At 37.8% G+C, this 144,179-nt stretch overlaps 1 protein-coding gene and 1 pseudogene across 4 annotated transcripts; one reads left to right on the top strand and one right to left on the bottom strand.

The window, feature by feature from the left end:
* The first annotated feature begins 24,645 nt into the window (after nucleotides 1-24,645).
* On the top strand, nucleotides 24,646-120,269 carry LPGAT1 (lysophosphatidylglycerol acyltransferase 1). Of its 4 annotated transcripts, XM_036753278.1 has the most exons (9): nucleotides 25,081-25,345; nucleotides 25,724-25,971; nucleotides 26,755-27,019; nucleotides 61,369-61,487; nucleotides 69,019-69,114; nucleotides 72,841-73,114; nucleotides 81,338-81,464; nucleotides 103,122-103,228; nucleotides 114,558-120,269. In XM_036753278.1, exons 2-9 carry the CDS (start codon nucleotides 25,795-25,797, stop codon nucleotides 114,707-114,709), a joined length of 1,317 nt encoding a protein of 438 aa, XP_036609173.1. In that variant the 5' UTR covers nucleotides 25,081-25,345; nucleotides 25,724-25,794; the 3' UTR covers nucleotides 114,710-120,269. The 4 variants fall into 4 exon arrangements, with proteins under 4 accessions (XP_036609176.1, XP_036609173.1, XP_036609174.1 ...); XM_036753281.1 differs by lacking the exons at nucleotides 25,081-25,345; nucleotides 25,724-25,971 and adding an exon at nucleotides 24,646-24,661; XM_036753279.1 differs by lacking the exon at nucleotides 81,338-81,464 and having other exon boundaries at nucleotides 25,174-25,345; nucleotides 114,558-114,665.
* On the bottom strand, nucleotides 42,708-44,347 carry LOC118845917 (annotated as a pseudogene).
* Nucleotides 120,270-144,179: the final 23,910 nt, after the last annotated feature.

The following is a 144,179-nucleotide window of genomic DNA, read 5'->3' as shown; positions in this document are numbered from 1 at the left end:
CTATTAGCCCAGACCCTCTAATTATGTTTCCTCCACTTACTATGCCCTAGTTTCATTTAACCACTAGACATAAATTATCTTTTACAAAGAGATATTTACTTCAAAGATAGTGCAATTTTTAAAAAGTACAATTATTTACCCTCAACACCTCAGGGGCATATTCTCCCCTATACCCCTTTCATCTTGAAAGAGAGCGACATCACACTTAACATAGTTTCTACATTGATTGGACCCCCAACTTAATTTCCAGCTCAATCAATCAATCAACATTTACTAAGTGCCTAATATGTGCTAGGCGCTATTTTAAGTGCTGGGGAGATTAAAAAAAAAAAAGAGGCAAAAGATAGTTCCTGCCCTCAAGTTGCTTGCAGCCTAATTGCATAGCATGAGGGGTGAATGAGTCTCAGTTACCACTCGGCTGGGTGCTAAAGAGCATTCTTTGCATCAGTACTGGGCTAGCTGAAAAAACCCAGCATAGATTCAGATTCTCAGAATCTCAGTCCTCAGATTTCCAGATTCCCAGACTCCCTGATTCCTAGAGACTCATTCTCCTAAGCTTTCGAAATTTATAAGGTCAGAGCTTCCAGATTGGTCTCCTTCACCTCAAATGAAAAGAACACTAAAGCCAGCATGACACCTTTTCATTGGCCTCATGAGTCCATATGTTGGCTCCAGTCACAGCATTTTCTCTCACGGGTTGTCACAAGTGAAGGAGTCAAACCAAAAAGAAACACAGCTGAAGAAAAAATGACTGAGGCATTCCCAGTTCTGGAAGTCAACCAAAGAGGCTTCCCCTGACCATTAGAACAGAACCAGTTACAAAATGTCTAACCCATGCTTCATTACCCACCATCTCAATTTTCCCAGGGCTCTGCATATGTACCAGACCTTCATTACAAAAATATATACTGGGTCCCCTTTGGATCTCTTTCATCACCGTGCTTACAAAATTTTCTTGTTTTTTATTTGTCTATTTGATTTTTCTAATTATGTTTTCTTCATTTTGAAATCACTTCCTATAAGGATTTCCATATTTCTTTGTGTTCCTCATATTTGTAATTTAATGGTGCAATAGTATTTCATTATATCAACATGTCACAACGTGTTCAGCTTTATCCTGATTATTGGATATATAGGTTGTTTCCAGTTTCTCACTGCTAAAAAATAAAGCTTGAAAATTTCTCCCTTACCCACTTCTAAATAATGTTATTAAGACACAGTTCTAGTGGTGTGTTCTGGAGGTCAAATTGGCTGGAAAAATGGGGTGAGCAGGTAGGATAAGTCCCAAAGAGACCTCCTAGAAGAAATGTCCCCCAGAAGCCTGTGGAATCCCTGTTTCTTTAGAGGGCATTGGCTAAGTAAGAACTTATAGAGACAGAATTGCAGAGGAGATAGAATACTGAACCTGGGGTTAGGATGGCCTGCCGTCTTTGATATTTGGGCAAGTCATTTAAATTCTCTGAGCCTCAGTTTTTTCATATGTAAAATTTAGAGTCCCTATCTCACCTGGTCGTTGTGAGGTTCAAATAACATATCTAAAACACTAATTAAATGCTATTGTTGTAATCATCATCATCATCTTTATTATTATTATTAGAGTAATCTGAGCCAGTTGTGAGGGCCCTGACACTTAAAAAGACCTTTGAGTTACAATGCACCGGAAGGTGACCGGGCAGGAAGTACGCCTTCAAGCAGCATATGTTCTTCGATCAGCTTGTAAAGGATAGTTCTGGGGAAGGGGGTTCAAGAGCTGGAACAACAGCCCAGAGATTAAAAGGGGAGTGAAGACAGAGGGACAACAGAAGAAAAAAATGAGAGAGCAACAAGGAAGCTTCAGCGGTGACTATGTTTTACTTGAGTGTGAACCAGGGAAATGTGTTTAATGGCAAAATGCCTTGTAGAATAGGTATTACACCTCATAAAATTTTATCATTTGGTTATTGATTCTGGATGCCAGATTTTATTAGATCTATTTCCTGCAATGATCTCCTCTGAGTGTCTATTATTTGTGTTGTCCAAACTCTTATTGTTATTATATAATCAAAAACATATATTTCTGAAAATGTCTTGTTTGTTTACTAGACAAAAATTTTCTTTTCTCCATAACTCAGATAAAAATATCATTTTGTTTTCTTCTAATTTTAAAATGATTTTCAAAAATAAATAAATTTTTAGTCAGAATTTTTATAGCATATGGCATGAGTTGTGGATCTAAATTCATTTTTGTCATATTGCAATGTAACTTTTTCAATAATTTATTATGAAGAGGAGTAGTAGTAGTAGTACCAGGGGGTTGTGATAATTACTGTTTTATGATTTATTTTGAAATCTGGCAGGGTGAATCCCCTTCATCAAATTTTGTCATAGTTTTTAATTTTCTTGTCCACTTGGTAAAGTAACCCATTCATCTGTCATTAAATATATAAATTTGTGATTATACTACTAATTGTTAGTTCAATACAAACAAGATAAATGGGTTGAGGAGGGGACCCCGAGACCTAAGGGGTTATTATATTGCCCCTACGCTAAAAATTGAGTTAACGTTCTTAACAGGGTCTTGCTGATTAAACTTCCAGAGACAAGGGGGATGAGGAGAAAAAAGATGGTGATAAATATTTCTCTTTGTATGGCAGTTAAGTCAAGTGTTTGCTGGCTGAGGCACGTTTAGACTCGTTTGGCTTACAGGAGTTAAACTTAGGTATGAAATTATTGTATTCTATGCTCATGTCCTTTCTTCGGCAAATTAGTAAACCAATTGACAAGCATTTATTATGATATGTACTAGGCTAAGTGCTCAGGTAATAAAGATAAAAATTAAATGGTTCCTGCCCTCAAGAAGCTTACATTCTATTGAGTGAAAAAATACATATATCATTTTTTAAAAAATCAATTACCTTTGAATAGGTTACTTTAATTGTGCACCATCCTTCTTGTCTCTGAATGTTAAACTCTTTTAAGACAATTCAATTTTTAGCCTAGGGGCAATATAATGACCCCTTAGGTTTTGGGGTCCCCTTCCCAACTCTTTTACGGTGTTTATAGTAAACTAACAGTAGTATAATCATAATAGTTCAGAGCCTCTAGTTAGGAAAAATCTTAACGTTTAGGCAAAAGTTTGGCTTTCTGCCCAATTTTAAATTTGTGTTTATTTCTAGCTAATTCCTGACCTCTTTTTGGTTGAGAAAAAAATTAGGTCACTAGAAACACTTGGATAAAAAAGTAAGCAAGTGTCTCAGTGGGCAGACATGGGGAAAGGAATTTGGGCAATTTCCTCAGCTCTTGAAGAAGTGGGTACAATTAGCAGTTTTAGCTGAGTCATCCTCTCCAAGAGGCCTGAAGACACCCATGGCTTTCCTTGATCAGATCAGCAGGACTTTTTTCTTTTCTTTTTGCTTGTTGCTCCCAGGCTGCCAATTGTTTCCCTCCTCCTTCCTCTCAGTATCTGTCTCTCACAGACTATGTATTGTCACTTTAAGAATTTCTGGGAGTAACTCAGATCTAACTGCCAGCTCAGAAGACTGAGATAGCCAGAAATTACTCTTGGGGTTGAGAGGGAATGCTTATCCATTTGAATTACGAGCCTCAGGATGCCAGTCAATTCTCAAACCCATTATAGATAGACATAATGAGATAACCTTGCTCAATGACTTTCTAATCTCTAACATCAGACAAGATGTAAAACAAGTAGACGTTTCCTTGCCAGTGTTCACTCATGGAGCAGATAGAGTATGGAGTCCAAATTGAAGACTTGCTATGAATGGCAGAGCCTTTCTTATGCTACTTTCTGCAGATGACATTATACTGGTTGCATCTAGTTCTGGGAACATTGCTAAGCCACCTGAAAAAGACATAATTACTCAAAAGAATTTTACTTAACCATCCACACATGGAAAATCAAATAGGTGAAGAATACATATTCTTCAGATTATGACATGAAATTAGATGGGTATCCTGTAGAGTTTATTCATATCTTAGACATACTCTTCAAATGGTTAAGTGGGTCCCAGAATTAAATAGGAGGAAAGGGTAAGCTGAACTGCCTTTGGGAAATTGGAAAATTTCCCCTTAAAGACTCCAAATTTCTCATGAAAGTAAAAGCTCATTTGAAAAATAATTCTACTGCTGGTGTATGGCAGAAAATAATGGAATACCACCACCAACAACTACAAAAAGAAAAATAAGTGTCATATAGGCCAATGAATAGAGAAGTGTAGAGCAGGCAAACAACAAAAAAGGAAGGATGAAGAATGGGAACAAAAGATATTATCAAAGAAATATAAGCTAGAAATGGGAGATGGGCTCATTACATAATGAAGGCAAAGGATAAATTGGTGTACAATCCATGTGCTTTATTGGTAGTAATAATAATAAAAGCTAGCATTTATAGATTATCTTTTTGAGGATTACAAAGCACTTAACCCATGTTACCTCATTTGTTCCTCACAATAACTCTGTGGAGTAGATGCTATAATTAGCCCCATTTTACAGATGAGGAAATTGAAACTGAGAAGTTCTCACTTGCCAAAGGTCACAGAGCTAATGAGTATCTGAAGCAGGACTTGAACATAGGGCTTTCCCCTGTACCACCTAGCTAGTACACTTGATTGGCATCCTTGCAATTTTGAAGGCAATTCCTGAGTAATATGATGGACCCGCCCATGGGGAACATAGGAGAGAACCTGAACAAGAGTTGCTAAGGATAGAAAAGCATGGATGCCACTGTGATCTGTGTCATTGGAGGGAATATCCACATCAAAGAGATCACAGATCCATCTGAATATTGGAGTGCTAGATTGTAAACCCTGAAGAGAAAGAGACCTCGACTGATTTATCTTTGTATTACTCCAGCCACCATCATCCATATCACTCTTCTCCATATACAGTAAATCAATAAACATTTATTAAGCACCTACTATGTGTCAGTCACTTTGCCAAGTGCTGGTGAAATTTTAAAAAGCAAAAGTAGTCCCTGTGCTGAAGGAGCTTACAATCTAATGGACATCTAGTAAATGTTTAATTTAATTTCTTTGACTGAATTACCTGCAAGTTACATTTTACCAAGTGTTTCAAAAAATGAATGACACGGGCATCCTATCTCTCTTTTAAGATTCTAAAATTTAAGATTTAACAGCGATAACAGGTTTACATATCCAGGACACATAGGTAGCTGCTTCTAAAGTAATTGCAACAGGATGCTTTCACTATATATATATATATATATACATATATATATATATATATGTATGTATGTATGTATGTATACTACCTATCTTGCCTTCCCCTAGTCCTAACTGTTCTATCTCATTTTCAGGTTTAATGATTGGCATCCAATATCCGTGTGCCTATAATGAGGCTGTGCATCCTGCTCATAGGGTTTTATAATTTAAGGTGATATCATACAAACTCTAGAAAATCACAAAATTTTAGAACTTGAAGGAATTTTAAAGTATTTTCACTTTTTTTGGTTTTTTTTTTTTGTGGCTTTCTTCTTTTGTTCTGTTTCTTCTTTCACTATGTGGAACTATGTTTACATGATTGCACATGTATAATGTATATCAGATTTCTTGCCATCTTGGGGAGGGGGGGAAGGAAGGAAGAAGAAAAAATATAAAACTCAAAATCTTATAAAAAGTGAATGTTGAAAACTATCTTTACATGTAATTGGAAAAAATAAAATACTATTTACCAAAAAAAGTTCTCTAACTAAATTTGATGCACGAGTGTCCCAATTTTCCCACATCTTCTCCAACATTTATCATTTTCCTCTTCTGTCATATTAGACAATCTGATAAGTATGAGGTGGTACCTCAGAATTGTTTTAATTTGCATTTCTCTAATCAATAGTGATTTAGAGCATTTTTTCATATGACTATAGATAGCTTTGATCTGAATATAGATATAGATAGCTTTCATCTGAAAACTGCTTGTTCATATCCTTTTACAAACCTGTCAACTGAGGAATGACTTGTAAATTTGACTCAGTTCTCTATATATTTGAGAAATGAGGGCTTTATCAGAAACACTTGCTGTAAAAATTGTTTACCAAATTTCTGCTCTCCTTCTAATCTTGGTTGTGTTGGTTTTGTTTGTGCAAAAACTTTTTAATTTAATGTAATCAAAATTATCCATTTTGCATTTCATAATGTTCTCTATCTCTTGTTTAGTCATCAATTCTTTCCTTCTCTTAGAGAACTTTTTCCGGATCTCTCCTTTGACTCTACCACATTTTAACCTGTGTCACATTTATTTGTGTATTTGTTGTGCTTACTGTTCAGTCATTTCATTGGTGTCTAACCCCATTTGGGGTTTTCTTGGCAAAGATACTGGAATGGTTTACCTTTTCCTTCTCAAGCTCATTTTACAGATGAGGAAACTGAAGCAAACAGAGTTAAGTGACTTGCCCAGGTCACATAGCTAGTAAGTATCTGAGGCCAGATTTGAACTCAGAAAGATGACTCCAGGCCTGGCACTCTATCCACTGCACCACCTAGCTGCCCCTAACATGTTGTACATATGATTGCAAATATCTTAAGGATGAAGAACACTGTTGTTTTGAATCTCTATCTTGGTCTCTCCTTTGGCCCCCATCACATTCTACTTGGTATCATACTAATTAGTGTAGATGCTATATTAATGTTATTAGATTGTAAGCTCCTTGGGAACAGAAACTATGTTGCTTTTTATCATTGTATTCCTCATTGTCTTATACAAGGGAAACAATTAATATTTTTAATTTGTTCTCTCTGTAAAATAGAAATAATATATATGCTAACTCATAGAATTCTTTCAAGGGTCATATACATACATACACATATACATATATACATATACACATATATATACATACATATATATATACACATATACATATATACATACATATATACATATATTGAATGTTAAGGAGAATTAGAGATTGAGAACTGATGATTGGAAATGGATGGAAGCTGGCATCAGTGAGAAAGTCTGTGGGCTCTTGGACTAGTGAGGAAGAGTGGAGAAGGTAGTGATGAGCATCATGCAGACTTCCTGACCAGCTTCCTCTTATTTCTTCTCTCCCTTTTGATGTGGATAGGGGTATATATGTGGTACTCTTCAATACCTCTTTCTTTTTGCTCTTCTTCCTCTACTCTATTAATTTTCCTTGTCTCTCATTTTATTTACTGCTGTTAACTAGTATTGGAGCAGAAGAAATAATGGTGGTTGGGTGGAAGGATTGTTTTCCACCTTCCTTCCTCCTTCCATTGGTTGAGGAGAGGATACTTTTTGCCTCTAGCCGCAGTGGTGGAGAACCTGCGGCCTTGAAGCCACATGTGGCCCTCTAGGTCCTCAAGCGTGGCCCTTTGACTGAATCCAAATTTCATAAAACAAGTGCCCTTAATAAAAGGATTTGTTCTGTAAAACTTGGACTCAGTCAAAAGACCACATCCAAGGACCTAGAAAGCCACATGTGGCCTCTAGGCTACAGGTTTCCCACCCCTGCCAGGGCCATATTCTCCATTTCCGCAATCTTCAGAATTGGTGGCTTAGTGAACCACATCCAATCATGACAATAAGTTCAACTGTCTGTTGGCAAAGAGGAACTCCAGATTCAGTTTAAGTTTTGCCTATGAAGTTTATGGAATTATTCACAAAATAAAATAACAACTCATTATGCCCCCGGTGATACCAACTGCCAACTGGAAAGCAGCTTTCTAGCCAACTGAATTCATGTAGTCAAATATCCAGAGTCTTACAGTACCAAAGTACAAATGAAATACACATTTCTGTCTTGGCCGCAGGTGTCTTACGTGACTAGAAACAGATTCAGAATAAAAGAAAAGTTTAGAGCAGTAGTATCAAACTCAAATTGAAAAGGGGTCACCAATCTGTACACAAGGATCTCTGTGGGCCACATATTGACTTAGATTTAAAATGTGATGTGGTTTATGTTTTATCATATTTTTATTTATTTTGTTAAATATTTCCCAATTACATTTTAATTTGGTTCGCATTCAAGAGTATCATAGGCCACATGCAACCACCAAGATGTGTGTTTGACACCTCTGGTTTAGAATATAAAAAGTAAAATCTTAAATAAATGGACAAGCATATGGAGGGGAAAGAGAGTTGGGGAAAGAGAAAGAGAGAGAGAGAAAAAGAGAGAGACAGAGACAGAGACAGAGACAGAGACAGAGACAGAGAGAGAGGGCCAGAGCACTGTTCTGCGAACTTCCTCACAATTCTCATAGAAGACTGGGCAAACACAGAGTTCCTCGTAAATCAATAGACCTAGAAGGCTGCTGCCAGCCTCTATGTTTAATTCATAGTCCTCGAACACCATAATAGCCTCGGGGTTCTCCTGCTACCATTCTAGCCCCTAGCTTTATTTCACTCTGTTTCACAGGGCTGCATTGTCTCCTAAGGGGTTCAGGCTTCCCCATGTAGCCATGTAATCCCATCCAGTCCAATCCAAATCACATGATAGTCCTTCCATTTTTCCTAAGCCAAAAAGAGACTGTTCTTCAATACACTGAACTACGAATCCCAGGGGTCCATGCAATTAGCCCTTAGAGACTTGCTTTGTCTGAGGATGTGTCTTCAAAGGACACTACATTACTATACAATGCTTCCTACCCCACTCTATCATATTTTGTTATCTTTGAATATGAATAGACTATACCTTTTTAGAATCAAAATCTAGTTACAAGTCCCATTTCACCGAATCTCAATAGCAGTTATGAGATCAAATTTGTCAACCCATGTGAAAATACAGTAGAACGGAGTTATATATGATATGTATGTATTCACATTTGTATGTATATACACATACACACATATAGTAGTTCTGTAATATAGAATGTAGTTCACCTTATCACCCATACTTTGTGCATTTATATACACAATCTGATGCCATGGTTTTCTTGCTAGCTTTCTTATTAGATTCTGTGTCTTGTGAATTACTTCTGTTATTCTTCCTGTTATATACCTTGGGTATCTGGCTTCTTCTTCCCTTTCCAGTAAAAATACTGTTGCTTATATTTGGAAGATTCCAGGAAAATACGTTACTGACCTTTGTTAGGTGTATGCCACATCTTGCCAGGACTCCATTATTGCTGTTTCCTATCACCAACGGGCTCTATTAGGAGATGAGTAGGAAAGGAAGAGAGTGAAAAACTGTAAGGAAGAAAAGGAATAAGAATCCTAGGTCACGGGGTGGCTAGGTGGTGCAGTGAGTAGAGCACCAGCCCTGGAGTCAGGAGGACCTGAGTTCAAATCCGCCCTCAGACACTTGACACATGTACTAGCTGTTTGACCCTGGGTAAGTCACTTAACCCCAATTGCCCTGCCAAAAAACAAAGCAAAAAAAAAATTAAGAAAAAAGAATCCTAGGTCATGACATAACCTATCATGACATAACCTATAGAGGCAAATGGTATGGGCAAGTGGATGGAAATTCCCAGATGCAACAGGGAGAAAAAAAGACTGTCCCTGTGGCTAATTGAATTTTATAATGGATAACATGGAGTATCCTTGATTATCTCCTCCCAGTGGGATCACACTCTCTTCCCCCTTCTTTGAGTGAGGGGAGGAAATTTTTTGCCTCTGGGGCCATGGCCATGTGCTTCTCCCCTTCCCGTATCCTCAGGACTGGGAACTCATGGAGATTTCCTATGAAGATGAAATTATAGTTCTGAACCCCAACATAATTTGAGCTGAACATGTCAACCAAGATACTGCATCCTCAGAAGTGATGGGTGCATACTTGAACATAAAAGCAATACCTGCGTTAGAGTAGGAAACCCATGATTTGAGTTAGTAACCATAGCAGAAAACCATATTATACTCCAGAAGCATTGGTTAAGATGATAACATTCAGCCTGAGAGATGTACGTGGCAATATACTCATGCACATAAATAAAGGACTACATTTTTGTGTGTATATGTGTGTTTGTGTTTGTATGTGTGTTGTGACTTTTTAAAAATTCGAGAGACATGGTTTCTGGGTAATTTAATCATTTTATTAATAAGGCTAGTATGTTTATTAATAAAAGGAGGTCAATGGTCCTCTTGAATGCCAAAGACCCCTCGTGGTGGTGGGCTCACAGTTTATGTGTTCTCCGAAGAATGGAGTTCCTGAGGGTGGCAATCAATTCTGATTAGTTAACAATTAATAAAAGAATGAATATTACAATGAGGGGCTGGACTCTATTCCAGTGAGGGTCTTGGAGGTGACTTGAATCACCCAAGTCTTGGCCAGAGACTTATCAATTTCCATATCACCTGTCTGACAAAAGGGAGAATCCACATTTTCCCAGATCTGTCTGAGTAAACACAATGAGCAGGAATCCACCCACTGGCCTAAACTTAGAACTTCTTTTACTGTCTTTTGATTAGATCTTAGCTTGGGCAAGTCTTTGAGCAAGATTTTCCACACTGGTTGATTTTTGGATGAAAAAGTAGAAAAGGGGAAAAGTCTTGATCCTGATGCAATAATTAGTTATTAATACAAAAGAGAAATAATTTCTCTCAGTGCATAGGTATGTGCATGTGTGTGTGTGGGGGTGCACTAGGATTTGGAAATACTGTATATCGTATTTGTAAGTTAAAAGACATAATATTTCTCTAGTCTGATGTTTCATGGAGGGAACCCTGGGATAGAGGAAGTAACAAAATATATTACTAACCATAATAAATTCATAATTCGGAAGGAAAAAATTTGCTATCTGAATTATTCAAGATAACAACTTGAGGCAAAATCTTCTTTCATCATCCGATGAGACTTAGAAGTGTGTGGTCAGTTTTCGGCTCTAAAAAAGTCTGCCAATGACTTGGCCCAGCCAGTGTTATGTGTCTGAGTTCCTGTGGAGCCAACATTCACCCAACAATCAAAAGTTGAAAAGAACTATTAGGGAAGGAACTGTCTGGAAAAAAATAAATGGGTTTATTATTTGGTCTGGAACAGAATGAAATAACAAAAATGTTTGGCAAAACAAAACAGTCTTCATTCCATGCCAGGGAAATTTTGGATGAGGTAAATAAACTTAGATTGTAGAATTCTGAATCCGAATTATTCATTTTGGCAGTCTATGTGGACAGAAATAACTAGATAATTGCTGTATCTTCATTTATTCTGCCATATAGACAAAGTTCCATGGACAAAAGAATTTCAAAATCCTGCCTTACAAAATTATTGGGCTCAGTAAGTAAATGAGTTTCAAGGGAAATCAAATGGAAAAATAACTTTTCTCCCCATTTCTCTCTTTCAAACCCATATTTATGTTATTTAATTCTTTTTTATTTGAGTAGTATATTGAGTGTCATCCTTGGAGTTGGAAAGACAAGAGTTCTAGACTTCTCTCTGACACGTGATAGCTAAGTGAGTATGGCCCACTCAGCCTCTCAGTGCTCAGGGCGATTATAAATTACAATAAAGTTGGAGTTTTACTAGGGAGTTCCATGTATAGACTAAATTTTGAGGGTATAAACCCTCAAAATTGATTTGAGCAGTGTGTCAGCCAACATACTCTGTCCTCAGAAACCATGGGTGCATATTTGAACACAAAAGCAAAGCCTGAGTTAGAGTAGGAACTTCCACAATGATTTAGGTTACCGAAGACAGCTCAAGAGCCATGTTATACTCTAGAAGCACTGGTTAGATAGTGACATTTAACCCAGGTAAGTGCAAAGCAACACAGAGTAGAAGGAACATTCTAAACCACTTGTTTCCACTTATCAGCACAGAGTGACTTGTAATTTCTCAGGTATCAGATCAATGAGGAGAAGCCCAGTGTAGCAGTTGGTCAGTCCCCAGAGGGCCCACTTAACGAGGCGTGCCATGTTCCAAAAGCCAAGAAATTCGTTAGAGGGAGAAATAGAAACTAGGATATCACAGGATCTGACACCAGGTCTTTCACTGACTCGTTCTGGGAAGGGAAGCGAGTCATCTAACTTATTTAAATCTTTTTACCTCTACTAAAAAGAAGATCAAGGGCTCTTTCTGTGATTTTATGCATATAGAGAACTGCAGGGTGAGGAAATATCAATACAAGCCACCACCTTAGACTAGAGTAGCTTGGGGGCTGCAAGAGGTTAACTGGACTGCTCGGGGTCACACAGCCAATATGTGTCATAGGCTAAAATTGAACCTGAGTCTTCCTTCCTTTGAAGTCAACTTTCTATCCACTATGCCCCGAGGGGCAAGCCAGAGAGCCGGCCTCACATCCAGTAATACCTGGGTCCAATTCCTGCCTGTGACACAAGATACAAGATCTGTGCCCCAAAGTAATTTAATATCTCAGTGCCCCACACAACCCCCTAAGATGATGTCTTAAGTCATAGCACAGGTGCGGTAGATCTGCATTGGAGAAGGCCACCTGGAGTTCTCTACATGGTGGAAATTCCAAAAAGGAATGAACTAGTATTTCCCTCCTCCCCTGCCACCCCTCAGCACCAACCAAAATGAAAATTCCAAGTTCATTTCTCTTTCTACCATGACGTTCATAGAAAGGCCAGTAAGTCCTTCGCTCTCTTGGGAATCAAGAGAATTGAAAGGAATAACTATGGGTTAGAAAGTAGAAACAAGGATGCATTATCAAGGAAAGACACAGCCTTTTAAATCACGAGGCAACGGGAAGAGATGGCTGATATGGAGATAAAATGGGTGGGGGGGAGGGAGTGACAGGAGGAGAGTGAACAATGCTTTGAGGAGGGTCAAGCTGAATGAAGAACCAAAGACCAAGCGTCTGTAACTTAACAACTTTCTATTTTCTTGGTGCCCTACGATTCCTTTGTATTGTATAGCAAAATAGCCTCTGTGTTTAAATAGCTATCTGTATATTGCACCGGACATGGGTGGGGAGGCATAAATGGAGTCATTAGAAAACAATTAGGTGCTAAGCCATACGGCCCCCGATTAAAAGTTTAAACAGTTCTGGAGCTTGGATAAAACAAGTGAAGTAGGTATGGTCTAGATGGCATAGTGGATAGAGTGCTGGGCCTGGAGTCGGAAAGATCTAAGTTCAAATCCAGCTTTGGACACTAACTATTTATGTGGCCATGGACAAATCATTTCACATCTATTGGCCCCGGTTTCCTCATCTCTAAAGTGGGGATCCCACTCATGGGTATTATGTGTCAAATGAGAAATATAAAGCACTTAAAACAGTGCCTGGCATATAGTGGGCGCTTAATAAATGTTTGTTCCCTTCCCTAAGACAGACAATATAGATGTGAACTTAAAACACATAAAAAGGCATATACTGTATATTGTATCAAAAGCTAATCCCACAAATATATGTTTGTTCTATATATAAAGGTAGGGGTCAATCAATAAATTAATCACTCTGCTTAGATCAACTAACAAAATACTCTAGCCTTGATACTATTATCAAGTGGAAATATCTCTATTCAATCAGTCAGTCAAACTAATGCACGCCAGAGCACATAACCTTGGATAAAATAGCAAGGCAATTTCAAACCCAGAACTTGAGTGTCTGGCGTCTTAGAGGAGAAAACTGCTCCAGCTAAGCCCTGGAGGGGAAATTGTCTGGGACAGGTGTAGAGAGAGAGAGGGCACCTCTGTCTCCTTCCCCCATCTTGACCAGAGGAGGACCTTGTGGACGTTAGAGGGCTGGCAGATTTTTGACGGTTTGTTAGCTTTCTTGTTAGCAGTATCCCTAGAACATCTGTGGCCAGGGGCAGTGTTTATACCAGGAGCCTAGGGCAAGCTAGACACCCTGAGGAAAGGCAGCTTCAGGATTCTAGAAGAAATCCAGGAGAAAACTGCATCATGACAAGGGGGGATTCCATGACTTCTAGAACCCAGGATCTAGGAGTTACCCCTGCCACATGCGCTCTCTAAGCCTGAGCCCACTTTTTCCTGGATTCTTTGTATAGCAGTGAAAGAATATGTCACAGATCTTTCTACCCACTGTTTTTATGATACTCCTTGAATCAATACCCTTTTCTAACAGTAATGTAATGATAGCCAGCATTTATAAAGCACTTTTAAGGCTTACAAAATATTTTACATTTAATATCTCCTTTGATCCCCACAACCACCCTATTACTATTCTCTTTTTACTGATAAGGAAACTGAGTCAGGCAGAGGTTAAGTGACTTGCCCAGGATTATCCATCTAGTAAATGTCTAAGGCAGGTTTGAATTCAGGTCTTCCTGACTCCAGGCCCAGCACTCTCTCTACTGCTCTAATTCAAAGCTAATCAAGTCTGGCTCACTAACATGTATCAACTAACAATCATGGGAGCAAGGAGGGGGAGACTCTCACTGGTCGGGGATCATGAGACATTACGGGTCCAGGAAACAAAGGACAGTTTCTCTGGGTTTCCCCTAACACCTGGAAGGGCACGTGGTAGTAGCTGTCCTCTGGGGACCCAACTTGTCAGTTGGAGTGGGAGTCCGGATAGTAGCCCCGGAGTACATATGCAAATTCTTTTGATGACGGCTTTGATGTTAAGAGGCAAGTTATCACTTAAGAAGAATATTTCATTTACTGAAAAAAACTTGTGGGAAGACTTAGGAGCGTAAGATACTTTTGGAAGAAGAACAAGATGGCTGCTATTGAAATGTAAGTGAAGCATGGGGGATGGTGCACCTTTCCTAAAGACAAGAAATGAGGGAAAACAAAACGACTTAACAAGGTTCATAAGAGCAAAAAGCCGTAGACCACGAAGTGGGGAAGAAAAAAGAATCTAATCTGTTCACAGTGGCTTAGATGGAATGCTGGATGATGAGGAGAGGGATGAGCAAGTAAGTACTGATGAGCAAGAAAGTTAATAGCATCATATAAAAAGTGCTATGTTATGGAGAAACGTATGAATTTTGGGCAAATTATTACAAATCTCTGCAAAATGAGAGCGTTTGGCTGGGTGACCTCTAAAATCCACTTAGCTTACAAGGAATCAGAATTACAAGGGGCCTTTGAGATATTCTAGTCCAATCTCCTTCTTTTACAGATGGGAAATCTGAGGCCCATAGATGTTACACAGTGGCGTTGTCTAGCTCTAAAATTCTTTGAATCCAATAGAGGAGGGGTATTCAGTAAAAAGAGCACTGGTTCTGGAGCCAGAGGACATGAATTTATATGCTGGCTCTTCCATTCACTACTTGTGTAACCATAGGCAAGTCACTCAGCCTCTACAGACCTTAGCTTCTGCAAAAATGGAGGAGCTGGAGAAGATAATCTAAAAGGTCCCTCCCAGTTCCATGTCTATAATCCTATGAGGTTGTCTGAGATAGTACTTTGGAGACACTAGATTATAAGAATGTGGTGGCAGTTCCAAGGAGAGGCATAAACCCTCTTTTCTTACTCTAGAAAGAGTAAAAGATTTTTCTGGGACTCTAGGAGGAGTAAAGAAAGAGATGACAATATTTAGGTTTAGGAACTGTATAATGTTTTTCTTCTAATTTTTCCCTAATATAAGCTCAATTAGAGAGAGGTCACTAAGGCACTAAACTCGCATTATTTAATAAAGAATATTATACATGAATTGTCCTTAATAGAAGTTATTGTATCTGTAAGGAAGTATAGTGGAGTTGAATATTGGGAGTTTGGGATGGCAGCTGAGTGGAGATTAGATTCACTGAAGGAGAAAATTTCGTATAATTAAACTTACCTTTATTAAGCAGTTGTAGCTAGAAAGAGGCTAGTGTCTCTTTAAAAGAAGGGAGTCTTGTATCAGAGAGGAGATGAATGTGAGGTGGTTGCTCTGAAAATAATTAAATGAAAGTTTTACTTTTCCAGGTACACAGTTAAGCTATTGATATGCAAAGAGAGGAGAATCTAGGTATTTACTCCAACAGAAGAAGAAAAGCAAATTAGGTAAAGCATTAGCTGAAAGGAAAGCTGATTGAGGAAATATTGAAAGGGCCTCATATGTATGATTATGTATCATGTTACATTATGTGTTTTAGTATTATGCAATCATATTAACTCTTTCTTTTTCCTGTTTCACCATGAGACAAGAGAGGACAAGAGAAAGTCAAAGGCAAAATATCAGGAGACTTCTATCTGACCAGGAATTCTAGGAAGTTCACACAAGAGCTGTTGCTCTAATGAAAAGCCTACAAAATTTACAAGCCTAAGAAAAATTAACATAGACTGTCCCTGGTTATGATAAAGAGGAAGACTCTAGAATTTTACTAAGCAGGGTGAAATGCTTTACATCATGAGAAGCATATAGGAACTGAGGTGAACTAAGGGAACAGCAAATTGAGTGGAATTGCCCACAATATTCAAATTATTCTCCCCTCCCCCTTCTATCTCTGTCTTCCTGTATCTGGTTCTGTGACAAACATATGTATATATACCCATGCACATACATGTACGTGTTATACACATACAGAAAGACATATATGCATGTATGTATGTGAATGTGTGTTTATATATAATACATACATATATACTCTTTCCATCCTTCCTCCCCATCTCTATATTTTTCTCTCCTTCCCTTCCTTTACTCCCTAAATGCATATAGTTGAAAGTACAAGTTAAATGCACATGTGACTCCATTGTAGTAATAAGAGCATTGAATCCCAGTCAGAATTTGAGTCCTGACTATCACTTACTGGTGGCAACCTTGTGTAACATTACACACTAACTAGCGTGTAACCTTGAACAAGTCACTTCTCTGGGACTTATTTTTTCATCTGTAAAATGAGGGCTTGTACTAAAGCAAAGGTTCTTAACCTGGGATCCACCTGGGATCCATGGATAGACTATAGGCAGTCTATGAACTTGTTATTTTCACTAATCTTCTAACTCAAATATAGCATTTTTAAAAAATATCCTGGAGAGGGATCTATAATTTTTACCATACTGCCAAAGGAGTCCATGACACAAAAAGGGTTAAGAACTCCACGTATTAGATGATCTTTTAGGTCCCTTCCAGTTACAACATTCTATAATTCTACAATTTGTCATTTAACCTTTGTACCTCAATTTACTTATCTGTTAAGTAGGGATAATAATACCCGCACTTAATACCTCGCAGGGTTATTGTACCAGAAAAGATCATTTAAGGAAAGTACTCTGCAATCCACAAAACAGTGCACAAATATCCTTATTATACTCAACAGAGAGGCTTTGTAGCATAGTGGATAGAGAGCTAGCCTGGAAGCCAGGAAGTTGTGGGTTTAAAGTCCTGCCTCTAACACATATTGGCTGTGTGACCCAGGGTAAATCACTTTAGAGATCAGTGGCTGAGGCTGGGAAAAAAAAAAAAAGGTGCCAATCTGCATTGGTCTAGGGATTTTCTCTTATCCTGGAGTCCACTATGCTAGGGAAATAGCAGATCCAGTCCCTATATCCTATTATTAACATAAGTAATAATATTGTAGGAATTTCAAGAAAGGAACAGTCACTAAGGGCTGGAAGGACAGAGACGGCTTTACGGAGGTGGGAAATGAGGAAGTATTTGAGGAATTGGCAGGATGTAGATTACTAGAGAGAAGAAAGGAGGATATTCCAGGTAAAGGGACCAGGAGGAGTGAAAAACACAATTACCAATTACCAACCCGAGTCAACCTGGGTTTTGCGAGGTGTAGTTAATCAAGCCATCTGATCCAAACAGAGGATGCATATTGGCAGGCAATGGGACAGATGATTGAAGGAATAGAGAGGGATCTGTTTATAGAGGATTTTGAAAGCCACACAGCAAAATGTGTAGTTGTAGTAGGCAATAAGCCTGGCTCCAGGAGAGCTGTGATGACGTTAGAAAAACGCCTGGTAGAGACTGTCTGCTAATGTGGTGAAGGAGAGGATCTTTTTGATTAGCTGCAGAGCATTCAAAAGGCCTTAATGGGCTTCTGTTTGTCTAGCTTCAGTCCTTTCAGCTACTCGGTTCCTGGAGGTGTGACTCCTTGCCCCACAAAGTCTGATGAGAGACCATGATGTAAGGAGAGAGGTCCAAGTGACTCCAAGAGACAAACCTTGGTCCTTGGCCTCTAGATTCGTTCTTTTCTGTTTTAGCATGAAGACAGTAGAGCCTCCAATTTTGTGAGTTTTGACTGTTTAAAAAAATAAACCACCAGAATCCAGGAGTAAGAATGCAGGTCAGGCTTTGTAGCCAGCCCATTGAAAATGCCCTGAGGAGTAACTTTCTGGACAAGAGCAAGCAGCAGCTAAGGTGAGGATTTTCTGGACATGAACATTGGACCAGATGGTCCAATAAGCTAAATTTTGAGCCCACTCTTCCTAGAGATTGAGGTGGTGTCAGGGAGAGTATACTCCCAGGTAGCAGAGAAAATGTTTGCATTTTGTTCTTGCTGTAACTTTGAAGTAAATGTTTATTTGTAAAAGCTAGTTGATGTTGAAGGTTAAACAGAACTGGGTTTTAGTTATTTGGCCTAACAATAGAGGGGGAGGGGAGAATGCGGAGTACAGTTTATGGGAGCTTGATCTGACAACCATAGAAAAAGATATCCCAATTACCAATCCCTTACGGTTATTCCTTCAAACCCCAATTGCAGACCTAGCATCCTGGCACTTGGAGAGAGGATTATAAGGTTTTAGCTAGTAGATGGAAGGCACGCGATGGCCACACAGGAAACATTTTAGGATTGACTAAAAAGATCAAGTCACATTTCTTAAGCTAATATGAAAACCATGAATCAGTTGGGGTCAGTCCAGTCAAAGAGTAAACCAGTGAAAGAACCGTGAAAGAGTTTTGGTTTGGAGGATTCCAGTTTGAGAGTAAGAGGCAATGCTCTGAGATGGAATCTTTCTTGGAGGGACAGGAGTTGGAGAAGGATTCACATTTCTCTCTCCTTCTCTAGAAGACATTTCTAGAGGGTTCATCCTTCTCTTTCTGTCTTTCCTTCTCTAGATGACATATCTAGTTGGGAGGAATGGTCACCCGAGAAAATGAAGCTTCAGGGTCATGACCCCTAGATATCTAGGTAGATTGTGTGGAGTGAGGAAGACCTGAATTTGAATCCTGCTTCAGACACTTTCTACTTGTGATTTTGAGCAACTCATGACCTTTCTTAACTTCTTGGCTTCAGTTTCCTCCTCTGTCAAACAGGGATAGTAAAAGCACTTACCTAGGAGGGCGGTTTTGAGGATTAAATTAGATCCATTAGAGAAAAATTAACATTTTTTCTTTTGATTTTTCACTGCACTTAGTCTGTTTTCTGACATATCGCTCAAACGGGTACTTCTTGTGCTTAGCACAGTACTTTGCACACAGTAGGTACTTAATAAATGCTTATTGACTGACTGAATGACTTTCACTTGAGGTTTGGGGGCACTGAACTGATTGTATCCAAAGGACAACCGAGGAAAAGGAAGAGGAAGGTGACAGCTTCTTCTGGTGTTCAGGGCTACAAGAAAGAGACAAGCCAGGCAGTACAGAGGTGGACTACAATAAGCCAAGCCAAATAGTTCTAGAAGCCATGAAAGCCAAGAATTGCATGGAAATATGGAACAAGAAAATGAGTATCATACATGGGATGGGGGTTAGGGAGCTGGTTTTGAGCCATAATGGCGAGCCTATCAGAACTGATAGTGGAAACTTCTTGATGAAGAGGCTGTCTTGGAGATTGTTTCCCAAATACTCTGGAGGAAAAGGGAAAGAGATGTGAATTCATTCATGAATATGTGTGAAGAACTTTCCACTATTATTTGTTTGTACTTCAATTAAATATTATTTTAAAGAAATATTTAGCCTGGGTTCTGTTGGCACAGTGGACAATTGAATAGATAGATTTAACAGACTTTAGGAGTTCCCAATTTCAGACATGGTAGAGGCAAACAAGCCAGCTGGGATAAATTGTCATTCAAGGTTGTCATTCAACTTGGATCTGAATTTACGTGAATTCTGTGATGAGTAGAATATGGATTACATAGTAATGTGGGTATCTATCTTTCTCTCCTGGTAGATTTTTAAAGTCCTTCACAGTAGCATTTGTGTTGTATCTGTCTTCATATTACCAGTGCTTTCCATGTGGTCTTAATAAATGTTTATTGAATTGAGGAAGGGAATTGTATAGTTAAGAATAGAACCAATCATTAATCTAGTGTTAATAAAAAAAATTGAGGGCTATAAACTCTTATATTTTTTAATATAAAATAATCAGAAGTGATACTGAAGAAAGCAACACATATGCATATAATATACACATGTATAATTTATATGTACATTCATTTTCCTTTGAAACAAAAGCTAATTGCAACTCAGAAGCTGGACCATTCTGAAATAATTTCTAAGCTGTTTCAGTTTTCTGATAATTGAATAGAGTGGGATATTGGTGGTGGTGGAGTTACTGCGAAAAGTCACAGTAACTCAGTGGAACTCTTGATCAGGAGTCCTGTTATAGTGGCAATAACACTCAGAGGAATTGCTTATTACAAGTTCAGTCAGGTAGGTGAAATCTGGTTTAGAATTGCCACTAGTAGGAAGAGAGGTCCTGAAGGACTTCTCTGCCCAAGGGAACTTCTCCTTAGTTGGAACCTAATTGGAGATACCCATGTGAACCAGATGGGTAGAATTAAATCTGATTGGGTTGTCTTCAAGTGGCTGGGGACATAAGGAAAACAATATTCGAGTCATATTTCTCCACAAAGGAATATCTGTTTGTGGTTCAAATAAATATAAGGCCTTGGGTTGTTAGAAATGTCACACTATTAGAGCATGTGTGGCAACAAGATGGGTGTCTGAAATATATTCCCCATCCTCAAGGAGTGTCTGAAGGTCTGAAAGACTTGATTCATTGTTTGTTATCTGACATCTACAGTTAAGGAATATAACCTCTGTAATAGTTTAACATTTCAGATCCTTGCTCTCCAGTTGTCTGCAAGAGTATGAAAGTTTGCTTTGTATCTCAGTTCTATTATTATCAAAGATATTCGTATAGTGTCTATCTGTCCCCGTGCTAAATTAGTACTGTACTAAACAAGAGTCATGAGGCTGAGTAGGTTAAAAAAACAGCAGATAAATTCCAGTTGAGGTAAGGGAAAGGTAATACGTTTAGGGCAATATAATACGAGCAATATGAGATGATGAGCTCTAACCTATTAGTTACAAACCAGGAACAGTATCTAGAAGTAATCTTGGATCTCTCTCTTAAGATTTCTCTATGGGCCTCCACAGTACATTGTGCTGTGGGGTCTTAGATCGCTCGAGAGACTAAACATAGAATATATCAAAAGGTATATCCACACAAGAAGCAGAATAGCATAGTGGATTGACAGCAAGGAGTTAGGAAAACCTGGGTTTAAGTCCTGCCTCTGAAATAAATTGGCTGTTTGACCTTGGGCAAGTCACTTAACTTCTGCCTCAGGCCACTCAGACTCTGAGTTGAAAAGCAGTTGATTCACATGGATAAAAGGAGTTCCCTACGTCAATGAAGGCCAACCTGGAGTCAGGAAGACTCAACTTTCTGAGTTCAAATGTGACCTCAGACACTTACTAGCTATGTGACCCTGGGTAAGTCATTATGGCTCATCCTTCGTTCTTGAAGACCAATGACATCACGATGGTGATAACTTGGATTTAAGGAAGGAAAGCTTCAAAAAGTCATCAGCCTTACTCTTTCTTCCAGAGTCATCAAAGTACAGTAGCAGGATAGAAGGCAAGATGACTGGCAAGGCCTGGGATGCAGTGGATGACCTCAGCTTTTCTAAGCTAAAAACTTTCTCAGGCCTCAATTTGTCAGATGCAATTTCCATTCAATGACTAAGAGCTAGGTAAGAATTAAGAAGAAAGCTAGGACTAGCCAGTCATCTTGACAGACTGAATCTAGGTCAGCCAGAAACCTAGAACCTGTTGGAGCATCTGGTACAAACAGGACAGTCAGTCAACAAGCATTTATTAAGTTCTTGCTCTGTTTCAGGTACTGTGATAAGCCATGGGGGGATACAAAGAAAGGCGTTTGATACTGAGAAGACCTGAAGAAAGAGTTTCTGTGAGGCAAGAGAACTTTGACGTATTAAAACCTGATTCCCTATACTTTGTATGTAGTACAATGAGTGACTGTTGAGACTAGGTAAACTTGAAAATGTTACTTTTATTATTTTAACCTCAGGTATGTTTGTCTCTGGAGTGTTACGTGCTGTTCAGGGAGAACTAGCACCTCTGGTGTGAGGGCTATGGGCTAAACCAGGTGAGGGTAACCAACAGCCCTCAAACCTGTTGGAGAGTTAGGGGGATGTCTTCCCACAGTGGAATGGGTGGATCAGAACAATTCGCTCCGTGACAGCAGCTGAAGTGGGCACTGTGGAGTGCCTAGAGTTTGGTCAGGCATTGAAGATGCCAAGGTCATCCACTGCATCCTGGACCACTGCCAGTCATCTTGACTTCTGTCCTGCCGATGGACTTCAATGACTCTGGGGTAGTGGCGCTAATGACTGCCTCACTTAAGTCCAATTGTCATTGGTCCTCTTTGAAAACAAAGGATGAACAACATTTCTCTGCAGGATTTAGCAGTAAAACCATTATAAACAATTAAAAGAAACATTAAATTTTTTTTTCAGGGGACAGGAAAAAGGGAAGAGTCTGAATCCCCTTCTATAGGCAAAAATGGATGGTGGGGACCCCAGGTTAACAGGAAAGTTGTAACAACTAGATCTATATCCCAAAGACATCAAAAAAAGAGAAGGACCTATGTGTACAAAAATATAGCAGCTCTTTTTGTAGTGGCAAAGAAACTATGGGGGTTCCCATTAATTAGAGAATAGCTCAACAAATTATGGCACAGTGATGTAATTGGATATTATTGTGCTTTAAGAAATGACAAAGATGGTTTCAGAGAAACTTGGATGAACTGATTCAAAGCGAAAAGAGCAGAACAAGTTATACACTAATACCAACATTGTAAAGACAATTTTAAAACACTTAAGAACTCTGATCAATGCAGTGACCATCTATAGTTCCCAGAGGACTTATGATGAAACATGCAATCTGCCTCCTGACAGACAGGCGATGGATTCAGGGTACAGAATAAGTTATAGTTCTGAACCATGACCAACATGGGATTTTGCTTGACTATATTGTATGTGTATATGTGTGTTATTTTTCCCCCCAATGTCTGTGTGAAGAGAATGGATTATTAATTGAAAAAATAAATTTAAAAAGAGAAAAGCAGGTAGCAGTGAGAAATTGTAGAAGGAAAATGGGGATGGGATGAGGTTGCACATGGAGAAGACCTGTGGCAAGATAATGTCTCCTTTAGCAGACAGAATGTGAAACTAGATGAACCATGAGTCTGATCCAGTAAGGAAATTTTTATAGAGCTGAAATATGTGACCTTGCTCACATGTTTAACTTCCTCGGCCCTGAGCTTCCTCACCTGCAAAATGGGAAGACTTCTCTCAGCTCTAATCTGTGACCTTACAGCATTTTCTGTTACCAGCCTTTTGAAATCTTTCTCACTTTAACCACTTTCCCAGATATACCATTTCCACATTCCAACCCACTCCAGATGAAATCATCCTCTCCTACTTCAGACTTTCTTTAAAGCACTTTGTTTTGGCTCTCTCCATTTCCCTCACAACCAATCTTGTATGATCCCTATCTATGTAGTGTTGTATACACACCTCTGCCCCAGTGGAATATAAACACGGTGTATTTAGGATTTTGAAATGGGGATTCAACTTCAACTGCTTATTAAGCACCTATTAAGTGCAAAGACCGGGATACAAAAATAAAGAACCAAGGAACCTTCAGCATGTAGACTGTACACTATGTAGGTGGTGTAGTAGAAAGACCACTAGACCTTGGTCCTAGTCCCAAATCTTTCATTAATCTGCTCTCATTTTGGGGTAAATCACTTCTCCTGAGGGACTTGGGGCTTTATAAAGTTCCTTCCAGTTTCAACACTTGTACATATAATCAACAGTCCTTAGTTCTCACTAAATAAGGGAGGGAAGTCCTGAAGGGAAAGGAAAATTTGACAAAAAACAACCAACTCCCTTATCTTTAGTTTTCCTTCAGAACATCATCTAGAAGGCTTGGGACCCTGTCCTTTGTTTTTTCCTAGCACTTAATACAGTATCTAGATTGCACACCCTGGGCTGGAGAGTAATTGAGGTTGACAAGGGAAGTTGAGGGCCCAGACCTTGGAACCAAGCCTAATGCTCCAGAACAGTTTTGAAATGGGCAGATCGGTTTTTCTTCCCTGTCTTTGGGCCACTAGACGAAACATTTAGAACAAAATAAACTGTTTCGGGAGGTGATATGTAGAAAAGGCTGGTTCCCTTTCACTTCTCCAAAAATATAAGACACCGCGTAAAGAAGGGGAAATTGAAATTACCAGGGATTTGAGAATGTCCCTTGAGATTTCGGTTCCCTCCCTGGCATTTCTAATTTCCCTGCTGACGATTCAGTCCTTCGGATTAAAGCCTTCAGCATATGAAAGGCCTGCCTAATGATGACACCTACTCCAGTCCAGCCTTGGCAATAGAGGGCCCATTTCTAGTGGCTTTTTTTTTTTTTTAGTCCTAGGGGAGATGGGTAATTTTGCTGCCTAGAAAAGTTCCCTTTTTCGGGGATTAGCTAATAAATCTTCTCCAACCACCTAGTCGGCTAGCATTTATTAAGCCCTTACTATGTGATGAAATTGGATGGAAATTCCATGATTCTAGCTCCTTTCTTTCGACAGACCAATGGTCCTGAAAGCGGTTCCGTCCAGACTTTCTCGGGGAAAGAGGACAATTTCCAGGGTAGGGAAGCGGGGTCTAACTCCCCGAGACAGGAAGCGTTTCCCACTTGGGCAGCGCTGAGCGTGATCGTTACAGAGCGCGCCTCGGCAGATCCGGGGTCCAGGTCCCGGGGGTCTGGGTGGGGGGAGCTTGGGCCGCTTGGATTTTGGGGGGTTGGTGGCCATGCGCCCCCTTTTCTTCCCTGTTCTACGTGAGGGGGGCAGCCCGGGCTCGCGGCGTTCCCTCTAGCCCCAGAGGGCGGCCGAGGCCCCCTCTGGCGCAGTGACAGCTCCCAATTAGTGCCTGGCCTGCCCCGGGGCCCCGGCAGGCTCCCGGCGCGGGCCGCGAGGGGAGGCTCGTGCGCCGGGCTGGCGGGGCCGACAAGAGGGCAGCGGGCAGGGTGGCCGGCGGCGGCGGCGGAGGCCCGGCTGCTCATTAGAGGGCGCTCTGGGGGCGGCGCTCGCCGCAGTCTCGGCTCCCGCCGCTTCCTCCTACTCCTCCTCCCGCCGCCGCCGCCGCCGCCGTCGCCGCCGCCGCCGCCGCCGCTCCCCCGTAGCGTTTCCCGGCTGCTAGCGGGCCGTGGGCACCGAGCGCGGCCCGAGGCCGGGGTTCACGTCCGCTAGGTCGCCCGGAGCCGCCGCGGGCGATGAATTCTTGGGGCTCCTCCCGCCCCCGCAGCCCGGCGAGGGGCCAGGCCAGCCTGAGGTATAGCCTCGGCTCTCACCCGCCTTCGGAGCCGCGCGGGGGTCAGGGGGCGGGGGGGGGGGGCAGAGAGAGCTGGGCTGCGCGGAGCAGCCCCGGCCAGGCCGCCCCGGGAGGGCGGGCTCGGAGGCGATGGCCCCCAGATGCGGGGACGGTTGGAGGCGTTGGCGGTGGGGGGAGGGGAAGGAGGGGGAGAGGTCGTCGTCGTCCTCCGGGAGGAAGCCGGAGTCGCCGCCGCCACGGGTCAGAGGGGGCCGTAGGCCCCGGGGCGGGGGGGCGGTGGCTCGCCTTCTCGCAACCCTTCTCCGCCCCGAGCGTGAATGGGACCCCGCCCGGGTGACAGGTCTGCTCCCTGTCCCATTGGCCTCCATCTCTCCGCAGGCAGCTGGAAGGGGAGTGAGAGGCCGCTCGCCGCCGCCGCGCCCGGGGCCGGTTCGGCCGCCGCTGAGTCCATGACCCCGACTCCTCCTCCGGGGACAGCCGCCGCCGCCGCCTCCGCTGCCCCGCAGCATCGGGCCCCCAGCAGCCGGCTGCCGGCCCCAGCCCCTCCTCCCCCTTCTCCGCCGCCTCCTGCGCTTCTCCGTCCGCTCTCTCCAGCCCCCGGCTGCCCGTCCTCGGGGCTGCGGAAGGTGAGTGGGGGCTCGGGCCCTCCTCCGCCGCCCCTCCCCCCGCCCTTCTCTTCCCCCCCCCCCCCCCCCCCGCTTCCCCTGTTGCCCCCTTTTCATTCCGTCGCTCCTCCCTCTTACCTGCCCCCCCCCCGCCCGCTATAAAATACTCTTGCCCTTCCCCTGTGCCCTCACTCTCCCCCTTGCCCCTTCTCCACGCCGGCTGCCGTCTGCCCTTTCCCATCGCGTCCCTCTCCTTCCTTCTCCCCCTCCCTCCATCAGCCCTTTCTGCTCTTGAGAGGGCAGGCACCCCGTGGAGGACGAAGCGAACTAACGGTGCTGGGAGGGGGCTGGTGACGCCTTGGTCCCCAGGAACTGACAGGGGCTCGTGTCTATCCACTCCTCGTCGTGGATTCCAGGATTGCGTGGGAATCTGGAGGGTGGGTGTACCTGGAAGGTGGGAGGTGGAGGGAAGTTGCGGGGTTTTGTCACTATTTTTCTGTGAAGTCAAAGGTTGTAATAAAAATTGTCGGGGGGTGGGGGTCAGTTATTCGTGTTTGGAGTTTGCATTCTGGTTGCTAAATATACTATGACACACTTTGCACCTCAGCAGCTCCTCGACCTTGCGTGATTCTTCCTTCTGTAGTCGTTCCCCCTCCCCCCCCCCATTTCCCGTGGAGATCTAGGTGGATACTATACCTGATGCCACACTCCCCTCTCCCCCCCCCCCCGGACTTTTATGTAGATGATAACTACTTAGGTGTTTAAGTCGTTTTAATTTATAAGTGGGCTTTCCTTTCTCCGCAGGAAGAAGCTTCAGGCTCCAGTGTGAGAATGGCTGTGACTTTAGAAGAAGTTCCATGGGTATGTGTGACCTTTGTGAAAGCTGTCCTGAGGTTCGCCTTCATGGTCATAAATAACTTGGTCGCCATTCCATCCTATGTCTTCTATATCATAATTCTTCAGCCTCTGCGAATGCTAGACAGGAAGCGGTTCTGGTATATCGAAGGAATCATGTACAAGTGGCTTTTAGCAATGGTGGCTTCCTGGGGTTGGTGTGCAGGTTACACAGGTAAGAGTGGAAACCTCCTTCTTTGTTATTGGCTGATGTGAACAGCTTTAAATGTAATACCTAAGGTTAGCGGTGCAGTCCTCTGGCTTTCAGATAATTTTATGTTTACATAATATAGTTTAAAATATATTAATTGAAAACTGAAGAAGCATTGCCAGTTTGGTTAGGAATTGCATTGCATTTTAGGAAGCTAAGCATTTTGTTGGAGTTCGGGACTGTACAGCTGTGTGGTGAAAATCTTAAACATGTTTATATGTAGATAATATGTGGTGGAAGAGAAAACATAATCTTACATAATATGATTACATGCTAGCTATCAAAATTGGCCTTCAGAAACTAACACAACAGAAAATGGAGTGGTTTGCAACATAAGGCACAGTGCCTACCAAATTAAGATTTAAGCTTGTAGTCCATTATAAAAAGTTAAAAAAAATTTAAGACCGGTAAGCAATAACACCTGGGTAGTGGGGTTGATTTTTTTTTTGTTAAGATTTATTCCCTTTGTGAAGTATAATAATTTAATGTGGTATCAGTCATCATAGACTGTTAGTGGAAATGTCTTAATCATTGTGTTTACACTTTTTTTTAAACTATTTTATACTATATTAAGTCCTTTTAGAAGGTTTAATATGAATAGTTAACTGAGTTTGTCACGTAAACTCATGTTTGTATACACCGTATTTAAAAACTGATTCCATTTCTGTGTTTAAACAGTTTTGGAAAAGGGGGAACACTTTACTTTGAAGTGGACTTTTGTAGGAATAAGTGAAAAGCAGTATCCTATTTCTTTTCTGTTTTTGAATCTTTATATGCTCCCAGAACTTTTGTACCTTGATTCTCAAAATTCTATATTGCATATTGTTTTCTCTCCTTTCTTCCTTCCTTCCTTCCTTCCTTCCTTCCTTCCTTCCTTCCTTCCTTCCTTTCTTTCTCTCTCTCTCTCCTTCTTTCTTTCTCTCTTTCTTTCTTTCTCTCTTTGTTGATTTGTCTGGATCAGATTTTTTAAAATGCAGAGGTTTTTTAGTATTGTGCTTAGACAGTGATTTTCATCTCTTAAATTCATGAAATTTTTGAGCTGAAAGAGGCTATAGAGGTCACATGTCAGATGTGCAATCAATAACTCTCTAAGGATGCTCACAGCTTGAGAGTGCTGAGGGAATGGGTATTGTTGTGTACCACAGAGCAGTACCACAACTTCCCTTTTAAATTGTCTATCTCCCTCTTTCCTGCCCAGGCTGTATCTGCAGATTTTATCCATATTTACAAGAGAAAGGATTGACAACACACAGTCTTTTTGGAGTCTGAGCAGACTCTTGCTATATCAGAGGGCTTTTCTTGTCCCAGATGAAGCCTTTTCTCTTGCCAGCAAAGGCACTTATTATCCTGCAAGAGCTGAAGCCCCTGGGATAGTTTAATCTGTTGATTCCTTATCATATGCCTTATCAAGATGCCCATACTCTGGAGACACTAGGTGAGCTTCCAGTGCTTTTTATAGGAGATAGTGGCAGTAGAGCTGGTGTTAGAAAAGTGAAGCTCGGGCCTGTGGTGCTGAAATCTTACACAAGTTGCCCTGTGGTGTTAGATTTGCTTTGCCTGTGGAATAGCTTGAGCATTCCCAGGTATGCTACATGGAATTGCTAGTTTTAATCCTTGTTCATAATGCTTCATATTGCTTGTTGTAAGTAAGTTCACCTAGCTATAGTTATGAGTTCTAGAGGTTCACTGTCCTTAAACGTAATGAAATTGCTGCAGTCTTCTTGTTTGTGTGTGTGTGTGTGTGTGTGTGTGTGTGAGTGTGAGTGTATGTGTATAGTGGAATAATCAGCATGATGGTAAGGCTGACAAAATTAATTCAGTGTTGACCTTGAAACTCCAAGGAGGGTATTGGAGGTTCATGTTCATTATCCTTTGACCACAGCATGTCTGCCAGTGTATTTTAAGCATATTTTCTTGGGGATGTCGCTCTCTGCTGACTGCAGAACTATGTGGTTTCTTTTGCCACCTGCTTGGAAAATAGTCTTGGCATGATATGCATATTTTAGTTTCTATGAAGCATCTGCTGTACGTTGTGCTGTTGCTTTTGATGACTTGATCTGTTTGATTTATTTAAATGTGGAACTTTTTATAGCGTGTATAGTTTGCATTTTAATTGGTGTTCCTGATGACAATATAAATCCTTGCTTTTTGGATACTTAGAGATCTTACTGCCACAGAAAATAGTCTTAAAACACTGTAGTTTTTTTGAAAGCCCCAGTTGGATTTAAAGAAATATATTTAATCAGCTACTGATTGAAAAGGCTGTCTACCTAAAAAAGAATCTTAAATGTTTAATTTTTCCTCTGCGTATTATATCTTTATTTTCTCCTATTCATTTCAGGAGGATAATAAAATCTGCTGTAAGGTGGAAAGTTGTTTGTTTTCCTTCCTTACTGCTTAGGCATAGGCTTCCTGAGTGGAATGACGTTACTCTAGGGCTTCTAGACGTACTAGACATAATAGATACACAATTCCATTCAATGAGCTGCTCTCATTGTTAAAGCACTTCTAAAGATGTCTGAATAGCCTTACATATTAAATAAAAAACTGAAATCAGTATGGAAACCTAAGTTTAAAAAAAACCATCACACTCAAGTTGAAGACAAATCAATTTTGGTAAACACCTTCAGAAGTTTAGATGCTTTTACTTTTAGTGGATGATAGAAAAAAATAATTTTACTCTTAAGTGGCTGGACCAACTGTTTACTATGTAAACATTAAATACAGGTTTTCAGTCTTTCCTTAGGAAAATGTATCATTTTAGTAACGTGTACAGGCGTGCTATGCTTTATTAAACAGTATCTTTCCTCATCCATTTCCAAATCCATTTTCTTTTTGTCATTTGAAATTTTGTTGGGATACTTTTGTAAAACATGAGGTATTTATCATAATCTCACAAAAATGAATTCTTAAAAGTATAAATTAAATGTTCGTATGTGTAAACTGGATTCTAACTCATACATACTCCCCAGATGCCTAAAAATAGCTCTTGGGTAGGGATTGGGGTAGGTAAATGGTTCTGTTAAACTGTGATGAGCATGTTTGCCCCAGCTTTGAATTCCCAGAGCTATAATGGTGACTCTGAAATTATACGAAAGCGTCTCTCTTTGCTTTTTTCTTGTAATCTTTGGGCAGGTCCTTATTTGTACTGCTAGATTAGTTGTTCAGTCATTTTCAGCTGTCTGACTCTTTGTGACCTCATTTGGGGTTTTCTTTACAAAGATACTGAGTGGTTTGCCATTTCCTTCTCTAGCTCATTTTTACAATGAGTATACTGAGACAAATAGGGGTAAGTGACTTGCCCAGGGTCATACAGCTATTAAGTGTCTGAGATTAGATTTGAACTCAAGAAGATGAGTCTTCCTGACTCCAGGCCCAACACTCTATACGTTGTGCCACCTAGCTACTCATTCTTTCCTTAGACTACTTCTTGTTCCCACTGTTCCTTTCTTTAGTGCAGAGAGATGAGCTCTTCTTTCTTCCCCTCTTTGTGAACTGCATATTGAAGAGCAGTGTTCTTGCTACTTTTGTCCTAACATGTTAATGACAAATGGAAAACATGCTACCATAGAAGCAATTAGGCTTAGATTCTCCTTTTTATTTTTCTTATGATAGCTGGATAGGGTTTTTTCCTTTATTTAAATTGTAGGCTTGCTTATCTTGATTTTCAATATCTTATTTTGTTAACTTTCCCCTTGGAAGACTTTTAACTGTGTTTTGTCACAACCTCAAGTTGATGCTGGTGTCAAGACTATGCCGGTGGAGCTTAGGTTCTGACAGAGAGTACAAACTCTGATAACACTTGTTGTCTTAAGTACTAGCCTAAGTTTGGAGCTGTCTGTCACCAAAAGGGTGGTCTCCAGGAGGTATGGTTGATTTTTTTAAAAATTTTTGTTGTTTTTTTGTCACTTCTTAGGAAAACTTGGTTAGATTATAAAGGGGTTGCAGTCCCCTCATAGGTAATACATAGGCTGATGAAATTATGGATCTTTTTTAGTATTGAAAAAAGATCTGGATGACTTCATGCTTACCATCTTAGCTCACTCTGTAAAGGTCTAGAGGATTTGGTAGAATTACATAAAGATTGTGACATGTACATTGCAAAAGAATGGAAATATTCTTTAACTTGTCCATATTATTTAAATCAGGGCTGTCCGACCTTAGGTTATCTTAGGGCTGCATTAAAATAAAATAATTATTCGAGGGCCGCACCAAGAATAAAAAATATAGTTCACTAATAGAAAGTGGGGGGACATGCATCATCAATACGACAGGCCAAGGCGTGAAGCACGAAAGCAAACACAAAACAACAAAGTGACAACACAGCAGTATAAAGGTAGGTGTATATTGACTAGTCTGCATCGCACAGACGGAACGCATCCCACAGATAGATTGAAAATTCCGTGCGATATGTTCTGTCTGTAATACTGCATAAAAACACCAAAGAAAATTAACATCAACAAGATTATTAGTGATGGAATTAAAAAATCTAATATGCATTCTGTGCAAATTATTATTTTATTTTTTCGCCCGTGAAAATTAAAAACCACAGGTGGGCCGCATAAAATCACACTGCAGGCTGCATGGGGCCTGTGGGCTGTATTTTGGACAGCCCTGATTTAAATTATATGCAATTAACAACATTTTAAAGAATTTACTGGTGAAGTTTGCAAAGTATGTTTCTCACAATAACTCTGTTACATACACATTCCTTGCAAATATTATTATTTCCATTTTAAAGATGAAGAAACTGAGACTCAGAGGGTCAATGATTTACTCAAAGTTATACAGCTAAAGAGCAGAGACATTACTGGAACCTAGGGTTTCCTAATTCTAAGTTTTCTAGTGTTGCCAGTGGAAGGTCAGATGAAATAATGTAGGCAAAATGCTTTAAAAACTTTTTAAAGAACTGTATAAATACTCGTTGTGACTGTTAATGTGACTGTTGTTATTACCTCACCCAGGTATGAACTCTTTAAGACTGAGGGAAAAACAGGTTCTCCATAAATTTGATATGTTACTTTTTTCCATGTTGTATAAAATGTTTAGGTCTACCATAATAAAGATGTAAGTTATTTGAGAGCAGGAACTTTTTTCTGGTTGGAACCTAGCGCTGTATTTTTCATATATTCAGTTACTCAAATGGATCTGTGATTTCACTCATGTGGCCATTTCCTTAAGTGGTGCAGGTTGCCGCCAATTCATCATTGCCTGACAGTGGGTATCCTCACGTAAATTTGCTGCAGAGGCCTCACCTTGTCATGGAGGCCTTTACCCCCTTTATCTTGACATCACGAGGTTACCAGTGTAGCCCTTCTTCATCGTTTGTACTTCGTAAGCACTTGATAAATAATTATTGAATTTAATGACTGAATAGGGCTGGGAGCAAAATAAGACTATCGTCTCCAAGAAGACGACTGTGTAACCTCTCTGGAAGTTCCTGTGGATTGTAGAAACCCCTCCTTCCTTTCTAGTTCTAGTATAAAGAGTTGAGTATTAATGAAAGGAGAAGAAACTCATGTATTAGTATCCAAACGGTAGATCCCAGACACGGGCCACCCCTTTGAGGTTCAGATACCTCAGACATATCCTGGCCTCCAGTAAGTGAAAACTAATCTGATCTATGTGGTAATTTTCACAATAAGGTAATCTTTCTACATCCAATTTTTTCAAATATCGCTAGTTGTTTTTTCCTTTGGTAAAACATTTCTCTGCTCATATGTTCATATTTCTTTAACTTCACATAACTGACGTATAAGTTCAGAATAAAATGTTAGAAATTTGTTTTTCTTCTTTACAATTTGAGTAAGAGAATATGTCTCTAGTCTTCCCTTTTTAAAAAAGAATGCATAAAATCTTAAAATTTAGATCTGGAAAGGACTTTAGAGCTCATTTTATTATGCCTCTTTTTATTACAGTTGAAGAAACTGATGCTCAAAAAGTTCTGCTAATTTGTCCAAGGTCACTCAAGTGTCAGAGTCCATGGACTTGAACCAAGGCGCTCAGATCCCAAATTCAGTGCTCTTTTTTGTACTGTCACATTATTTTAATGCAGTTCAAAATCATATAATATTTGGAACCAATTTAAAATTGATATGGCTGCAAGTTGGTCCTTGTTAAAGGACCAAAATAATGATCTTTTTATAATGGGCTTCCACACACCTTGGCATCCTGAAGTAGTTCTCAGTTTTTTTATCCATTTATCCTTGTGAATTTGGGACACAATCTTTATTCCTAAAGCTCCTCCTGTATAGCATGTGAAGCCATGTCATGTGCAGTGAATTAGTGTAAAATGCATCCTTAAAAGCTTCTCTGAGTGTGTGATTGCTTTATACTTATACTATATAGTTTAGGAAAATATCACAGCTTTCCTAAGGGCTCTTACTTAGCTGTTAACCCTTAGGAGACAGAAAAACTCAATTAAAATTTTACTTTTTGACTGCTTACAATAGATTGCAATTAGAGAGAAGAATCTTTGAATGATGTTAGTCAGTCTTTCTTAGTCAATGCTGACTTTACAACCAAACACTCAGATATGTACTGTCTTTTGTCTTTTTAATGGTAGATATTCCATTTAGGCCCAAGGTAGAGAAAAACACATAAAAAGGTCTGTTAACTAGATCTGTGACTTAGTGGTATCCTGAATGTGACTTGGTTTTAAAGAGAGTATAATATAATCTCCATTTAAGAAAAAGCATTTTGAAGAAGTTTGCAAACATATTTGAAGTAATAGTGCTAGTGTAGTTTGTGTAAATCTGGGAGAAAAAAGTGAAGAAAGTCAAAGAAAGGTGTTACCTTCCCAGTTCTTTTTATTGTCTTTTGAGTGGAAAGGATTTACGGAAGCTTATGTAATGTCTATGAGGTAACACTATAATCTCTTTAAATTGGTATATTTTTAAGAAGGCTATGTACTTAATAGTGGGATAGGTAGCCTTGAATTAAGGGTCTTGAATAGATACAACTTTCCTTGAAAATATATGCATATTCTCTCCTTCTGCCTTAGCGTAACCTACATATGCAAAGAGAGAAAAAAATTTTTAAACCACATTTTCCAGTCTGAGGTATAGTCAGATAGTTTTGCTGGCAAGTAGGGTAATTAAATGGAATTTCTTTTGGATAATATGCCTTTGTAAATCGCCAGGAGAAGGAAGCTGTACTGATTACAGATTAGTGCATGCTGTTTCTTTGCAATCATTACTTAATAGACAAAGTGACTACTATGATAGGTCCTAGAGATAGAGACAAATGAAACAGCTCCTGTCATCGTCAGAGAAAACAGCAAGTACCCACAAAAGGGAACATAATATATGTGTAAAGTGAGTATAAAATAATTTCAGAGGGGGTATGGGGCACTAGCAGCTGGAAGGCTCAGGAAATACCCTGGGTAGGAGGTGGCATAGGGTATCTGAAGTGGTGCAGTGGATATACCTGGAATCAGATCGGAGTTCAAATTTGGCCTCAAATGCTAGCTGTGTGACCCTGTGCAAGCCACTTAATCCGTTTGCCTCAGTTCCTCATCTGTAAAATGGGGATACACTTGAGAAAGAAATGGCAAACCACTTCATTATCTTTGCCAAGAAACCCCTATGGACACGTCTATGGAGTCACTGAACAACAGGAGGTAACAAGTGAGCTAAGCTTTGAAGGGAGTTAGAGATTCCAAGAGGAAGTACACAGTCACCGAGAGGGAAGATGGAATGTCATGTGCATAGAACATTGAGTAGCTGCTTTGTTTGGATTGTAGAGGGTATGAGGAAAGTGATGTCCGGTCTTGAGAGTTTGATGGCAACCGGATTGTGAAAGGTTTCCATGTTCAAACAGAGGAGTTTGTATTTTTTTCTTAGAGATAAGAACAGAGGATTGGAGCTTTGTGAGCCCGGGATGATGTGGTTACACCACTGTTTTAGGAATAGCTCTTTGGTGCTTGTGTGGCAGATAGATTGGGGAAAGAAGAGGCAAGGAAACTAAGAGACACTTGTCCAGATGAGAGCCTAAACTAGGGTGTTGACCATGTTGGTAGAAAGCTTACTGTGTCTAATATTACAAGAGTTTGGCCTCGGATGGAAGAGGGCAGCGAGAGGTGAATGAATGGCTTGTTTCAGGCCATTTTTCTTCTTTGATGTGGCACTATCTAAATACCCCTACTATGACTAATAGAAGAGCTGGAGAAGTAAAAAAAAAAAAGCCAACAGCAAGTAGAAAAGGATAGCTTTTAGGGAGCTGGTTTACCCTCATCTTGGTGGTCAAAGGACTTAAAAAATTTTGGTCATAAATCATGTCTGGCAGCCTCTTCTCTCCTACCTTTTGTTCATTTGACTGCTGTATTAAAGGACAGAAAGTGTGATTTTCTGATAAATGAATTTGTTTTGTAGTTGGTCAGAAACAAGAAACAATACTAGTTCAGACCTTCATTTCATTTTAATTCTATACACTTTTTAAAGCACCTGTGTGTTAGGTACTAGAAAAAGTAAAGATGAAGCAAAACTTTCCTTATCCCAAAGCAGTTTACATCTAAATCTTTTTTTTTTTTAACTTTTTGGCAGGGCAATCTGGGTTAAGTGACTTGCCCAAGGTCACACAGCTAGTACATGTGTCAAGTGTCTGAGGCTGGATTTGAACTCAGGCCCTCCTGACTCCAGGGCCAGTGCTCTACTCGCTGCGACACCTAGCTGCCCGCTACATCTAAATCTTATGTAATGACTAAGTAACTATGAGAAATTCTTTTAACCTGTAAGCTATTGATTCTCCATTTTGACTAGTCTAGGGATTTCTTCTCTGCCTTCAAACCACAAAGTCATTTGTCCTCACTGTCATTATAAGAAAACTTTATGTTATAACATTATATTTTGTCATTATAAGAAAAAATCACCAAAATTAATGGAAGTATAATAATATAAATATTATTACATCCAAAGTAATAAAACTGAACATAATTAAAATTAAAGTACAGGCATTTTCACATCATAAATATTAATATTTTACTGTACTTTTGGGAGGACCCAAGACTTTATCTTGAAAATCACTTCTTTAAAGTTGTTCTTTTTGTTTCCTCTTTCTAAATTAGGGATTAATTTGCATTTCACTCTAGTCTTTCCCTTTCTTCTTAAAAGGTAATTTTGGAGTTGCAGTTAAAATATACCTGTTCATTTAAAAAATTACAGTACAGTAAAAATGAATCTATTTCCCAGGAGTTTCCCCTTCATCTCCTATCACTCAGAGATCTTGTACAAATTCCTCCTTCACTCCTATCTCTGATGATAAGATGGTCTATATAAACACTCTCTGGATTGTATCCCTTCCCACCTTCTCCTGCAGATTGTTCCCACTATCAGCACCACCTTCGCTCTAAACTTCAGTTTCCCTCCCTGACACCTTCCCTGTTGCCTACAAACACACTCTTATGTGTCTCCCAAACTAAAAACTTTCTTCATTCTACAATCACTGCTAGCTGTCATCCAGATTTCTTTCTTCCCTTTCCCAACTAAACTCATCAAGAAAGCCATCTATATTTTGTACTTTCACTTTCTCTCTTCCAAACCCTTAAAATTTGGCTTCCAACTTTATCATTCAAATGAAAATTTCCTCTCCAAAGTTGCTAATGATCTCTTAATTGCCAAAACTGATGGCCTTCTTGACCTCTGTGTAGCCTTTGACACTCTAGATCACCATTTCCTTCTGAATACTCTCTTCTTTCTAGATTCCTGGTTTTCCTACCTGTCTGGCCACTCCTTAGTCTCTTTTGCTGAATCTTTATTTAAGTCATGTGCATTAATCATGCGTGTTCCCCAAGGCTCTGTTCTGCCTTCTCTTTTCCCTCTATTTGTCTTGGTGATCTCATCAGCTCAGTTTCCATGAGTTCAATTATCTCCATGCAGAAGATTCCTCAACGTCTATATCCAGTCATAGTCCCTCTCCTCATGTCAAGTCCTCTGTCACCAACTGCCCTTTGGACATCTTGAACTCGATGTATCATAGATATCTCAAATTCAACATGTCTAATGCAGAACTCGTTACCTTTTCCCCCAAACCCTCTCCTCTTCCTGACTCCTCTATTACTGTTGAAGTCACAACTATCCTCCCAGTCAGGCTCAGAACTTCAGTGTGATCTTCTACTCCTCTCTGGGACCTAGCTTAGGACATCCCAAACATGTCCAAGTCTGGTTGTTTCTAGCTTCATGACATCTTGTATATGTCCTCTTCTTGCCACTCATGCAGCCAACATTCTAGTACAGGCTCTTGTCATTGCCTTTAACCTGGACAATGGCAGTGACTTTTTAATTGATCTCTTTGCCCCAAAAGCCTCTTCTCAATCCCATCCATCTTCCACTGTACTACCAAGTGATTTTCCTAAAGTCCAAGTCTATGGCCCGTCTTTATTCATCTTGCTCATTTGGCTCCCTGTTACCTCCAGGATCAAATTTAAAACTGTTTGGCATTTAAAGTTCCTTACAATCTGTTCCTTTCCTGTCTTTGTAGTTTTCTTATATTTTACTACTCCCCATGCACCCTGTGATTTCAGCTGTGCTGGTCTACTTGCTGTTCCTGGCACATCTCTGTGCCCTTTCATAGGCTGTTACTTTGACCTATAATGCTCTGTCCCCTTGCCTCCACCTCTGACCTTCTCTGGGGCTTCCTTTAACAATTGGCTCAAATCCTACCCTCTGCAGAAGACCTTTCCTGGTAGTATTCCCTGATGCTAGCACCTTCCCTCTGAGACTACCTTTCATCTGCTTTGTTTATATCATGTATACAAAGATATATTGACATTTTGTCTTCCCTATCAGAATGTGAGCTCCTTGAGATCAGGGACAGCATTTTCACCTTTCTTTGTGTCCCCAGAACACATCTCCTGGCATATAATAAGCACTTAATAAATGCTTGTTGACTGACTGATTTCTGGTAGACAAATCAGTTATTACTGACATTATCAGTAATAGTTGAAAAATAGTTATGAAATTCATTATTAGAAAAGGTTTTTTTAAACCACCTTTCATCCTTTGAAACTAGAGCGTTCCAAAGGGGAATCACCTTTAACAAGAGCCTTAATCAAAAGGTTTTTTCTTCAGATTTTACACATTATATTATCGTGAATAGATATGGCACATGATGAATGTTTTACAAATACCATCTCTTTCGATAGAATCACGTAGTCCAGCCATCTCATTTTATACATAAAGATTCATCAGTCATGTGGAAAGTAAGAGCCTTGTTTAATTAAATCAATTTTTATTTAAAGGAGAACTCAAAATGCATTGAAGACCCTCAAATTAATTTAAAAAAATGAAACAGTGTTGTACTTTTTTATATAGTATAACACTTAAGCCTAGGACAACAACATGCCACCAAATATTTTCTCTTTGTGCACAGTTGTAGATAAATGTGGTGTATCCTAGACAGAATATTGAAGTTGGTCAGATTTAATTATCACTTTCTTTCCTTTCCTATTCACCCATTGGTGGCCTCTCCTCACCTTTCTGACAATCTACCCCATACTTTTCTTTAATCCTTTGCCATTCAGAACTAGAAATAATCTGACATTTGTCCTTGTCAGGTTGAGTTGACCATTTTTCTTTGGCAGAATTGAGTCTAAATTGTTCCAGGTGTAAATGTGCATTTTAAACTTTTTTTTATTTTGGTATGAAAGATTTCTCTCTCTGTTGGTTAAAGGAAGTCAGACATTAGCAAGGGGGTAGAGAGATATTGAGAGATGTTAGAGGGAGCATTATCCTATTTACGTGGCAGGCATGACTGGGTTAAGCAACTTTTGTTCACACTTATGAATGGGATATGATAATCCCAAGTCTATCACCTTTATTTGCTATCCGCAACTAGTCCTTGTGGAATAGGGTGAGACACTGGAGTGTGACCCCTGGCTTTTGGGAAAGAGGATGAAAAGTAGGGGGCAAGGTGGGGTCATGGCAAACTTTAGAAATAGGGAAGGTTTCTTTGGCTATCCGAACTCTTTGATTTTTTGGTCTCTCTACCCCTAGGAACTCAGTATTCTCACACTCTGCAATGACTAGCCAAAGCCAGTATACTGCTCAGGCACTACTATCTGGTTCCCTCAAAAAATAGAAATTAAAAAAATGCCAATTTCTTTAGTCCTCGTTGTTAGGGAAGTGGTGCGATGGAATTGTTACAAATTCAGGGTGTAGAGATTGTGACTCAGTTTTAGGTATTTAAGGTTTAAATAGCTTTCCTTAAGCAGCAAGACTAGTCTTGTCACTTTATTCTTGTGATACTGTTATATTCAGGATGGTATATTGCAGGATTGTTACAATACATTCTGTTGAAAATGTAGTTGGTTTTGGATCTTGCTTTTTTAAAAAAAATGTTTTATTGTTACTTTTTGTCATTTCCCTTTTAAACACTTCTTTCCCCTGTTGAATCCTTTGAAACAAAGAAAAACATTCAAGTAAAACTAAGCAATGCATCAGTAGTTCCCTTCCTTTACTGAGGAGCCATGTTTCATGGTCCATTCTGTAGCTCTCATTTTAATTCATGAATGTAACTGGCTTTTAGCGGTCTTATCGTTTGCATTATTGTAGTCATTGTGTATTTTGTTCTGTTGGTTCCTCTTTCTAAACTCTAGTTCCTTGGTCCAGGGAAGACATTGTGGTACGGTAGAAGCAGCCTTGGATTTGGAAGCCAGGAGACCTGGGTTCATATCCCACCTATTAGGACCTTTGTGACCTTGGGCAAGTCACTCAGTTCTCTGGACCACAGTTTCCTCATCTGTAAAACGAAGGCATTGAACTAAGTGACTTCCAACATCTCCTTCTAGCTCTAAATCTACGATCCTGTGATCACTCCTGATTCCACAGCTCTACAAGTCTTATTTAACATGTCTTTGAATTCTTACTATTCCTTGTTTCTTATGACACACAGTAGTATTCTATTACATTTATATATTACAATTTGTCCATTTCCCAGTTACAGGTACCCATTTTGTTTCTAATTTTTCACTATTACACTTGGTATACATGTCCAGTAGTGTGGGATCTCTGAGTCAAAGGGTGTGAATAGTTTAATGGTTTTTCTCATGTGATTCTAAAATTTTTTTCTAGAATTAATTGTTGGATTAATCCATAGGATCTTAGATAGATTAAGAGTTTTAAGGGACCTTGCTGGTCAAGTCCAAACTCCTTCCCCCTCCCCATTTATCTTATTTTAAAAATTAAGTTTTTTTTTTTAATTAATGAAAATCTACCTTCTCCCTTCTCCCACCTTCCCTTTCCTTCCCCTCCACATTGAGTGAGAAAGAAGAACAAAACTCCATTTACAAACTTGTAAATTGTCAAGCAAAACAAATTCCCCCATTGACTGATTCTCTCTCTCTCTCTGTCTCTCTCTCTCTCTCACACATACACACACCCACACACCCACCCACACACACTTCAAACTATACTCTGAGTCTGTTACCTCTTTGGTTAGCATGTTTCATGAATTTTCTGGAATTATATTTGGTCATTGTGTTGATCAGAGTTCTAAAGTCTTTCAAAGTTGTTTGCTTTTATAATAATATTATTGTATAATTTGTGCTCTTGACTTCACTCTGCATTAGAGTACATAAATATTTACAAATTTCTCTGAAACTATCACCTTCATTTCTCATAGCAGAAGCCTATTCTTTTGCATTCATGTACCATACCTTCTTTATCTATTCCTCAAGTGAGATAACCCTCTCATTTTATAAATAAGAAAACTTTTGTAAAGAGAGGTGAAGTTACTTGTCTAAAGTCATTAAGGCAGACAGACATTAATGGCAGAGCTGGATTTGAACCCACATTTTTTGATTCAAAAATCCCATGCTCTTTCCACTGGACCACCCTGCCTCTGAAATTCATAGTGCCACCAAGAGTATGTTAGTATATATTTGTCTTCCCACAGTTCCTCCAATGTACTATTTCCACTGATTGCCAGTTTGATGGTTCAGTGGTGAAACCTGAGAGTGGCTTTGGTTTACAGTTTTCTCATTGTGATTTGGACCATGATTTTATATAGTTGGTCATTTGTATTTCTCCCTCAAAACTTTTAATCCTCTGGCCACTTATTTTTTTGTGAGTCGTCTTATTATGTCTGTTCCCTGTATATCACGGTAATGCTTCTAGGGTTTTTCCCATTGTAAATAATGCTAGCCTTTGGTTTTATATATACACTTTTTTATAATAAAAATGGCCCTTCTTTGGTTGTGCTTTGTAGGTTTGGTTTTTGTCTTGTTTTTTGTTTTTAGCATAAGTGAGTGTTGTACTTTGTCAAAGGCTTTTTGTGTATCTGTTGATATAGTCATGTGGTTAGGAGTGTTTTTGCTTTAATGTGTCAATTATATTAATTGTTTTCCTGGAGTTGAGCCATCCTTGCCTCCCTTATACAAATCCAGTTTGAGCATAGGGAATAATGATGTAGATATATTGATAATCTTTTTGCTAGTATTTTATTTAAAGTTTTTGAATCTTTTTGGTAGGTCCTTTTTTAATCTTCAGATTGCTTATATGCCTTCTTTTCAGACTTCTTTCAAAATTTTTTTAACCTTTCAAATTTTTGTTAATAGTTTTTTTTTCTGAAGAATTAAAGTAACACATTACTTTAGATTCATCAAGACTGTATTTTTTTATTTAGAGCTTTAACAATGTAAAACATGCTACATACATACTACATACATAATACAAAACATACATACTACATACATAGCATAAAACAGACCAAAGAGATAGATTTCTATTGCTAGATATTACCAAATATATCATTCTAAAGCAATGAGTCTGTTCCCCAAAAATGACGTGGAAAGTAAAACTGAAATAAATGTGTGTGTTAAGGTTGGGCTAATGGATTGTGGGCTCATTCCTTCAACTTCATTTGGGAGTGCTTGCAAAGAGCTTCGTGTTTCGCACTGAATATGAAAGTGTCAATTAAAAAGTTTCCTAGAATTGGGGACTTAAAGCCTGGAGAAGGTAATCAAAGGCTAAAAAGTTAGATGCCCTGCTCCAACAAGATCCAAGATTTAGCCAAGACTTGAGTGTGGGTAAGCACAGTGGCTGCCTGGCAGAAAGAGGAGAAGAATGCCCAGTTGAATTCTGTATGCCTCTAAACGTTTAGGAATCAGGGTTACACTATTAGAATCTAACATGGAGTTTATTTAAGAGGAAAAAAAGGTAAAATCAAATATATATCCTAAAAACCCTTTCCATTGCACTAGACATGGATTTCAGTTCAGCTAGTCTAACAGTGAAAGATGTATTGGTCAAACACATTCAAAGCAGCACTGACAACCTCAGAATCTCTTCCTCCCAGAATACCCCTGTGTCTCTGGCTCGTGGCAAGAGTGAGAACATAACAACAAAGTCTGGTCTCGAATATATGTATAGCTTTCCAGAAACACCAAGGCCAAGCTGGGAAAGACACTTCTCAAAATACAAATAAAATAAGTAAAATGGGTGGAGTAGGGGCAGGGCTTAAATGTCCCAACATTCCTGTGCTTTACCTTCCTCTGCCCTGTTCCCACAGGAATCAGACTCTCATACGGATCAGTGTGTGGTATACAGAAGTACTCTTCCTGTCTCTTCCTTTCCACCTCCAACAGCAACAAACCCAAAGCAACATTTTCTCTTACTCTTAAGGAGAAAGTGAAGCCACGGCAAGGAAAGGGGGGCCTCTAGGGACTGATGAGAATACTTAGGGCCTCCCAAAGTGAGAGATGCGCCGTGGCAGGGTGGAGGTGGGCAGTTCTTCCATGTGTTCTTCCAGCATCTTGGTCATTGTTTTATAATGATAAAACTTCTTTATTGTCTTTCAGTTCAAAGCCCATTTCCTTAAATTTGCTCATTAACTGAAGAAATTCTGTGGTCTTATCCTCTGAACACTGGTACATTTTCAAAGCTTCTACCTGAATGGGATCAGATCCCTTTTCATAGAGCTGTCCATGTGCAAACAAATACTTGAAAACTTGCTCTTTATTTTCTTGCTTCTTCTTCATGGTTTTCAAGATACACTCATATGAGTTTGACCATTTTCTCTGCACTTGAACCCTGGAGAGAACTGGGAGTGTCAGGCATTTTTGATGTCCTGCATTGTGAGGCAGGACCTTCAGCACTGTTTGGAGGTGATGACTCTTCTGTGTACAGTGACGAAACAGACAAGGAAGGCAGTTGGAATGAGGGGGATAGTGCTGGTGCATCCTTGCTGCTGGCCAAATTTAAAGCTAAAAGTTTCACCCCAATGTATCGTTTGAGTTCATTAGTATTGTTCTGAGAGCAGGGCTTTAAGGAATTCAAGAAAGTGCCATTGTGAAGGCAAGTGGTTTGTGAGAAATACTTGCAAGCTTTTCTGTCTTCTGCCCACTCTCATCTGAGTTAAGTTTGGGGAAGGAAAGATATTTGATATTACACCTGTGATAGGAGAGAGGGACTCTTTGGAAGACAGTGACATCTTTTCACAGTTACCTAACTGTGGTAAAGTGATAAAGCCATTGGGTTTGTGAAGGGACTCGAAATCCAGTTTAGCCCGTTCTAGGGATGCCAAGACTTCTTGGTCCTGCCACACAAACCCAGAACCTCCTTTGGGCACATTATTGTCTAAGATCTGGGCCACAAATAGGCCCAGTTGTACCAACAAGAATGTTTCTTACTTATTCTTTCTCATCAATAGTTTTTAATTTCATGTTATCACATGGAACTTCTTCACATTCAAAGTCAGTGGGGTTGAGGTCTGCCTTTGTATGGGGTGGGCTACGAATCTTCTGTTTTATGTCATTGCTTTGGACACAGGTTAGGGTGAGAATATTGTGTTGTAAGCTGGCAAAGATGAAATTATTGGCAAGTAGCATTGTGGTCAGGCAGTGTGTCTTTGAGTAACCCATTTTTCTGTCACCCTCTGGGCCACTCTTAGAATTCACTTTGGCTTCTGTTTCTTAAACCTTTCACTCAGCTTCCCATTGAGCTTTCTGGATTTTCATAGTGTCTTCTGCTCAGTTGATTGTGAGGTTTTTTTCCCCAAGGAAAACTCCTATTGTATTTCCCTGACAGTTCATGAACAGTCAGGTTAGGTGAATCTAATAGGCAGACCAACTTTAACTCATGTTTTGACATTGTGTTGTTTCATCGTCAGGGTAACTGAAAATCCCATGAAAATCTAAACCAAATTTCTTAGAAGCCGTTTAGAATTTACTGTGTGACCCTGTGCAAGTTACTTAACCTCACTCAGCCTCAGTCTCTTAGCTTCTGCAAAAGAGTGATAATCCAAGCACCGCTGCTGTCTCCGAGGCTTGAAAGATATTGCTGCTGGCTGGCTGGTCATCCATTCCAGCTTGGTCCTTAAAGCAGGCCCTAGGGACAGTGATCAGTGCTACCCCTCCAGCTGTCTTCCCCTTTTCTCTCTCAAAAATAAAAGAGTAAAATTAATTTGACATGTATCTAAGAATATTTGTAGCTGCATTGTGATCTAGCACTCAGTTTCCTCATTGGTAAAATAAGATAGTTGTACTAGATGACCCCTAAGGTTTCTTCCAGCCCTAAATCCTATGATCCCATGCATAACTATTAGGCATAAATATTAAACAATGCACATCATTCATTAATGCATGCAGTGAATACTTGTTGAATTATTGCAAATAAGATGTCAGCCATTATTTTTGCAGCTGAGTTAGAAATGGTATCAGGAGTGGCATTCTTTATTTTCTATATAACACATGAAATTCTTAGTAAGTATTTACTAATTAAAGTACTTATAAAATGATATTATGCTAGATGGATATAAAATATCTATCTTAGAGCTGGAAGAGATAGCAGAAGTCAACAAGCTTTATATCTTAGTAAGAATCCCCTTTACAACATCACTAATTTAAATGGTCATCCAGCTTTTACCTAACTAAAAAATAAGCAAACTATAAGCTTTTGTCAAACATCTGTTATATCTTGGACACTGTCTTAGGTACTGGGGATTTAAAGACAAAAATGAAGGTCACTTCTTTCTAGGAGATTACATTCTACTCTGAGACTAGAACATGTACTTAGATAATTAAAGAAAACATAAACAAAGTAAATATACAGTAGTTGGTTTTTTGGGGGAGAGAAGCACTAACAACTGGAATAAGCAAGAAAAGCCTCTTGTAGGAGGTTGCTCTTGACTTGAGCCTTGAAGGAGCTAAGGATTCCAAGAGGCAGAAGTAAAGAGGGAGAGCATTCCAGGCTTGGGGGACCTCCTGCCAAACTGGGAGTGATAGGAAGCAGTGAGCAGGGCCATTTTGGTTGAAATTATCATTCATGAGGTGGGACTCATGTAATCACCCTGGAAAGATAGGTTAGAAACAGTGTAAAGGGCTTCAAATGCCAAAAACTGAAATTTCATCCTTGGGGAAATAGGGAACCACTGAAACTCCTGAAGCAGGGGGAGTGATAACATCAGAGCTGTGCTTTAGGAATCAAGCTGGTAGCTGTGTACAAGAGAGATTGGGGAGGGGAGAGGCTGCATTCAAGGAGGCCTTCCTTGTAGGAAGCTCTTGCAGTACTTGAGGTATAGAGGTACTAAGGGACCTGAGCTAGGATGGTGCCTATGTGAGTGGAGATAATTGGAAGGATACAGAGGATGTTTGGAAGTAGAAATGACGACTGGCAACTGACTGATATGTGACATGAGTGAGAGTGAGTCTAGGATGTTACCAAGGTTGCAAACCTGGGTGACTAGAAGGGTGGTATCTCCCCTAATAAAGTATTTAGAAGGAAGGATGAGTTCTGTTTTGGACATGTTGAGTTTGAGATTCTGTCTGGACGTGCATGTAGGTATATATGCCCAGCAGGTACTCGATGATAATGGATTGGAGCTTAGGAGAGGGATGAGTATCAGCTATGTAGATATGAGAGTCATCTACATAGAGGTACTAGTTGAATCCATGGAATCTGGTAAGATCATTGAGAATGTAGAGAGAGAGAGAAGAAAAGGGGGCCTCCCAAAATCCTGGAGTGTACCATGTGTGATAAAGGTTGGGACATATGTAATAACCCTCCAGAGAAAACTAAGAATCAGACAATTATAAGAAGAGACAGGAGAGATTATCACAAAAATGCAGGTATGGGAAGGGTATTCAGTAAGAGGGGCGAGGCAACTTGTTACATATGATATGGAGAAGCCAAGAAGGATGATGATTGAGAAAAGCCCAAGAGCTTTGGGAATGGGAGTATCTTCCCACTCCCCCACCTTCCCCAGCACATATCTTCAGCTCATTTGGGAGTGTCACTTTCCAGCCCAGTTCCTGCAACTGTCCTGGGAAACAAAGCCTGTGGATTTGGGACCCCGTGATTTCATCTGAAGGTGCTACAGCCCCATTCCATGCAACTCTATGCACTTTATACAACTTCCATAGCTTTTTGGAGACTCGGAAAACAAAGTTCTCACAACCAAAATCCTTGGCACTGTCAGGTAGTTCATTATCAGAAAAAGATAGGCTTTTTTTAGTTGAAATGACATTAAAGGTGAGTTGCCATGCTTTACCTCTGTATCCTAAGATCCATGAGACATTTGCCTGTGACTTGCAGCTGATGCCTCTTAATACAGGTTGTCTCCTCTGTTGGGAAAGCTCCTTGAGAGCAGTAACTGACTTGCTTTTACTTTTTTATTTATGGTCTCAATACTTAGAAGAGTACTTTGCACATAGTAAGTGCTTTAAAATTGCCTTTTCATTAATTTCTTTGGAAGGCCATTGAATTTAGCAAAAGAGAGATCATGGGTGACCTTGGGAAAAAGCAGTTTCAGTCCATTGCCTGGGAAACTCCTCCAAGAACTTACACAGAGTGAAGTGAGAAAAATTAGGAGAACATTTCACACAACAACATTATAGAGAAGAACAGCTTTGAAAGGCTGTTTTTAAAAATTCACTTTATTAAATTTTCAGGTCCACATTCTCTTATTCCCAACCTCCGTTTTTGAGCAAGCATGAAAAACAAAAGTCCATTACAAACACGCATAGTCAAGCAAAATGAATTTATGCATTGGCTCTCCCCCCCCCCACCCCCCAACACACAATGTGTCTCACTCTGCACTGAGGCCATCACCTCTCTATCAGGATGTGGGCAGCACATTTCATTGAGTCCTCTGGAATTATGGTTGGTTGTTGTGTTGATCAGTTCAAGTTTTTCAGAATTGTTTGTCCTTACCATATTGTTGTTGTGGTATAAATTGTTTTGGTTTTGAAAGATTTTAGAGCTCTGATCAGTGGAGTGGTAAGGCATGAGTTCAGAGAAATGAAGAGGAGGCATACCACCCCACGAACTGGGATGACATCTACACCTTTGGCCATAACCAAGGTTGGAGTTTGTTTTGCTGGATTATGGTTATTTGTTGTGAGGGTTTTGTTTTTGTTTCTCATATATGCACATACAAACATATTTGCGTAAATATTTTTTATTTAGTGGGTGAGTGTTGTGTTTATTTATTTATTTAAAAAAAGAAGAAGAAAAACAGCCTGTTATTATCTTAGACCATTTGTCTGTTTGGGAATGGCAGTTGGTGGTGCAGTGGGATGAGTGAACCTGGAGACAGGAAACCCTGAATTCAGATATTGCCTCAGACTTTTTCTAGTTTGTGACCTGGGCTAGTGGTTCTAACTCCCTGATTCTTACTTTCTTCATCTGTGAAATGAGGATGACAATAGCACTTATTCCTCAAAGTTCTTGTGATGATCTAATGAGAAAATTTATCTAAAGCTTGTTGAGAACCTTAAAGCACTGTATAAATGCTAGCTGATTCTACTTACAAATTTCAGTCAGTTCCACATATATCTTACAAATGAGACTGGTTAGAAAAACATGCTGCAAAAATTTTTTATTACCAGATACCCATTTGACTTTAAAAAGGAAAAGCTTTTCCTTTTAATTTTAATTGCATTAGTTTTGTTTAAAAACTTTTTATTTTATGTAATCAAAATTACCCATTTTTTTTTTTGCAGTTTTCTCTATCCCCTTTTTGGCCATGAGCTCTTCCCTTATCCATAGTTTTAAAATTTTCTCCCTGGTCCTCTAATTTATCTCTTATATCATGTATCAATTTAGAGTTTCTTTTGGCATGTGGTGTAAAATGTTAGTCTGTTATCTTATTTCTATAATTTGCTTTCTAGTTTTTCCAGCAGTTTTTGTCAAATAATGGGTCCTTAACCCAGCATTTGGGGTCTTTGAGTTATTGAACACTAGACCTCTAATCAATCGGTAAACTTTTATTAAGCACTTCTTATGTGCCTTGCACTGTGGATTTGAAAAGAGACAAAAGACAGTCCCTGCCCTCAAGGAGCTCACAATCTAACGAAGTAGGAAGCAAACAAATATATAACAAACAAACCATATGCAGGATAAATAGGAAATAATTAAAAGAAGGAAGGCATTAGAATTAAGAAGAGTTGGGAAGGGTTTCCCGTAGAAGATAGGATTTTAGTTGGGAAGCTAGGATGTAGAGATGGGGAGGGAGAATGTTCTAGGCATAGGGGACAGCCAGAGAAAATTCCTGAAGCCAAGAGGGGTGGAGTATCTTATTCATGGAACAGCAAGGAGACCATTGTCACTGGATTAGAGTATGTCTCAGGATATAAGGTGTAAGAAAACCGGAAAGGAGTTAGATTATAAAGGGCTTTGAATGCCTAACAGGATTTTGTATTTAATTTTGGAGGTGATAGGGAGCCACTGGAATTTATTGAATAGGGAGGGAACATGATCCAGACCTTTGCTTTAGGAAAATCACTTTAGCGGCCGAATGGATAGATTGCAGTGGAGAGAGATTTGAGGCAGGCAGACCCACCGGCAGGCTACTGAAATAGTCCTGGCACGACGTCATGAGGGCCAGCATTTGCTTTGTCATGTTATGTACCTAATTAGTTCCAATGATCTAGCTTCTTATTTTTATCTAATACTAGATAGTTTTGATGATTATTATGATATTATACTTAGAGAATCCTAGAAAATCATTGAAAAACTACTTGAAATGACTAACAACTTTAGCAGAATTGTAGGTTACACAATAAATCTGCATGAATCATCAGCATTTTTATATATTACCAACAAAGTCTAATAGTAAGAGGTAGAAAGAGAAATTCCATTTAAAATAACTGTAGACAATAGAAAATACTTGGGTGTCTGCCTGCCAAGAAAAACCCAGGAGCTATATGAACACAACTGCAAAACACATTTCACACAAAATCATAGCTAAACAATTGGAAAAATATTAAGTGCTCATGGGTAGACCAAGCCAATATGAGAAAAATGACAATTCTACCTAAATTAAGATAGTTATTCAGTGCCATACCAAACTATCAAAAAATTATTTTGTAGAGCTAGGAAAAATAATAACAAAATTCATCTGGAAGAATAAAAGGTCAAAGATATCAAGGGGATCAATAAAAAATGTGAAGGAAGGTAGTCTAGGCATAACATATCTCAAGCAGTAATTATCAAAACAGTCTGGTACTGGCTAGGAAATAGAGTGGTGGATCGATGGAATAGATTAGGTACACATTACATTATAGTAAAGGACCATAGTAATCTAGTATAAGATAAACCCCAAAATCCAAGCTTTTGCAAGAAAAATTCATTATTTGACAAAATACTGTTGGGAAAACTAGAAAACAGTATAGTGGAAGCTAAGTATAATAGACCATGATCTCACACCGTATACCAAGAAAAGGTCAAAATGGATACATGATTTAAATACAAAGTGTGATATAAGTAAATTAGGAGAGGTTGGAATAGTTTATTTGTCAGATCTACACATAAAGGAAGAATTTAGGACCAAAGAAAATATGGAGGGCATTACAATATGTAAAATAGATGATTTTGATTATATAAAATTTAAAAAGTTTTTGCACAAACAAAACCACTGCAACCAAAATTAAAAGGAAAGCAGATGACTGGGGGGAAAATTACAATAAGCATCTCTGACAAAGGCCTCATTTCTCAAATATATAGAGAACTGAGTCATATTTATAAGAATACAAGTCATTCCCCGATTGATAAATGGTCAAAGGAAATGAACAGGCAGTTTTCAAATAAATCAAAGGTTTCTAAAGTCATATGAAAAAAAATCCTCAAAATCACGTTTGATTAGAGAAATGCAAATTAAAACAACTCTGAAGTACCATCTCACACTTATTAGATTGGCTAATGTGACTAAAAAGGACAGTGATGGATATCAGAGGGGATGTGGGAAAACTGGGACACTAATGCACTGTTGGTGGAGCTGTGAACTTGATCCAACTGTTCTGGAGAACAACTGTGCATGCCCATACCCTTTGATCCAGCAATACCATTATTGGGTCTGTATCCCAAAGACATCCAAAAAAGGGATAAGGACCTGTGTGTACAAAACTATTTATAATAGCTTTTTTTGTGGTGGCTAAGAATTGGAAATTGAAGGGTTGCCCATCAATTGGGAATGGCTAAACAAGCTGTGGTATATGGTTGTGATAGAATATTACAAGCAGGATGATTTTAGCAAAACCTGAAAAGACTTACATGAATTGATGCAAAATGAAGTGAGCAGAACTGAGAGAACATTGTAGACACTGACAGCAATATTGTTCAATGAAGAACTGTGAATGTCCTAGCATAGACAGTGTCTATGCTCAGCAACACAATGATCTAAGACAATCCCAAAGGACTAATGATGAAGCATACTATCTGCATCCAGAGAAAGAACTGATTTTGTTTGTATACAGACTGATGTGCCCTATGTTTTACTTTTTTCTTTCATTCTTTTTCTTTTATTCGAGTCTTCTTGTACAGAATTACTAATATGGAAATGTTTTACATGGTTGCACATGTAAAATCAATATTGGATTGCTTACCATCTCGGGGGGGCGGAGTGGAGGGGTAGGAGGAAGAGTTGGAATTTGAAACTCAAAAATATTTTTTAAATGTTTAAAAAATTATTTTTATGTCATGGGGAAAAAATAAAAAATATATTTTTAAAAAGGAAAAAAACTATATGCACAAATGATCTTGTCACTAACAAATATCAACTAAAATCATACGATTATCTCAATATATGTAGAAAAGGCTTTTTGACAAAATATAATACTCATTCTATTAAAAATATTAGAAAGCATAAGAATAAATGGATCTTTTAAAAAATGATTAGTAGTTTTAAAAAAAAGGATTAGTGGTATTTATCTAAAACTAAGAATAAGAATTATGTCTAATGGGGATAAACTAGAAGCCTTGCCAGTAAGATCAGAGGTGAAGCAAGGATGTCTGTTATCACCACTATTAATTAAATATTGTGCTAGAAATGTTACCTATGGCAATAAGACAAGAAAATGAAATTGAAGGAATAAGAATAGGTAACAAGGAAACAAAACTATCACTCTTTGCAGAGGATGTGATGGTTTACTTAGAGAAGCCAAAAAAACTAGGTGAAGCAATTAATTTTAGTAGAGTTGCAGAATGTAAAACAAATCCACAGAAATCATCAGCATTTCTATATATTACCAAGTACAGCAGCAAGTGATAAAGAAGCGCCATTTAAAATAACAGTAGACAATATAAAATACTTGGTGTTCTACCTGTCAAAACAAACCCAAGAACTGTATGAATACAATTACAAAACACTTTTCAGTCCAAATAAAGACAAATCTAAACAAATGGAGAAATGTTAATTGCTTATGGGTAGGCTGAACCAGTATAATGAAACTGGCCATTCTACCTAAATTAATTTACTTATTCTTTGCCATACTAATCAAGGTACCAATAAATGATTTTTTATAAAGCTGGAAAAATAATAATAAAATTCATCTGGAAGAAGAAAAAGTTTAAGAATATAAAGGAAATTAGTGAAAAAAGAGTAAAAGAAGGTGGCCTAGCAGTATCAGATTTTGATCCATATTACAAAGCAGTAATCATCAAAACAATCTAGTACAAAGAAATAGATTGGTGGATCAATGGAATAGATTAGGTATATAATACAGAGTAGTAAATAACAATAGTAATCTAGTGTTTGGTAAACCCAAAGGTCCAAGCTTTGGGGGCAAGAAGTCACTATTTAACAGAAATTGCTGGGAAAACTGGAATGCAGTTGGACAGAAACTAGGTATAGACCAACATCTCACATTGTATATCAAGATAAGGTCAAAATGACATCAGAAGATGATATTGGCAAATTAGGAAAACATGGAAAATTTTATTTATGGAAAAGGGAATAATTTATGATCAAACAAGAGATAGAGAAGATCACAAGAAGTAAAATGGAGAATTTTGATTACATTGAATTTTAAAAGTTCTGCACAAACAAAACCAGTGCAGCCAAAATTAGAAGGAAAGCAGGAAACTGGAGATGGGGGGAGTTTACAATGATTGTCTAATAAAGACCTCTTTTCTTGAATATATAAGGAACTGAGTCAGAATTGTAAAAATAAGAGCCATTCCCCAATTGGTAAGTTGGCAAAGATTATGAATAAGCAGTTTTCTTAAGAAGAAATCAAAGCTAGTGGACTTATAAACTGGTTCAACCATTCAAGAGAAATTCTAAAGAGTTTGGAACTATTCCCCAATGGCTAAAAATCTGTGCATACCCTTTGACCCACCAATACAGCTACTAGGTGAGTATCCCAAAGAGATCAGAAAAAAAGCAAATGGCCCTATATGTGCAAAACTATTTATAGCGCTCTCTTTTTGTGGTAGCAAAGAATTGAAAATTGAGCAGATACCCATCAGTTGGGGAATGGTTGGGTATATGGTTGTGAGGGAATACTTTTTGTACTATCAGAAATGATAAGCAGGATGGTTTCATAAAAAGCTGGGAAGACTTATATGAACTGATGCAAAATTAACTGAATAGGGGCAGGAGAACATAGTATACAGTAATATCAATGTCGTAACAATGATTGACTGTGAAAGACTTAGCTACTGAGATCTGTGCAGTGATTCAAGACAATTCTGAAAGACTCATGATGAAAAATGCTATCTACCTCCAGAAAGAAAACTGATAAACTCTGAGTGTAGATTGAAGTATAATTTTTTTAACTTTATTTTTCTTGCCTTTTTTTGCAACATGGCTGATATGAAAATATGTTTTGCATGATTTTGCAACCAAGATTAGAAGGAAAGCAGAAAGATGGGAAACAATTTTTACAGCAAGGGTTTCTGATAAGGGCCTCATTTTTAAAATATGTAGAGACCCAAGTCAAATTTATAAGAATACAAGTCATTCTCCAATTGATAAATGGTCGAAAGATATGAACAGATAGTTTTCAGATGAAGAAGTCAAAGCTATCTATAGTCATATGAAAAAATGCTCTAAATCACTCTTGATTAAAGAAATGCAAGTTAAAACAACTCTTAGGTACCACCCCATATCTATCAGATTAGCTAATATGACAAAAGGAAAATGACAAATGTTGGAGGAGATGTAAGAAAATTGAGACACTAATGCTCTGTTGGTACAATTGTGAACTGACTTAACCATTCTGGAGAGCAATTTGGAACTATACCCAAAGGACTATAAAACCATGTATGCTCTTTGATCCAGTAATACCACTAAAAGGTCCTTATTCCCCAAAAAAAAAAAAAGCAAAAGGACCTATATGTACAAAAATGTTTATGGCAGCTCTGTTATTGATGGCAAAGAATTGGAAATTGAAGGCATAGCCCATTAATTGAGGAATGGCTGAACAAGTTGTGTTATATGATTGTGATGGAATACTATTGTGCTATAAGAAATGATGAGCAGGCAGACTTCAGAAAAACCTGGAAAGACTTACAGGAACTGATGCAAAGTGAAATGAACAGAATCAGAACATTGTACCTGGTAACAGCAATATTGTCAGTAACAGTAAGGAGCCATAGAGTAGTATGTTGGGGGAGGGAATATTCAAATTTATAAGAATACAAATCATTCTACAGTTGATAAATGGTCAAAGGATATGAACAGGCAGTTTTCAGATGAAGAAATGAAAGCTATCTATAGTCATGTGAAAAAATGCTCTAAATCGCTATTGATTAGAGAAATGAAAATTCAAACAAATCTTAGGTACAGTATCAGTGACTTAGCTATTGCCATCAATGAAGTGATCCAAGACAATTTCAGAGGACCCATGATAAAAATTGCTATCCAGAGAAAGAAATGATGGAGTCTGAATACAGACTGAAGCATACTTTTTTTAAACTTTATTTTTCTTGGTTGTTTCTTTATGGGGAAGGGGTGGTCTGTGTTCTCTTTTCCAACATGACTAATATACGTTTTGTATCACTACACATGTATAATCTATATCAATGTGCTTGCCGTCTGAAGGGGAGGAAAGTGAGGGATGGAAGTGAATTTGGAACCCAAAAATTATTTTTAAAAGAATGTTAAAATTTGTTTTTATGTGTCATTAGGAAAAAATAAAATATTTTTAAAAAGGAAAAAAAGATATGATATTACCTCACACTTGAATTGCCACAGTATGGTTTTGTCTAGCTGCTCTTTCTGACCCTGTCATCCAAGTGCCATTTCTACTCATTAATTAAGCATGTTAGAGTACAAATGTTGTGTTTCCCTTATCATTCATGAACATATATATTGATAGAAACTTTTATAAATTTGTTCCATTTTCCTTTTCTTTATTCTGCCAGATCCATCTATGAATATTAATTGTTTTTTTGCTTTTCAGTGTTAGGTGATAATACTTGTAATCTTTTGTTACTGTCTTCTGTAGTGTTTTACAGATACATTTTGATTCAAATGCAACCTTTGACTTTTATGTCTCTCTCCTTAGATGAAGTATTTGCTGGCCAAGGAAGTTTTGTAGCTAGCTGTTAAAATTTCATTGCAAATAATGGTAATCATGGTTGATACCTTTACCTTTTTTCCATTTTGTTTTTGGTAATAATGGATAGTTCAAATGGGTCAGGTTGGAACTCCTGCAGTTATTTGCAGTGTCATATTCTTGTTAGTATTGATTTTGAACTTCGTTCTAACTAGGAGATGATGTGACTGCCTATAGCTAATAATGATAAGATGCCTACATCAGTAAACAATATTTCCTCTCTACAAGGATGTAATCAACTTTGGGTTTTATGACAGTTATTCACTGGTTTCCATGTGGAGTTCCTCCACATTCTGTTCTGGAAGAAATTACTCATGAGAGATAGAATTGAGTTTTCTGAGTATGCAACATTGGAGTCCAGGACCCCCTGGGGGAGAGTGATGGCTTAATACCAAGGGATATATGATAACTGACCTTAGGACTTGTGTCCCACACAATTGCACTTCCATTTATTTCCCAACACACTCACTCTGCCCCATCTGTCTGCTGTGCAAGTGCCCAGCTGCTTCCCTTCTGAGCCAGGCTTTGGCCAGTACCATCAGAAAAATCTCATTCTCCTCCCCTAGTTCACCTGTTGACAATGACAAGTAGCCTTGAGCCAATAAGCTCTGTGTTCTGGGGAGGTGACCAGTAAGACACCCCTCCTCCTTTTCATTTTTGGTGGGACAGTGTTTCTTACAAGATGAGCAGGCATGCATGGGTTGTGCCCTGCATATCAGATCTCATTATATCATCTTTTCTTTCAAATTTGCCCATTTCTGTTCTGGGCTTCCATCTTTCCATTTGCCCAAGTTTGCAACCCTAGTATCATCTTCTCCATCCTCTTGCTCACCCTAAGTATCTATTTAGTGGCCAATCTTGTCATTTCTCCTTTTGTAACATTTTTTGTATCTCTCCCTTTTTTTTGTCACTACTGTCATATGACCTCTTTCGTGACTATTAAGCCTTTTAATCACCATTCTTATCTCAAGTCTCTCTAATCCATTCTCAAAACAACTGCCAGAAAGTTTTCCTAACATGCACATCTAGCCATGTCAATCCTTTACTCAATAAATTTTACTAGTTAATTAGTGGCCTCTATGATCAAATATTCTTCATGTTTATCTTGTAAAAATTTTACTTTTTATGCTCTACAATTATATAATTAGTATAATAGTTTGTGTAAATATACATGTGTTGGAAGTAGGTAATCAAGCATGTTTTACTGATGGGTGTCTGATCACACAATTTTAGAGACCACTGCTTTATAAGTTCTTTCATTTCCTAAATCTGAGCCACATTTTCCTGCCATCTTTCTTTATCTCTTCACCTTTGTGACAGTCACCAAGTATCAAAGCTTATGTTGACTTGGTTTGGAAGATTTTGTCAAGTTCTTCATAAAATTTTTCTTCATTCCTTAGCTTCAGTTGTTGGTATTAAGTTTCAGTTAGCTTCATGGTGATCTTTTTTAGATTGACTAGTGTTTGAGTATTTTGCTACCTATAAATTATTTGGTGATACAAATTTCTATTGGTATGTCCTTTGTTCTCAACAGAGAGGACCAAAATGACATCATTATGTTACGGTCAAGTTTTAGTGTGTCCGACTGTGGCTGATCAGACCAATATGAGTTCAGAATGCTCTATCACAGGTCAGGCACAAATAATCCACGTGAACATTTGGGGTAGAGTCTTCGAATTTTTGCATCTCAGGTTTCTTTTGAGCAACTTCAATTTTCTGCTTTGCTCATAGAGCACAGCACCACAAGCACTGCATGATGAAATGACTGAGTGTTCCATAAAAGGATATCACTGCCTTTAGGCACTATCGATATCAACTCTGCCAACTCTTTTGTTTGCCTCCACAAGGAGAATCTATGAGCCATTCCCAAATAGTACAAATAAATATGTTTATTATCATCATTTTTCTTTGGGAATCATTTAGAATTGCCTTATGAGGTCCTGAGGTTTCTGTGGAACAGTCTGAAAACCACTCATTTAAATCATGTGTACTTTGTGCAGTATAGTGGAAACCTCAGGGTTCTTGGTCAGGAGCTATAGGTTTGAGTCCCAGCTTCAATGCACTTAACTAGTGTGCAATCTTGGTCAAATCATTTCATCTCCTTCTGAATCTCTTTATTTGTGAAATGAAGATAATACTCATACTGCCTGCTTCACAGAGTGTTGTGAGATAAACGTTTTGTAAATTTTAAAATATTAGCTAAATGTGTTACCATTATTACTACTAATTGTAGAACATTTTCTAATTAAAATCCAGTGGCAACTTTTAAATTTACTTTTCAACCCTGCCTATTATGATAAGCAGTTATAAAAATGACCTATTGTTTCAGAAAATTTAAACTCAACAGTGACAATTATGACACATTTTGGTGAATGGAGGAGAGGAAAGGTTATGTTTCTTTGGTAGATCTATATTTTATCACAACTACAAACTATAGTTCTACCCCCAAATTACAGAAGTCTTATTCTGTTGTCACACAATCTAAGCCTAAGCTGTTTTTAGTTTGTTGAGGAAGTACAATATAATACATAGCATAAGCCTTCCTACCTTCATCTTTCCTTCCCCCAACATATGGCTCCTTACTGTCAGGTTGGAAAGATTGGCCAGACCTTCAGGCCTTCTACAGTCAGACAGGTATTTTATTATTAGCTATATCAGTAGCTACCTAGGCAAATGGACTTCCAGGTTTAAGGAAGGTTAAAGAAACCGAGTAAGTTTTATAGAACATAGAAATAAGAATGCTTAGTTTAAATTACTCCTCCAAGGGTTAATGTCATAGGCCAACCTTTTATAAAAGGAAGAGTAGGCTTAGTAGAATTAAATTTATATTGATTTTCCTCTTTGTGTAATGTTTTAGTATCTTGATACTTAAAAGATTATTTTTTGATTTATGTATTTCTTTGGTACATTTTCATATTAGTGAATAAAACCCATACTCCAAAATTTGAAAATTCATCTATGGTTTTAAAAGTAACTTTTGCTTAATGGGGGTCTGCGGATGGGGTTGAGTTAGAAGAGAGTTTTGAGTATTTGAGTTGGTAATGATAGATCTGTGATTTCATCATTGTGGGGGAATTTCTGGAATGGAAACATCTCTTCACCAATGTAGGTCAGGCCCCACATCAGCAATTTCTGGTCATAGAGAATTGCTTGGGGGCGCTAAGTGATTTTCCCTGAGGTTACTCATCCAGTACATGTCAGAGGCAGATAATTGAATAAAAATATATTTTTTTGTTTTTGTTATGAGAAATTTTATGTCAATTTCCTGTGGTTGAAAAACAAGGGATTTTGTGAAATGAAGAAAAGTAGACTGCTAGAATCATTTTTGTTGTTTAGCTGAATTATGTAAAATTTTATTTAAATTCTTCAAATGTTTGGCTCCTGATACATGTTTTTTTGGCCAGATATCTTACTGAAGTGTAAAATATTAAGTTAATATTTGTATGTTATACTGCTATTGCACAATGGACATTTTGGAGATCAATAAACTTGAGAGAGTACTAGAAGATTCTCAGTTTTTTTTTGGAAAATAACCCGTTTTCCAAGTCCCATTGAATTAAGTTTACTGGAGAAAAGATGTTTGGTAGTTGTTGGTGAAATGGGTACATGAGTTAAATGTAAAGGGTAAATAACATCATAAACAAATTAGAGGAGCCAGGAAACTATTACTTGTTAGACCTATGAATGGGGGAAAGTTCACAACCAAGCAAGATAGAGAAGATCACAGAATTTGAAGGGGATAGTGTTGATCACATAAAATTAAAAGTTTTTACACAAACAAAATGGATGGTGCTAAAAGTAGAAGAGAAGCAGGTAAATGGGGGCAGGGAAATCTTTGCGGTAAGTTTCTCTAATAAAGGACTCATTTCTAAGATATATAGGGAAGGGAATCAAATCTATAAGAATAAGAGCTGTTCTCTAATTGATAAATGTTCAAAGGATATGAATAGGTAGTTTTTAGAGGAAGAAATGCAAGCTATCAATAGCCATATGTATTAGGAGGGCAGAGTTTATAATCTCAAAGAGGATCATAAACATGTCTGAAACGTTCGGAACCGCCGGATATAAGAAACTCTCAAAGTAGAAGGCAGAAGAATCAAAACATTTATTTAGGCTCCACAGTAACCAACCCATGAACCAGCAACCCCATTTTGATATATTGATCAAAAGCTTCCAGGCCCAATAAGTACGCCTTGAAAGAGTAACCAGGAGGCTACAGAGAAGCATGATTGCGTAAAGCAAAATCATGTTTCCCCCTCTATGGTAATAAGATTACCCACTGGACTGAAGTCTTTGTTCAGCTTCCTCCCGTAGGTCAGCTCTGCTACTAGCAGCTCCTGCTTCAGCTGTGGCTGTGTCTGTAACTGTAGCTGTAACTGTCGCTGTAACTGTCGCTGTAACTGTCGCTGTAACTGTCTCTGGCTCCAACCGGAAAAGGAAAAAAAAAGGATCTTCAAGCTGTCCTCTCCCCTCTTATAGAGTTTTTGACATCATCAAGCACCGCCTGAACGACCAGGGCCGATTGGTTCTTGACTTGGCCCCTCCCCCTAGCGTAGCCGTTAACACCTCCCCTCAGCCAGCCCCATGACTCATCACACAGGAAGTTGTCTGCTTCCTGGAATGCTCTTTGGGCTTCCTGCCCCGGAAGAGCAAGCCACAGTGTCCAGAGGCTCAATGAGGTAAGCTGAGTCATTCAAAGAAAACAAAGGCCATTCTGGCTACACCATATGAAATAATGTACTGAATCACTAATAATTAAAGAAATGCAGATTAGAAGAACTTTGAAATTCCACTCACACCTATCAGATTGGTAAAGTTGACAGAAAAGGAAAATGACAAATGCTAGAGGATCTGTGGGAAAGCAAGTATATTGATGTACTGTTAGTGGAGCTGTGAACTTGTCCAGCTATTCTGAAAAGCAGGTTCCAAAGTGGATTGAGTCAAGGTAGTGTAATAATAAATGTGAAAACACATATTGAACAATATGTGATAAAATTTGCGTTAGAGATAGCAGGTAGGGTGAGTCAGGAAAGGACTCCTGGATTTTTGTGGCAGACTAACAAATATGTGAGATTTTAGTTTTAAAAGCAAAATCAGAGGGTGTTTTCCTATTATTTTGCATTCTATTTAGTTGGAATACAGCAAAGGTATCCAGATGAAGACATATTTGACATTATATTCCTTTAGTATATGACACTGTCCAATAACATGCTGAAAACTGACTCAGGAAAGCCATTTAGGGAGACATTGTCCTGAACAAATAGTTGACTATCTCTCCCAATTCAAGATTTATAATATACAGCTAAATCTTTTAGCACTCTAAAGAGACGTTAGTTTTATATGTTTTGCCTGGTAAACCATAAAATGATGTTCATATTTATACGTATTTAATATTTGTTGTTTTTGAGCTAATATTATTGTTATTTTGATATATTCTTGACTGGAGTATTGGGAAACCTTTAGTAGCTTTACTTATTTTGTTCTTTTAAAAATTAAGGAAATTTCAAAGGTTAGTATAAATTGAATTTTTTAAATAAAAAAATGAGAGGAGCCTCATGTTCATTACTTTGGGGAATATAAGGAAATATTGAGACAATATCTCTTTATATTTGAAAATTAACAATAATACAAAGCAATACATGCAATACATGTGTACCACATGACTGTTACAGACAGCTGATTTATTCAAAAAAGCAAAACACTACTTCCAGCTATTAAGCTTCACATAAGAAGTGAAATTTGAATTGGGCTTTAAAGGAAGAATTTTTATAAATTAAAACATATCACTTGATAATTTTCCTTTTCTCTTCATATTTCAGTTTCTTCTGGACTTTTGTAGAAAAGCAGTATAAATGTACAGTTTGAAATTTGCCTATCAGTTATATAGCAAAATAACTACTCCCTACTTTATGATTTAATAAAGCTGTTTATAAAGTAATTTTTTTAAAAAAATGGCAACTTTCGTTATCAAATTGAGTATATATTTCCAGTAGGCTTAGAAACTTTTGGGGTGAAAAAGGTAAAGATGTTGGTCAAAACTTTTCACTCCTTCTAATTGCCTTAGAATTTAGTGCCCTTTGAAAATTTATATGTATATTTAAAATGGCTTCCAGTAGAACTAAACCATGGTATATTTTGTCACTAGAAACAATTACTTAATATGCATTACACATTAGTTTGAAAAAATCTTTAAATTCAAGTCCTAAGGGTTTAAAAATTAAACAGCATCTTGCCATATCAATTCTGTTCAAAATTCTGGGACATAAATTTACATGAAATGAGGGGAGAGTTACATTAAGATTAAAATAGCTAATTTTGTATGCGCCTGTGTTTTTGGTAAAGGGACCTTCCATATGTATATTCTGGGCTTTAAAAAATGTTATGTCAGTTTTATAATTCTGTAGTAAAAACTTCTCTAATCTGTTCTATACCTTTTATAATAAAGTGATATGCCACAATTTAATCTAGAGTGTATCACATGCATGTTACTTAAAGACACAAACTCTTCAAATGAAAGCTTTGAAATTTTGTATTCTTACAGTAATGGAGTGGGGTGAAGATATTAAAGCAATTTCAGAAGATGAAGCTCTGATGTTGGTGAACCATCAAGCAACGGGAGATGTGTGCACATTAATGATGTGCCTACAGGACAAAGGAATGGTAGGTTATCTCTAATTAGAAAATATAAACACAACTTAATTTACTACATTATAAATGATGAGAGCCCATTCTCTTCTTTTGTTTATAAAAAGAGTCCGATAAAAATAATTGTATTTTAAGTATGTGACTAGAATTTTCACTAGTTGCTAAGAATTTAAAAATTGCTCTTTTCTCAGATTTAAAAAGTCTCCAGGTTGGTCAAGGGATATTGAGTTTAAGGGTGAATTGAAGAACTAATTTAGAGAGAGCGAAACTTGTAAAATAATGTCATTTAAGAAAAAGGATTAATATTAGACATTTAATTCTTAAGAAACTAATCATACAAAAATGGAACTATCTTAAGAAGAATGATGTTAAATACACCCTTCTCTTTCATTGTTGCTAGTGCTACAGCTGTTATATTGCTTTTACTTAATAAAATCTATCATTTGGTAAATCTATCCAATTTTTATGCTTATTTCAGGGAAGAGAAATTCAGTCCATGTCATCAAAAGACTCATTGCTTAATGAGGGGAAAGTTAAAGTACTTATGTGTATGGATATATCAAATAGGAGAAACTATGTAAATAATGATGAAATGAATATTTATCCTAATAAAAAGAATATCAGTTAATGAAGAGACATAGAAGTAACTACCAAATATGAATTACTGTGCTAGGTGCTGTCAGGAAGACAAAGACATGGTTTCTTCCTCAAAGAACAAGACATAAACATGAAAAGCTAGATGCCTTTATAAGTTGAGTATTATGACCACCATGGATGAGGTGGCACATGGTATATTACACTGTAAATTATCATAACTCATAGAGAGAAGAGCTGTATTTTCAGACAGGAGTGAAATCATTTTCTCAGCTAGATTGGCTTGAGAAGGCTTCAAAGAAAAGAACTTTGAGCGATGGGTAGAATTTGGTTAAGTGGGATGGAACTGGGATTATGTTGAGGTGAGTGGAGCATAGAAGCAAAAGAGCAGAAAAAGCAAGAATGAATATGGTGTGTTCCAACAGGAGCAAGCAGATCAGCCAGCAAGGGTTACATGTTGACAAGGAGTAGCAAATGAGATGGGAGAAGTTGGGGGACAAGATTAAAGAGGCCCTCAAATGTAAAGCTGGAGATTTTGAACATTTTTATTGAAGTAGAAAATCATTGAAGGTTTTTGAACAAAAGAATAACATGTTCAGAGCCCTATTTTGAGATTAATCTGATGATTGTGTGTCACATAAATGGGGGCAGTAAAGATACATACTGGACAGAGGGAGCTCAGTTAGAAGGATGAAGCAGTACTTCAGGTGCTAAAGCCTAAAGTAGAATGGTAGCAGTAGAAATGAGAGGAAGCAAAAGATGTGAGAGACATTATAATAAGTCAACGGGACAGGTTTGCTGTAAGTGATCAAGGGAGAGAAAGAACACTAAAATCATAGATTTAGACCTGGGAGGGACATTAGTGATAGTCTAGTCCAACCCCTTCATTCTACAATAGATTCCAAGCTTTCAATCTAGAATTTCTAGCAGAGGAAATAGTAAGAGAGTAGTACTGTTGATAGAAATTCAAAATTAGGAGGCAATATGATGAATTAGAAGTTGTGATTGTACACTTTGAAATAATAATGATAATAGCTGACATTTACGTGGTGTTTCAATTTTACAAACCTAATCTGATTTAGAATGACCAGAATGTACTTATAGACAACGAAACGAAATCCAAAGAGTACTTTTAAAACTTTGGGTGTTGGAGTATGTACTTTTCCTCTATGCAAAAAAAAATCCATATTTATTTAGCCCTAGAGACCTTTCTCTTAAGCTCAAAACTTGTATTTTTCTGCTACTGTATACTAGATATCTTCAAGTAGATGTCCTTCTGACACCTCAGTTCAACAGAGCCCAAACTGGGTTTGTTTTCATCCAAAAATCTGACTTAGGTCTTTTAGTGTGCCGTTTTTTCTTTTTTTGGGGGGGCGGGCAGGGCAATTGGGGTTAAGTGACTTGCCCAAGGTCACACAGCTAGTACATGTGTCAAGTGTCTGAGGCCGGATTTCAGGTCCTGCTGACTCCAGGGCCAGTGCTGTACTCACTGCGCCACCTAGCTGCCCCATGCCATTTTTTCAGACAACCAAGTTTAGAACCTTTGAATACTTTGCCATCCTCTTCTTATTGTATTATTATTACGCCAGTTATACTCATGAGGTAACAGATTTGCAGAGTTCTGTTAACTAACTGACTCAAAGACACGCTACAGGTAGTAGGATTGGGACCCTGGTCATCCTGACTCCAACCACTTTAACTACTACACCTCTAGCAGGGAAGATGAGAGATCAAGTCAATTCAAGCAGCATTTATTGAATGCCTGTTATGTGCCAGGCACTGTGCTAAACTCTGGGAAAAGAAAGACAAAAAGTCTTTACTCTCAAGGAACCCAGAGCCTAACAGTCACATGTAACTGACTATATGCATCAAGGTAAATACAGGATAAATTGCAGTTAATCAAAGAAGGCATTAATGGAATCGAGAAAGGCTTCTTTCAGAAGGTAGAATTTTATCTGATATTTAAAGGAAGCCAGGAAGACAAGAGGTAGAGATAAGAAGGGATTCAGTTTACTCATCAATAAACTGAACCCCTGAAGTAAAAGGTGCCTTTCTCAAGGTCATAATGTGGTCAGGTGGTAGAAGTTAGATTCCAATCCAAGTGGCAGCTGGTGGTGCAGTGGTTAGAGCACTGGAGCTAGAGTCAGGAAGACCTGAGTTCAAATCCTACCTCACACACTTAAGTAGTTTCATGACTGTCAGCAAGTCACTTCACCTCTGTTTGCCTTAGTTTACTCACCTGTAAAAATTGGGATAATAATAGCACTTACCTTTCAGTGTTGTTGTGAGGATCTAATGAGATAATATTTGTAAAGCCCTTAGCACAGTGCCTGGTGCACAGTAGGTACTATATAAATGCCAGCTCTCATTATTAAATCCAGGATTTTTTTGTCCCCAAACCCAGCATTCTTTCTATTGTACTAGTCTACCTTACAACTACTAGTTTCTCCTCAAATTTATTCCATAAACTGCTGACCAATTAATCTTTTTAATGTAAGGCTCTCATAAGTGTCACTGTTCATTTCAAAAACTTTGGGTGACAGTATTGCTTACAGAGTCCAAACTCCTTAGTTTCACATTTCTCCATCTATAAATGGGGATACATGCACATATTATTACTTTACTCAACTTTTGTGATGAAAGTAATTTTGTAAATATTAAAGTATTATATGAATGTATTCTTAACATTATTATTGTTATCTTTCAAGGGCCTCTATAGTCTTGCCCCAACTTAACTTTTCAGGCTTACTTCTCTCAACTTCCTTTCATGTACTTTATGTTCAGATTAAAATGGGCTATTTTACATCTTCCAAGTACACCTCACTCTTTCCATTTTTGTGCCTTCTTCATGATGTGTGCTATCTCCTTTGTGTCTACTTGCTAAAATCCTGTCTCTCTCTCTCTCTCTCTCTTTTTCTCTCTCCCTCTCCTCTCCTCAAGTCATTTGAACTGTAGCACAGTAATTTTGCAGTTGCTTACACCAGTTTGCCTTCTGCTGTATATGGTATACTTCCCTTATTAAATTATAAGTTTCATGAGGACAGGTACCTTGTGGTGTTTCATAGCATAACAGCTACTAAAATGAATATTGAATGTTTGTTATATTTGCATTATAGAAGCGATTCTGAAAAGAAATAGCTATTGAGAACCGAATTTGCTAAAGTGTGAGAGATTGTCATGGAATAGATGTATACTTAGAATTAAAAGAACTGTTTCCTGCCCATTTGATACATGGTATTGATTTGTATTAAAAGCTGGTCTATTCGACTTTTTATGAATTGGAGATCTCTTGTTAACTAGAACTTTGGTACTTAGAAGAATGGTTAAATAACCAACATTAATAATTATTTCCTGGAGACATTTCAAGAAAGCTCTTGAAAGTGTTTTCTGAAGCATCAAGGAAGGATTAAATTATATTCAATATTCCTTAATATTTAATTCCCTTCTCATTCTTTTATAGTAATTAATGTATATGGCATATGTAGTAAGTACAAATTAATAGATTGGTTTTACCAGAATACTCAAACTCAACCACTCTAGAGGAGATAAAATTTTTTATGGAAAGATTAATTTCTTCCAGATTAATTCTTTTGCCTAGGAGCATTTTCCTCTTGTGTTTCCATAAGTTATATCCAACATTGTTATGTAAGTTCTCCTACAATCATTGAAGAGGAAGAATGGATTATCTTAATCTAAAAAGTATGATCAATGAATATTTGAGTGATGGCATTGCAGTCTTTATCTCCAGGAATAAGCATATAAACATCTACTCAAGGTCAAGTATTAATTTATACTAAGAAAGTAGTTGAGTCTATTTTTTAAAATTTTCACTATCTGTCTTCATGATCAGTAAATTGGGGTTTGATTTATTTAAATAGATTTGTATATAAAATTGGAAACCATGGAACTTTTGGAATTTTGCTTGAAGTGACTCTTGGAGTCCATCTCATTGGTAAATTAATACCTTTAATCCCGAAGGAAGAAGGATAGTAATTGAGTTCATCATTTACTCTGCTTTAGAGATTTTGTGTCTATGACATTATTAGGTATTTAATTGAGAAATTGAGTTATAGTGCAGTTATATAATTTTGAGATCACCAACAAGACTTGATTGACATCTCTATAATACTTTGATCCAAAAAGTGAAGGGAATTAGAGGACTTAGGCTAGAACTTACTTTAAACAACTTTTTATTATAAATGTGCCCCCCCCAAAATGGCAATATGCCTTTGTTAATCATTTCATCTGGGATTTTGATGAATATGTCAGGCGCTGTATTAAGTGCTGGGGATACAAAAAAAAAAGATAAAAACACAGCCTCTGTTCTCTAAGAGCTCAGAATCTAATGGAGGAGGCAATATGTAGATACCTCCCTACATACAAAGAGTTTTTCGTGGTAAAGAGAAGTTAATCTTGGGAGGGGCAGAGAGGAGGTTCTCACTGGAAGCGTAGTCAGGAAGGGCTTCTTGGAGAAGGTGATATTTGATCTGAGCCTTGAAGGAGGCCGGTTCCCTTTTTTGCCAGGCCACTTACTGCAAGCACTTTACTCTTGGGAATCTACTTTCTAAATTTTTTGTTTGTTTAAATTATTTTTTAAAAGTAAGGTGGCGATGATTAGAGACATTTTCTTACTGTTTATTATATTGCTCTGTGGAATGGGTCGGGAACAAAAAATGAAGAAAAGGCTTTTATTCTATACAGAGGCCTTTGACATATTATATTGCTAATACTTTACTCAAGAAAACTCAGGAACACAAGATAACGTAACAGCAAATGAAACTCAGTGTCATAGTCCTAGAAATAATTGCATGTGGAAATGGAAATGCCACTGAGAAAACAAAGATGGGATGAGCAGCTGGACTAGAATAGATACATATGAAGCTAATCTGTGCTGGATGTAAAACCATTTTGAGATCATTGAAAAATGGAAAACTCAAGGTAGCTGAAAGAGGTGAGGAAAGCAAACATGAGGGAATATAACTGAAAACACCACCACCAACACCAAAGACGTCTGGGACAATATCAATAACTAACAAACCATATTCCCACTTTACCATCTTTACAAAGAGGACATTCTTGATAAAGGTATGAAAAGGGAGCAAGCCATCTTTTGCAAATGGTATGCTAAAACAGACCATATCTTAATGTCAACAAATTGTCCAGAAGATATATAGAATGCAAGATCTTACTGAGCTTATTTTTGGTTAAAGACGTCTCCCAAGCATTTGTTAATATCAGGCAAGATTCCTTCCACTATGTTAACAATAAAAATACCTTTCTTCAGTCCTTTGATTACTAATGTCAAGTGAGGCATAAAAAGAGGGAAGTGTTTGCTCATCAGAGGTGTTTGCAACTATTTAGAATATCCCATTTGAAATTGCCTACGTATTGCCTGAATTTTGTGATAAACAAGTAGCCTGATGAAACTTGTACAAAAAAAATCCTTGTAAACTATTTGGAAATATCTTTTCAGAGGAGAAACAAAATAGTTTATAACTATCTGAAGAATTTAGCTCATTAATACTTCCTAATATAATTTAACTATAAGCTATTGCTGGCCATTAAAAATTAAAAGTTCTAAAGTTATTGTTGTGAAGCTTTGGTGTGAGGGCAAATACTATTTGGGAGTAGACAATTTTTTCTTATTGTAAGTGAAAGCAGACAAGCTCTGAATTCTCTCTTAGGGTTATAGTCTTACTTTACTTAAGGTTAAACCAAGAAGTGCTCATTACCTCAGCAGGGAAGATTGGTTAGTAAATTCATTAAGTTTCTGTTTATATTTTATTTTCAGTTCCCTTCTTTGCCTTAAATTTTTCCATCTTAACAGATATTAACCCATATTAGTGATTAATTATGTGTTAGAATTTCATATTCTTCCAGTGACTAGGAAAGTAAATTTTTTTTTCTAAGTTTGCACTTAAGGTCTATGAAATAGGGCCTTATAGTACTATTTGATTACTCTTACTAATACAATTTATCGATAGAATTCTGTTTCACAAGCTTATACATGATTTTTGCCTGTTGGACTTTATCTCCTGACCTTTAGTTATATCACCAATACATTTTACAGTATCATAATACTTTTGCAAAATACTAGGCACTTAAACTTTTCCTTTATCATTTTAGAGAGTTTATAAATATTATTTTTTATTTTAAAATATTGAAGCTTTTAAAAATTTAACTAATTTCAATTTCAGTTTAATTTGACTAATTTTACAACTGTCATTTTTAGAGTAGGATATTTTGAGGTCCATAAAATTTGGGAAGTTTTAATCCCAAAGAAGCAAAGAAATTGTTTCTTTGTCATAACTGTATATAATAACAGCAAGGACTAAGAGTTCATTATTATGAACAAAGAACTGTGCAAAAAATCTAGAGTTCAGGGGCCCTAAGTCCCAGATCTATGCTTAGACCTTATTTTTTTTATCTCTAGGACTATCATTAGTCTTCTAATCATTCAGTCATTTAACCTGCAAAGTTTTAAGTGCCTACTATTTGCCGGGTACTCTGCCAAGCACTGAGAATACAAAGACAAAAAACAAACAGTCCCTGCTTTCCAAGAACTTGTACTTTATTGGGGAAGGCAATATTTATGCACATAACTGTATGAAATAATACAAGTAGTGGGCGGGGAGACATGAGCCTAGCTTTGAAGGAAACTAGGGTTTGTTTAGTTTTTACAAGGTAGAAGTGAGGAGGGGAGTACATTCCAGGGTTGAATGAAATCCTGTAAAAATGATGAAATGTCACTTATGGAGAAACAGAAAGGCCCATTTGGCTGGACTGTAGAGTGTATTAAGGAGAATAATATATAATAAGCATGAAAAAGTAAGTTTGAGCAGGCAAAGGGCTCTAAAGATTTCTTATGGATATAGCCTGAGACTTTTTTCCAAGCCTGAGCCACATTAATTCAGGTTCCATTTAACTACTTCTCCTTTTCTAAACATTTCAGGTTGTTGCTCAGATGATGTGGTTGATGGATCACATATTTAAGTATACAAACTTTGGTATTGTTTCTCTAATTCATGGAGATTTCTTTATAAGACAGGTAAGTAATGGAGTTTTTGTTTTTGTTTTGCTCTGCCACTAGATTGATCAGTGAATTCAGATGTAATTATACTAGTACTTAAATGTAGCAGTTACAGTAAGTGCCCAGCCAGCTTATGGGTCTCAGGAAGCTTCATTCCAGATTCCCTGTGTTCCCAAAACACTTTTAATCTCGGGGTATAAGAAGCAGCCAATTTCTGCCTCCTCCTGCCATTCAAGGATCTCAAGATCAGGCAACCACTATCACTTTCACCTCCGAAGCTCAGGTGTAAGATTCCCTAGGGTGTGCTCCTGGTAAAATGTTTCATATTCTTATAAGTGGTTGACTTGAAAGGGTGAATGGAATTTATCATGTATAATATCTTATCCAGTAACCTCTGTCTTCTGCAAGTGAATCAGTGAGAGTCTTCGAACTTAATAAAAATAGCTGTCCTAAAGTTCACTCTGAGAGCAGTAAACACATTCCATTCATTCTCAATATTAGAGCATATCAGTCAAGAAGCATTTGTTAAGTGTCTTAACATGTGCCCTATGTGCTTTGCTAGGTGCTAGGCATAGAAAGATAAAAATTGGTAATCCCTCCATTCAAGGAACTTTCATTCCATTATATTTGACTTTGTCTTACATATGATTCAGCTTTCAGACTTTTCTTTATTATTCTTGATTTTGGCTTACAGTTATAACCAGAGAGCAGGAAAGTACTTTGTAAAACTTAGAGTCCAAAGTATACGTGAATAATTGGTGGTTGTTAATAGGAGTAGGATGGAGACCACCAGACCCTCTAACTAAGTGGAAACTCTGGGCAGCTATGAAAGCAAATTGCAAACACACAGGCCCCTGGAGTCATTTACTGTGAAGGCAGCAATATTGATAATGGATTCTAAGCAAATCCCACTATTGTGAAATCCGGCTGGAGTAAAGTTTAACTGAGGTACTGGCAGTGACCATTCTTCATTACATTCTTTTGCCTAACATCACTCAGGATTAGCTTGTAGCGGAAAATATCCCTATATACTTCAATGGTCCCCAAAGCAATTATTGAAGGGGAACATATAAAAGTGTCAGTTTTTGACTGAACCACCAACTAGAATAGCACAGTACCACTGTCTGGAGAATTCAGTGAAACATGTCTCAATAAATCTTGAGTATATTGTTGTTTTATCACACAGTACAGTGATTGCTTATCATAATCATAACCATGAATCTTCAAGAAGGGTTAAATTTTGGTAAATATATTCTAACCAAAATATAGGGGCATTTTAGGAATGTTTTCTACCACAAATTGGTAAAATTTAGAGCATTTCATTGCTTAAAGGGCTAGATTTCAATTATTTGGACATTTTACCTTTTCAGAATCCTACATTTACCCAACACTACTAGATAAAATAAGACATTATAATTGTTGGTATCTGCCATGTTGGAATATACATGAAGTTTTCTAGCTAAGGTATTAATGTTGAAAGAAAATAACTTTGTAGGATCTCTTAGCTACTCCTTTTCTTATTACCTTATTTACAACAGATTGCAAAATGGATTTTTAAAAATTAATACTTTGCAATTAACGATGAAAGCTAAGTTGTTAGTGTTATTATAGTTTAAAATGTTCCACTTCTCTAAAATAATTCTAGTAGTCTGCATTTATTTGATGCTTTAAGGTTTGCAAAGTGCTTCACATGTTAACTCATTTGATGCTTATATAATAACATTGTGAGTAGATGCTATTTTTATCCCCACTTTACAAAACTGAGGCATGGAGAAGTTAAGTAATTTGCCCAGGAAGTGTCTGAGTCAGGATTTGAACTCGGGTCTTCCTGACTATGTCTTTCACTCTCTCCACCTTTGCCATTTGACTACTTATAAAATATAGTCTTTGCATGTGTTGACATATGTTTTATCATTTGAGAGAATTATTTCAGGTAGTACTCCTATGAGTAGAAAGAATAGTTTATTGTATATACTATGCAATATATTGTATATACCATGCAAAAACAAAATCTGGATTCTAATAGACCACTACCCTAGGAAGAGATGGGGATGCAAGAAATGTGTAGCATAGTGAGAACAGTTAAGTGCTGAGAGAGCAGTGATGGACATCTAGTCTCTGTTAATCTTAAAGCATGTAACTCTCCTGAACATAGCCAATAAGAGGGAGGCTGGGAAGGTATGATGGGATTGGAGTCCCTAAGAGAGCTTCATCTTGTGCTCTACACTTTCAGAGAGCCATGGAGATTTCTCATGGTCTGAAGTCTCAATATAAATCTAGGATAGCAGATGGAAGAAAAAGTATAACCATCAGTGGCTAAGCCAGCTGCTACAATTTAGGGTAATTTTTCTTGATCAGTAAGGAAGGGAGTAGATGGGGTTGAGGACAAGAGGAACTTCCAGGGGCCAGAGCACTAACATCTCCAAAAGGAGGTGGAACCCATTGGTGGATGATAGCTCGGAAGGCCAAAGAGCATCTTTCTTTTTTGGGAGCCAAGAGGTGGGAAGGGAAGAGTATATTTCCAGGTTCTTCTTCACTGAGGTAACTATACATCTGAAGCCTATGAGATTCAAAAGGGGATGTAGGAGAAAGACCCAAATTCTGGGGTTAAGCTAAGCAGTTTGGGAAGAATCAAATATCAATCCACTCATTTGTAAAAATTGGGTTTAGAAAAGCAGATCAAGGGGAATGAGGGAATATGATTCAGATTGCACAGGTTCCTAAAAAAACAAACACTATTGTCTGCTAGTGGACTATGTTGTGTACACCTTTTGATTTGTTTTTAAAGCTGTCTAATCTTTGACTAAAAATGTTTTACTTGAACCCTATTGGGTCTTCCAGTTAGCAGTCAGAAGTAGGAATAATAAAAGGTCTTTTTTGGCCTTGTGAAAGTTCAAGGAGAAATTAAGGGCCACTCCAAAGAGAGTAGAGCTTAGGGTTTAGGGAATGACTTAATTAAGCAGGCAGAAGCAGAAATCTCAAGAGATCGTGGTTCTTTGTTGCCTTGGCTTCAGTCCCTTTTAAGAATAACTAAGGCTTTGGTTAATATAATATTTAGTATAAAAATAATATATACAATATGTAATAATAAAAGCTAAAATTTGCATATAGCATTTTAAGGTTTGCAAAATGTTTTACAGATATTGTCTCATTTGATCTTTACAGCATCCCTGGGAGATAGGTGCTATTATTTTTCCCTTTTTCTAAATGACGAAACTGAGGCTGAGAGAGGTTAAGGGACTTAATCAGGATTAAACAGCTAGTAAGTGTCTGAGGCAGGATTCAAACTCAGGTCTTCCTGAATCCAAGTTCATTGTTCTGTCCGCTGTAATACCCACCTGCTTGTTGACTTAACTTTGGTTAAATAGAAACGAAGAATTATGTGGAAAACATCTGTGGATTTTTTGTAATAAGCTGGCTAGGAAAAGTAGATTACCTGGCTTGAATTAGAGGTAAATTTCATTTTATGAGAACTGAAAATAAAGTTATTCTTGAGAACTAGCAAAAGTTAAACTGGAAATTTTAAAAGAATTAGTTATATTTATATGGAAAATCTCTCTGAAACAAAAATATTGAAATAGGAGTTTTGTAATTTTCTGCAAGTTTCCAAAGTTAACTTTTTGTACCTATTTTCATCTGAGGTTAGGAGAAGTATATGGTTGGTAATTTCTTTTTAATCTTGAAATAATTTCATATAAACTCAGTTGAACTTAATTCTTCTGTCTGTGTGTCTGTGCCCTCCAGGGAAAATCTCATCGTGACCAGCAGCTTGTTATTCTTCAGAAGCACCTAAGAAATTGTTACAGGAGCCGGGATCGGAAGTGGATTGTTCTGTTTCCAGAAGGTGGTTTCCTCAGGAAGAGACGAGAAACAAGTCAGGCATTTGCCAAGAAAAATAATTTGCCATTCCTTACACATGTCACCCTGCCAAGGCTTGGGGCAACACAAATTATTCTGAATGAACTTGTAGCACGACAAGAAAATGGAACCCCAGCAGGCGGAGATGCTAGAGTGTTAGGTATGATATTTTTTTCTTTGTGAGAGAGCTGTAGTTATTATTACTCAGTTGTTCATTTGCGTCCTACTCTTCATGACCCCATTTGGGGTTTTCTTGGCAGAGATACTGGAGTGGCTTGCCGTTTCCTTCTCCAACTCATTTGACAGATGAAGAAAGTGAGGCAAACAGGGTTAAGTGATTTGCCCAGGGTCATACAGCTAATAAGTGAGGCCAGATTTGAACTCAGGAAAATAAGTCTTCCAGATTCCAGTCCGAGCACTCTATCCATTGCTGCCCAGGAGAGATATAAGATTTTCTTATTGGAAAATTCCACAGGGTGGCAATATTCATTTTAAAATTTTACTTTTTCTTTAATCAAAGGGAACTAGTATTTTGGGAGGAACGAAAGAATATTTTCATTTGTTGCGTGGTTTATTCTCTGCTCACAAGTGTAGTGTTATATTTTTATGGTTCCATTTATCTGTTGTGGTTATTGAAAAATGTGTTCACAGCATTATTCTAGGTGCTTGTGTAAGTATAGTATAAATAATATAAAACTTGGGCCCTGCTCTCCAAATTCCAAAAGTGTAATTTAGGAGGAGAGTTTTCATATCATTCAATTTTTATTTATGTTGAGTTAGAACTGTTAGCTAATTGTGCCCTGATAAGTTAGCATATACTCTTACAATTTGTCTTAACTTTCATGTGCATCTAAGCATCATGTGACATTGGCCAGGCTCCTCTTTTGTATATCCATTGAGTCAGTGCTCTACCAGATATCTCATTTAATTTTGTGATTTTACACATTTAATGCTACTCTTTTAGAACACTTATGGCAAGGTAATTTGTTAATAAGCTAGTAATAGCTGAATATGGGAATTTGGCTTTTAAAAGTAAATAAACGCTATACAAAATAGATTTTTAAAATCGCCAGATTTTGATCCATGGAAATGTCTTTATGCCTTATGTTTCTCTTATGACTTCCACTTTCATTTTCAGCTATTAGTCTTTCCGGATGAAAATTCTAGCACCACATTGTTTTGTAATGTCAGTATACTTCTGCAATTCTCCACATACTATCACAAGACATAATAAGTCCTACTCTCTTGGCTCATTGTGATATGGTCATTACCCTGTATTTTCAAAGTTTATGTTAGCCGAGTGCAGTTTCTTGTAGGACCTAATAATCTAGAAAGTTTTCAAGGACAGTCTTGTTGAAGTTTGTTATCCAAGGACTCTCTTCGCAAAGTTCAGAGAGGGTTATCACTGAGTTGGTTTTACAGTGACAGACTTTTTAGTCTCAGCTACTCAATCATCTACTGAGTTGTAGAACGTCGCAGTCATTATTGGTAGAGGGAATAACCATACTGACAAAATCAATAATAACTGAAATATTAAATATAAGTTAATATTTTATCTGAATATTTGTTATTTTTCTTTTTAAAAAATTAGAAAAAGGCTTATACTCAGAAACTATATTTTAAAGTTACTATTTTAGTTAAAAATAGTAGGGCAAACCAAGGATTTGATATTAACCTAGCATGTTATAGGAAAGGAAATATGACCTATAATTGAAACTGAAAGAATAAGATCCTATCTTTAAAAAGAAAAATTGGTCTATTTTAAGCAAAAGTTTGCTTTAGAACTCCACAACTTCAGTCACTTTAGATATTTATTGTAGGGAGTGATCCCTAGTTTTGTTATTGATGCCTTTTGTTTTCATATCATATTAATTTTTTTCAACCTCTCTCCTCTACCCCTACTTAGTAAGTTTTCCCTTGTAGCAAAGATGGAAAAATGTTTATCAAAATCAAGCAATCAGCTTGATGTTACTACCTATCCAGTGTTCCAAACTCACAATCTCCAACCCCCAATTAAGAATACATTTTGTCCTCTCTCTTCTGGGGCCAGATTTTAAATAAGTATTAAAAATGGATGAAATAGGATAAGATTTTCAGATTATTATATGGGGTGGGTGATAAAGCTAGGTTCTTTTTATTTTCTCTCTTTTTTTCTGTTGCAGCTACCATGACTGGGCCAGTATTTGCCTCTGAGCAGCTTTATCTGGCACCCTATTTATTTGACAGTTCAACTCTAGATATGAATTTTGCCTACTTTCATGTGATTCACTCAGGGGACTGGATGTTTAGCAAACTAAGAGATCTGTAAGATTATGCATCATTGGAACACCTCTCCAAGAAATTAAGTGGCCGGGGGTGACTTAAAGGTATCATTCTTGGCTGAAATTTCTCAAGGCAAGGAAAGCATGACTAGTGACATTTCAGAATAGTTTTGAATAAGGATTATAACACACTTTTTTCTTTTATTTTTCTCCATAAAATACTTTTTCTTTAGAATACTAATTTTTAAGGTTTTTCTCACCTTTTTCTCTGCAACTACCACACACAGGTCCAAGCCTCTTAATCCAAGAAAACGCATTTAATATCTTACATTGTGGTAATTAAAAATGGCATTGTTAATGAGGACAGTCTCATATCCTCCAGAAACCATGGTATCATACTATCATAACTTTAGAGCTGGAAGAGACCTTGGAAGTCATCCTCTACAACCCTTTCATATTATAGCCAAAGAAATGGAGGCCAAGAACAGATTAGTGATTTGTCCAGGGTCACACAGGTAATAAAGTGATAGGACTTGAACCCAGCTCCTCTGACTCCAAATCCAGTGCCCTTTCCATATGGTGCTACACTGTCTGAATGTGGCATGTTTGAAATTGAGCCTTATTTAAAATAAGAACTTCCAAGCAAGCTAAGACTTTAATAGTTTATTGCTTATCATCGATCTTGTTCAATACTAGTTACTCTTGATCTTATTAATCTTGATATTAGGTACAGATATTGATTGATGCTAATTATACAACTTCAGATCAAGAGGATTTCTATTACAAATACTTTCTCCATCAATGATGTTGGAGTTACTGTATTTGGACTCTTAACATCATGGTCTCTGATGTGCTGCATGAAGAAGTAGAAGGGATGCTGAAGAAAATAAAGATGGGAAAAGCACAAAGATTAGACCACAAACATGGTCTGTGTTGAAGATGACATAAATTTGAGAGCATCATTGAATTGATTTCCAAGACTTTTGTAAGAGGGTGGATACCAAACACTTGGGGGGAAATCACATTTTTATTGCCAAAAAGAAAAAGACACTTGAAAAGATATCAATAATCACTAACCCAAATTATTGTTTTCCCATTTCTACAAAATCTTTGAAAACTACATATATATGTATGTGTATGTGTGTATGTGCATATATATAAATATAAATATATATATATATAAATATATATATATTTATATATATATATATATATACACACACACACACACACACATGGATGAGCATTGAGAGCATCCTTGATTAAAATATGAGAAGGAATAAGGCAGAATTTCACAAATGATATCCTACATCTTTGAACTCAAATAACTCACTAAAGGATGTTTAAAAAAGTCCCCATTGTGGTATTTGTTTTGTTGGTAATAATTATAAAAATTGTATTTGCTTAGTGGAATAAAATTTTATCTTAAAGTCACCACTCCAAAATATTCTCATCCATCTATGTGTAATAATGCACGAATCCTTGAAACATGTAATAACACAAATAACTCTGATCTAATTATTAATGCAAAATGAGACATAAAGCAAAGAGATCAATGCTTGACCAAGGAATTTGCTGCTGTTAGGGAGGTTGTCCACTTCAGCGTCCAAATGGAAGAGGGTCTCCCTGTAATTAGGGAAGTTTTCCAGATTCTCCTGTTTGGATATGAATCACTCATTAGAATATTTCAGAGCCTCCTAAATGGGGTCCATAAATACCCAAGAGTTCAGCCTACCTTTACGTTTAAAAAGTAGAAGAAGAATACCTTGAATAAGTATGATATGCAGTTGGAAAAATAGCCCACAGAACTGGTCTATTAAAACATATATTTTGGAAAGACACTGCAAATGGACAACAAGCTGACCCCAGAACCAAACGGGAGGAGAGTGAGCTACATTGTCTTTTTAAAACTTAATAGTTTTTTTAATAACCCCAAGAATCTCTTTGAAACAAAAGCCCATCTTGTTTAACATCAATCAGTATTTTTTAAGTGATTAATTACCATGCATAGACTACTATAGTCTCTGAAGATTTAAATTCAAGAATCACTTGAAGGGCTTTGGACAGATTGTGATGATATTATAATTACCCATTACAAATGAAGAGTTGTGCAGGAGAAGCAGCATAAAGATGTCATTAGAAAAAGGGATAACCCCCCAAAAATGGGCTGATAGAATGAGAATGAGAAATAACAAGACACAGCCCATGTGCTTCTTTGACATCCACACAATTTCATGTAATCTAGAGGAATTCTTCTAGCCTATTTAGTGTGCATCATATCATCCATCAATAGGAAGACATAGACAAGAGTTGCATGGATTGAGAATATGTGAATAGGCTGCAAAATGCCCTGTTAGAGGGACTACACGTGCTGATAAGATCATAGATGTGTCAGAGTTGGTGACCTTGGGTAAGTCATTTGACCTTGTTGGTCTCAGTTTTCTTCTTTTGTTAAATGAAGGATTTGGACTACATGATCTCTTAGGTCCCTTCCAGCTCTGAAACCTAGAAATAGTTGATCCCTGAAAGTTTTTGTTAGCTGAGGTCCTATGATCTTGCTGTATAAAGTAAACACTTAATGTTTGAATGAATGAATGAATTTACCTTTTGGTCTCCTCTTCATTCTCACAAAATCTACTCAAGTCCAAGCATGTTTCGCTTCTTGCTTAGTCTGTTACAATAACCTTTTAATAGGCTTCCCTGTTTCCAATCTCTTTTGTCTTTCCATACCATCTTCCACACTTATGCCAGAGTAATAGCAGTACACACAAATCAAACAATATTATTCCCTTACTGAAACATCTTCAGTGACTCACAGTTGTCTCAGATAACTTCAATTCAACAAGCATTTATTGAGCACCTATTATGTTATATTGTAAAGCATTTGTATTACATAAAATTTGTTTTATATATATATGTATATATATATTTTTTTTCACATAAAATAAAGCAGTGGCATAGTCTTTAGGGATAGAAAAACAAAACCCTTTGCCCTTAAGGGTCCTAACTTCTACTAGGGGAAACAAAAATACACAAATAAGTATGAAGTATTTATAAAGTAAATACAACGTAACTTTGGTGGGGTATAGTGAAACAACTATCTGGAGGTACCAGAAAAGGCCTCTTGTAGATGCTGAGTCTTCAAGGGGTTCCAGAGGCTTCAAGGAGGACAAGTATTTTAAGCAAAAAGTGATGGGGAAGAGGAGATTGTCTGTGTAAAGGCATAGAGTCAGGAGATGCGGTGTTAATTATGGGAAACAGCAAGTAGACTGATTTGGCCGAGTGTTGAGTGGTTGAAGGAAATGGAGATGGAAATGGCAGGAGTCACCTGCCAATATGATAATTGAAGACATGGGAATAAATGAAGAGAGGGAGCAAAAGAAAATGAAAGAGTATGTTCAAATGCCTGCGCTTAGGAGGTGGAAGAAGAATGATAATTCAGTGAAGTGGCACAAGAAAAGTTTGTCAAGAAGACGGGAAGTGGAGATGCGTGCAATTTATTGTTATGGAAGACAAGGGATGAAAATCTCAAGAAGCTAAGAGCTTGTCAGTAATATCAAATACTATAGAAGAGATCAAGAAGGAAGAGAATTGAAAAAGCCACTGTGTGGCATGGGTCAAAGGTTAGAAGTGAAGAATTAAATCTCTGAAGTCCCTTTCAGCTCCAAAATTCTATAACAAAGTTAAATACTTTTTTTGTGGAGTTGGAATTGAAAGTAAAGGTTTTTTGCCACTCAGATACGGAATGGCCAGGAAGAGCTCTCATGCCATCATGTATTCATTACAAGAATGGATTTTGGATTGATGTGAACTTAAAGGAGTTTGTGGTAAAGATTCAACTTGAAATTGGAGGGGTGCAGCTTGGATTTTGAACCTAAGAATAAACAAGTTAGGGAAGGAAAAAAAAGTTTGTTGTTGTTCAGTGGTTTTTCAGTCATGTCCAACTCTTTGTGACCCCATTTGGGGTTTTCTTGACAAAGATGCTGGAGTGTTTTGCCATTTCCTTCTCTAGCTCATTTTACAGATGAAGAACTGAGACAAACACAGTTAAGTGATTTGCTTAGAGTCACGGAGCTAGTAAGTGTCTGGAGTCAGATTTGAACTCAGAAGGATGAGTCTACTGTGCCACATAGCTGCCCTGGAAAGAAAGTAGACTGGAATAAAACCTTGGAAACTTGGTTCATGGAGCAAAAAGAATGACTATAGGCTTAAAGGAGGGAGCAAAATAATCAGCAAATAAGATAGTTCTGGCAAGTAAGGATGAGTGAGAGTGAGAGAACTGGTGCTGGAGGTGAGTCTAGTGAAGAGATGACCAGGGCCTATAGAAACTATCACTGGATGAGGATAAGAAGGGATAGAGAACTGAGGCAATATAGGAAGAACTATCAGACTTTTGCCAATGGATGTGCACAAGGCACCATTGGAAAAAATAGCCAGTATACCTGGCTTTAGCTGCAAGTGTTTGAGTTCCACATGTCATAAATTCAATAAATTTGAAGTACATGGTTACCAAAAAAGGGTGTCTTTCGTGGCAGCAAAGTACCAAACCCTGAAATGAGATGAGCTGGCCACAAGAGATTATGTCAAACATTTTCCCTTCTTATTTGTTGTTTCTGACAAGGTACTTGGCTGATAGACTTCTCCAGTAATTCATATTTTATAAAAGAAAAAAATGGAAAGAGACTTTTAGTAGAGAATGAATGTTCTGAGTAGCTTGACTGCTAGAGAGAAGTTACAGCAATGTTAGCCAAGCCAAAGCTTGGAAGTTTTACAAGTCTTGAACTAAGGAGTGTGGCTAATCCTTTAACAGATCCATTCAGCCATATCCTGTGTGGCAGAAATTCTGCCTTTTAATTTGAAGAAAAGGGTACCTGGTGGAAGTGGTTTTTGATAAAAAATTCTCATGACTCCTGGTTATTTCTCCCAAAATAAAATAATTTTTATCTAATTTATCTCCTTTAAAGAATTATAGTGCTTTAGAAAGGCAATTAAAAATTCTAAAAAGTTGTATTCTAGACAAGTCTTACCTCAGTTTTAGAGAAGCCCATTATTCATTGATTCATTCTTCTTTCTCTTTCTTTCTTTCTTCCTTTCTTTCTTTCTTTTTCTTTCTCTCTCCTCTTCCTACCTACCTTTGTTCTTTCTTTCTTCCCTCCTTCTTTCCTTCCTTTCTCTGTGTCTCTTTCCCTCTCTTCCTCTCACTCTCCCTCCCTCCCTCCTTTCTGTGTGTGTTATCTTCGGTCCTTTTTTGAGAAGGGGAAAAGCAAGTTGTGGGTTATTCAGAATTTAAATGTGCTGTAAGAACAAAGACCATGGTGTCTCTGTGTTTAATGGCACACACTAAGTACCTGTGGCACACAGTGATCCCTAAATTTTAAATACTGTATGATTAATTTGAACACATGAGTTTTTGAGTTTGTTGTTTGTTTAACAAGCTTGAAAACCCAAGGACATCCTAGATGAGGGCATAAAGGCACTAATACTTTTAAGTGGACCGCATATTTATTCTTTCACAATTGATTGAAAAATACAAAATTCTCTTGTATTTATTTGTTGATTATGAAAAAGCATTTGATTCAGTAGAACACTCCCTTAAAAGTTCTCTTCAAGAAGAGGTCTCCATCATTCATACATCAAATTCATAGAAAATTTCTTGAAAGATAAATAACCATATTCAGTGGCATTCTGGTTGTAAAACATCAGGCAAGGCATAAAATGGGTAAATGTGATTGTGTAACTCTAAGTTATTGTTAATTTCCAAAACAGACATCTACATTAAAACATAATAATAAAAACAGCTTATAAGCTCAGTGTAAATTGTTTTTTGTTTATCCATTCTATTATTTGTCTCAATTAGGTCAAATAATTACAAGTTGACTCATAATGCTCTAAAGATAAGAATTCTTAGAAAAAACCAACATTTTCTAAAGAAACAGATAAGCCAAAGGAATATTGAATTTTATCCTTAATACATCTGATATAGTGGCAACACCAAAGTCTGTAATATTTTCTTACCAAGTTTTATTGTTATGCTATATACTGTCAAAAATTTTAACCATTGATATTTTGTTAACTAATACAAAAATTGGTTCATTTTTAATCATCTTTCTTTCTCTTTGTAGAGAATAAACCAAAAGGCCTCCAATGGGTCATAGATACAACCATAGCTTATCCTAAAGGTGAACCTATAGACATCCAAACTTGGATTCTTGGATATAGGCGACCAACAGTCACTCATGTTCATTACAGGTAGGACAAATGTTGAATCCAGTCTAATTTTAATGGCAATTTTTACTATTTGTGTAACATAATGCAGTTATTCTTTTAAATGATCAAAAAGTATGAATGGCTTTCTGGATTCTTCATTTCCAAAACTTCATCTAACCATAGTGGAAAGAGCAATGGTTTGGGAAGTGATAAGACTTGAATTCCAGATCTGTTAACAATTCTGTAACCTGTGTCGAGTCCTTGCATCTTCAATAGCTGACTCTGCTGGTTTCTCCACTATACCCTATTAATATGTGTGCATCCCCCGTAGCCTATAAAAATTTTTTTGTTGAATTTGCTATACCTTGAAGCTACTCTTCTATCTTTCTTCCCTTCGTGGTCAGACTTCTAGAAAGAGACAGCCTATACTCACTGTCTCTTCTTTCCTTACAGTTTCAATGCTCTTATTCATCATTTCTTTGTAATGTGGCATTTGTTCCCACTATTCTCTTAAAACTGCTCCAGAGCTACTAATTATCTCCCTTATTTTATCTTTCTTGGCTTTTGTGTTGTATTTTACTCTGTTGCCTCTCACTCTTTTTTTGTTAATCCCCAGACCCTTGGCATTCATGATTCTGCGCTCTTAATATTCTTTTCTTGCTTTTTTTGATAACCCATGCTTTCTTTACTGGTTCTTCATTATTCTTCCCCTAAACTGGAGCATCTCCCATTGTTGTGTTCTTGGCTCTTTTCTCTCTTTATTTTTTCTCATTTGATGATATCATCCATTCCCGTGGCTTTTGTAATCATCTCTATGAAAATCACCCCATAATCTCTTCCTCTAGTCCTTCTCCCCAAGTCTCTATCTATATATCTCTGTGTGTGTGTGTATGTGTGTGTGTGTGTGTATAAACACACACATGCATCATCTTAGGCAAGGTTTTCATTTTTCTTCTATATGTGATACTCTAGTTCTTAAGTTAGGAATATGTCAGGATTATGTTATGATATATGTAAAGCACTTTATAAAATGTCAACCATGTTATTACTATTATCAAATGCACATAAACTCTGCAAGAGGATCACATCATGGCATGAAGGGTATCAGTGGCCCAGTTAGAAGGAGGGAAAATAGGAAATGTAATAAGAGGTATAGCTTAGTGGTATAAATGGTATATGAATGGTATATAATCATAGTGGTTGATTGTAAGATTAGGGATTATTACAATTTTAATAGCAATCAGGGCAAGCTAAAATCTTCTTATTAAGTTTGTCTATCTGCCACCTGTGGAACCTTCAGTATATCACTTAACCTTTTTGGGAATCAGCTTCCTTTTCCATAAAATGAGGAGACTGGAGATGATGATCTCCCCTACTCTCCCTGTAATCGATGTTCTAGCAAAACAGAACTACTCATAGACCCCCATATCCATCTATATTTTGTTTCTTCCCTTTCTTTGCTTCCTATGACTGGCATACTACCTTCTTTCCTATAGCTCAACCCATTGAATTCTTTACCTAGTCTTTAAAGCTCAACTGAAATGTCACTTTCTCCCGGACATCTTCATCAGTTCCTGTTGGTGATGACTTTCCACTTTGGACTTCACATAGAGCTTTTTGGCTACTCTCCAACTCATTCATTCAATAAGCATTTACATCTACTACATGCTAGGCATTATGAAAGGCACTGGGGATACAATGACAGAAAAGAAAGAGTTCCTGAGCTCAAGAAACTTATATCCTATTAGCAGAAACAACATGAGATACGCCTTGTAAAGTAAACTTCAGTGTTTTCAAAATTGTGTTTCCACCAGCATAAAATTCCCTGAGTTCTGGTCCAGCTTATCTTTCCAACTTAATCGTCTTAAGTGTTATTTCAGATTCCTTATATGGTACATCTGGGACCGAGGCACTAAGGTCCAGACATTGTGGTTCCATTATCAATTGATGATAATAATAGATTATTACAAATTATTCTTATTTGTTACATTTTCTGTCTATTATTTTGTTTTTTCCTCCTGCCAGTTTCACCTACAAAAGTCTTTGAGGTAATATAGTTCAATTGAGGTTCTTGCCAAGATTTCTGTAGACTTATTTTTATTAAATTTCACTGTTTTCCACTGTTTTACAAGGCAGTAATGCTTATAGTCTTTCATCATCCTTCTCTGTAGCACTTTACAGATGAGCTTGTCTTCTAAATCAGTGTCGCCCTTGGCTGCCATATCTTTCTTCTCAGCAAGAAGATAAAGTATTTACTAAGACAGTTCTGGGGTTCCTTTGGCCTTTTTGTTGTGGGAACTGCTTTCTGTTGGTTAAACTTTTGCAGGAAATGGTAATAATCAAAGTCATTGTCTTTGCTTTTTTTCTATATCCAGTTTTTCAACATTGACGACTTGTTTGAGTCGGTTAGGTTGAAATTGTTACAGTTGTTCAGTGTCTTCTCTTCCTCCTGTCTCCTAATTCAATGTTGGTTTTCACTTTAGCTCTAACTAGTTAATGATTTGGTTATACAAAGATAGCTTTTTCTGATATGAGTCCCACTCAGTAACCATCTGTTTCTTATTCATTGAGATATAGTTAATTTAATTGTTTTTGTGGTATTTGATATTTGTCAAATCCAACATCTTCTGGCTGTTTTCTCAAAGAAGGTGTTTATATTGTATACACATGAGACTTCTGAGTAGCTTTTAGCCTCTTTTGTTTCTTAAGCCTTAGCCTTATTTTCCAAAATACTCTCAAAATACACCCCTATTCTGTTCACTTTTGACTTATAAGTTTATGATTATCAAAGTAGATATTGATTTGGTTTGGAAGATTTTTATCAAATTCTTTGTAGAATTTCTCAACTTTATCTTCTGCAATGGATACTACAACTTAAGATACAGTGGTCTTTATGATGGTCTCTTTGTGTTCGTCTTCATCTGTGCAAGACAAGATGACCAAATATCCCATGAAATGATGCTTCTTGTTGCCCTTTGAGATATGATAAAACCAATTCTGTCAACTCGACCCTTCCAAAGAGAACTTATGAACTATTTTTTCCATTCAGCTGAGATTTCCTTTTGTAGCAATCCTGTCTTATGGTTCCATCAAGAGAGTATCAGGATTGAATTCCAGTAATAAATCAGCTCATTGGTGATAAAAGAAAGACCTGACATTTGTAGCAATTATTCACATTCAGAGTTAATCTAAAAGTAGTGTGATTCTTAGCACTTTCTACTTCCCTTCTACCTCTTCACCACTGTCACTGTGGAAGTAGAAGGAGGCTACACAAGAATGCATCATTATTTTTTCACTGTTTTGTGGTTGCTATAGCCAAAGATTCACCATAGAAGTGTCAAATATGTGGCCCTCAGACTGCATGTGGCCTATAACATGCTCACATATGGCCTGAATCAAATTAAAGTGAAATTGGGAAATATTTCACAAAACAAAAATACAATAAAATATAGATAATATTTTAAAAACTAAGTAAATAGGTGGCACACAGGGATCCTTTTTTTGCATGTGCAATTATATTAAATATATTTCCACCTTAGTCATGTTGTGAAAGAAGAATCAGAACAAAAGGGAAAAACATGAGAGAAAAAACAAAAAAAAAGTGAAAATAGTATACTCTGATCTGCATTCAGGCTCCATAGTTCTTTCTCTGGATGTGCATAGCATTTTCCATCGTGACTCTTTGGGAAATGAATCATTGTCTTGCAGAGAAGAGCTAAGTTTATCATAGTTGATCATCACAATGTTGCTGTTGCTGTGTACAGTATTCTCCTGGTTCTGCTCACTTCACTCAGCATCAGTTCATGTAAGTCTTTCCAGGTTTTTCTGAAGCCTGCTTGTTCATCATTTCTTAGAGCACACTAGTATTCCATTACATTCATATACCACCACCTATTCAGCCATTCTGCAATTGGTGGGCGTCCCCTCAATTTTCAACTCTTTACCAATAGGGATCCTTTTCTACAGATTAGGGCCCCTGTTTCTCTTGAGTTTAACACCACTGCCCTAGTATACAGCTTACTGGTGATGAGATTCTCTCTTGAGTTTCTACAACAGACTATTTTTGCTGGGGCCATTCCTATGATTCTTCATTTTGGGGTTCCTTTTAGGAGGTACATTTCTTTCTGTTTTCACTTTGCCCTCTGGTTAGCTTAACATCTCTAGGCCAATTTATAATCTTTAAATTTAGAATAATATTCCTACCTTTCATGGTGGTTCTGAGGATCAAACAGTATTGTATATGTGAATGATTGTATAAGTGTAAGGCATTATTCTCATTAGACTAGAGGTTATGTGTAGGTTATACTGACAGTAATCTGTTATAGAGTATAATATAGAAGTGGTTGTGGAAGCATAATTTTCAGTGTTGTCAGCTGGCAGACCAAACACACAGAATCATTTTGAAATATATTCATTCAAAAGTCAAGCACTTGTATAGCTACCAGTCTCAAAGATGTCCTCTTTTTTATTTTTTTAATTAATAATTTTAGTTTTCAGCATTACTTTATACAAGAGTTTGAATTACAAATTTTCTCCCCATTTCTCCCCTCCCCCCCCATTCCAAGATGGCATATATTCTGATTGCTCCCAGTCAGCCCTCCCTTCTGTCACCTCACTCCCCCCCATCCCCTTTTCCCTTACTTTCTTATAGTGCAGGATAGATTTCTGTGCCCCATTGCCTGTATATCTTATTTCCTAGTTGCATGCAAAAACTTTTTTTTTGTTTTTGAACATCTGTTTTTAAAACTTTGAGTTCCAAATTCTCTCCCCTCTTCCCTTCCCACCCACCCTCCCTAAGAAGGCAAGCAGTTCGACATAGGCCACATGCATATAATTATTAAAACCCTTCCACAATACTCATGTTATGAAAGACTAACTATATTTTGCTCCTTCCTAACCTATCCTCCTTTATTGAATTTTCTCCCTTGACCCTGTCCCTTTTCGAAAGTGTTTGTTTTTGATTACCTCCTCCCCCTATCTGCCTGCCCTTCTATCATCCCCCCCTTTTTTTAATCTTCTTCCTCCTTCTTTCCTGTGGGGTAAGATACCCAATTGAGTGAGTATGTTATTCCCTCCTCAGGTCAAATCCAATGAGAGCAGGATTCATTCATTCCCCCTCACCTGCCCCCTCTTCCCTTCCAACAGAACTGCTTTTTCTTGTCACTTTTATGCGAGGTAATTTACCCCATTCTATCTCTCCCTTTCTCCCTCTCTCAATATATTCCTCTCTTAGCCCTTAATTTGATTTTATTTTTTTAGATATCATCCCTTCATATTCAACTCACCCTATGCCCTCTCTCTCTCTCTCTCTCTCTCTCTCTCTCCATATATATATATGTGTGTGTGTGTGTGTGTGTGTGTGTGCGCGCGCGCGTGCGTGTATTCCCTTCAGCTACCCTAATCCTGAGTTCTCATGAATCACACACATCATCTTTCCATGTAGGAATGTAAACAAAACAGTTCAACTTTAGTAAGTCCCTTATGATTTCTCTTTCTTGTTTACCTTTTCATGTTTCTCTTAATTCTTGTATTTGAAAGTCAGATTTTCTATTCACCTCTGGTCTTTTCACTGAGAAAGCTTAAAAGTCCTCTATTTTGTTGAAAATCCATATTTTGCCTTGGAGCATGATACTCAGTTTTGCTGGGTAGGTGATTCTTGGTTTTAATCCTAGCTCCTTTGACCTCCGGAATATCATATTCCAAGCCCTTCGATCCCTTAATGTAGAAGCTGTTCGATCTTGTGTTATCCTGATTGTGTTTCCACAATATTCAAATTGTTTCTTTCCGGCTGCTTGCAGTATTTTTTCCTCGAACTGGGAGCTCTGGAATTTGGCAACAATATTCCTAGGAGTTTTCTTTTTGGGATCTTTTTCAGGAGGCAATCTGTGGATTCTTTCAATTTCTATTTTACCCTCTGGCTCTAGAATATCAGGGCAGTTCTCCTTGATAATTTCTTGAAAGATGATATCTAGGCTCTTTTTTTGATCCTGGCTTTCAGGTAGTCCATTAATTTTTAAATTATCTCTCCTGGATCTATTGTCCAGGTCAGTGGTTTTTCCAATGAGATATTTCACATTGTCTTCCATTTTTTCATTCCTTTGGTTCTGTTTTATAGTATCTTGATTTCTCATAAAGTCACTAGCTTCCACTTGCTCTAATCTAATTTTTAAGGTAGTATTTTCTTCAGTGGTCTTTTGGACCTCCTTTTCCATTTGGCTAACTCTGCCTTTCAAGGCATTCTTCTCCTCGTTGGCTTTTTGGAGCTCTTTTGACATTTGGGTTAGTCTATTCTTTAAGGTGTTATTTTCTTCAGAATTTTTTTGGGTCTCCTTTAGCAAGTCGTTGACTTGTTTTTCATGGTTTTCTTGCATCACTCTCATTCCTCTTCCCAATTTTTCCTTTACTTCTCTAACTTGCTTTTCCAAATCCTTTTTGAGCTCTTCCATGGCCTGAGACCAGTTCATGTTTTTCTTGGAGGCTTTTGAGGTAGGCTCTTTGACTTTGTTGACTTCTTCTGGCTGTATGTTTTGGTCTTCTTTGTCACCAAAGAAAGATTCCAAAGTCTGAGTCTGAATCTGAGAGTGTTTTCGCTGCCTGGCCATGTTCCCAGCAAACTACTTGACCCTTGAGTTTTTCATTGGGGTATGACTGCTTGTAGAGTATAGAATACTTTGTCCCAAGCTTGAGGGGCTGCGCTGTTGTTTTCAGAGGTATTTCTACACAGCAAGCTCTGCCACACTAGCGTTCCTCCTCCCCCAAGAACCGCCAAGCCGGACCGTGACTCAGATCTGAGCAGACTCTGGACTCCTGCTCTGATCTGCCACTTAATTCCTCCCACCATGTGGGCCTGGGGCCAGAAGCAACTGCAGCTGTAGTTCTGTAGCTGTACCACCTCTGCCACCCCTGTGGTGGTGGCCGAACCACGAACTCCCTTCACTCTGTCCCTGCATTTTTCCCACTAACCTTCTCTGTTGTCTTTGGTGTTTGTGGGTTGAGAAGTCTGGTAACTGCCACAGCTCACTAATTCAGGGCACTATGGCCTGTTTCGCATGGCTCATGCTGGGCTCTGCTCAGTTCCGCTCCCAGCTCTATGGGATAGCCCCTACCCAGCGACCATCCAGGCTGTCCTGGACTGGAGCCCTGCTTCCCTTTGCTATTTTGTGGGTTCTGCAGTTCAAGAATTTGTTCAGAGCCATTTTTTTTCAGTGTTTAGAGGGTCCTGGGGGAGAGCCCTAGGCAAGTCCCTGCTTTCTAGCCGCCATCTTGGCTCCACCCCCTGTCAAAGATGTCCTCTTAGTAAGACTTACAGAACAAGCATCATAGGATAGATCATGCATCCAGGTAAAAATCAAAGTTTTTTCTCTGCACAGAAGCAGCTTTATTCAGGGTAAAGGTGACCTTATTTTTAAGTCTTATTTTAAGCTGTCCCATAGGGATGCTATGAGATGAAGAAATGAAGAAATCTTTATTGATAAAATTTTTATTTTGAACTCTTCAGTGGCTGTTGTATAAAGAATCCCTTTATCCCTATTGCATAACACTGACCGTTTTGACCATGGTTTGCAGTTATTTATGTGCTTATGGACAAGGACTGTCTTCTTTATCTTTGTATTTCCTAATGTATAGAACATTACTTTGTGTAATATTAGTTAAGTTGAGACTTTTTTACTGTTTTGGAATGCTAAATTAATCAAGTGTCTTTAATTGAGTCTTACTAGGTGCAAAGCCCCAGGCCCAAACCCCTATCTACTAGATGCTAAGCCTATGTGGGTGTGAAGCCCCCAGGGCCCTAAGGGGAGTTGCTAAGACCAGAGCCAATAGTAGGCACCTAAGTTCTGGTGGCTCAGATAATGTTTGATGAGGGCTAAAGAGTATATAAAAAGAGAGAACAGAGCTATTTGCTTGGGGCTGTCACTCTTGGAGGAGTGTTGGTGTGGGCCGCTCTAAAGAGCCTCCTGGCTTGTCAATGCAAATGTTGATGGTTTTTTGGTAACTATGAAATGTGATTTGGTCTATTTATATTGTGTAAGTTTGTAATTTGTTTATATTTGCTCTGAAGTTCAGGCTACTGGCTTTTCCTCCTGAACTGAGTGAGTTTATATGTATATGCTGGATTAAAGTAAGATTGTTAATCCCATAATGCTACTTTCCTTAGTAAAGCAGATCAAAAGATCTTGTGCTGGCAGTGTTCTTGTTGTTGGGCTTATGTTGGGCTTTCACACCCAAAACAGCTGCTAGCTAAATTGTTGCAACACTTTGCTGGAAATAGGCCCTTAATATTGTTGAATTAAATTTTGTGGGTGTGTAATCTTTCAAGTAGTAGGTATGTTCGCAAAAAAAATTAACTTAATTTGTCCATGTTCTTTTGCTACTGGCAAAGAATTTATATACCACACACCTAAGATTCAATATGGCAATTTGATTTAAAACTTCAAGTGCTTTTGTTACCCGGTTTTTAAAAACTCTTAGTCATAGACACCTACTTTTTAAAAAGTTTTTTATAAATTTATTAATAATAGCATTTATATAGTTGTTTATATAAATACAACAGCAAAATACATGTCAACTAATTTGATCCTTATAACAAGTAGGTGCTATTATCCCCATTTTAAAGATGAGAAAACTGAGGCAAACAGAGGTAGGTGACATAGCTATGGTCCCACAGCTAGTATGTGTCTGATGCAGGAGTCTAACTCAGGTGCCCTTGACTCCAAGTCTAACTCTATCCACTGCATCATCTAGCAGGCTAACAAAATCTGATATCAGTGTTTCTGATACAAAAGTCCAGGTACCACATGTATACTTTAAAAAGTCATGTTATATGGACATACTTCTGAAGCAGAGAGATTATTATAATTGATGAACATAAGAAAGTTGACTCAGTCCTTATTGACCACCAGTCCTTCCTAAAGGTGGTGAGGTGTGTTTTTCATTGCATCAGTATCCAGGGTAATATTGTGCATTCATTTACTCAACAGATACCTATTGGGCAATAGATTGATAAACAGTCATCTTAATAGAAAAATACCCAGCAGATAGTCATTAAAATGTATTGAATGAATTATTCTCCTAAAATTGGTCAGTGATAAGTACAGCCTCACCCTTAAAATATCGTTAACTAAACAATACAACAAATCGTGTCACTTATCAATGCCTCCGTATCATGTGCATCCATTTGTTTGTTCACTCATTAAGTCATTCAGCAGATATTTTATGTAAAATATTGTGCAGTCTGGAGCATATAAATAAGAATAAGAGAATAAATGACTGGCGAACTTACCTGAAGAGAGAAATATGAGCTGTTGTACTATATATTTCAGACTTACTATATACAAGGTACCAATCATACTTTATAGAATAGGGAGAAGATTATAGTTACTCATTTCAAGGGAGTTAGAGTAACGAGGGTAACAAGATGTGCACATGTCATTAACAGAAGGCTCAGCTGCCTAGATGCATTGTTTCACTTACTGCCAGTAGCCTGAAAGGTGGTTCCTTTGACTATTATACTCAAATTAGTGTGACTGAAAAAATGTATGTTATTCTGCACTGCATAGAGAAAAAAGACAGTAATTTGTTTTGTGATTCTATCCCTTAAGTTCTTATTTTCTTCTGCTAATTCCATTGCCTCCCTCACTACTTTTTGTTTGTGGCTATCATACACCAAGTTAGTGTAGTTATGGTTTTTCTATATCATCTGAAATCCTGCTCCAGGGTGATTGTAAAGTATGCCTGTTAACTCATTCGGTATTTGTGGCTGTCAGATTTTAGTTTATCATGTGCCCAAGGCAGCAATATGTGTCTTTGGTGATTTCAGACACAGAACACAGGTAGCTGAGCAATATTAAGCAGGGTTTATATGATAGCTGAATTGTTCAACTCTTACCCTCCTATTTTCTCTTCTAAGGAAAATAATCTGGCCCGGAAAGGGCAGTTCAGAAAAGGTTAATAGGGAATTGAAACCAATAACTAGGGAGAAAGAGTAAAAGAGTATCTATCTGGACTTGATGAGTGCAAGTCACCAGGACCATATGAATTATATCCCAGGGTACTAAAAGAGCTGGCATGTGTGATTGCCATGTTACTGTCATTGAAAGATTGTTGAGTATGGGAGAGGAATTGAAGGTTTGGAGATAAACAGGTGTTCTGTTCACAAAATCAAAGACAATGACTCTGCAAACTGTGGGCCAGTAAGCTTGTCTTTAATTCCTAGCAAAATTCCAGGCTTCATGAATAAAGGGCTGGCCTTAAATCCAGAAGACCTGAGTTCAAGTGTGACTTCTGACACAGGCAGTGTGAGCTTGGGCAGATCACTTAGCCTGTCTGTGCTCTTGGCAACTCTGAGGCTGAGTTGCAGAGAAGGTGCCACTCTGCAGTGGAAGAAGTTTCCTCACCTAGGAGTTCCCTATACCAGTGAAATCACAAGTCTGTTTCATATTGCTAGTATTACAGCGATGCTTAGTGTACATCTAGTAAAAGAAACTGTGATCACAGAGAACCAATATAGATTAATCAAGACATGTAGCCAGTGTGGGAATTTGTTTTGCTTGACTATGCATCTTTTTTTTTCAATTTTTATTTTCAGGTCCAAATTCTCTCCCTCCTTTCAGTCCTTCCCCCACTTATTGAGAAAGCAAGCAATACGATACCAATTATAGAATGAATTGCCTATGTATCTTTATCATAAGAATTTTGGTTTTCAGTGGGATGAGGAGTTGGAAGATAATCAACTTTTGTTAAGTAAAAAAATTAATAGATTTTTAAAAAAAAATAACTCAAATTAGCCCAACTTTTTTTGGACAGGGTTATTAGACTGGTGGATCAAGAAAATTCTTTGATATAGTTAGTCTATGCCTCCCCTAGGTATTTGATACATTCCCTCATGCTTTTGTTGGCAAAAAGACAGATTATGTGGGCTAAATGATAATATTGTTAGGTAGATTAATTAGAGAACGAACCAAAAGGCCTCCAGTGGGTCATAGATACAACCATAGCTTATCCTAAAGTAGATTCAGAATTGCTTGACCCAAAATAATAGTCATTAATGATTGGATGTCATCTTGAAAAGGTGTGTATTATTGTTACATTGCTGGTGGAGTTGTGAACTGATCCAGCCATTCTGGAGAGCAATTTGGAACTATGCCCAAAGGGCTATAAAAATGTTCATACCCTTTGACCCAGCAATACTACTTCTAGGGTTGTATCCCAAAGAGATCACACAAGTGGGAAAAGGACTCATATGTACAAAAATATTTATAGCGGCTCTTTTTGTAGTAGCTAAGAATTGGAAATCAAGGGGATATGAAGGTAATGGAATACTATTGTGCTATAAGAAATGGGGATGATACGGACTTCATAACAACCTGGAAAAACCTATACAATATAATGCTGAGTGAGTGGAGCTGAGCCAGGAGAACATTATACACAACCACAGATATATGGATTCTGTGAGGACTAATCCTGATAGACTGCTCTTCTCAGCAACACAAGGTACAAAGACAACTCCAAAGGACTCATGATGAAGAATGCTATCTACATCCAGAGAAAGAACTATGAAGTATGAATGCAGATTGAGGCACATTTTATGCTTGCCTTTTTTTACCCTTTTTTTCTCTCTTTTGTTTTTGTTTTTGGGTTTGTTTTTTCTTTTTGGTTCTGTTTCTTCTTTCTCATGATTCATTCCATTGGTCATAATTATTCTTCACAACTTGACTATTGTGTAAATAAGTTCAATGCAAAGTTATATGTGGAAGATATATCGAATTCCATGCCATCTTGGAGTGGGGGGGAAGAAAATCTGGAACTCAAAATTATGTAGAACCAAGTGTTGCAAACTAAAAATAAAAAAAATATATATTTTTAAAGATAAGCAAAAAAAAAAAGAAAAGGTGTCTGTGGTGGTATTTTCCAACTATCTGTGCTTTGGCCCCATACTGTTTAACATTTTATCAATAACTTGAATAAAGGCATAGATAGCTTGCTTATCCAGTTTGCAGCTGACACAAATTTGAGAGGGATGGTTAACATACTGAATGACCAAGTCAGGATTTCGAAAGATCTTGACAAACTCGAGCTCAACAGGGCTGAATCTAAGAAAAGGAAATTTAGGGATAAATGTAAAATCTTACACTTGGTTTAAAAAATTAATTTCAGAATAGTATGATGGGCAAAGTGTGTCTAGACAACATCAGAAGAAGAAACGGGGAGTTTTAGTGGCCTGAAACTTCAATATGAGTCAATAGTATAATCTTGGTAGCCAAAAAGACCATTATGCTTAGTTCTTAGCATCCCATTTTAGGGAAGATAACAACAATAACAACAGTGTAGCATTCATATAGCACTGAGAGGTAAGAGGCTATAATTGTTCCCATTTTACAGGTGAGGAAGCTGGGGCAAATAGAGGCTGAGGGGCATGTTCAGGATCACAGAGCTCATAACAGTCTGAAGCAGGATTTGGGTCCAGGTCATCTTGACTCCATGCCCAGCATTCTCCCCACTCTGCCATCTAGCTGCATCGATAAACTCGAGGGGATCCAGAAGGAGGCATCTAGGATGGTGACAGGTCTTACATTCATGCCCTACAAGGTTTGGCCAAAATAACTAAAAGGAAAATGACATAAACTCCTTATTCTGGGGAGTTTACCTACCTTCCTCACTAAATCAAACTTCCTAAACAATTGATACCATTAAAAAGTCCAGATAATTGTTCCTTTAAACTTTCTGGTAGCTTATAAATTTTTTATAAGGAAAGATAGTGCAGAGCTTTCCAGTTACCAGTTATAATATTTAATATACTATGTATAAGTGCTATAGTCCGTATGTGGTAACATGTCTGTCACCCAGAAATCACCCTGCACAAATACAGAAAACCACTTACAGGCCATTCAAGGTTATCAGACACCAAGGCCATTACCTCTGAGTTGACATAAGCAATCAGTCAATATTCATTGAGCATCTACAAAAAGTTCAAAGGACTGTGTTAGTGCTCAAACACAAGTGGGAACAAGTTCTACATTTCTTTGGCTCTTCAGTGAAAAGCAAAGTTTTCATGGTCTACATGTTTCGTAATTACCTTATCAGGTTATTTCTTTGTTTTTTGGAAACTTGACATTTGTATTACTCTTAAGTCTTCTTTCCATCAATGTCTTTTAACATAGTTGCTTTTGAATGGCCCTAAATGATTTTCTAACTTGAGCTTGGCAAAATTGGGGCAAGTACTGTAACAAAACCAGCATGGGTTTTTATACCTGTTATTTCACTGTTATTCCATCCTACTCTTGTTCTTAGTCTTTGGATGTGTTGGAGTAATTTATTCTAGGCTAATTCTGAAAACTATTGCTGCCTCACTTAATCTAGACTGAAATTATAGGCTTGCTGTAGTGCTTAATCAGTGAGGTCAAATAATGAGATCATTTTGGGTAGTCAGCTGTTTGGCCGAATTTACTGTGTAGTTGCTTGCGTGGTTCAGTTCCAAGGACGATGCTCAGCAGTTTTATTTATTGTATGTGAACTTGCCTTGAAACCATAAAAATTTTTCTGGAGAAAGTTTAAGTTTTTCAATTTTAGATGTTTTGGTACATTGTTATTATTTTCTCATTTCTTCCTACCTTATAAGTTTGTCCTTGCTAGACTCTTTTTTTCTTTCCTTAAAAACATAACCTTTATATTATCTATTGTCTGAGATTTCTACCATCACAATAAATTAAACTCACATCAATCTGTTAGAAATAATATTTTGTACTAACTTTACTACCAAAACCACAAATTGTATTTTTAAAGTTACCTATCCTTTGAAATGTATGAGTAGATGTATTACCTATACAATCCCAAATTGGAAAAATGGTTGCACAATTTTAAGTGAAAAGAAAATTGGGCAAAAGGAGGGATTTAGATTTTATGGAGTATTTCATTTAATTCATTAAATGCTCACTAAGCACCTATTATATGCACAGGGTGTTGTGTTTGGAGATACAAAAGTGAAATAAAAAGAAACCTGCCCTTAAGGAACTTGTTATCTAATAGAGATAAGAAATGTAAAGAAATAAATACAATTTAAGATAGGCTATAGTAAGTGCAAGAATGAAGTATCAGATATGAGAGCTGAAGGACTGAGTGTGTTTAGCCTAGAAAAAAGAAGAATCAGGAGATGTTATAGTTGTGTTCAGAATGTTTGAAGGGTTTCATACGGAAGAGACATTCAGTCTGTCAGTCGAACATTTATTAAACACCTCCTTTGTGCTGGGCACTGTACTAAACACTGAGATTACAGGGATAGACAAAAGACAGCTCCTGCTCTCAAGGAGCTCACAGTCTAATGAGGGACATAACATGCAAACAACTATGTACAAACAGGATCTATACAGGATAAATTGGAGATAATCAACAGAAGGAAGGCACTGGAATTAAGGGGTGTCAGGAAAGGCTTTGGTGGGACTTGAGCTGCAGCTTGAATGAAGCCAGAGAATCCAGGAGGCAGAGAGGAGGAGGGAGGGAATTCCAGGCATAGTGTCAGTTACGAGAATGGAGTGTCTTATTTGAGGAAACAAGAAAGGACACCGATGTCATTGAATCACAATACGTAGTGAGGAGTAAGGTGTAAGGAGACTGAAGAGTAAAAAGGGGCTGAGTTTGTGAATGGCCTTGAATGCCAAACAGAGTATATATTTGATCCTGAATGGGGATTGGAGGAAAACATGGCCAGACGTGTACTTTAAGAAGATCACTTTGGCAGCAGAGTAGATGAGAAATACTACAAAGATAAAATCAACAGGCCTTGGCAATGTATTGGATATGGGGGAGCGGGGGACTAAGAGAGATTGAGGAATTGAGGATGACATCTAGGATGTGAGCCTAGATGAATGGGAAGATAGTGGTTCCCTTGACAATTACAGGGAATTTTGGAAGCGGGGAGGATTTGGAGGGAAAGATAATGTCAGTTTTGGACATTTTTAGTTTTAAGATGTCTACAGGATATCCATTTTATTTTATTTATTTTAGTTCTGGTATATGTGTTAGGAAATCAGTGTCTTTATTTAAAACTTATACCATGTATGTATAGATGTACTATCATGTGACCTCTGCAGCATCATATCCAATACTTAAAATACAGTTTTATGGATTCAGGATCAAACTTACCAGTGTGTCTCAGTGACTAGACATCAGAGCTTTGAGCCTTTTTGTTTTTGTTTCTTAATTATTTAATTGTTTATTTTGAGTTTGATTTCCACATTCTTTCTCCCTTCAGAATCTCCTTACCCACTGAAAAGACAAGCAATATGATTTCAATTATACATGTGAAATCATGCAAACCATATTTCCATATTAGCTGTGTTGCAAAAGAGATAAGAAAAATAAGGAAAGTGAAAAAATTATACTTCAGTTTGCATTCAGAGTTCATCCATTCTCTCTCCGGAGGTGTATAGCATTTGTCATCATGAGTCTTTCAGAATTGTCTTGGATCACTGTATTGCTCAGGTTGTATTTTCACAGTAGATCATCAAAATAATATTGCTGTTTAGGTTTTTTAAATTTAATTTTCTTTATTTTTATTACCTTTTAAGTTCTGAATTGTCTTTCTTCCCTCCCTCCCCATCCCACACTAGAAAAGGCCACCATTTGACACCAATATGTGTGTGTGTGTGTGTGTGTGTGTGTGTGTATGTGTGTGTGTATAAAACCATACTCTATATACTTTCATTTGTCAGTTCTTTCTCTTGAGGTGGTGTAGCAACAATCCGGCTAGCAGCTGTTGTGGGGTGTAAAACCCAATAAGACCAGCAACAAGAGCTTCTAGCACAGATTCTTTGATCTGCTTTACTAAGGAAAGTAACTTTAAGGTGTTAACAATCTTACTTTAATCAAACACATATATACATATACATACATATATGTATATGCGTGTGTCTATATATATATATGTATATGTGTGTGTCTATATATATATGTAGACACACACACACACACACTTAGTTCTGGAGGAACAGTTAGCACCCTAAACTTCAGAGCAAATACAAACAAATTACAGACATCAACAGACAGACCTTGTCTGATTCAAATCACAATTCATAGTTACCAGAGAACCAGTGGGTCTGGGTTAGCAAAGCCAGTGGGCAATCACAACAGCTTGCCCAGAGTCCCACGCCACTCTTCCAGCCACTCTTCCAGTGAGCGAGAGCCCCCATACCAAACATGTGGGTTTCTTCAAAGCTGGGCGGCTCTTAACAACAGCTGCCCATAGTCTCCACATCAACACTCCAGTGAGTGAGAACCCTAGACAAAATGCTAACCTTTGAGTTTTTATACTCTGTTCAGGGCCTGAAGGATTTGCACCTAATCAGCAAAAGGGTATGAGCCTGGGGCTTTGCACATAGTTAGCAAAAGGGCTTGTGCCTGGAGCTTTGCACCTAGTAAGACTTAATCAAAGGCACTTAATTAATTTAGCATTCTAAAAGAGAAAATAGTAAAAAAGTCTCACCTTAATTACCAATACAGGTGGATAGAATCTTCCTGCAAACGTCCTTTGTAGTTGATTTGAATATTTATAATACTCAGAATAGTTTAATTGTTCACATTATTCTTCAGACGGTATTGTTGTTACATTATACGTTATCTCGGTTCTGCTCATTTCGCTCTTCCTTATTTCATGGAGGTCTCTCCATGTTTTTCTAAAATCAATGAGCTCATCCTTTCTTACAGCACAGTAGTATTCCATCACAATCATACACCACAACTTGTTTAACCATTCTCCAATTGATGGATATGCCCTCCAAACAAAGAGAGCTGCTATAAATATTTTAGAACATATGGGGTCTTTTTTTTCTTTTTCCCTGATGACCTTGAGAAACAGACTTGATAATGGTATTGCTGGGTCAAAGTATATACACAGTTGTATAATTCTTTGGGCATAATTCCAGATTTTTCTCCAAAATGGTTGGATTAGTTCACAGTTCCACCGACAGTGTATTAGTGCTATTGAATAGCAAAGAACTTCCATTTGTCTTCTACTTTTCCTTTGCCCTAAAAGTATAAACACTGCATTTCAGTTTGACTGTAAATTTTGCTGTAAATTTTCTTGTAAACACCATTGCCTTGTTAAGTTTTGCTGTAAACTGACTCAAAAAGTTATAATGCATTGTTGATATGTTTTCTGATATGTGCTTTGTAAGAGTGATGAAATAAAGCTCAAAGTATGTAAAAACAAACAAAAAACAATGTATTAGTGTCCCAATTTTTCCACATGCCCTCCAACACTTGTTATTTTCTTCTTGTATCATTTTAGCCAATCTAATAGGTGTGAGAGGATATCTCAAAAATTTTTTTAAATTTGCATTTCTCTAATCAGTAATGATTTAGAGCATTTTTATATGACTACAGATAGCTTTGATTTCTTCATCCAAAAACTGGCTATTCATATCCTTTAACCATTTATCAATTGGGGAATGACTCACATTCTTATACATGTAACAAAGTTTTCTATATATTTGAGGTATAAGACCTTTATCCAGGAAACTGTCTATAAATTCCCCCCCCCCAATTTTCTGCTTTCCTTCTAAACTTGGCTACATTGGTTTTATTTGTGCAAAACCTTTTTAATTTAATGTAATCAAAATTATCCATTTTATATCATAATGTTCTCTAGCTCTTGTTTATTCATAAATTCTTCTATCCATAAGTCTAATAGGTACTATGTTCATATTCTTTTAATTATATCACGGATATGTATCCATTTTAACCTTATCTTGGCAAATGGTTTAAGATATTGATCTATACCTAACTTCTGCTACATTGCTTTCCAGTTTTCCCAACAATTTTTTTTACCAAATAGTGAATTCTTAAATACAAGGTTACTATAATTATTTCTGTGTATTGTATGTCTACTGTGTTCCATTGATCTACCTTTCTATTTCTTAGCCAGTACCACATGGTTTTGATAATTACTGCCAGTTTAAGATAGTTTTAAGATTTGTTACTACTAAATAGTTTTAAGATCTGTTACTACTAGACCTCCTTCTTTTACATTTTTTTCATTAATTCCTTTGATATTCTTGATCTTTTGTTCTTCCAAATGGATTCTGTTAGCTTTTCTAGCTCAGTTTTTTAAAAAAAAATAATTCAATTGGAAAGGCATTGAATAAGTAGATTAGTTTAGGCTAGGCGTGGGGAACCTGCGGCCTTGAGCCCAAAGGGCTACACTTGAGGACCGAGAGGGCCACATGTGGTCTCAAGGCCTCAAGTTCCCCATCCCTGGTTTAGGCAAAATTGACATTTTCATTATATTGGCTCTGCCCACCCATGAACAATTAATATTTCTCTAGTTATTTAAATCTGACTTTATTTGTATAAAAAGTGTCTTATAATTATGTTCATGGAGTTTTAGTACAATAATGAATAGTAGTTCAATTCAATAATTGAACCTTGCTTTTCCCCTGATGTTATTGGGAAAGCTTCTAGTTTATTCCTATTATATATATATAAAACTTGCTCTTGATTTTAGACAGATCATGCTTATCATTTTAAGAAAGGCCTCATTGATTCCTGTGCTTTCTATTGTTGTTAGTAGGAGTGAGTATTGTATTTTATCAAAAGCTTTTTCAGTGTCCATTGAGATAATATGATTTTTGTTGTTTTTGTTATTTATCAGAACATCTATTACAAGAGAGACACAAGACTGGAGATCAGCAGAGAGGTTAGAGCTAGATAAGTAGATTTGAGAATCATCAGCATATGACCTTGATGAAAATCCAACAAAGAAGATTGAGAAGGAACAGTCACATAGTCAGAAGAACCAGGAGAGAGCAGTGTCACACAAACTTAGAAAAGAATATTAAGGTGAAGGCCTATAGAGAGCTCAAGAAGGATGAAGACAGAAAAAGTCATTAAATTTGGCAATCAAGGGATCATTGGTTAACTTATTGAATGATGAGGCTAGAAACCAGAATGTAGATTTAATAAGAGAATCAAGGAAGGGAAGTGGATGCCTTCTCAAGGAGTTTAGCAATAAAAGGAAGACAAAATATAGGATGATAGCTAGTGGAGTTGCATGAATGAAGTGAGAGTTTTTTGAGGATGGAGAGACATGAGAATGTATGTAGGCAGCCGAGAAGTAGCCACTAGATAGGAAGAGACCAAAGATAAGTGAGAGAGTAATCTATCTCATACCAGCTAAGAAATAAAAGGTAGACCAGTGGAACGAAGTAGACACACAGGCTCTAGCAGCAAACGAATATAGTAATCTGGTGTTTGACAAGTATAAAGACTCAAATTTGGGGGATAAGAATTCATTCATTGTTAAAAATTGTTGGCAAAGCTGGAATACAGCCTGGCAGAAATTGGGCATAGACCAATATCTTAAACCATTTACCCAGATAAAGTCAAAATGGTTACATAACCTAGATATAAAGAGAGATATTACAAGAAAATCTGAAGAATATGAAACGTACTATCAGACTTACCAATAGGTGAACAATTTATGAACCAACAAGCGATAGAGAGCACTGTGAGATGTAAAATGTATAATTTTGATTACATTAAATTTAAAAGTTTTTGCGCAAATAAAACAAATGTAGCCAAGATCAGAAGGAAAGCAGAAAACTGGGGGAGGGGGAAATATGGACATTTCCTCAGATAAAGGTCTTATATCTCTATATAAAGAAGTTTGTCGAAACCTATAAGAATGCAAGTCATTCCCCAATTGATAAATGGTCAAAGGATATGAACAGGCAATTTTCAGATGAAGAAATCAAAACAATTTATTGTCATATGAATGCTCTAAATCATTATTGATTAGTGAAATGCAAATTAAAACAACCTTGAGATATCATATTAGCCATCAGATTGGCTAAAATGATAGGAGAAAGTGACAAATATTGGAGGGAATGTGGAAAAATTGGATCCTAAATTCATTGTTGGTGGATCTGTGAGCTGATCCAACCATTCTGGAAAAAGCTTTGGAATTATGCCCACAGAGTTATTAAACTGTCTCTTCCCTTTGACCCAACAATACCATTATTAGGTCTGTTTCCCAAGGTGATTAGGGAAAAAGGAAAAGAACATACATATTCTAAAATATTTATCGCGGCTCTCTTTGTGGTGGCAAAGAACAAGAAATTATGGGGATGCCCCTCAGTTGGGGAATGGCTAAACAAGGAGTGGTATATATTCATGATGGAATATTACTCTGCTATAAGAAATGATGAACTCAGTGATTTTAGCAAAGCATGGAGAAACCTCTGTGAAATAATGAAGAGCAAAATGAGCAGAGCCAAAAGAACGTTGTGTATGGTAACAGCGGTATTGTTTTAAGAACATAACTTTGAGCGACTGAGTCATTGTGACTATTACATATATTATATATTCTGACTGTTATAAATACCCAAATTAACCACAAAGATCCAATGAAGGAAGATGCTGTTTGAATCCAGAAAAAGAACTGATGTATATAGGTGTAGATATAAACCATTCTCTCTCTGCCTCTCCCTACCTATATATACACACACTGATTTGTGTATAATGGTAGTCATCTTGATGAGTTACTTTATTGTATGTTTGAAAGGAATTTTAAGTTGTACATAATGGATTTGCAATTTCAGATGCAATCCTGTCTTTCTACTCCACTTTGTTCTGGAAATGCTTGTTTTATTTCTTAACTTCGGAATAAAATAAATAATTTTTTTTAAAAGGGGCCTCTTTGAAGGCAGGGACTGTGCCTTTTACTTCCTTTCTGTCCCCCAGCCTTGAGCAGAGTGCGTGGAACAATAAGCACTTAACAAATGTTTGCTAACTGCTTATTGAATTAGAATCAGGGAGACCTGGGTTCAAATCCTGATTCCAGTATTTACTAATTATGTGATCGTGGACAAATCATTTAGTTTTTCTGAGCTTCCATTTCCTTATCTTTAAAATGGAGGTAATAGTGCCTTTGTAGTACCTACTTGACAAGGTTGTCTTGAAGCTCAGATGATATAATGCATATGAACTTTGTAAAAATTAGAGTGTTGTGCAAATGTCAGTTATTATCATTGTTCTTGTTCTCTTCTTATATTTGATAGAGTTCAGATAGAAATGAACCTGGGAACAAATCACTATCCTGCTTTATTATTCTTTTATATTTAAGGTTCTGCAGACTCTTACGTACATAGGTGGTAAAACAACTACTTTATATAATTGAATAAAAAGTATTTCTGTAGGTTCACTGACATCATCTTTGGCACAATTCCAGGAGCAGATGGAATGACAGGGATACTGTTAACGAAATTATTTTGATTTCTGCTAGCTTTCTATATTTTGAGAGTTTTTATTCCATATAGCTTTAGGAGACCATGGGTATTTGGTATGGCAGCATACATTGAAAATATTATTCTTACATTTGGTATATATCAATGTTATGTCAGTTGTGGCAATTGTGGGCAACAGTTCCATCTATGATAATTATCCAGTTTCAGTATAGTTGTTTATTCTCATCATTGCTCTTGTTATTGATCTTAATCATAAATGTCATTGTAAAAACCTGAACTTGTGAAGATAAGTATATCTGTCTGCAAACAGCCAATTGGATTCTACCCAAATATAGACCATTAATAAATATTAAGAACACTTATATCCCTGACCAAGTAGTTTTGGTGTCTCTGGTTTGTTGTTGGAAAACTTAAATGATTTTGATATTTGAATTGATATGGCTTAACTTTTTTATATTCTGATTAGGATTTTTCCAATTAAAGATGTACCTATGGAGAATGATGCCCTTACTAATTGGCTGTATCAGCGGTTCATTGAAAAGGAGGACCTCTTGTCACACTTTTATGAAACAGGTGAGCTTTTTCCCAGAAAATTTATATATGAATATATGTCCATTTTGTTCAAAGATGGTTTTAAGTAGGTAACGATGCTTTGAATACTTAACAATCCCCTTAAAATCCTTTGCTCTGTAATAGACCATATGTGTCAAGAATTATGCTTATTTTTTCCTAAAATATTGACATTACTACCCACCTTAACTGTTGATCACATACTTGAATGCGTTTGTTTACCATTTTATCACCTAGATCTTTGATAAGTAATAAATAGCACACTGTTTTGCCAAAAGACTGACTCCTATAGGTTACTACTGTTTGAATGATTGTACACCTCTGTTTACATGCTGTCCTGTTGAAAAGTATTTTAAAATGGTCAGAATAGAAAAGGTAAAGCCTGTTTAAGAAACAGATTGATAGTGAGCTGGAAGCTGCTTTATGTTTAATCTTAACGAGTTTTTTGGAAAATGATGCATAAAGTGGTTGAGCTTCAAAAGCTTGGTTACTTAGAGAGAGTAAGTTAGTTAAAAAAAGAATCTCTACCGAGGAAATTTTTTCCTAAATGAAAAGAGACCATATTGGGGATTCTATAGTGTTGCAGAAAGTCATACAACTCTCCCATATGCTTGTTGTCAAAGGTACTGATGTTCTCTTTTCTTCTGGAAGAAGCAAAGAAAATGTTTTCTAATACAAATAGGGGTAGAAGGGTTAGGTAAATAGTAACACTGAGTGTGCAGTGGGGGGGTAGCAAAGTTAGAAACAGATTATTAAGGATCTTTTATGCCAAGCTTCCCTGAGGCCCTGGAGAATCAGAGTTGGCCAATTTAAAGGTAACTTGTGAGCCGTGTAAAAGATTTTTTTTAACGCCTGAAAATAGATAAAAGGTTTTACTTAATTCAGAGTAAGAAAGCCAAGGCTAGACAAAACAATGATAGAGAGTGGTTGAAATTTGGTTAGGATGGGATTTTAATTTTATCTAAATGTTTATTTTTCTCTTTTTCTTTTTTTAATTAGATTTTTTATTTTTAGTTTACACCATTCAGTTCCACAAGTTCTTAAGTTCCAAATTTTCTTCCCCTTCCTCCTCTCCCCCCTCCCCCCCCAAGATGGTATGGAATCTGATATATGTTCTACATATACCTTTGCATTAAAGCTATTTACATAATAGTCAAGTTGTAAAGAAGAATTATGACCAATGTGATGAATCATGAGAAAGAAGAAACAAAACCAAAAAAAAAAAAGTAAAAAAAAGAGCAAATAGTTTGCCTCAATCTGCATTCAGACTCCACAGTTCTTTCTCTGGTTAGAGATAGGTTTTTCCATCATGAGTCCTTTGCAGCTGTCTTTGAACCTTATAGTGCTGAGAAGAGCCAAGGCTATCAAAGTTAGTCACCACAGAAGCAATATAACTGTGGTTGTGTACAGTGTTCTCCTGGTTCTGCTCCTCTCACTTAGCATCAGATCATGTAGGTCTTTCCAGGTCATTATGAAATCCATATCTTCCCCATTTCTTATAGCACAGTAGTATTCCATTACATTCATATACCACAGCTTGTTCAGCCATTCCCCAATTGATGGGCATCCCCTTGATTTCCAATTCTTTGCTACCATAAAAAGAGCTGCCGTAAATATTTTTGTATATACAGGTCCCTTTCCTATTTCTGTGCTCTCTTTGGGATATAACCCTAGAGGTAGTATTGCTGGGTCAAAGGATATGCGCATTTTTATAGCCCTTTCGGCATAGTTCCAAATTGCTCTCCAGAATGGCTGGATCAGTTCACAACTCCACCAACAATGTAACAATGTTCCTGTTTTCCCACATCCTCTCTAGCATTTATCATTTTCCTGTTTTGTCATTGTAGCCAATCTTACGGGAGAGATGTGGTACCTAAGAGTTGTTTTGATTTGCATTTCTTTAATCAATAGTGATTTAGAGCCTTTTTTCATATGTCTATAGATATCTTTAATTTCTTCCTCTGAAAACTGCCTGTTAATAGCCTTTGATCATTTCTCAATTGGGGAATGACTTGTATTCCTATAAATTTCTCAGTTCCCTGTATATTTTAGAGATCAGGCCTTTATCAGAGACACTGGTTGTAAAGATTTTCTCCCAATTTTCTGCTTTCCTTCTAATCTTTGTTTCATTGGCTTTGTTACAAAATCTTTTCAGTTTAACATAATCAGAATTATTCATTTTGCATTTCGTAATGTTCTCTCTCTCTTGTTGGGTCATGAATTCTTCCCTTTCCCGTAAATCTGACAAGGAAACTATTCCTTGCTTTTCCGAATTGCTTATAGTATCAGTCTTTATTCCTAAATCATGAACCCATTTTGACTTTATTTTGATATACGGTGTAAGATGTTGGTCTGTGCTCAGTTTCTGCCATACCTAAATGTTTACATTTCTTTAAATCTTTTTCTAAATTGAATAGATATACTGATTATAATATTTTAGTTAATTTTTCATAGGAAAATGTAATTGTATGCTAATTTTTCAATTATTCACCCTAGGAAAAATGTGGTCAGTGTTTCATAATTCTAGGCTCTACATTCACCTTGGGGCAGCTACTCATATTATAAACATGACAATCTTGGGTAGGGAGTGGGGCAAAATAGCCTCAATTTATTCTTTTTTCTTTTGGATAACTCTATTTTGCTGTTTCTGCTTCATTGTTTGAAAGCACTTTTCCCCCACTTCCCTTTCCTCCAGCATAAAGCATTCTACCAAGGTTATTGTAAATTTAAGGCACAAATGACAGACTTGTTCTAGTTAGCAAAGAAATCTAAGATCAAAGAAGCTCTCTAGACATGCTATTTAAAATGTCAGGTTTTTGTGAGATTGCCTAAAATCTTAGAATTAAAGTGACTTTTAGGTAGATGGACAAATGAATACAAAATTTTTTATCTTTATAAATGATGACAGCATCTGTAGTTAACTGACAGCAAATCTGTACAATAACATTAATGAAACCTAATTTCTTAGCAAGAGCAGTTTAGCTTCCTTATTAACAAAGTAAAATACAGAAGTATTTCCTAACATACATAATTTCAGAGTACATTATTGGAATGAATTATTCATGCCTAGTAAAGAGAAATTGTGTAGAAATGGAGTCACTACAGATCAGTTTCTTCATGTCTTAACTGCACAAATGCAATTAAAGTATTTGAAGAACACAACAAAAATGCTTAATAGAGAGCCAATACCCAAGAAAAGAAGAGAGATTTTTTAAAAGCTCACAAGTGCTCTTCATGAGTTATGAGTCACTAGATATCAAACAACTTCATCTTTGGGTGCTAAAATCATTGGCAAATGTAATCAATGAGCCATTGTCAGTGATCTTTGAATGATCAGAAGCATAGAAGAAGCACTGTGGGACTGCAGAAGGGCGAGAGCCCTGGTTTTCAGAAAAGGGAAAAGAATGGTGCCTACAAATTATAGACAGTATGTTTCACTTAAGTTCCTAGACAAATTCTACATTTTATTATTAAAGGGATCTTCTAGACGTGGAAACAGGAGGCAGCTAGGTGGTTTAGAGGATAGAGCACTATGGGTCTAGAGTCAGGACAATCAAAGTTCAAAACCAGCCTCAAGTACTTACTAGCTGTGTGACCCAAGGCAAGTCACTTAACCTGTTTGCCTTCATTCAGTGGAGGAAGAAATGGCAAACCACGCAAGTATTTTTTTTTTGAGGTTTGACTTTATTTAATATTTTTAATTTTCAACATTGATTTCCACAAGATTTTGGGTTATAAATTTTCTCCCCATTTCTACCCTCCCCCCACCCCAAGATGGCATATATTGATTGCCCTTTTCCCCAGTCTGCCCTCCCTTCTGTCACCCCACACCCCCCCTTATCCCCTTTTCTCTTACTTTCTTGTAGGGCAAGATAGATTTCTATACTCCATTCCTTGTATATCTTATTTCCCAGTTGCATGTAAAAAAAAACAACTTTTTTTTGAGCATTTGTTATTAGAACTTTTAGTTCCAAATTTTCTCCCTTCTTCCCTCCCAACCCACCCTCCTTGGGAAGGCAAGCAATTCAACATAGGCCACTCATGTATCGTTATGGAAAACACTTTCATAACAGTCATGTTGTGAAAGACTAACCATACTTCCCTCCATCCTATCCTGTCCCCCTTTATTCAGTTTTCTCCCTTGACCCTTTTCAGAAGTGTTTGCTTTTGATTACTTCTGCCCCCGTCTGCCCTCCCTTCTATTGTTCCCCCCCTTTTTATCCCCTTCCCCCTACTTTTCCTGTAGGGTAAGATACCCAACTGAGTGTGTATGTTATTCCCTCATGAAGTCAAATCCAATGAGAGCAAGATTCTCTCGTTCCCCCTCACCTGCCCCCTCTTTCCTTCCAACAGAACTGCTTTTTCTTGACACTTTTATGTGAAATTTACCCCATTCTATCTCTCTCTTTCTCCTTCTCCCAATATATTTCTCTCTCACCCCTTAATTGTATTTATTTATTTATTTTTAGGTATCATCCCTTCATATTCAACTTACCCTGTGTCCTTTGTCTATATATATATGTGTGTGTGTGTGTGTGTGTGTGTGTGTGTACATGTATATTCCCTTCAACTACCCTAATTCTGAGAAAGGTTTCATGTGTTACAAATATCATGTTGGAATGTAAACAAAACAGTTCAACTTTAGTAAGTTCCTTATGATTTCTCTTTCCTGTTTACCTTTTCATGCTTCTCTTAATTCTTGTATTTGAAAGTCAGATTTTCTATTCAGCTCTGGTCTTTTCATCAAGAAAGCTTGAAAGTCCTCTATTTTATTGAAAATCCATATTTTGCCCTGGAGTATTATACTGAGTTTTGCTGGGTAGGTGATTCTTGGTTTTAATCCTAGCTCCATTGACCTCCGGAATATCATATTCCTAGCCCTTCAGTCCCTTAATGTAGAAGCTGCTAGATCTTGTGTTATCCTGATTGTGTTTCCACAATACTCAAATTGTTTCTTTCTGGCTGCTTGTATTATTTTCTCCTTGACCTGGAAACTCTGGAATTTGACAACAATATTTCTAGGAGGTTTCTTTTTGGGATCTTTTTCAAGAGGTGATTGGTAGATTCTTTCAATTTCTATTTTACCCTCTGGTTCTAGAATATCGGGGCAGTTTTCCCTGATAACTTCTTGAAAGTTGATGTCTAGGCTCTTTTTTTGATTGTGGCTTTCAGGTAGTCCAATAATTTTTAAGTTATCTCTCCTGGATCTGTTCTCCAGGTCAGTGTTTTTTCCAATGAGATATTTCACATTGTCTTCCACTTTTTCATTCTTTTGGTTCTGTTTTATAATTTCTTGATTTCTCATCAAGTCACTAGCTTCCACTTGCTCTAATCTAATTTTTAAGGTAGTATTTTCTTCAGTGGTCTTTTGGACCTCCTTTTCCATTTGGCTGATTCTGCCTTTCAAGGCATTCTTCTCCTCATTGGCTTTTTGGAGCTCTTTTGACATTTGGGTTAGTCTTTTCTTTAAGGTGTTACTTTCTTCAGTATTTTTTTTGTTCTCCTTTAGCAAGTCATTGACTTGTTTTTCATGATTTCCTTGCTTCACTCTCATTTCTCTTCCCAGTTTTTCCTTTACTTCTCTAAGTTGCTTTTCCAAATCCTTTTTGAGCTCCTCCATGACCTGAGACCAACTCATATTTTTCTTGGAGGCTTTTGATGTAGGCTCTTTGACTTTGTTGACTTCTTCTGGCCGTATGTTTTGATCTTCTTTGTCACCAAAAAAACCAGATTCAATGGTCTGAGTCTTACACTGCCTGGCCATATTCCCAGCCAACTACTTGACCCTTGAGGTTTTTGTCAGGGTGTGACTGGCTTCAGAGTGGCAAGTGCTTTGTCTCAAGCTTTGGGGCATTGCGCTGCTGTTTTCAAAGCTACTTCTACACAGCAAGCTCTGCCACACCAGTGCTCCTACTCCCCCAAAAACTGCTAACCAGGATTGCAACCCAGATCCAAGCAGGGCAAAGCAAGAGTACCCTGCCTCTGCACCAGCAAAGAGCTCCCTGCACTCTGCTCTGATCCACCACTTGATTCTTCCCACTGGGCCTGGGGCCAGAAGCAACTGCAGCTGGAGCTCTGGAAGCAGCTGCAGGAGCTTCCTGCTGCTGCATTCGCCCCCCGGGCTGGGGCCCACCAAGCACTCCTCTCACCCCATTCCAGCAGTTTTCCCACTGACCTACTAAGTTGTCTTTGGCATTTGTGGATTGAGAAGTCTGGTAGCTGCCACAGCTCAGTGATTCAGGGCTCTCTGATTTGGTCCACCTGATCTCCTTAGTGCCTTGTCTGTCCTGGTGTGGCCCACGCTGGGCTGTGCTCTGCTCCCAGCACAGTACAATAGACCCTTCCCAGCAACCATCCAGACCATCTTGGACTGGAGACCTGCTTCCCTCTGTTATTTCGTGGGTTCTGTAGCTCTAGAATTTGTTCAGAGCCATTTTTTACAGATGTTTGGAGGGATTTGGGGGAGAGCCTAAGCAAGCCCCTGCTTTCCTGCTGCCATCTTGGCTCCGCCCCCACCCAAGCATTTTTGTCCAAAAAGCCCCATGGACAGTATTGGTGTGCTGTGGTCCACAGGGTCGGGAAGAGTTACATACAACTGAATGACTCAACAACTACAGACAAAAGAAACAGTGATCACGTAGAACACATCCTTATTTCTTCCTTTGACAGGGTTACTATTACTAGACTAATAGATCAGGGAAATACTAGAAATGTAATTTACCTAGATTCCAGCATAGAATATGACAATCTTCTGTTCCTATAGACACGATGGGGATGTGAACTACCTAAGAGTTATAGTTAGTTGGATACTAACTGGTTGAGTTACTAGACCCAAAAAGTAGTCATTAATGGTTTAATGTCAGCTACGAAGGTCATCTTTAGTGGAATGCCTCCCATGTCCCACATTCTCAGTGACTTAAAAGAGAGCTGCACAGAAGATTTGGACCAGCCAGTCTTTGTTCAAAGAGTAGAACAGGAAGGCTATGTGGGTGAACTGGGGACACTCAAAGATGGAAGCATAGAAAGAAGAAGGCAAGGTAACGACACCAGAAACAACCCATTCACCCTCCACGCTAGAGCAGTGGCTGAGATCTCCAGAACTAGTGCAGCATCTCAACTGTAACTTGTGTAATGACAGATACCTTCAAAAGTGGAAGGGATAAAATCAGGGGTCTGGACAAAGCTGCTGATGCAGTGGCCTTCAGGCCATGGCAGACAGAGGAAATCTAGAAAGCAGTCATCCCTAAGACTTGGTACGTAGTTATATCTCACAGCTCTTCTCACTGTCATTCTGTTAGGGGTACTTTGGGATGCTGATATGGGATGGAGTTTTTATAGGAGATGTAAGGGTTTTTTTAAGTGACTTCATGCTTCTGATATTTCAAGAAGGGGTTACAAGTTAGTGAAGCTACATAGGAGGTGGCAGGTTCTAGCAGAAAAGGTTCTAGGCATGGAAGTTTCCAGAAAAGGGAGGGAATGCCAGGAAGGAAGGGTACGTGTCTATAACAGAGACGGCCAGTACTGCAAGAAAGGATAGACCCAGAAAATCAGAAATTTTCTGGACTGTGGCACTCAAGGACCTTGCTCCCCTCAATGATGTCCCAACAGTTTTATCAGTGACCTAGATAATGTTTAATATTTGTGCTTATCAAATTTGTAGATGAACTAAAGCTATGAGGGACAAGTAAAATGTTGAATTAGAAGAGAATCCAAAAACTTCTTGACATGTTTGAAGGTTGGGTTAAATCTCATAAATGTACAATGGAAAGGAACCAGATTGTGAAATGTTACCTTTGTGACCTTGGACTCCTTATTTATATTCTGTGAGCCTGTTTTCCTCATCTTTAGAAATAAGCAGGTTGAACTAGATGATGGAAATTTTTCAGCACTAAATGTGTAATCCCTTTAGAAAGAAAGATAAATTTGACATTAATAAATATGAGGTCTCATATCTGAGTTAAAAATAAAAAATGAGTTTTATAAGCCCAAGGAAGTGTGGCAAGGTAGAGAGTTGTTCCTTTGATTTTTTTAGTGGGCTGTGCAGTCACAGCACAAGGCAGAAATGTGATAGAATAACAGAGAAAAACTACTAGGATTTTAGACTGCATTAAGGAGCTGCATGGTGCCCGAAACAAGGGAGGTGACGATCCTCTCATTCTGCCCCAATCAGGTGGTGTTTTGAGTGTTACATTCAGTTCTGAGCAGCACTTCCCCAAGTTCCAAGATGAAGTCATCTAAGGATCAGTTGTCAGTGTTTGACCCAAGGAAGGGAAGACTTAGCAGAGACATGATATAGTTGAGTATTTAAAGGACCCTTACAGGAGAGAAGGATTAAGTTTGTTTTGTTTGACTCTGGAAGGCAGTTGGTAGAAATTGTAAAGAGACAAATTCTGGTTTGATGAAAGGAAAAACTTCCTAACAGTTACAGCTGTTCAAAAGTATATTGGGCTGCCTTGAGAGGTCTAAGGGACTTGAGCTAAATGACCTCTTCAGTCTTCCATCTCTGTTGATTTGATTCTGTGAAATGATTGGTGTCATAAACATGTTACCTTAATCATATTCCTGTTTACCTGAAGCAAAAGTTTCTGTTGACTTCATCTGAATTTTTGAGCTTATTACATTTTAGAGGAAATTATATATAAATAGTTCCAATTCATTCTCCTCTTACATAAGGAAATTTCTGTCTCCCTGCCTTGTGTACATCATTTTATTTTATACTTCAGTTCCTTCAGTACAAGTCTATTAGTATCAGTATGATTTCTTGTCCCTTCCTGGAAGCTCTTTATGTTTATCTAGTTGCAAAATGAAATTGTTTTGGTGGCTAGCTCTAGGCAATCTGGTATGAGGAACTGGCCCTTAAAGGAACAGTAGAATTTCTACAGGCAGAGAGACCTGGGTTGGGGATAGGGAGTGGTGTCACAAGATCTCATGACAACAAAGCGTAAAGACTCACTGGTGGAGAGGTGGAGTGTGACCTTCATAGAAGGTCGACTCATCCAATCAGCTAGAATATATCAAAGGAAATAAGATGAGTGGTGCTTCATTGCAGAGGGCTCGAGTTGCCTTCTAGTGAGTTTAGACTTTATTTGGAAGGTGTTCAGGGGAGAGTGTGAGGGAGCATTAAATTAGTCGTGAACCATCTTCAGAACTGCCCATTTAAAAGTGTACCTTGCCAAGGGGCATATAGATTAAAGGCTGGAAAACTGGTTAAAAGAAGATTTCAACAGTCCAAGTGAGAAGATAACAAGGACCTGAACTTGAATGCTTATAATGCAAATGTAAAATAAGAAGCAGAACTAAGAGATTACAGAAATCTAGGATTAGAGGCCTAAGGAAAGGGGTAGCCAGAAGTGGCATTGAAAGTTTGATCCTAAGTGACTTATAGAAATAGGGAAATTATGAAGTAGAGCAGGTTTTGGGAGGTGACAGGGAATATATTCCAGGTTAAATTTCATCCGTAAGTCAAAATTTCAAAAATTTTGGATCGTTTCTATGTTTCTGTATTCTTAAGTTAGCCTTTAGACACTTTGTCACTATTTGGGGGTGGGGGTTAGGTTTAAAAATATTGAACTTTATGTGAACAGATGGTTTTGCATATTTTCAACTTAAACAACTTCAGAAATCAGAAAGAGTGGTAACAGACTCCATGGCATATGGGTCATATTTCCCTCATGTTAAAGGACAGGTGAAATCATAGATTTTTTAAAACCTTTAACTTACTACAAGAATTGGGATCTAGACACAATGGGAGAGAAAACCTGGAATGCTTTCTTCATATTGTTAAATTGGCACTCAAACCATGGTTTTGATTAACTTCCACTAAAAGTCTAAGATATGGCAAATTGTGAACTGCATATTTTATTTACTATTCCCCATTTGTATGACTAGCCTCTTCTGGGGATTCCTCATAAGCTAATCAGAATATTCCATTAGCCTGAATATTCCATTATTGCCTGAACCACTGGGGAACCAAAGATAAAATATATCCTCAAGTACTTAAATACTTAAGCTGTCATTGAAGAACCAAATACAGAAGAAAAATTAAAAGTTTATAGTCACGACGTGCTAACAACAAGTAAAACAGGAGCATTTTACTGTTACCATAAATCTACTTGGTTTTAGTGTGTGTATATATGTGTATATATAATCTTTTTATATTTCATGTATGTGCGTATATACATACATACACATGCATACATATATACATATGTGTGTATGTGTGAGGGGAGAGAGAGAGAAAGAGGGAAGAAAGGAGGGAGAGAATGAAATTACCTTATGTTACTTTTCTTCTGGTAGGAATATAATAAAAGTTTGTTAATTAAACTGAAAAGGGGGGGGGTTGGACAATTGTCAAAATAATAACTAGCTTTAAGGTTTTGAAAAGCACTTTACACATGTTCTCTCATTTGATCCTCTTGGCAGCTTTATAAGGTAGGTGCTCTTATTGTCCTCGTTTTCTTAGATGAGGAAATTGAGGCTGTTACAAGTTAAGTGACTTGCCCAAGGTCACACAATTAGTAATATGTCTGAGTTAGGATTCAAACTCAGGGCTCTTGACTCCCAAGTCCAACATTTTATCTACTGTGCTACACAGAAAATTTGCATTATTGCATTGAGATAAAAATATTGCCTGTCCAGTATTCTTTTGAACAGCTCAAAAGTCTGTTTTTGGCACCTGTCCCAAGCAGTGTGGCTGCCATTTCTGAAAATCATTTTTGGACCTACCATTCCTTGGGCTTAATCTAGTGGAAGATAGATACCAGAGACAGATGGGTGAACCATGAGGACTTAAGGAAATGAGAAGCTAAAGAAGGCCTCTCTGTCTCCTGCATAGTACTGGAATCCTGGAAGCCTCTTTTGAGTAATGGATTATGGACCTTAAAGGTGTTAGCTATGTATTTGTTACAATCAACAGGCACCCCTGTGGTTCACATTGCCCAGAAGATTAATAACAAACATCAAGTGTTGAAAATGCTGAAGAACATAATAACAATGAATAATGACTTTCAAGTAGTAGTGACTTTCTTTTCAGAAAACAATTTAAATGCATTATTTACCTGATTCTCCTTCCCTTTATGTGATTAAAGTATTTTCTACAAAGTAATATTACATTTTGAAAGACAAGGTAGATAATTTCCTTACTTATTTCTCAGCAAAAATCTTAGGTAAAATGTTATGGAAATAAAGGGATTGATTAGTAAAGGTAGCCTTAAAATTAAAAAGATGCTTTTCATTAAATTCTTACTTCTACCAACTCTTTTTTTTGGCAGTGACTTATTACAGGAAATCTACCACCACACAAATGATTAACTTTTCTGCTTTATTCTTTTAGGAGCTTTTCCTCCCCTAATGGGCCAGAAGAAAGCAGTTTCTAAGGAGATGACACTCAACAACATGTGGCTATTTTTCATACAGTCCTTTGCATTTTTATCAGGCTATATGTGGTACAACATTCTACGGTATTTTTATCATTGCCTATTCTAGGAGTTGAATGGGACCTATGGACACCATAAGAGTTTAGGCTTTTGCAAATGTGCATTATATTACATGTGCAAATGAGAATATACGCAAATGAAGGAAATTGGATGGCCAGCTTAATTTTTATCCCTCTTTGGGGAAATTTTAAAACTTTACTAAAAGTGAGGATCAGTAATATAATGACCTGTTAATGTATTTTAAGAACTTTCCATGTTTTTAAAAGGTATACTATACCACAAACATGCTATTATGAGAAGAGGCGATCATAACGTCATCCTGGAAGACTAAGAGAAATTATATCACCACTGAATATACTTGGAAACTTAGTTCAAGGTTAGAAAGCTTGATTTTCCTCTTATCCAGTAGTCTGTACTACCACAGTGTTCTAGAGATCTCTTGTTTCCAGCAGTTGAAGTTATGTTGCCACTAACATTTACGGGAGCAGTTGGGGCCTCCTACATTACTGTTTCTTGGTCATCAGTTCCTATTTTAAGACAAAAACAAAAACAAACCATTCCTAAACACCTAAGTGAAATATAGTGTCAGTACTAGAATGTGCTTAAACAACAGAAATCAATCCTGGCTATCTCGGTCTTTACTTTGTTGAGTTTATCATCCACCATCATGTTTATGTGTGTTAGTGCTTTCCCATTTCCAAGGGAGTGAAAAAATGTCATTTTATTTTTCATCTTTAAAATACATTTCATGGATTAATTATTATCTTTTGTGAAATGCACTTTTCAGAGATGCAAATACAGTGAAGGAAAAGTCTTACAGCTTGAGATCGATTGAATTTTTATGATAAGTGGGCTTCTTGAGAGGCATTGCTCCCTCTGAAGGTTTACTTGAGTGCTGGTTACTCTTCAGTACAGTAATGCTTTGGGTACCACACTATTGCTGATAGGACAGTTACATAGTTCAGAAGCCTTTTGTTTTTTCCCATTTTGATGTGCTAACACTAAATACATTTGGGGATGGTTAAAACAAGTTAATGCCAAACAACTACATGTTCTATTTAGGCAGAAAATAGACTAGTTAGTTGATTAGAAAACTAATAATAGCTAGAGCCAGACACTGGCTTAAAATGATAGAAAGTTATTCAGTCTCCTGTGACAAGGTACAGCCATAGCCCTCTAGATATCTGTACAAACAGCACTATTGTCACCATATCAAAAGTAGATGCTAGTCTCAGGAGAAGGAAAGTTAACTAGGAGGCAAGCTGATGCAAATTCAGCCTCTTTCTTCCAAAAGCTTTTAAAGTAGTCTGGTTCTTATTGATTGCTAGAAAATATAGTGCTTATCATCCTGTTTGTGTGATTTACCTCGTTATAGAACCAAATTCTTCCTACAAAAGAGCTACATCGGTACATAGTCTAAATGCCAGATGTTGAGCTACTGGGTGTTTGTGGTTTGGAATTGTAAAATTATTAAGATCCAAGTAAGTCAACTGTAGTGTTCTGTGCTATTGGCAACATAGACTCCCCTGTTGCCTCTAATCACACAAATACCAATTTTGATAGTAGTCTATAAGATAAAAATAAAGCTAAATATTTTCCATTTAAAATAAACCAAAAAAATAGAACGATGTGAATTTCCCCTCAGTTTTGTGGGAAAGGTTAATTAACACCAAATATAAGTCCATGATATCTTCATCCTTTAAGGTAACTCAGTGCATATGTAACAAAGAACATAACGCAGTAACTGAAATACCTCATTGACTGGAAGTACTGCTACTGGTAAAATGCAGAAATGTTGATGTACTTAGTTTGGGAAATGTTCATTGTAAGATGAAACTTTGAAACCCAGCTTTTTATTGAGCGCCCATACACAAGTGACAGCGCACACATGAAGCCCAGCTCAACCTAGAGGCACCTAACGAAAGGAGTATAGGACTAATTCTGTTCATGCACCTTTCGTATACAGGCGATCCCAAGTAGATCATCATGCCTAAAGAAATCTGTATTGTGTTTATTCTGTTGGTTTCCTCCTCCAGAGTAATGTAGATATGACCGTTTTTGTTTTTTTTTTTTAAAAATCCTTTGATGTTCAGTTGAAAAAAGAAAGGTTTTCTATAAAGGGATAGTTATACTCTTGAAATGATTGCACACATCAAAGAAGCTCCATCCTGGAATATAATACTTTTCCATAGTAATGGGTCAAACAGGACAAACAGGTGTGCCAGTTATTTATGTAGTAGTGGGTATGGGCAATGTATAGATGGGTATACAGTTGACCCTATAACTTTTTAAATTATTTTAAAGCATATCTTTCTCTTTTGTTTGTAAAACATGTTTGTTTTAGAGCACTGATTGTAGTTTCCTTCTCAGTGAGTGGCATTCTCCTACCTGCACTAAAGAATATGAAAGGAGAATCAGTGTTCTTTCCTGTGTGGTAATCAGGGTGTTTTCTGTTGTTTAAAGAAAAAAAACAAAAACCAAACTCTGAATAAACCTTCCAGTTTGCAGTGTAGTTTTTGTGTGAAGGGGAAGTAAATTCAAAGGACTCACATTTTATCAAGAGAAAGCATTATAAAGCTTATAGGAAATAGTTATTGTGCTAGCTTAAGTCACCAGTTAAGTTAGCCTGTAGAGCCTCACCTCCTCTGCAGTTCTGTCGGTCTACCTAGATTGCCTCAGCAGATATCAGTGTGTACTTCTAGAAACCCAGGAATCCTGAGTGTTGCTTTCAATTGGTAGGACCAGTAACTTGGTTTCAGTGACTACAAAAGTGATCTAAATACACCAGCTGACTGTGGCTTTTAGAATCAGTTGTTTGGTGTTTTAGGTGCATTGCTGTGGAGAAACCCATTATCCAGTGGAGGCTGGGGGGTAAATTGAAGCAAGTAATAAAGGTTTAAAGGGGAAACAGGTTATTTACTACATTTAGTTAATGAGTTTCTAGACAATAGGTCTTTTTTAAAGGTAGCTTGTACGTTCAAGTCTATATGATTGGGTAGTTTCTTCATTACAGCCAAACCTTGTTTATTACCTGGCTTTATGTGGATAATTGAAATTCACAGATCATCCAAAAATCTCCTGTATCTGTTAGTTTCAATCTCCTCTCTACTCAAACCTTTAAACAGAAATGCTACCAAGTACAAAATTGATTGGTTTGATTTGTAGCTCTCCTGGTCATATATTTGTGAATGTGCTATTGAGCAGTGAAATGAGTAAAAGGCAACCAAAAGAGGAGAAACAACAAGCTCGAATAATCCACAGACTGAATAATCAGCTCCTGAATAACCAAGAGTTGGCTGTATTAAAACTGTTCTCAAACTGTTTTATTAAATTGAAACCTTAAATCACCAAATGTAAACTTCTGCGGTACACCATTCTGTTGTTAATGCCTTTGGGATTTGTTTTGTGAATGTTCATTCTCCCCCATGTGGATTTGTCTTAGTAATTTTCTTTTTTGACAATCACTTCACTGAACACTTCTGTAATAAAGTTGGTTATAATAAATAATCTTCAATCATGACAAGTAGGAGTTGGATTTGTGTTGATAGTTAAAAAATTATTTGCACTGCTAAATAGGAAGATTTAATTCTTTTCTTTTTTTTTCCCTTTTTCTTGTGAAAATGAAATGTATTTTACCATGATGGTAGTATTCAGCTCTGATTCATATGGAGCAAAAAGTAAAAATGATCTGTTTTCTTGACATGCAGTGCTGTAAACCTTACCTCTGTTAAAAAGAAAGGAAAAGTCGAGTGCTGGGCTTGGCCCACAGTTACATTAATTCATTTTATATGTGGGTAAAGCAGAATGTGCTTGGGACCAAAACCACCTTAGTGGGGACTATCTAAATCACAAAGAAGCCTGGGGGTTCTTTGGAGCAGTCATTGGTTGGTGCTTTACTTCAACCATTTTGCACCAATCCCCAACAATTAGGAACTGGGCCCTGGAAATAAACTGAGGGTGCTAGACTTTTGGGGGAAGGTGACTGGAGCCATATGAAAGATGCGATATGGATTTTTTTTCAAAATTACATATTTGTGGATTTTTACATTTAGTATTTTTTTAAAACAGTTTAAAGAGCAAGATAAACTTGTATTCTAGTTGCAAAGTATGCACACATATATTTTGAATGGCTTTATTTTTATTGTGTAAAACTGTTGAACACATACTGTGATGCACAAATTCTTTACATGTTAAGGAGTCTATGCATTTGACAGTAACTTCTGTTTTATAATTGGGTAATGAAACAGTTATACATTGAACCACTGTTGTATTAAAACACACTTCTTTTAAGGTTGCTATTACAAGACTGTGTTTATTTTATAAAATGGATTTTAGTTTTCCTAATGCCATATTGTTTACTTTAGCCTGTTTGACCTTTCCCTTTTCCGTGGTGTGTTATTTGCATGTTGTTCTGTGCGATAGGAATGAATGTAAAGGCTGTTGTGACTAATTAACTTTTGTAAAGGGCTGGTCACATGTGGATCTGTTTTATTAATGCATTTTAAATGATTTTAGTATCCAGATCACCTTTTCAAAACTTTGGTGTTAATACCCAGAAAACAAACAAACAAAGAAAAAAAAACCTTTTCTCAACAGAAACTAATAGCTGGCTCTATTTTTTTTTAACTGTGCAAGAAAATAAAGTTGATTTTCAAGAAAAGTGCTTCTAATTTTTCTCAGTTGAATGGGGTGTTTTGGTGTTGTGTGGGTATTTGGGGGGGGCTACTTTTTACGTTGGGATTTTGAGAAAAGTTTGTAACAGAAAAGTTGTAAATTGATTGTCCCAGGCACACTGAATTGGATCAGATGGCAAAATATCCTTGCTTTGAAAAGCCCGTTTTTTCTTTTATTCTTAGCCTCTTTAACTCTTGGTATTGTCTTATATTTCTCACATTTGCTCCATTCAGAGCCCTCAGGAAAATGAATTCTCATCACAGAAATTCTTCTTTCTAGGCAGGGGCTTTAAAGGTGAGAACACTAAAGGTGATCTTGCACGATCTTATGATTTAGAAAAATGAAACTCAGAATTTTTCCTGAAGAGCTTTATTGGCCACTACTTTTCTCAATTTACTCATCTACTTTCAGATTCTTTAATCAAAGCCAAGTTCCAGGTAGGTCTGAACGCTTGAAGCATTTGTCAGATTTGTTGGTTAGAGTCTGTGAGTTTGGGCCCATTGAAAACTCTTAAGTGTCCTGGAGCATGTTGCACAATCTGCCCAATGAGTGTGATGTTCAGTTCAGTCTACCTCTTCTTTTGGCTCAGGATTTAGGCCATCATTTTTTTTTGTCTTATGTAGACATTTCTGTGAAAGGTGGGGAGAACAATTAGGGAGAAGGAGCCTGAAAGCAAATGCTAAAGTGCGAAGAGATCTGTTGTTGACCAGCCCTGTTCCTCATGAGTTTGGGGGGAAAAAAGCCATTGTTTTTAATTCCCGCCTAAATATGAATATGTTTGTTTTAAAAATGTTTGTTCCTGCTGAAAAAAAATGTATTTTTAAAAGGAAAAAAACCCTCTTTTGGCTATAAGATAAAGTCAGCTGTATGACCAGGTGTGACCATATCATAACATGCTGATATATGATATAAATCAATAAATTTTTACCTCTCAGGATGTTGACTAATCTTCTTTGTCATCTTGGTACTCATTTTTAGATCAGAGGCAAGGAACGCACCACTAGTGGTTTGAGGTACTAGCGATGTCACCCAAATCAACAGTAAATAAATGTATAAATAACTAAATAAAGATTTATTTAGTTATTTATGCCAGTAAGCATGGTGTTCAGCATGAGGCCAAACATTCTTTTTTCTCCTAGAAAGGCCAGGATGGCCAGATCCTTTTTGTTCTTTGGATTAATACATTGTTGTTGAGTTGTTCAGTTGTGTCTGACCCTTCATGACCCCATAGACTTATCCATGAGGTTTTCTTGGCAGAGATACTGGAGTGGTTTGCCATTTCCTTCTCCAGTGTGTTCCTATCCTACAAATGAGGAACTGAGGCAAATAGGGGTTAAGTGACTTGCCCAGGGTCACACAGCTAGGAAGTGTCTGAGGCTGGATTTGAACTCAGATCTTAATGACTCTAGACCCAGTGCTCCATCCACTACACCACCTAGCTGCCCCACCCCTTGCTTAGAAGGACTTGGGCCCCCACTGAGAATAGCAAGAGACAAGTGAATCTTTTGTATGCGCATGGCCCGAACCCCACTGATAATCGATTTCCTAAGTATTAAATAGTTCCTTCTACCTGTTCACCAAAAACAGCAAGTAAATCCTCAGAAGAGCTAAACAAATAATATTAATTCTGAAACATGAATGATCATATAATCAGTCCCTAAAAATTGAACCTTTTGGGTTTCCAAATGAATTTGTTTTAAAAGAAAAGAGCAACTCTATCAAGGTGTCTACTAGGTATTATTCCCAGAAGCCTGGGTATAATTAGGCAAGGTATTAGCTGACAAAGTCTTATAATATGCCTGAATCTGTGCTAAAAGTTGGGTATACAAATACAAAAGAGACAGCAAGAAGTTTATATTCTAAAGGAGGAGACCACAAAAAGTGGTTGCCAGGTAAAGGAGTTTGAGTCTGGGAAATCCCTGGAGTGGTGAAGTGTGATAGGGCAGTCAGCTGACTCACATTTTACAGAATCAGTGGTGGTATTGATCTGATCACAGTCCCCTGAGCAATAGGTGGAAGGGCGGAGTGGGGCAGGGCATCTGGCTGGGACAAATAGGTTGAAAGGACATGAGCCAGTCTGAAGGTCTTAACCTATGAGATCTGCCTGACCCTCAGATGGGAGGAAAGAAAGGATCACACTTTAAGCCCTTACGGCTAATACCTTCAGAACATTTAGATGATAGTCTGTTCAGAATAGTAGGGTAGTACAAGGACACCTTTGCCCCACTTAGCATTTCTGTATAAAATTGACTCTCCTGGCATCTGCTGTTCTTTTAGCCTAGGCTGGAAGTCAGAATGCTGGGTTCAAATTTTGCCAGCTCTATAATCCTGGGCAAGTCAATTCTCTGAGACTTGGTTTCCTGTGTAAAATGAGATGACTTATACCACTTCACAGTGAAAGAGATTTGTAAACTGTAAAACTGGGTACAATGGGAAGACATTACAATGAGCCTGATAAGATGGGAAACCAAAGAGGGAGGTAGGAGTGTATTGAAGTAGAAGAAAATATGTCGAAATGATGAATAGAATTAATACAGATTTTGCAGCCTGTTAAGCCCAAGGATCTTTACATTGGAAAGGACATTAGAATTTGCAGTCCAACCTTGCCCCTGGTGACAGCTGGCAGCAGCCCATCTTCCGGCTGAAAATTTCCAATGACCAAGAGCTCACAATGAACAAGCATACTATGTGTGTACTATGTGCCATGCATTGTCTTAGGTGTTAGGGACACAAAGAAAACCCTAAGCTCTCTTCTGACCTCCAGACTCCCCTCCAGCTGTCCACTGGACATCCACGACTGGATCCTGTAGATACCTCAGATTCAGTATGTCCAAAACTGAACTCACTTTCCCCCCTCAAACCTTCCCCTCTTCTTAACTTGATTTATATTGTCCTATTTTTACTCTCCTAACTTTCCTATTACTGTCAAGGGCACCACCATCCCAGTCACCCAGACTGGAAACCTAGGAGTCATCCTAATCTCACCCTTCACCCCATATCTAAACTGTTTCTTAGTCCTGCTGATCCTACCTTGTAACATCTCTTGAAAATGTGCTCTCTGTATTTGTTGCCACCATGACTCAGGCCTTCATCATGGCACACTTGGACTATTACAATAATCTGCTGGTTGGTTTCCCTATTTCCAGTCTCTCTCCACTCCAGTCCATCCTCCTTTCAAAGGCTGTCAAATTGCTCTTCCTAAACTACAAGTCAGCTCCTGTCATACACCCCAGTTCAGTCAACTCCAGTGGCTTCCTATTGCCTCCAGAATCCCTGTCTGGCTTTTAAAGCTCTCCATCACCTAGTCTCTTTTTCCCTTTCCAGTCTTCTTATACTTCACTCACTTTCCCTTCCCCACAGACTTTCTCCTCTGCCATGCAGTAACACTTGCCCTTCTCCTGTTCGTCTCAGGTCTACAAGCATTTTCACTACTTGTCCTTCTTGCCTGGTATGCTGTTCTTCCTTATCTTCACCTCTCTACTTATACTGCTACCAACCTAATTCAGACTCTTGTTACTTCTTCCCTAGCCACCTAATGGCAGCTAGTTGCTTGGCTTAGAGTCAGGAAGACTCATCTTTGTGAGTTCAAATCTAGCTTCAGACACATACTAGCTGTGTGACCCTGGGCACATCACTTAACCCTGATTTTCTCAATTTCTCGTCTGTAAAATGAGCTGGAGAAGGAAATGGCAAACCACTCCAGTATCTTTGTCAAGAAAACCCCAAATGGGTTCACAAAGAGTCAGACATGACTAAACAACAACAAAGCCTTTTAATTGATTTTGCTGTCTCCAATCCAGATCCAAAATAATCTCTATATCATGATATGACCACCCCTGCTGGGTGCTCCTCTATTATCACTGTCTCCTAGCTCACTACTTACTTCATATCTTCTGAACTAGCTTCTGGTTTATACAATCAACCAGACCAATGGTGTCCAACAAGTTAACATTATCCATGTTCTGTTGAACTTTTTATTTTGTTAAACATTTCCCAGTTATATTTTAATCTGGTTTGGCCGCAGTCCCTGTGGAGTTTTACAATTGCCCCCAGAGCATTGCTAAGTCCCTCAACCAATTGGAACAGATTTCCTTTCAGCATCCCTCCCTTTATTCAATAGCTTTCAAGGACTATTGACATTTGTTGACTGCGTTCTCACCTGGTTAAGGTATGAAGGCATAGAATCTTGATGTGGCAATTATCCAGACTGACTACCACCTTTATACTTGCAAAATATATCCCTGTTACCTTTTATAAACGTTAAGAGAGTCTTTAACTCTGAGCACTAAAATGTTGAAGAAATGAGAAAAGTGAATCTACACAACTACTTATTTTACCACTAATTGGTGCGTAAATCTAGGAGGATTCACCATTCTTTAGTAAATAGGGATGACTGTCAGAGTGATTAATGAAAGTTACCAAGGATGTCAGTAAAACATAATTCTTCCCCTATCCCATCTCTGTTTTAGAGGAAAATATCAAGGGAAGAGAAGGGGGCATTATGTAAGCTGCAAATGTATAAGGATTTTCTCGGCAGTTACAGAAGTTGGATGCTCTTTGCCACGATCTGTACCTTCACTCCAGTCACACATGAAGAGGTAGCCCTTTTCTTTGCCGAGGCAAACTCCTCAACATGCACGAGTGATCCCATTCCCCATCTTCACCAGTATATTGCTCCCTCTGTCATCCCCATTCTCTTATTAATCTTCAGCCTCTCTCTGTCTCAATCCTGAAAGTAAGAAAGTAAAATTGACCAAGGACATGGATTTTCAATTAGGCCAAACAATGCCCTCTTTCCATAAAGTTCTATTTTCAGATCCCAGTCATGATGCCATTTGTGGAAAATCTTTGACCTCTCTGCAGTTTTTGACACTGTTCATCACACTCTCCTCCTTGATAGTACTCTCTTCTCTCTAGGTTTTCACAGCACTGCTCTCTCCTGGTTTTCCTACCTGTCAATTGCTCCTAAGTCTCTTTTGTTGTATCTTAATCCATGTCATGCCCACTTACCCGGGGTATCTCCCAAAGCTCTGTCCTGGTCTCTCTTCTTCTATATTATTTTCTTGGTGATCTCACCAGTTCCCATGTATTCAGTTACTATCTCTATGCTGATGATTCTCAGATCCATTTATATAGCCCTAGCCCAGAGGTGGGGAACTTGAGTCCTCAAAGCCACATGTGGCCCTCTAGGTCCTTCAGTCAAAAGGCCACACTTGAGGACCTAAATGGCCACATGTGGCCTCGAGGCTGCAGGTTCCCCACCCCTGCCTTAGCCTCTCTCCTGACCTCCCTTTTCATATCTATTGAATATCTTTAACTGGATGTCCCATAGAAGTCTCAAACTCAACATGTCTAAAACCAAACAGTATCTTTCCGCTAAAACCCTCCCCTCTTCCTAACTTCCTTATTACTGTCAAGGGTAAATCCATCTTCCCGGTCACTCAGGATCACAATCTGCTATCATCCTAGATTCCTCATTCTCTTTAACATTCCCCTGCCACACACATACCTTCTATCTGATCTCTTTCCAAGTCTTTGTATCTCTTGTATATTTTTCCCCTGATGTTGCTACCACCATGATGCAGGCCTTTAACACCTTACACCAGGACTATTGCAATAACCTTTTGGTTTGTCGCAGCCTCAAGCCTCTTCCCACTCCAGACTGTCCTTTATTCAGCTATCAAACTGATCTTCCTAAAGTCTAGCTTTGACCTTGTCACCCCCCTTTCCAATAAATGCCAGTGGCTTCCTATTACTTCCAGGATCAAATATAAAATCCTGTTCGGCTTTTAAATCCCTTCATAACCTGCCCTCTCCCTACCTTTTCATTCTTCATACACCCTCCTCTCTTCTCCTCTACGTACTTTCTGATCCACTAACATTTGCCTCCTTATGGTTCCTTTAACAAGACTCTCTGTCTTCCAATTCTGGACATTTTCACTGTCCCACATACTTGGAATACTTTCCCCTTTTGTTCCTGCCTCTTGGCTTCCTTTAAATCTCAGCTAAAATTCTTCCTTTACCAAGAAACCTTCCCCAGTCCTCTTTAATGTTGATGTCTTCTTTCCAAGATTACCTACAAATTATTCTATCTATCTATCTATCTATCTGTCTATCTATCTATCTATCTATCTATCTATCTGTATAAATATTTAACTCTGTCTTGTTTATATATAGTTATTTGCATGTTTATCTGCCATTAAAATGTGAACTTCTTGAGGGAAGGGACTGTGTTTTTCACTTCCTTTGTATCCCCAGCACTTTCATGGTGGCAGGCACATATTAGGTGCTTAAATGTTTGTTGATTTGACTTGGAATTTGCTGTTAGAAAAACACTTTGACTTAGGTTGACTAAAAAATGGAAGGGAACAGAGAAGAACCCCTTGTTTGGAGATGGAGGAGGAAACATTTCTACCTCCAGCAGGTGATACTGACCATCACTGATCAGAAGTCTTGTCAGAGGAAATCAAGTCCAGGCTGCGTCCGTCTCCAGGAGTAAACCCTCCTCCAACCCTACCCCCAGTCCCATGAGACAACCCTCACTATCATCATGGGCATGATATTCAGGGTCACATCACTGTGCAATCACGTAAATAGCTGCAGGCAGATGGGGTACAATGGATGCATCGTAGTGGTGGGGCACAGTTACTGACTGAGAATGTATTAGGAGGTTGGGTCCTCTTCCTGTCCTGCCGTCTGGGGAATTAATGATAGATACTGGATGCAGTTGCTCCAGACGCCATCTCAAATCGATTTCCTCCAATTTGCTCTAGATCAGGGATTCTTAACCTGGGATCTGTGAACTTGTTTTTAAAAAATATTTTGATAGCTGTATTTTAGTATAATTAGTATCTTTTTGAATTATTCATATTCTGTTTTATATCTCTAAAAATACTCTTCTGATAAGGGGCCCATGGGCTTCACCAGACTGCCAAAGGGATACATGAACCAAAACTACCTAAGACTCCTTTGCTCTAGGGGTAGAACCTTCCAGTGACATCACTACCTCCTAGACAACAATACAGACCCAATCTATTCCCTATCTCTTTCCCAGTACTTTCCAGACAAGTTAGAACCTTGAAGCATAGCTCACATAGGTTTCATGTCCTTCCCTTATGTTGAAAGACAGTTCATGCAGCCATTTCCCCGACTTCATCCCCTCTAGGTTAGGCTAGTGAGCAGCTTAGTAATGGCTTCTGGATGGCAGATTATAAGAGTTTTAAAGATCTGAAAGGCAATTAGGAAAGCAAAGAGAGTAAAACTTAGGAAAGACAGTTTTTGCTAAGGTCAAACTATACTCTCTTTACATAATGTTCTATTTTTAGATCTTAGCCATGATACCCATTTGTGGCAAAGGCCTAATCACCCAAAAAGAGAAGGAAAAATTCATTTTTAGTGTTTGGAAGCTCTAATAGCCTGTGAACCTTCATATATAATTCATACCAGGCCAAATGTAAGAGTGGCCTAACTCAAACACCACCTGAAGCTGCAGGACGCTGAAATAAAATTGAAAAAAAAAAAACAAAAACAAAACAAAACCCACCTTCTTCCTCCTCCCAGCAGATAAAGGCTTGTACAGGAATAGCACTAGACGTGGAAATTTACCATTGCTTCATCATGGTGATTGATCTTCTAGTTTTAACCTCTTTACGCTATCTCTAACAAGTGGTTGGTTATTGGTCATCTATTTGAACATTTCCTGTGATGGGGAGCTCCGTATCTCACAAACACATTGTTAGCAAGTATTTTCTCATGTTAAACTGAAATCTGTCAATAATCATAGGGGTGAGAGAAACCTTGAAAGGCCACCCTGTCTAGGTCTCATTCTTAGAAAGACCGAACCAAAGCAATTGTGAACAGAAGGCTAGCCAGGTTTCTGAAGGTCTCTGGCAGAGCCAAGCCAGGTTGAAGGCTGTGAGCAAATGAAATGAGAGGCAATGTAACATGACAGAAAGGTCAGTGCATTTAGAATTCAAAGGTTGAATTTGAGCCTCAGCTCTGATATTCTTAGGTAAGCAGATAGGAGAAGTGCTTCTCAATCTCCCCATCTGTTAAGTCAGAGATGATAACACTTGTGTAGTAGTGGTGGTGCTGTGGATCTGGAAGTGTTAGATGAAAGGTGTTTGGCTGAGGAGTACTTCAGGGGTGGGGAACCTGTTCTGTGAAGTTTGGATTCTGTTGAAGGGCCGAACTGAAGGACCTAGAGGGCCACGTGTGGCCTCGAGGCCCCAGGTTTTCCCTCCTGGGGAGTCCCCACCCTCATATGAGCAATGCCCTTTGTTCCTAGCTCTTCTTTCTGGCTGTAACTTTCTCTTTAGTCAGTGTTCTCAAGCCTGACCCTTGGAGGATTTCTTCCTTTTTTTTTAGAGGGGTTGGCCTTTCTCTTCTTTATTTCTTTGTGAAACTCCAAAAATCCTGCACAGTTGGATAAACATATAAACAAGGGTTGTGTGTTTTTAAGACCCACTTCCTCTCGAAGGTTGAGGCTTCCATTTTTTTAAAGCTTGCATAAGATGAACTAAGAAAGAGGACATGTTCCTTGGTATGCTACCTTGCATACCAGATGCAGCCTGCACCAAATGAGCACTTTGCTCATTGTATATCTAGGTTCATATAATCCCTTTCCTTTCTCCCTAGGATCTCCTTTCTTCTTATATTTTCTGACATCATTGCCTCCTACTCTTCCCCCTTCCCTTAGGAATGGGAGGGGTTGAACTTTCCATCACAATCTAACAGTTCCTTAAAGGCTCAAGTAAATAGACATTAGTCAACTCCACTTGCGAGTTGCAACTGTATAAGGTTGTATGGAAAATGTTTTTCAAAGTTCTGTTCAAAAATGGAGCATCATTATTGCTATTAGAATGGACTGCTTCCAGAATTTCCGTGGAGATCTCAAAAGTGAGCTTGAGATCCATCTGTTGAGAAGTCATTTCTAAACAATGCATTCCCTCATCTCTCTCCCTGTTGAAATTCTTCTTTTCTTTCAAGGCCTAGTTTAGATGCCACCTCCTCCAAGATGTCTTCCCTGATCCTTGTAGCTGAAAATTATCTCTAAAATTTCTTGTAATACTTTGTCCAGATCTTTTATTTTGCCCTTATACACACTCTTAGAGTTGGCATTGAGTGCCAGCCTACCTGTCAATTTATTTTGTATCACCCCCTCAGGGTTTGCTTGATGAACTCACAGTACCAGTAATAGGCTGGGTCCTCAGGTTGGTGACCGCTATCACTTTTAGAGTTCTAAGGGCAACTCTATAGGAGGTAATCCTCCCAAACACTAGCACATGAGCCCACACCATTGTGCTTCTTAAGAGTTAGTCAGTAGACTTAGTTTTTTAGCAAATGGAATATCAGACACAGTAGTTACATAATATTTCCCACAATACCAGGGGCACATTTTCCCACAAATATACTCAGTCTACGAGGCAGAGAAGAGTGGGCACAAATATATGGGAGTAGCCATAGGTGTGGGAACTGTGTTCAAATTGGATGTTTTTCTGGTCTTCTTGACCATCTTACCCCCCACCCCCCAGTCAATATAATAAATTGTGGTTTGTCCTTTGTTCTCTAAGAGGACCATGACATCAGGGAGATGATATGAGTTGCAACTGAATTGGATTTCAGTGAGGGAGTGCTGTGCAAGTTCATCAGCCTCACTTTCTCCTCCAGAGCCATCTGGGTCCAGTGGTCAGATATGGATCAGGACAACTGGAATTGGTAAGTTTATAAGTAGCCAGTATAAAGGGACAATAGCAGGAAATAAGATTGTAAAAGGGAACATGGAAATCATGTACAAACTGTCCCATAGATCAAAGGAATGTAAAGTGCAAATTACATCATATTAACCAAAATTCACATTGTACAAATATGTGCTGAATCAGCAGAAGCCATCTAGACGTTATTGTCAGGGTTCTTGGTTCTCTGACACAACAATCCAGACAAAACCCAGACCTCCACAGGTCCAGACCAGCTGCACATCAAATGGGGCTGTTAACTTTGAGATGATGTGGACATGTTAACTTTAAAGTTTTATCAATAACTTTGAGATGATTGGGATATGTTAATGCATTAACCCCAAGGTGGCATAGATAGGAGTTTATCTATTTCTACCAACACCCTATAAAAACCAAACTTGAACCCTTGCGCCCCCAGACCTTACCCCGTCACCTTCCAGTGTTCCTCCATCTCTATCCGGTCCATGCTGCCAAGTGCTCCCAACTCTAATCCATGGTTATGTGAATGACACTCGCTGTCTCTCCCTCTCCCCATCTTCTTCCCCATGCTGCCTGCCTTCCTCCACCATTCCATCCCCTGTTCCCATGCCACCTGCCTCTGTATCCCTTTCACTGCTTGCCTCTGCCTTTATGTGCCCTTTGCCCTCATTCCCTCTGTGTTTAATTAAAGTATTATTGCTACTCCATTTTCTACTGCCAGTCATGATCTTTCTAGGTGAGTACCCAAAAAACCAGGCATGCCTGCCCCCATTTCATAATTTAATAAGTTCATAAGTTAATTATCAATTCAGGAACACATGTGGCCAAGGCAATTAAGAACTCTAGAACCACAGGGCCACAATATACTTTCAATGGTCTTCACAATGTTTACTGTAAGACAAGTCATACTGTTGTTTACCTGGGCTGGCTATTCTTCTGATACCATGTCTCCAAGGGACCAGCAGCTAAACAGGGCCTGGTCTTCCTGGATGTGCTAGGCTGGATCAAACAGATCACTTGGTGACTGAGTGCTGCTGTGTCCTGGGCCAGGGAGCCAATGGCAAGAGCTGCCCAACGGTGCTGGGCAGGCTGTGCTGCCACTAGACAATGGGCACTGGCTGGGCAGGCCATTCTGTTGCTGGGCAGAGCAGGTTGCTTTGGCCACTGGGTTCTTCCTAAGGGCACCACATCTCTATTGACTGGGTCCCTCTATTGCCTTCTGGAACTTGTTTTCTGATGGGCAACTACAATCTTCTACCTTTAGCCACTGGCTTGACTGAAGTACCTTACTCTCTTCAGCTAGATGGATAAAAATCTGACCTCCTCTATTTTCTAAATTCTTCCTGGCTCAAACTTTCTTCCCCAAGTAAAGCCCTCCATGTTGCCTTAGAATGCTTATTTTCAATTTATTCAGTTTCACCTCCCACATTGCTTTTAGGAATTTTATGTAGATGAGTGGCTAGGAACAATGGTATTAACATAATCTCTGTCCTAGAGTTCATTAGCTGGCTTCTCACAGAGGCAGCTAGGTAGTCCATTGTGTGGTTGGGCCTAGATTCAAAAAGACCCAAGGTCCAATGCAATCTCAAACACTTACTATCTATGTGACTGTGGGCAAATCACTTAAACTCTGTTGGTCTCCATTTCCACAACTATAAAATAGGCCTGATAGTAGCACCTACTGCCCAGGGTTGTTGTACAGATCAACTGAGATCATGTTTGGGTAACCTGAGCTCCTAAGGCCATTGGTGTAGGGCTCTTTCCTCATTGGTGGAGAATAATGTCCAACACTTATATAAGGGGTAGAGCAGAGTAAGAGAGCAGAGATCTCTTCTGTCTCATCGGTTTTTTTGAGGCTCTTCAGGGTCTCCTCATTGCCATCTTTAAGAGAAAAGATAAACAATGCCAAACCCAATTCAGGTTGCTGAAAGGAGAAAAAGGCTCTGGGAAGAAGTCAGTGTGATAGGAGTTGGCAGTCTCCATCATGCCCCTATCCCTAGCTCTCTAAATTAGAGACTTTGGAGAACTTCATAAGTGAGATCTGGGACGCTCTGTCCTAGTTGAACTGAGTTATCTAGTTTCTAATAGGAGAGCTTTTTCAATCTGTATTGCATGGTATATATTCTCCTATGTAAGCTTTCTCTGATTGCTCTTTTTCTACCAACTTGGATAAATGGGTTTCCTTGCTAATTGCTATGTGTATTCACTGTGGAACCCCTGCAAACAAAAATGTCCTATTTAGAGAGATGTTTGGGAATATATAAAGCTGGAAATTATGGGGAAAGTGAATTGAAACCGAAATTATAAAGCAGATCTACTAAAAAGAGACATTCTTGGCTTGTAAATCTCTATCTGGCCATCTGGTCAACTTGTCCTGAACAGTGTTTCACATAATGGAGGTATTCACCTGTGCATGCCCTGGGGATAATGGGATTAAGCCATGCCAGCAATGGCTTATAAAGGACAGATTTAAGCTTTATTTTCTACAGAATTATTAGGGAACAGGGACAAAGTGGGATCATAGGATTTAGAGCTAGAATGGATTTTGGAGATCATCAAGTCCAACTTCCTCATTATATGAATGGGGAAACTGATGCCCAGAATACTTAAGTAACTTGCCCAAGGAATAGTAAGAAGCAGAGCCTCAGTTTGGCTCCAGGTCCTCCCACTCCAATTCCAGGGTACTTTCCTTAATGCTTAGAAATGCTGGAGTCACTGCTTGGAGATGACCAGCCATGTAGGCTTTTTTTTTAATTAAGATTTTTTAATTTTTAGTTTACAACACTCAGTTCCACATGATTTTGTGTTCCAGATTTTCTCCGCCCTCCCCGCCCCAAGACGGCATGGAATCTGATATATCTTCTACATATCACTTCGCATTGAACTTATTTACACAATAGTCAAGTTGTAAAGAAGAATTATGACCAATGTAATGAGTCATGAGAAAGAAGAAACAAAACCAAAAAAAAAAAAAAAACCAAAAGAGAAAAAGAAAAAAAAAACAAAGGGGAAAAAAAGGGAGAGCAGACAGTGTGTCTCAATCTGCATTCAGACTCCACAGTTCTTTCTCTGGATGTAGATAGCTCTCTCCATCATGAGTCCTTTGGAGTTGTCTTTGAACCTTGTATTGCTGAGAAGAGCAAAGTCTATCAGGGTTAGTTATCATAGAATCCATATATCTGTGGTTGTGTATAATGTTTTCCTGGTTCTACTCCTCTCACTCAGCATTATATCATGTAGGTTTTTCCAGGTTGTTATGAAGTCCGTATCATCCCCATTTCTTATAGCACAACAGTATTCCATTACATTCATGCACCACAACTTGTTCAGCCATTCCCCAATTGATGAGCATCCCCCAATTTCCAATTCTTTGCTACCACAAAAAAAAAGCAGCTATAAATATTTTTGTACATATGGGTCCTTTTCCACTTGTGTGATCTCTTTGGGATACAACCCTAGAAGTGGTATTGCTGGGTCAAAGGGTATGAACACTTTTTAGCCCTTTGGGCATAGTTCCAAATTGTTTTCCAGAATGGCTGGATCTGTTCACAACTCCACCAGCAATGTAACAGTGTTCCAATTTTCCCACATCCTCTCCAGCGTTTATCATTTTCCTGTTTTGTCATTTTAGCCATTCTGAGAGAAGAGATGTGGTACCTAAGAGTTGTTTTGATTTATATTTCTCTAATCAATAGTGATTTAGGGCATTTTTCATATGCCTATAGATATCTTTAATTTCTTCCTATGAAAACTGCCTGTTGATATCCTTTGACTATTTCTCAATTGCGGAATGGCTTTCATTCCTATAAATTTGGGTCAGTTCCCTGTATATTTTAGAGACGAGGCCTTTATCAGAGACACCAGTTGTAAAGATTTTCTCCCAGTTTTCTTCTTCTCTCCTAATCTTTGTTGCACTGGCTTTTTATACAAAAACATTTCAATTTAACATAATCAAAATTATCCATTTTGCATTTTGTAATGCGATCTCTTGTTGTGTCATGATTCTTTGCTTTCCCGTAAATCTGATAGGTAAACTATTCCTTGCTCTCCCAAATTGCTTATAGTATCGGCCTTTATTCCTAAATCATGAACGCATTTTGACTTTATTTTGGTATACAGTGTATGATATTGGTCTATGTCCAGTTTCTGCCATACCATTTTCCAATTTTCCCAGAAGTTTTTGTGAAATAGTGAATTCTTAGCCCAGAACCTGGATTCTTTGGGTTTATCAAAGAGTAGATTGCTATAATTGTTGACTACTTTTGTGTACCTAACTATTCTACTGATCCACGACTCTGTTTCTTAGCCAGTACCAGGTAGTTTTGATGACTGCTGCCTTATAGTACAGTTTAACATCTGGTATGACTAGGCCACCTTCCCTAGCATTTCTTTTCATTAATTCCTTAGATATTCTAGACCCCTTGTTCTTCCAGATGAAATTTGTTATTATTTTATCCAGCTCTGTAACATAATTTTTTGGTAGTTCAATTTGTATGGTGCTGAATAAGTAAATTAATTTAGGTAAAATTGTCATTTTTATTACATTAGCTTGGCCTAACCATGAACAACTGATATTTTTCCATTTATTTAGATATGACTTTATTTGCGTGAAAAGTGTTTCATAATTATGTTCATATAGGCCCTGGGTTTGTCTTGGCAGCTAGACTCCCAAATATTTTATAGTGTCTACAGTAACTTTAAGTGGAATTTCTCTTTCTATCTCTTGCTGTTGGGCTTTGTTAGTAATGTATAGGAATGCCGAGGATTTATGTGGGTTTATTTTATATCCTGCAACTTTGCTAAAGTTGTTTATTATTTCAAGTAGTTTTTTACTTGATTCTCTAGGATTCTCTAAGTAAATCATCATATCATTTGCAAAAAGTGATAATTTAGTTTCTTCTTTGCCTATTCTAATTCCTTCAATTTCTTTTTCTTCTCTTATTGCTACAGCTAATGTTTCTAGTACCAAATTGAATAATAGGGGTGATAATGGACATCCTTGTTTCACCCCTGATCTTATTGGGAATGCATCTAGCTTATCCCCATTACAAATAATGTTTGTTGATGGTTTTAGGTAGATGCTATTTATAATTTTAAGGAAGGCTCCATTTATTCCTATGCTTTCTAGTGTTTTTAATAGGAATGGGTGTTGTCATTTGTCAAAGGCTTTTTCTGCATCTATTGAGATGATCATATGGTTTCTGCTAGTTTTGTTGTTGACATGATCAATTATGCTGATAGTTTTCCTAATATTGAACCAGCCTTGCATTCCTGGAATAAATCCTACCTGGTCATAGTGTATTATTCTTGTGATAAGTTGCTGCAATCTTTTTGCTAATATTTTATTTAAAATTTTTGCATCAATATTCATTAGGGAAATTGGTCTATAATTTTCTTTCTCTGTTTCGACTCTTCCTGGTTTAGGTATTAGTACCATATTTGTGTCATAAAAAGAATTTGGTAGGACTCCTTCTTTGCCTATTTTCCCAAATAGTCTATAAAGTATGGGAATTAATTGTTCTTTAAATGTTTGATAGAATTCACATGTTAAACCACCTGGCCCTGGAGATTTTTTCCTAGGGAGTTCATTGTTTGCTCAATTTCTTTTTCTGAGATGGGGTTATTCAGGAATTTTACTTCCTTTTCTGTTAAACTGGGCAATTTATATTTTTGTAGATATTCATCAATATCCCTAAGGTTGTCAAATTTATGGGCATACAATTGGACAAAATAATTCCTAATTATTGTTTTAATTTCCTCTTCATTGGAGGTGAGCTCACCCTTTTCATTTTTGACACTGGTAATTTGATTTTCTTCTTTCATTTTTTTTTAATCAAATTGACCAAATGTTTATCAATTTTATTGGCTTTTTCATAAAACCACCTCTTGGTTTTATTTATTAATTCAATAGTTTCTTGATTTTGATTTTATTAATCTCTCCTTTGATTTTCAGTATTTCTAACTTGGTATTTAATTGGGGATTTTCAGTTGGTTCTTTTTCTAGCTTTTTCAGTTGCTTGCCCAATTCATTGATCTCCTTTTTATCTATTTTATTCACGTAAGCATTTAGAGATATAAAACTTCCCCTAATAACTGCTTTTGCTGCATCCCATAAGTTTTGGTTTGTTGTCTCATTATTGTCATTCTCTTGAATGAAATTATTAATTGTTTCTGTGATTTGTTCTTTGGCCCATTCATTCTTTAGAATTAGATTATTCAGTTTCCAATTAATTTTTAGCTTATTTTTCCATGGTTCTTTATTACAAATAATTTTTATTGCATCGTGATCTGAAAAAGATGCTTTGACTACTTCTGCCTTTCTGCACCAGATTGTGAGGTTTTTATGCCCTAGTACATGGTCAATTTTTGAGTAGGTACCATGTACTGCTGATACAAGTATATTCCTTTTTATCTCCATATCTCCATTCAGTTTTCTCCAGAGGTCTATCATATTTGCCTTTTCTAAAATTTTATTTGCCTCCTTAACTTCTTTCTTGTTTATTTTGAGGTTAGATTTATCAAGTTCATAGAGGGGAAGGTTGAGGTCTGCCATTATTATAGTTTTGCTGTCTATTTCTTCCTGTAACTCCCTTAACCTCTCCTCTAAGAATTTGCATGCTATACCACTTGGTGCATATATGTTAAATAATGATATTGCTTCATTGTCTATGGTGCCTTTTAGCAGGATGTAGTGACCTTCCTTATCTCTTTTAATTAGATCTATCTTTGCTTTTGCTTTGTCTGAGATTAGGATTGCTACCCCTGCTACTTTTTATTTTAGCTGAAGCACAATATATTCTGCTCCAGTCTTTTACCTTTACCCTGTGTGTATCCCCCTATTTCAAATGCATATTTTGTAAACAGCATATTGTAGGATTATGATTTTTTTAATCCATTCTGCTATCTGCTTCCATTTTATGGGAGAGTTCATCCCATTCACATTCACAGTTATGATTACTATCTCTGTCTTTTTCTCCATCCTATTTCCCCCCTGTTTATGCTTTTATTTCTCCCTTTCCCCTTCCACTCCTCAAGAGTTTTGCTTTTGACTGCCGCCTTCCTCAGTTTACCCTCCCTCTTGATTCCCCTCCCTTATCTTACCATTTTCCCCTTGCTACTTCTTCCCTCCCTTCTGACCACCCCCTCCCTTTTTTCCCCCTTTCCCCTCCTACTGCCTGTAGGACAAGTTAGATTTCTATACTTATTAGGGTATGTTATTCCCCTCTTGCACCAAATCCAATGAGGGTAAAGCGCAAATACTGCTCTTCTCCCTCCCTTCTTTCTCTCAACTACAATATGATTTTGTGCCTCTTCATGTGATGTAATTTACCCTTTTCTACTACCTCCTTACCTCTTCTCCCAGAACCATCCCTTTATATCTCTTAATTATATATTTTTATCATTATATCGGTTATTTTATGCTGATATCCACAGTCTATGAATATCCCTTTCAATTGTCATAAGTACACTATTCTCAAGATTGACATATACATAGATATATATATATAGATATAAAACATATATAAAACAAAATAATCCTATATAAGGATGTAACTAATTAGCCTTATTGATTAACTAGGGTTTTCCCTCCCCTCCCCCCATTTACCTTTTCATGTCTCTTTTGAGTTTTGTATTTGGAGATCAGATTTTCCACTGAGCTCTGGCCTGCTCATCAGGAAGTCTGGAATTCCCTTATTTCATTGAATGTCCATCTCCTTGCCTGGAAAATTATGCTCAATTTTGCTGGGTAGTTGATCCTTGGTTGCAGTCTAAGCTCCTTTGCCTTTTGGAATATCATATTCCAATTTCTCCTGTCATTTAATGTAGAAACTGAAAGATCCTGTGTGATCCTGACTGTATTTCTGTGATATTTGAAGTGTTTCTTTCTAGATGCTTACAGTATTTTCTCCTTGACCTGGAAGTTCTGGAATTTGGCTATAATATTTCTTGGAGTTTTCAATTTGGGATCTTTTTCAGGGGGTGATCAATGGATTCTTTTGATGACAATTTTACCCTCTGGTTCTAGGACCTCCAGGCAATTTTCCTTAAGGATTCCATGGAAGATACTGTCCAGGCTTTTTTTTCATAATAGCTTTAGGTAGACCAATAATTCTTAGATTGTCTCTCCTGCATCTATTTTCCAGGTCAGTTGTTTTTTCAATCAGATATTTCATGTTTTCCTCTATTTTTTCATTCTTTAGATTTTGTTTGACTGATTCTTGATGCCTCATAGAGTCATTAGCTTCTACTTGCCCAATTCTAATTTTTAATGTTTTGTTTTCTTCCTTTATCTTCTCTATCTCCTTTTCCGTTGGTTGATTTTACTTTTCAATGAAACATTTTCTCCATTTATATTCTGATTTTCCTTAACCAATTCCCCGATTTTACCTTTTAAAAATTTGTTTTCCTCATTGAATTTTTTTTCCATTTTTTCATGTAGACTTTTAAAAGCCAACTTTCAGTCTATATATTTTAAGCAAAGAGAATGAGAACAGAGCTAAGGAGTTGTGGTGATACAGTAGAATTCAGACCCTACTTTTGGCTTTATTATATCCCTAAAAGAAAAAGATTGATAAATAACACATTATTCATTTTGAAATGTAGATTAACCATACTTTTAGGGGTGGGTAGGGCTAGATCTAATATACACAGACTAAATGTTACAGTCTAGCCCTACAGATTGTGAGTGAACTCCATCTGAAATACATTTAATGGACAGGAGGGAGATAAGTAGAGAGCTATTGCCCCTGACCATACTACCACTAATTCTAATAGCTAACATTTATAGGGAGCTTTTAAGATTGCAAAGCTCTTTACATATAATGTCTCAGTTGGTTGACAAAAATAATGGAAGGGAGGAAAGAGGCTGATGGAGCCGAGGTACCCTATTGGGACATGGAAGCTAAAGAGCTCCAAAACATTGGGCATCACAGAGAGACTTGCATGGGACCTGAGCTAATGCAATTATAGAATTGTAAAAAAAAAATTATAAAATGTTAGAGCAAGAAGGGACCTTTAAGGTAATATTATTAACAATGACACTTCTCTCATATTCCTCCATGATGGTCCCTATTCTTAACATATGTGAGAAGTTGTTGTTAACAGTATTATCTTGAAGGTCCCTTCTCACTTTAAAATTCTATAATCTTAGGACTTCCCAGAATGAGACCACTTAAGGTAAGATCTAATATTGCAATGTATGCATCCGGGGCCATCTTCAGTCATCCTGGTGAATACCAGGCCACTGGACCCAGATGGCTCTGGAGGAGAAAGTGAGGCTCGTGACCTTGCACAGCCCTCCCTCACTCAAATCAAAGTCAAGTGCAAGTCATATCATCATTTCCCTGATGTCATGGTCCTCTTCGAGAATGAAGGACAAACACAACAACAACAACAACAATATTGCAATGTGTATTGTAAGGGCATTAAGTTCATTGGTAATGAGAGGCAGGGGAGTTTGATGGGTCAGCAAGATGGGGAAAGTGAAATTTATCATTTCTCTTTTGACTAGTCACAAAAGGAATTACCCAATGCATGAATTTCTGACTCATTCATTCATTTTCGACTAGTCAAAAGAGAGGAGAGCTCCTCTTTTTTTTTTTTTTCGTTTCTTCTTTCTCACGGTTTCCCCCATTGGTTGTAATTCTTCTTTACAACATGAATAATGTGAAAATAGGTTTAATATGAATGTATATGGAGACCTATATCAAATTACGCATCATCTTGGAGTGGTAGGGAGGGGAAAGATGGGGAGAAAACTTAGGGAAAAAAAGGAGAAAGAGAGAGGAGAGCTCTCATTAGCTGTTTACTATATGGCCCAGGAGAACATTGTATACAGTAAAAGCAATGTTGTTCTAAGAACAATTTTGAACGACTAAGCTCTTCTGAGTATTATAAATACTCAAATCAACTACAAAGGACCTATGAAGGAAGATACTATCCACTTCTTTTTTTTTTGATGCTATCTACTTCTTGTTAACCAGCCTTGTTAACCAGTTCATGGACTTTGATATCTTTATCTTCTGCCACTTGTATTGCTCCCAGAGTACAGGGTTGTACAACCAGAAGGCTCTTAACACTGTGACATCCTAGGAATCTATGGAGGAGTAGAAATGTTTGCAACAGTTCTGGTATGTAGTGTCTGAAGGCAGCATCTCCATCAGTGTGGTTTTCTTTCTCTTTCACTGTAGTTGCCATATTTGTCCCTGGGTAAAGCTGAAGGTACACAACTGTTGCTTTTTCCCCACACAAGAGTATGTCTTTTGATTGTTCCATATGCCATATCCTGGCATCCTGGGCTATCTCCAGTTGTCCTGATGAATATCTGGTCACTGGACCCAAATGGCTCTAGAGGAGAAAGTGAGGCTGGTGACCTTGCACAGCCCTCACACACTCATATCAAAGTCAACTGCAAGTCATGTCATCATCTCCCTGATGTCATGGTCCTCTTTGAGAACGAAGGACAAACACAACAACAATATGGCAGGTACTGTACTAAAAAATGGGATATAAATACAAAAACAAGACCATCTTCGTGCTCTAGAAGCTCACATTTTAATAGGGAGCCTCAGTACTTATACTGCAGTAACCAAGGAATGATAGCCTGGGAAGTCACAGGAATAGTGGATGGAACAATAGGGCAATCAATTGATACAGCTTTCTGAAAAGACCTCCTGGAGAAAGTAAAATTTTAGAAGCTGGGGGAATGAAAGGAAGAGGAAGGTTTAGTGGGTGATGGAGGCTAGAGGAGGCTGACAAGCAGTGTTCTAAATGTTACAGGGAGGCAGGTATAGGCTCTATATAAGAAAGAATTCTAACATTTGGAGCCCTTTAAAAATAGAATGGGCAGTCTTCAAAAAGTTATGAGCTCCCCATCACTGGAGATGCGCCCAGGATCACGGATTTAGCGTTGGGAGAACCCTCTGAGGTCCTCTAAAATGGCTCTCATTTTACAGGTGAGACGCCTGAGGCCCTATGATTTAAGGGATTGGTGGGCCCAGGTTCACATAGACAGTGAGCAACAGAGTAGCTTTTGAAGTCCTGAACGATTTTAAAAAAATTAATATACATGAAAACAAAGCAAGTCCCTCCAAATCCAGTGCTCATTCCTCTCTATCCTGCTCTTCCTCCAGAGGTCATGTGAGTAGTGGGTCAGGGGTTGGATTCTTGTGTCAGATGGGAGGTCAGACTGAAGCAAAGGTATCAAACTCACACCTGTTGGCTTTGCTCCTGAGTATGGCCAGAACCAGATTAAGATGCAACCAGGAAATATTTGACAAAACAAATAAAAATACAATAGATCAGAAAGTGTTAACATATGGTTTTCTAAGTCAATATGCAGCCTGCAAGGATCCATATGTATAATTCAGGCCCTCATTTCTATTTGAGTTTGATACGACTGGACTAGATGACCTCAAGACTCTTTCTAATGTTAACATTTTGTATTTAAGTGACCATGGACAAAGTTCTCCCTGTGACTGACTAATAAAGCTGAATTTCCTACCTTGTTCAAGATGAGGAAGAGAAAGGGAACCCAGCCTGGTCAAAGAGTAGAATTTACTTTTCCCCTGTTCTTGAGGAGTCTTGCTGGCAAGGCCAAAGAGGGGGAGGGGAGACGGAGGGTCTTGGCAACCTAGGCCTCAAGTTCCAAAGGAGCCTCAAATTGAACAGATAATTAACTGTCATAATCTGGCTACTCAGCGAGCCCATTGAAAGGTTTCATTATGCTTAATATCAGCTGGGACATTATGCGAAAGCTAAATTTCCCCTTCAATAGTGCATCTGCACAGAAAAAGGGCTTTGTTAAAATTTTAAAACATTCAAATGCTTTCTCACTTTAGAAGGGCAGGGACTTGTTTTCATGGATATTCATTTCTTAAAAATGGTTCAGGACTTCAAAAGCTACTGCTGGCCTCTCTGGACCTCTGAAAATGCCTGCTTCCTAAGTGTAAGAGCACCGGAGCATTGAGGCCAGCTGAGGCCGAGCTGTTAGGCCTCCGGACCTACTCAAGCACAGCTCTTCCCCTTTCATCCTTAGCTGTCAGCTTAGTGCTAGCTCAGGGGTGCTGCCGGATTATCTGCATGCTTAGGCAGTGGATGGGGGACACCAGAGGGCCCCTGGAAGAAGAGGAGAAGGTCAGTGAAGAGTTAGCGTATTGGACTAGATGTCCCCTCTAGCTCTAACATCCTATGCTTTTGTCACTTGGCGAAGGGCACATGGCAGAATTGTTCCCACTAAAAAATTATAGCAAAATACAGATTGTTTGGCTTTATCGATCATAATGATAAAAAAAACTTCTGTGGAAAAAGAAAATCTTTGCACCAGCATTCATTCCTTTGTTGGTGGTGATCAGGTCAATATTACCAGTATCTGGGACCCCAGTAGGGATTTTTCTTTCAGGGACATACAGGTCTTAAAAATCCTGAAGGCAGGAAGAGAAAATGAAAATCAGCTAAGCCATTTCAATTATGATAGGCTTTGAACATCAAACGGAAAATTTCACATTTGATCCTGGAGGTGATAGGGAGCCATTAGAATTTACTGAGCATGGTGGTGATATGGTTGGATCTGTGCTTTAAGAAAATCACTTTGGCAGCTGGTGGAGTAGGGAGACTTGAATCAGGCAAATCCACCACCAATAGTCCCAGTGTGAGGTGATGAGGGCCTGCGCTAGGGTGGTGGCAATGTCTGAGAAGAGAAGGGGGTGTATTGGGGAGATGCAACGAAGGTGAAACCAGCTGGCCTTGGCAACACGTTGGGTATAGGGGATGAGAGATAGTGAGGAATAAGGATAACTCCTAGGTTGTGAGCCTGGGTAACTGGGCATAACTGGTGGCATCTTCTACAGTAATAGGGGAAGTAGGAGAGGGTAAGGGTTTAGGGAGAAAGATAATGAGTCCAGTTTTGGACATGTCGAGTTTAAGCACCCACTTCAAGATGTCTGAAAGATAGTTGGTGATGTGATATCGGAGGTTGGCAGAGAGATTAATGAAGCACAGGTAGATTTGAGAATCATTAGCACAGAGATGATAATTAAATTTATGGGAGCTGATGAGATCTCTAAGTGTAGTATATTTAATTTTTTATTTTCTCTTCAATTACATATAAAAACAATTTTAACATTGTTTTTTCAAATCCAAGTGTAATATAGGGGGAGAAGAGAAGAGGGCCCAAGACTGAACTCTATGGTATACCTTGGGTTAAAGGATGTGACCTGGATGAGCAAAGGAAACAGAGAAGGAGAGGTCAGATAAGTAGGAGGAGAACCAGGAGACAGCAGTATCCCAAAAACCTAGAGAGAAAAGAATATCAAGTAGGGGAGAATGACTAAGAAGTAGCCAAACAGTGGGAATTCCTGAGTCCCAGAAGAGTGGGGCAAGCAAGGGTCAACACAAGGAACCCAGACACGCTTTTGCATAGCCAGGGAAAGTGGCAGACACAGCACAGACAACTGCTGAGACCACCCGTTTTGGAGAGAAGCCCCAGGGGAAGAGGAGACAACCCCTCTCCCACACCTCAGGAAACAGAAGGCCACAACACATAAAGCCAGTAACTAGGCTCACAATTCCCAGAACAAGAAACCTGGGACAGAGTTCCCTGAGCTCCAAAAGCAGAAGTCCACTGTAAAGCCAGGAAAAAGCTAACCAACATGAAGAAGAACATGAAAAAACCAAGGACTATTGATTCTTTTTATGGAGACTGGATAGGAGGGAGCAAAATATAGTTAGTCTTTTACAACATGAATATTGTGGAAGAGTTTTACATAATGATGCACGTGTGATGTATGTTGAACTGCTTGCCTTCTTAGGGAGGGTGGATGGGGAGGGAAGAGGGGAGAGAATTTGGAACTCAAAGTTTTAAAAGCAGATGTTAAAAAAAAGTTGTTTTTGCATGCAACTGGGAAATAAGATATACAGGCAATGGGGAACAGAAATCTATTTTGCCTTACAAGAAAGTAAGGGGAAAGGGGATGGGGAGGGGGGGGGCATGGGGTGACAGAAGGGAGGGCTGACTGGGTAATGGGGCAATCAGAATATATGCCATCTAGGAGTGGGGGGGAAGGTAGAAATGGGGAGAAATTTTGTAATTCAGAATCTTGTGGAAATCAATGCTGAAAACTAAAAGTATTAAATAAATAATAATTTAAAAAAGAAAGAAATGGGAACATCCTGAGGGGGAATAAAAATAAAGATGCAGGTGACCATTCAAAAAAAAAAAGAATGAGTGGGCCAAAGAACAAATCATAGAAACAATTAATAACTTCATTCAAGAGACTGACAATAATAAGACCACATACCAAAACTTATGGGATGCAGCAAAAGTAGTTATTAGGGGAAGTTTTATATCTCTAAATGCTTACGTGAATAAAATAGATAAAAAGGAGATCAATGAATTGGGCAAGCAACTGAAAAAGCTAGAAAAAGAACAAATTGAAAATCCCCAACCAAATTAGAAATACTGAAAATCAAAGGAGAGATTAATAAAATTGAAATCAAGAAAACTATTGAACTAATAAATAAAACTAAGAGCTGGTTTTATGAAAAAATCAATAAAATTGATAAACCCTTGGTCAATTTGATTAAAAAAAAGAAAACCAAATTACCAGCATCAGAAATGAAAAGGGTGAATTCACCTCCAATGAAGAGGAAATTAAAACAATAATTAGGAATTATTTTGCCCAATTGTACGCCCATAAATTTGATAACCTTAGGGAAATGGATGGATATTTATAAAAATACAAATTTCTGGGTTAACAGAGGAGGAAGTAAATTACCTAAATAACCCCATCTCAGAAAAAGAAATTGAGCAAACCATCAATGAACTCCCTAGGAAAAAATCTCCAGGGCCAGGTGGTTTAACATGTGAATTCTATCAAACATTTAAAGAACAATTAATTCCCATACTTTATAGACTATTTGGGAAAATAGGCAAAGAAGGAGTCCTACCAAATTCTTTTTATGACACAAATATGGTACTAATACCTAAACCAGGAAGAGTCGAAACAGAGAAAGAAAATTATAGACCAATTTCCCTAATGAATATTGATGCAAAAATTTTAAATAAAATATTAGCAAAAAGATTGCAGCAACTTATCACAAGAATAATACACTATGACCAGGTAGGATTTATTC

The sequence above is a fragment of the Trichosurus vulpecula genome, chromosome 4, assembly GCF_011100635.1.
Source record: "Trichosurus vulpecula isolate mTriVul1 chromosome 4, mTriVul1.pri, whole genome shotgun sequence".
Taxonomy (NCBI): Eukaryota; Metazoa; Chordata; class Mammalia; order Diprotodontia; family Phalangeridae; genus Trichosurus; species Trichosurus vulpecula.
The sequence above is the reverse complement of the archived record's forward strand: the minus strand, read 5'-3'. Positions and strand labels throughout refer to the sequence as shown.

Excerpts from the sequence above, each read along its gene's own strand:
- LPGAT1 (XM_036753278.1), top strand. The coding sequence starts at position 25,795 with ATGACCCCGACTCCTCCTCCGGGGACAGCCGCCGCCGCCGCCTCCGCT. Across the intron at positions 69,115-72,840 it reads GAGATTTCTTTATAAGACAG|GGAAAATCTCATCGTGACCA; the intron begins GTAAGTAATGGA and ends TGTGCCCTCCAG. Across the intron at positions 73,115-81,337 it reads CGGAGATGCTAGAGTGTTAG|AGAATAAACCAAAAGGCCTC; the intron begins GTATGATATTTT and ends TTCTCTTTGTAG.